Genomic DNA, 120,636 nt, shown 5'->3' with positions numbered 1-120,636 from the left:
AATAAAATAAGGGAGTTAGTTTTGATTTTTTAATTAAAATAACAATTAAAATTTAAATTTGTTAGGCTTTTAATTATCAGATAGCTACGGTTATCAACTTTCTATAAGTGAATAAAATCACCTTTAATCTTATAGTTATCAACTTTTTCAAATTTGCAGGAAATAAAATAGAAAAGTTAATAATTAAAAGCCTAAAAATCATCTTTGCAAAATTGACATGGCCCAAGAAAATAGCAATTAAAATTGAAACAAGAAAATAGCAATTAGCCTCATAAGGGCCAGCTTCTTTGTTCGCTGTTAATAACAGCGAACAAAAACCTTGACTTTTTTTATGAAGCCTCTTTGTTTGCTGTTATTAACAGCGAACAAAAATCTTGACTTTTTTGACCAAGCTTTTTTGTTCGCTATTAATAATAGGGAACAGCCCCGAACCTGTGCTTTGGGCAAAAGTGCTTATTTTGGAAATTAAGTTTAAAAGTTGTTTATTTTTTGAATTTTTTATATTAATTTGCTTATTCTTTTTAAATTTTCAATTAAAATCGGTTGTTGTTTGTGGGGCGTTTGATAATTGGCTTTTTGGTTGTTGAATAATAAGAAGTTGGAGATATTGATTTTTTTTGTTGGTTATTAAGTTACTTGAAAATGTCAACTGTGTGGAGATGTTTAGTTGTTTATCAAGAAAAAGTGGGTCAACTAGTCAAAAATAAAAAAAATAAAAATAATTGAAATAGTTTTTTTATTTCTGCTTAAAAATTATTTTTCTGACTGTTTAGCCAACCAACAAACAAAAAGTCAAATGTCAACAAAAAGCCTATGTAAAAGTTAACACCTAAACACCACTATGTCTTGATTTTCATATAGGGTTGTTTGCCAATTAGTTTTATTAAGATTAGATTTCAATTTTTTTTTTCAAACAAAAAATGTTTGATAAGCGATTTTTAAGTCAAGTGAAAAACTATCTTTTAAAGTTAAACTCAAAAAGCTACTCTTGTAGTTTTTGTTATTGACTTTCTGCATATTTTTTTCCCTAATAAACAGTCAATAACCAGTATATAATTTTTTCATACATTTCATTAACAGTTGTCAATTAAACAGTATTTTTAAGTAGTCAAATCAATCAATAACTCTCGTTAAGAGCTATTTGTGGAATCATTATCTTTTAAAATACCCTCTAGAATGCAAGTTAGAGATTAATAGTGAAGGGCATTAAGAAAGTGACAAAATTGGCTAAAACATTTGACTAATTTTGCCCAAAATTTTAAACTCGCATAGTATTTTGTCTCATTTATTTTGGTGACCCCAACAAATATGAAATCTATGCGCAATTCTGGCGAGATAGAAGGAATATTTTGTAAAGCAAAATTCTACGGGGATACGATGAGACAAGTCCATTTATAGAGAGTAAATAATCAATATTATTGATTTTTTGATTTTTTCTTATTTTAGTTAATATTTGATGTAATTATAAAAATTATTGAATTTTTGATTAATATTTTATTAAATTAATCGAATTTTTATTTCAAAAATTTTGAAAATATATTTTGTTTTAAAAAAGGGCAAAGTCGTATAAAATGCGCGACTGTACCTAGGTATAAAATCAATGACATGTTTTGTGCTACTTGATATTATTCTAAAAATTATGAATTTCTTTGAAAATTATTCCATAAAAATTCATGAGTTGCGTTAAACGTTGAACAAGCGTTGAGTTTGATGTACGCAATAATTCAAACTATTGTCCATTTGCTGAAAGTAATTTTAAATAGTACTTATTACAAATTCTCAAATGAGATAATTTCACGCTGAGACTAATTCTATTTGCCGACCCAAAATACGTTTATTATCGTAAAATCACCACTTATAATCTTATTTTGATTACTTATAGTTTTAAAATGAATATTTTTTTGTCTTAGAGTGATTATTTATAACCTTAAAGTGACCACTTATAAATTTAAAGTGATCAATTAAAAAACAAGCTAATTATATGGATTTGTCTCATGGTGATTCAATATGATGCATGACTTGATGATTAGTTATTTATATGAAGTTTATTTTCTCAAAATAATATCAACTATAGGCTTCCTGCTCATAAAAAAATATCCAAACTGGGTGCACTCATTATAAGACAAATATAATAGTTCGAATTATTTTGAACATGTCATGATTATTATGGACTAATGAATAGTTGATATTATATTGAAAGAATGGATAATAGTTGAGACTATCAATGTCTATTATTCCAAATTTTTTAATGGGGAAGAAACAAATATAAAAATTTTATGTAAAAAAATATAAGCACAATAAAAATGATTATGACAAATGACAAGCGAGAAAGATTAACCATTGATTTAACATGTGTAGCCCAACGTGTTGTGCAATTGGATTCGTTTTTCGATTTTAAAATATACTTTTCTTCTTTTATTTAATTAATATTTTCCTAAAATTAATTATCATTAATAATTACAGTTTGATAATAATAATAATTTTTTTATTTTGTAATGAAAAAAATAATTTAACCACATTTAAATAATTTCATTAAAAAATGGCGATATATTGAGTGAATTGAGGTTTTTTTAAACCCATTTTAGAATCAGCAACTCGGAACAAGTTAGCAGAGTATATAAAGTTGGAAGAAAAAAAAAGAAAATAAAAGAAAAGAAAAGAAAAATAAATCCCTTTTCAGGAGAGAAGGGAAAAGACCAGAATTACGGTGGTGTTGTGGGTGTCATCATCGACGAGACGACGACCCCCAACGGCAACCGCCATTGCCAGACCTCTAACCCTAAAGATATCTTCTTTTATCTTTTTCTCTCATCCCATTACGACCGCCCCAATCTTATGGCTTTCTGATCCGATTACACATCTCTGGTTTGTATACTTAATTTCGATCTTATTTTCTTATTTTTTTTAATTCTTTGTATAACTTTAATTTTAGGGTTTATTCCAATTTTCTTTCACTTATATTTGTATTATCTTGATTGATTTCAGTTTAAATTTTATTTGGAATGATTAAAAATGAAGTCGGGGAGTGCGGCAAAGTTGATTGTAGATGCGCTGCTTCAGCGTTTTCTTCCGCTTGCTAGGCGTCGAATTGAAACTGCTCAAGCGCAGGTTTTTTTAATCTCGCTTTATTGATGTGCACTCTACTAATTTATCTTTTTGTTTTTGCTCTAGTTTATTGTTTATACAATGAATTTGTTGATTTTGAAACTTCATTACTGCTAATTTATTTATATTATTGATTTTCTTGGTTAGTTCGTTTGGCGAAATTTCTTATTCTCCTCTTCATGGAACGTTTTTACTTGATTTTTAGCTGACATTAGGTTAGGAGTTATTGGCATTACATGATTTGGGATGGTTTCCGTTTAATCATGTTTCACTATGTAATAGCGGGGTTCAAAAATTTGGAGCTCTTCTTCCTGGGAGTTCTTTAAACAACACTGTGTGTGCCATTCTATTATTCTATTGCCATTAAGTGGCTTTCACTTACGCTCACACATAACAAGGGTTTGGGGGTTGGATCACGCATGTACGCAACTGTATTCTTGTTTTATATACTAAGAGAAATAAGAAGTGGACATGATTTGATCAACCATTTTAATATGATTTATTATACTAAAAATTGGCTCATGAAATTGTCTTTTCTTTCATCACTCATCACTGTTGGCTAAAGAACTAATAAATAGCAACAAATTAAGGAGTATGGGAAGTTAAAGATGCTTATAGTTACATATCTTCATATTCCTGGGTATGTACATTGTATTTAATTTTGACTTTAAATATCTATAATTTTCTTTTATGAATGTCCTTGGGATGCTTTAAGTTATTTCCACTCCCTTTTTGGAAAAGTTTGGTCATCATCATAGGTAATTTTGGTAGTTTTTGAAAAGACGATTTATAACTTTATTTGGAAAGGTCTGATGTAATCATAGCATTTTTATGATAAGCACCAAACTATTCTCTATGACCTTTAACTTATTGCGCAATTTGAATATGGCCTACTATCGATAGACGGAGCCTATGCCAATAATAAGCTATCTTTTTGGGGTGACTTGCAGGATGGGCAATACCTTAGTCCATCTGACCCAGCTTATGACCAAGTACTGGATTCCCTTGCAATGGTGGCGCGACATACTCCTGTACCTCTCTTAGAAGCCCTTCTTAGATGGAGAGAGAGGTTAGTTGTGATTATTTGTTACTGACTACTATTCTTTCGTTGTAGAGTTACATAGAGTCAGATTATTTGTCTTCTGTTCATGTGCAATTTATCCTGTTTTGAAGACTTTAATCTCATATTTACCAAATGATTCCGTAGACTACCAAATGAATTCAAAAATATCTAGTAACATTGCTACAGAAATTCAAACCAAAATTGCACCAAAATTTTGCTGAAGATGCAAAGCTCTTTGCGTGGCTTTTCTTGTGTGTGTATATACCCGATCGTTTTGCAAGAAAACTCCAAGGAATCCTTATTCTTGGTTTAATATTAAGATGAACCGTTCTCTAGTAGTACACGACTAGAATTAGGGCTTATAGGGGATATTTTCTAAAGGAACACTCAACTTTAACAATGGTGCTAGAGAACTGAATGCACATTCAGCCTTCTTATATGTTTAGTTTGTTTGGGGACTAAAATCTCCCCCGCATACTTGTTATAAGATGCTTAACTCACCTTAATTTCTTGATTATTGTACATTTTGTACTCAAATATTTGCTTCACTTTCAAACTAATAAGTGAAACTGCTCTGTTTTCTTAATTCTTTGATTAAACCTTTACAAGCATGTTAAATGTTTATACTCTGCTAGTTCATCACTTCTAATTTAAAACCCAATTATGAAAAGACAAAATTCCGCACTAAAATTTCGTCCCTAATAAACCTAGAATTCTAGGAACAGATTAAAACATGCTTAATTTTACAATAATTAAAACTAAAGCAAAAATAACATAAAGCCACTATTTAATATTTATGGACTTATTATGCAAAACAAAATAACTACATTAATAATATGGTTTGAACTTACCTTCTTGAACCCGGTCCAAATCATTGTTTCACTAAAGTTGGTTTTGGTTTCAAAATTATCCATACATTTATATTATATAGGTTACATAGTGAACAAATAAATCTTCATCCCTTTGTCTTGTACCCATGTATATCGGTGTATTATCTTTGTTACTGATGTCGGTGATGGGCTGATGGCATAACACATTGTGTCTTTGAATGTGGTAACTTGATTTGATGTTTTATGTTAGGTTACTGTTATGCATAAGCTTAATGGTCCAATATGTATTGATTGTACATTGTAAACTCTTTTTGCTAAACTATGGAAATATTCAAAGTGCTTGTTAACAAGATTTTTTAACAAAATTTTCAATTATCTTAAAAAATATGTTGTTATTTTTATAGAATATCCTCAGTTAGTTTAATATTGCCAATTCAAGAATATTGTTTTGAAACAATTTTTCTAGTTATTATTGCAATGTGTTTACAACTCATTTTGCAGTGAATCCCCAAAAGGTGCCAATGACGCTTCTACATTCCAAAGAAAGGTTTGCATCTTCCACAAAAAATATTGTTTAAGGAATTTTGATATTCTCATTCACTAACTTGATAGATTTATAGAGTTAATCTCGTTAGCTGCTTGGATTCTTCAATAATCAGAGCATTTAATTGTAGAAAGTCTTTGGTATGCATGATTCTAAATAATTGTTTGTTAAATAGTAAAACAAAAAGGACTTAGTGACTTAGTGTTTATAATGTAAAGTATAAATGCATTTTCATTCTTAATGAATAAAAGGGGATAATAAATTGTGTTAATCTATAACTCGCTTTGACTTTTTATGTGAACTAGTGATTAAGGAGTATGGCGTAGAGAATTATGTCGAAAAAAGAGATTGTTATGATAAATTCGTTTTTATCCCTATATGGTGTTCTTTTTTGAGAGGAATTTTGAAAAAAAGAAATCTTAATTTAGATGTGTAAGAACTAATGAGCATATACATGCATAACCATTTTTTTTGATAAAGAAAACTTTTATTAATGATGTAAAGAAAAAGTACAAAATATTGGAAAAAGCATTTTTAAAAACGAGAAAATTATGATAAATTCTCCATATACTCCTACAAAGATCTCCTAATGTGAAAGATGAAAACAAATTACTTGTTTTTACCCAAAGAGTTGATATGAACTTGACTCTCCTAAACTTCATCCAACAGAAGAATTCTATCTAAATATTTTTCTTTGTCTTTCTATTAAAACGGTAGAAAAGAAGCAACATCTCCAAAGATGATTGAGGCGACCCTTAGCTCCAAATCAAAAAATTATCATTTTGAGGCAGTTAAGGGCTTCGTCCAAGGTCTCAAATGATGCAAAATAACCTTTTTAAAATACTTCTAAGGCTACTTCACACCAATGCACAATTATTATGGAGTTCTTAGCAAACGAGCTTCCTTGAAAATGGATGCACCTTGTTGATATGGTAGTACTATTAATTTTTTATAAGTTGCTTTTTCCTTTCTGATTTAACTCAATTATGATTGCACTCTCGCTCTTTCTTTTTGTTTATCTACCTTTTCTTTTTCATTATTTCTTTTTGATTGTTCACTTTGAAAGCTTACCTTTTTAGTAATGTACTTTTTCCAGTCTACCATTACTTTTTCTTATTTGGATTACCCGTGGGATCTAGTAAATAAGGATTTTTGGGCATTAGTAGAGTAGTTGTCTAATATGCTTGTGGATGAAATAAATCAGCGTTCTCTTTGGGATGTCGGATTTGATTTGTAAAGTCTTGCTTGAGTAACATTCCCATCTATATCCTTTTATCTTAAGGCTTTCATTTCTATCATAATTAGATTGTTGAGGGAGATGATGAGGAGCTTTCTTTGGGAAGAAGACGGTTAGGAGAAAAAGGACTATATAGTTAATTGGAATTGAGTTTGAGTACCAATAGAACAATTGGGCTTGAGGTTGGGAGATTTGAAGACAAATAATTAAGCACTGCTTGGAAAGTCGCATTGAACATTCCCTTATGAACCAAGTCCTCTTTGGCATTGAGTCATTAGAAGTTAGTTCTAGCCTTCTAGGTGGAATTCCTTACTTTTTTTTTTTATATCTATCTCACATGTTTGACTTGAACTCTTTCCTTTTGTTAGTAGGTTTGGTATGATATGATTTTGGGAAGATAGATTGATGGGTTTAGAACCTTTCAAAATCCTTGTTCCCAAATTTTATCTATTATCATTCTATCATTGAGCTTCTAGCGGTGATTTTTACTTGTAAATGTAAGAAATAATCAAGTGTCTTGGAACCTTTCTTTAGAAACCTAGAAAGGAACTTAATTCGGTTTACTGAACTTCTTTCCTTCTTCAAAACTTTCACCCTTGTTCAAACTTCGACTTTTGGATTTGGACTCGTGATCCATCAAATGTTTTTTCATGTGCTTTATTTTGTTCTTGACTTGTTTCTTCTTCTTCAACATCTTTTTACCGGCCAAATTGATTTCGAGAGCATAAGTCCTGTGTAAAGTTAAGTCTTTGTATGGTGCTGGTTTTAGTTAAGTTAATACGATGGGAGCTTACAGAATAGGAGACCTAATAATTATTGAATTTGCGTAAATGCATTATGTGTTTGAAATCTTTTAATGCATTGGAGCTGGGTCTTTGGACTAGGGTTTTTTATGTTGGGGAATGGTGGGTTGGTCCGAGAAAAATTGTGGATTTCTTGATTACTAATTTTCGTGGATTTGGTGGCAATGGAGACCTCAAGAAGTTTTGGGTTTGTTATGTAGTTCTCTGGTCCATGTGGTTGGAAAGAAATAGGTGAATTTTAAGTGATCAATTCTTTCTTATTATTAGTAATTTTGTTTGAGATAAGGAAAAACTTCTAGCTTTATTATGGGCTGAGGCCATTGCCTCTTTCAACATTATTCTTTAATGTGTAAACAATATTGGAATATATCAATGTAGTTAACTTCTCAATCCTTGTATTCAACCGAGGTTTCTTCATTAATAAAATTTTTCTTTATGAAAAAATAAAATGATATTCATGCAATGAGGATTAAGAAGAAATATATAAAATTTAGCTGAAAAATCAAGATTTATGGTTCAATTTCACAAGTCTCGAGGACCTATTCCATGATTGTGCAATTTTTTACTTCTTTGGGTGTGGAGGAATTTTTTTAGGGATTCAGGGATATGGCAATGAAACGGGAGACACTAGAGAGATAAAATTTTGGTTGTTATTATTGATTCGCTTCTAGTTCTACTTACCTTGCATACGACTTATCAACTGAAACAATTAAAATTTATGATATACCTTGACCGTCTATAGCTATATGCTTTTGTTAAATATTTGTAATGATAACTAGGTAAGGAATTCTTTTTTTGCATGGGACCAAAAAATTTTTATAATTGTAAAGACACATTGATTGACAAGAGAAAGCGAACAAGATTTCAAAAAATGGGGGAGGACCATAATGTAAATGATGTACTTGCTTTGGTAAAGTAGAATTTTGCCAAAAAAAGGAAGAACAAAAGAACAAAAAAAACTCCATAGTAGAAAGGTATTTGGCTTAGTGTCACCATTTTCACTAGTCTATAATCGTTTCAGCTTGCAGTGGAGTGCATTTTTTGTTCAGCCTGTATCCGTTTTGTGGAGTGTTGTCTTCCAGAAGGACTTACAGGTTTGCTTTGTACACCCCTTATATCTGAATTTGGTAATTTTAACACTACTTTGAAATGTGATAGAGCTTGGATGCTATGCAGAGAAGCTCTGGTCTGGGCTTGAGAACTTTGTGTTTGACTGGCTTATCAATGCAGACAGGTTAGCTCTTTGTGCATTCTGCTTCATTCTTTAGGATATCATATCGTCCTTTATTCTCCAGTTTCTAATTTACAGTTCCAATCTAACATCTCCTTACTAAATTTAATTGAGAAAGAATTGGAATATACGAGGATAGAATTAAAATGTGGCCCCTATTTGACTGAATTTTGGATGAAAATCATTAGAATGTTGGTGATACCGGAATATAATACGCACACTTGTGAAAAATTTGATAGTTGTATTGAAATTTTTTTGGAAAATACATAATCATACATTCTGTATTTGAAAAAGGTGTGTTGATGCTGAGAAACCAAAAAATGTGATGATATACATGTGTGTACTTGGTGCCATTTTGAGTTGCATGATTTTTATTCATGGTGTTGAAAACTATGGGGATGCGTTGATCATTCGTTGAGTGGCTAACTTGTGCAATCTAGTAATCAACTATTTAAAATATATGAATGTAAGCTAAAATCAATTTTCCTGTTATTGACGACATCAATATAGTTTATGGTAGAGGGGGTCATATAATGTATATATTTATTGCTTGTGATAGTGTGTAACAAAAATTGTCAAAAATACTATTTTTTTGCAGGGTTGTTAGCCAGGTAGAATATCCATCCCTTGTTGATTTGAGGGGGCTGCTCTTGGATCATGTTGCTCAACTTTTAGGCGCTTTATCTCGTATAAGGTAAACTGAGTTTTGAACTTATCGCTTCTGGTTTCTGTTGAATAACTAGAGTGCCTTAGCTGTATTTTGTTATGATCTGTTTTCCATTCAAAGGTATGCATATTTTTATTTGATTATGTTTTTATGTATTTTTAATTTTTTTATCCAATAATCTTAATGTATATTGAAGTTGTTCCTCCTCTTACTATTGACTACTTTAAAAGTTTGATGCTCTGTTAAGATTTGGGAAACATGCCTATTACTTTGAGTCTTAGAAAGCTGTCAAAAGTCTTAGAGATGGATATCAATGATAAAGATAACTAAAATGTCAGAATGCAACAAAAATTAATTAAATTTGAAAGTATTTTGGTGTTATTGTTGTGACAAATGTTTTTAAAGAGATATATTCAGTATTCTGTAACCTATAATTCTTGCTTTATGGCTTTTAGGTTTTTGAATAGGCATCTTCAAGCATATATTGAATGATTATTCTGGGCATGCTTATGGTGAGTGATTATGGTTGGCATGCTTATAGGTTTTTGCATAGCTCTTCATTTATCAATAAACTTATCCTTATTTAAAAAAACGTAGGAACAAGAAATATATTGTAGGTTTTAATGGGATGGATAAAATTAGAATGGGGCAAGATCAGAGGGATGATTGTATTTGTCAAATTCTACTTTTTAGTTATCCATAATAAAACACCTATGCTTCTAAACAAAAGTTGCTCTTGATTCTTGAATAATGGGTTCATCTAGCTATCCATTTTTAATTACACGAGGTTTAAAATGGAAGTCTGAATGCACTCAGGGCCGATTCTTTACAAGAGCAGCATGAGCAGGCCCGTTATTTTGAGGGTTCTAAATTTTTTTCTTATATATATATATATATATATGTATATATATTAAAAAAGAGCTATAATATTTTAACATAGATGAAAAAGTGATAATACAATAAATGACAATGATTTTCCATAATTGATGGTCATGACTACTTATTTGTTTTTGGGTTATTGGTTGGTGGATATAATTTGGTATTTTTTCATGATAATCATTATGTTTAATTAACTAAATAATGATATCTTCAATTATTTGTTTTTCTAGGTTAATAAGTGAACTGAATATATTAGTGTTTTGTCTAATTGATAAAATTAGTTGTAAATGCGCGACAGTCACGGTACATAATTAACATTAATAACAATGTTTATAATAAATAATGCAGAAGTCTATAATGCCGAGCTGCTAAACTCCATTAAAATTAATAACCGGTTAAAATATAAGTTTAAAATATTACAACTGAGAGAATAAGACATAAAGTTTATCTCAAAACATAATAGAAGCCTAAATACATCATACCCATCAAAGTCATCAAGCAAAATAAAATGCAGCAAAGTCCTCAATGAAGTAAATAAATGTTTTTGTTTCCTTAATGAATCCCCTTTCTCAATTTTCACATTTCACAGTTTGAGTTCAGGGGGCTTGAGGTAACGATTATTCATAGCTCACTACCCCCTTAGAAGCTTCATCTTATAAAGGTGTGAATGAATGCTTGTGTATGATATCTAACTATAAAAATTAAGAATAGAGAACTGAGTGATTATCTGTTTTCTTTTTTTTCTTTGTTCTTGAAGGTCTTTTAAACTTTTAAAATGGCAAGTTGATACAGAAGTTGTACTTTCTGATTATCTGGTCGGTGCCAGTCTATGATGGTGTACTGAACTTACATGTGGACATATATTCCTTGCTCATATAGGTTTAGCTCTGTAACTGAGCGTTTCTTCATGGAATTGAATACTCGGAGAATTGACACTAGTGTTGCCCGAAGTGAGACATTGAATATCATCAGTGGCATGCGCTACTTGAAACTTGGGGTAGGTGTGTTGATTTGTTGTTCACACATATGAGAGATCAGCACTGTAACAAGTGGCATTTGTCAGGTTAAGACAGAAGGTGGATTGAATGCATCAGCCTCTTTTGTAGTAAAAGCAAATCCGCTGAACCGTGTTCCACCACATAAACGGAAAAGTGAACTCCATCATGCACTTTGCAATATGCTCACAAATATTTTGGCCCCACTAGCTGATGGTGGAAGAAATCAGTGGCCCCCCTCTGGTGTGGAACCTGCTCTAAATCTTTGGTATGAGGCGGTAGGACGAATTAGATTGCAGATGCTCCATTGGATGGACAAGCAGAGCAAACATATAGCTGTATGTAATGACTCTAAAGTTCTTTAGTTTGTAAATCATGCTGTAATATTGAGCTTTTTTTGAGCATTAAGGCTACAATCTGCTTTTAGCATTAGTCAAGAATGCTTTCCTACGTGGAGTTAGTTTGCTATGAAGATTCTTGTAATTCTTTGTAATCTTATATCAATCATTGAGGGGGTCTGGATACACATGTTTCTTTCTTTTTTTTTTTTTTGTTTACTTCAGTGCATGCAAGTCTTCCTACATATTTGATTTTGGAAAGAAAAAGATGTAAATTTTTAGAAGACTAGTATTATCAAATTTTGATTTTAAATGCAATGTTCAGTGTGATACTGTGATCCATTTATCCTGCTGATCATCCATTGAAATAGTTGCTTTGCTTCATCTCATGTAAGGCCAATTGTTTTATATAAGGAAATGGCAAATTTTTTTCATAATTAGTTTTTCAAAATTGAAACTCATCCATGCTTTTCAACTAAATACTAATGTAGCTTTTCAATTAAGTCCCTACATGCTTTTTGATCTTCATGTATATTGTTTCTGTTAGCATATGGATATGGTGACGAACTTCATTCTATTTGGTTAGGATCTGTCTCTTTGATATATTCTGTGAACATTTCTCTGTCATTTGAATTTGTGACATACTTTGATATTCCGCGGAACTTTCTTGGTTGCTGCTGCTGATTTAATTCATTTTGGTACAGGTGGGATACCCTCTCGTGACTCTTTTTCTTTGTCTTGGAGAGCCTCAAACTTTCGAAGCTAATTTTGGTCCACACATGGAGCAGCTTTACAAGCTGCTGCGAGTAAGTGCATAAAACTTGTGTATGGAAAAAATGCTTGCTTGTGTTTTTTTTGTACCTAACAATGTTTCCTTGTTCGATATGATTGTTCTATTATAACTATGGAGCTGATGAATTTCCTCCATTATTTTCCACTTGTTTATCCTACTATGTGTCCATGCTTGTGCAGGATAAGAATCATCGTTTTATGGCTTTGGATTGCCTCCATCGCGTTGTGAGATTTTATCTGGGTGCGTATGCGCCTAGTCACCCACCAAATCGTGTTTGGGACTACCTGGATAGTGTCACCTCACAATTGCTAACTATACTAAGGAAAGGAATGCTTAGTCAGGATGTCCAACATGACAAACTTGTTGAATTTTGTGTGACTATAGCAGAAAGCAACCTAGATTTTGCAATGAACCATATGATTTTGGAATTGCTAAGGCAAGATAGTTCAAGTGAAGCAAAAGTTATTGGTCTCCGTGCTTTGCACAGAATTGTTGTGTCTCCATCTAGTGAATATCTTGGATTGGAAATTTTCCAAGGTGATTATTGGTATTGATAACACATTGAGCGTACGTTCATTTCCTTTTGTCATGTGAATATTCAGATTTCTGAATATCTAAGATTTTTTTTAATGACAGAGCATAATATTGGCCACTACATTCCAAAGGTGAAGGCTGCTATTGAGTTTATCATAAGGTCTTGCCATCGAACATACAGTCAGGCTCTTCTCACTTCTTCAAGGACAGCTATTGGTAGGTGTACCTTACTGAGCTGTTAGTTCACTATATATTTATCAACGCTATCAGCTAGTTAAGTAGTGACTCTACTACTCAGTCTGGTGCTTTTGAAGATGGTTTGCCCAAAGTATGCATTTGTTGGATAGAACTCAGGGTGTTCCACTATATCAGTATAATCGATGTATGATAGCCTAACTTGAAGGTGCTTGTGTCCTTGTAGTTTGCTGATTTGAATTGGAAAAGAAATGAATTTTATGACATTTACTCTTGATGTACGGATTTGGTATATACTCCCTTTGTGTTGAAAGTCTTCCAAGTTTATTGGGTAATGTGGCTTCAAAAATCTTGTAAAGGAGGTGATACATGAATGAGAGTTAAAAATTCATCCTATCTTACTTCTTTAAATAGAATGGGTCAATCAAAAACAATCTTTTCGTTATTACAAGGGTGAGGTTGTGTACATACTTGACCTCAAAACACTGCTTAGTTGGGATCCTAGGTGTGACCTACTTAATGTCAGTAGGGTAACGAAGGATATTGGGGGAGGCAAAATGAGGGGATGAAGTTTTTACACATTTATTTGCTGTGGTAATCACTTGCATGCTGTTTGCATCTACAGATTCTGTCACAAAGGAAAAATCTCAAGGCTATCTTTTCCGCTCGGTTTTGAAATGCATACCGGACTTGATAGAAGAGGTTGGACGAAATGATAAGATCACTGAAATTATTCCTCAACATGGCATAAGTATTGATCCTGGTGTACGTGAAGAAGCTGTGCAAGTGCTGAATCGAATTGTGAAATCTTTGCCCCAACGTCGATTTGCCGTCATGAGAGGGATGGCAAATTTTATCTTACGTCTTCCTGATGAGTTTCCACTTCTTATTCAAACATCATTGGGACGTTTGTTGGAATTGATGCGTTTCTGGAGATTACGATTACATGAAGAAAGGCTAGAGTTTGATGCACAAGATGCAAAGATTATGGCCCAGGATATAGGTTCCTTCAGGAGGCCTTCTGTTCATCGTTCTGGAGAAGCTGTTGATTTTCGTGCTTCTGAGATTGATGCTGTTGGTCTGATCTTTCTTTGTTCTGTTGATAGTCAGATCAGGCATACTGCGCTGGAGTTGTTACGCTGTGTGCGAGCCTTATGGAATGACATAAGTGATCTTGCTGTTTATGAAAAACAAGATCAGACTTTGAGGAACGAAGCTGAACCTATATTCATAATTGACGTCCTTGAGGAAAATGGGGTATGAGTTTTTTTTTTTTTTTAAATTATACCGTTTTATCTCAATTTATCTCCTCCACATTACGGCGCTCAAATTTATGCATTTCATGAAGTCAATATATTTCTTAACAGGATGACATTGTTCAGAGCTGTTACTGGGATTCTGGTCGCCCATTTGACATGAGACGTGAATGTGATGCTGTTCCACCTGATGTTACCATTCAATCCATTCTGTTTGAAAGTCCTGATAAGAATAGGTGGGCTAGGTGTCTCAGCGAGCTTGTGAAATATGCTGCTGAGCTTTGCCCAAGATCTGTTCAGGAAGCAAAGTAAGCAGCATTGCATTTTGATGTGAATTTGTTTTAATTAAATGTTCAGAAATTCTCAAATGAGACGGTCTTATGGTGAGACCATCTCTATTGGATGGCCTAACATAATGTATACTTATGGTCTTGAAGTGATCATTTATAACCTTGAAGTAATCACTTAGAATCTTAAAGTTACCAATTATAAGTGATCACTTTTTATAGTCTTAAGTGATCGTTTATAACCTTAAAGTAATCACTTACAATCTTAAAGTGATGACTTACAATCTTAAAATGACAATTATAACCTTAAAAGTGATTATGTACAGTTTTAAAGTGATTATTTTTTATAGTTGTAAAGTGATCACTTATAGTTATTGATCACTTACAATCTTAATGTGAACAATTAGGTAAATGGGGACGGTGTCATACAAGAGTTGTTAAATGTTTGAGTGATGTACCTTGTTAGTACGAGTACAGGGAGTTATTTGTGCTTGTATGATTGTTCTTGACATGCTATTTTTGATTAAATTTGTTGTACTTGATTCTAAATTTTATATTTATTTAGTGATGAATTTTCTTGTCAATTGAAATGCAGAGGTTTACTCTATATGAATGTATATCTTAATGCTTGAATCTGAATGATCATAAAACTATCTTTGATATGTTATGACAGGTCTGAAGTGATTCGCCGTCTTGCATATATTACACCTATTGAGTTAGGTGGCAGGGCTAATCAGTCACAAGATGCTGATAACAAGTTGGATCAGTGGCTCATGTATACAATGTTTGCTTGTTCATGTCCTCCAGATGCTAGGGAGGCCGCCAGCTTTGGATCAACAAAAGAGCTTTTTAGACTTATTTTTCCATCACTAAAATCTGGATCTGAAGCTCAAGTGGTAAGTGTATAAATTGTAGGATCTCATGAATAGTTTATTCTTATTTATCTGATAAATTCTTTTATATTGTCATTTCGTCAATGATTTGTCTGTGAGACTTATAGTGATGTTGTAGAATAGAAATGACAAAAAGAGCTTTGATATTACTTTGTCACTTGATGCCCTTTGCTAACTTTGTCGTAAATAAATTCATGGAAACTTGTATTTACTTGCTAAGTTACATTTTTTAGCTTGTCTAGTTAAAATATTCCGTCTGCCTTTAAAAGTTTGCCCACATTACAATAATAGGCAGGTTCAATTTGCTTGTCCATATTAGAATATTTGTCATTTTAAGAAAGTATATTTTACCTAAATGTCCTTGGTTTGTTTACAAAACCACAAATTTATGCTTAATTGATTCTTACTTGGTTGTGTTTATTAAATGCTCTCATCCTCTTTAAGAAAAGTTTTGAAACTTTCCTTTCCTATCCCCCTTTTTAACTTCCCTACCTTGTTATCATTTTGCTATTTCTCTTACAGCATCATAATCAAACGTTTCTAATTTTTTATTTTTTTTTTAATTTTTGAAGTTCATACTTTTATCTTCATTTTGAGACCCAGTTTGTGGCTTAAGCCATTATTGTTGGAAAATGACAAATGAGAAAAAAATTAAGAATTCATTGTTACATACATTTATACTTTTCTATGATTAAAAATTCTCATTATAACCCAAAATTCACTCTTCCAATTTCTGTCTCCTTTTTGCCTCATGGACTAATCAGAGACGTAAAGAGTGCTAATTACACGTGTTTTTATTATGATTTTCAAAGTACATATTCCCCTTGAAGCATTGATTTGACTTGCTTGTTACAGAATGCTGCTACGATGGCTCTTGGTCATTCTCATCTGGAAGTTTGTGAAACTATGTTTGGAGAACTAACATCTTTTATTGATGAGGTATCTCTTGAGACAGAAGGAAAGCCCAAATGGAAGGTATGATAATTGATGAGTTAATTGAAGCTACTGTTTTAACTGGACTGTTTATTGTTGAAAATATGAGTTGATTCTTTCACATCCAAATGGTGAACCTCTGCGTCTTTAATGATTTTAAGCATGGATGACTGGCCAAGGTGTTTTCTTCCTTTCACTGTCCCTCTCTCCTCACCCCTCTTCTTTGGCGAGGGACAGATTGACGAAATGGACCTCCAAGATGAAATAAAATGTGATACTTGCATGCATATTCCTTTAGTATCTGTGAGACATGCATGTATAGTTTGCTGGTTTAAAATTATTTTATGGCTGAAAAAGTTTATCTTGTGTGGAGGTTCTTTCTACTGTAGTTTCTGTGTTTCATTTTTGTAAAAGGGAATGAGGGGTTGATGTCGCTTAGTTCTGAGAATGGTGCTAGTTAATTATAATACAAAAAGCCTGATAGTTCCTAGTGTCTAGTTCGGTGTTTTTGTTTACAACTTTTTAAAGCATTACAGGAATGCTGAAATAAAAAGAAGACGAAAGTGAGTGACTAGTTTTCGCCTTTGTGATGCTCAGATTCGAATTTGTGTATGGGTCTCCTATAAATACACAAATCCAATGTGTAAGTTGCACTTCTATGTTACTGTGAGTTTTTGCCTTTATGATGCTTAGATTCGAATTTATGTATTGGTCTTAAATACACAATTCCATTATGTGTAAATTGCATCTTATTTTACTGTGACCTTATTCTGGTGGGGGCGGTCGAAAAGAGCTAGTGCTTTTATGCAGCTTTTTCAGTTGTTACTGCATATAGGCTTCACAACAACAGATGTTGAAGTAAAAATTACAATAGATGATTGAATTTAATAATGAACAGCAATTAGAATGAATACTTGATTATTTTACAGGCTTCTCGTTTTCCTTTTTTCTGGCTTGAAGCTTCAAGACTTCATTTTTTGATTTTGATGTCAAGTTGATACATGATGGTAATGTCTTCAAAATGAATGTGAATGTTGAATCTGATTTTGTGCTTTATTGTTATTCTAGGGAGAAGTTTCTTTTAGACTAACAACTTGTTGAAACGTATTTATTCTCCATACTATGTTACATGCCCTTATGGAGATGACAAATCTGTCTTTGACATGTAGAGTCAAAAGTCTCGCCGGGAAGAGCTACGTATTCACTTAGCAAATATCTATCGAACTGTGGCAGAGAAAATTTGGCCTGGCATGCTCAGCCGGAAACCTGTTTTCCGCCTTCACTACTTAAAGTTCATTGAAGAGACACATCGACATATCCTGACTGCATCATTAGAAAGTTTTCAAGATATGCAACCCCTCCGTTATGCTCTGGCCACTGTCTTAAGATATCTTGCTCCCGAATTTGTTGAATCAAAATCTGAAAAGTTTGATCTTAGAACAAGAAAGCGGTTGTTTGAACTTCTTCTTTCTTGGAGTGATGATATGGGTTGTGCTTGGAATCAAGATGGGATTAGTGATTACCGACGTGAGCTGGAAAGATATAAAGCTTCTCAGCATGTGCGCTCAAAGGATTCTGTGGACAAACTTTCGTTTGATAAGGAACTTAATGAACAAGTAGAAGCTATACAATGGGCATCCATGAATGCTGTGGCTTCACTCTTGTACGGACCTTGTTTTGATGACAATGCCAGGAAAATGAGTGGCAGAGTGATATCCTGGATTAATAGTCTGTTTATTGAGCCTGCTCCAAAGGCTCCATTTGGCTATTCACCTGCGGATCCAAGGACTCCATCTTATTCTAAATATGCTGGTGATGGTGGGCGAGCTGCAGGGCGTGATCGACACAAAGGTGGCCATCTTCGTGTTTCCTTGGCAAAATTGGCGTTGAAGAATCTGCTTCTGACAAATTTAGACCTCTTTCCTGCTTGTATAGATCAGGTCTCTCCCCTTTAAATCTCATAATTAATTATTGGTTCCTAATGTGTCCATAATTTGTTCATTTTTGATTGAGCTAAAGCTTTATAGTGCTCTGGTTTCTAATTATAGTGGACTATAGTAAAATGGTTATGAAATCACGTGCTTTGTTCATTTATGGGAAGTTGCAAATGATGTTAGCTATCAAGAGTCAATCAGAAGCAATCTATTTATTATTAATGATTGAGCTACTTAATGACATTGTTGTAGTGTGCACTGAATGTGATGTTGAACTAATTTATGCTATACCGATCTTTTGTTGGGAAACTTTTTATTGTTGTCACCGTTAAGTATTCTGTGCGTGTATTCCACCTTGATTTTTCTAATTTTGGATCAAGAAAAAACTTTTTATGTTCTAACCTGGTATCAGAACCATTTTTTTGAGAGCTCTGAAGTTTAGTTTCTCTTTGTCATCTGCATTCTTATGTTGTAATTGTATTGAGTTGAGTGTCTAAATGTATCAACTTTAGTCGTATAGATTAGTGAATATAGAGTTCTCAAGGACTAATAATTATCTGATTTTTTTTTCACCAGTGCTATTACTCTGATGCTGCCATAGCCGATGGGTACTTCAGTGTTCTGGCTGAAGTCTACATGCGCCAAGAGATACCTAAATGTGAAATTCAGAGATTGCTGAGCTTAATTTTGTACAAGGTTGTTGATCCATCAAGGCAAATTCGAGATGATGCCTTGCAGATGCTTGAGACTCTTTCTGTTCGTACATGGGCAGAAGATGGAATGGAAGGCTCAGGTAGCTATAGAGCTGCTGTTGTTGGAAATCTCCCTGATTCTTACCAACAGTTCCAGTATAAACTTTCCTGCAAACTTGCAAAGGATCATCCTGAGTTGAGTCAGCTTCTCTGCGAGGAAATTATGCAGAGGCAGCTTGATGCTGTTGACATAATCGCCCAGCATCAGGTCTTAACGTGTATGGCACCCTGGATAGAAAATCTTAATTTTTGGAAACTAAAGGATGGTTGGACTGAACGCTTGTTAAAAAGTTTGTACTACGTTACTTGGCGGCATGGTGATCAGTTTCCTGATGAAATTGAGAAGCTTTGGAGTACAATTGCTAGCAAGTCTAGGAACATTAGTCCAGTTCTTGACTTTTTAATAACCAAAGGTATTGAAGATTGTGACTCCAATGCTTCTGCTGAAATTAGTGGTGCTTTTGCTACTTATTTTTCAGTTGCAAAAAGGGTGAGCCTGTACCTTGCAAGGATCTGTCCGCAGCGGACAATAGATCATCTTGTGTATCAATTAGCACAACGGATGCTTGAGGATAGTGTAGAACCTCTAAGGCCTAGCACCAGCAAGATTGATATCAACAGTAATGCCATATTGGAATTTTCTCAAGGACCTGTAGCTCCACAAGTCACATCTATTGTTGACAGCCAGCCACATATGTCACCTTTGCTCGTTCGAGGCTCTCTCGATGTTCCTCTGAGGAACACTAGTGGGAGCTTGAGTTGGCGCACTGCTGGTGTAGGTGGGCGCAATGCCTCAGGCCCACTGAGTCCTATGCCTCCTGAGATGAATGTTGTTCCTATCACTCCTGCCGGACGTTCAGGTCAGCTTCTTCCATCTTTGGTCAACATGTCTGGGCCTTTGATGGGGGTTCGTAGTTCTACTGGGAGTATACGCAGCCGTCATGTGTCCAGGGACAGTGGTGATTACTTCATTGACACTCCAAACTCTGGTGACGATGGCTTGCATTCTGGTGTTGGAATGCATGGTGTTAATGCAAAAGAGCTTCATTCAGCTCTGCAGGGTCACCAACAGCATTCACTCACTCAAGCAGATATTGCTTTGATTCTGCTTGCTGAAATTGCCTATGAGAATGATGAAGATTTTAGGGAGCACTTACCTTTGCTTTTTCACGTGACTTTTGTTTCGATGGACAGTTCAGAAGATATTGTTCTTGAGCATTGCCAACACCTTCTTGTTAACTTGTTATATTCGCTAGCTGGGAGGCACTTGGAGCTGTATGAGGTAGAAAATAGTGATGGAGAGAACAAGCAACAGGTAGTCAGCTTAATCAAGTATGTGCAATCTAAGCGTGGAAGCATGATGTGGGAAAATGAGGACCCCACTGTTGTTAGGCCTGATGTCCCAAGTTCGGCACTTTTGTCTGCACTAGTGCAAAGCATGGTTGATGCAATTTTTTTCCAGGGGGATCTTCGAGAGACCTGGGGAACAGAAGCGTTGAAATGGGCCATGGAGTGTACTTCAAGGCATCTAGCATGCCGGTCCCATCAAATATACCGAGCATTGAGGCCAAAGGTAACCAGTGATGCCTGTGTTTCACTTCTCCGTTGCCTGCACAGGTGTTTAACTAATCCTCAACCTGATGTTTTGGGATTCATTATGGAGATCCTGTTGACACTCCAAGTGATGGTAGAGAACATGGAACCTGAAAAAGTTATACTTTATCCCCAGCTTTTTTGGGGCTGTGTTGGGATGATGCACACAGATTTTGTGCATGTTTACTGTCAGGTCCTTGAGCTTTTCTTGCGTGTGATAGATCGCTTGTCCTTCAGGGAAAGGACAACAGAAAATGTGCTCCTATCTAGCATGCCCCGTGATGAGCTTGATGCTAATGTATCTGAAGTGGGGGAATTCCAGCACTCGGATTCAAGGACAGGTGTTGATCTTGGTGGTAAAGTTCCTGCATTTGAAGGTGTGCAACCTCTTGTTCTGAAAGGGCTTATGTCAACTGTTAGCCATGGTGTTTCTATTGAAGTCCTGTCACGCATCACATTCCCATCATGTGACTCTATTTTTGGGGATCCAGGAACGAGGCTTCTCATGCATATTACTGGCTTGCTACCATGGCTCTGTTTACAACTTAGCAAGGATCCCATAGGGCTTGCCTTGCCTCTACATCAGCAGTATCAGAAAGCTTGCTCTGTTGCTTCCAACATCGCACTCTGGTGTCGAGCGAAATCTCTCGAGGGGTTGGCCACTGTATTCTTAGCCTACTCGCAAGGTGAGTTCAAGACTATAAACAATCTACTTGCTTGCATAGCTCCATTATTGTGCACCGAATGGTTCCCAAAGCACTCAGCATTAGCGTTTGGGCATCTTCTGAGACTATTAGAGAGAGGGCCTGTTGAGTATCAGCGAGTGATTCTTCTTTTGTTGAAAGAACTACTTCAGCATACTCCAGTTGATGCTGCCCAAAATCCACATATGTATGCAATCGTCTCCCAGCTGGTCGAGAGCTCTTTGGGGTGTGACGCACTCAGCGTTCTGGAAGCCCTATTGCAAAGTTGCAGCTCCTTGAGTGGGTCTCACCTGCACGAGCCTATCAGTTATGAGAACGGCCATGCTGGGGCAGAAGAAAAGCTACCTGCACCTCAGACTTCATTCAAGGCTCGTAGTGGGCCCTTACCTTATGTCCTGGGATCAGGTTTTGGAACGGCATCAATGTCTCATGGGCAAGTTGAATCCGGCATGCAATCCAAGGAAATTGCCTTACAAAATACACGGTTTCTTTTGGGACGGGTTTTGGATAACTGTGCTCTCGGAAGGAAGAAAGACTATAAAAGGCTGGTGCCTTTTGTCTCAAATATTGGAAATCCTTGAGCTATTTTATTCACTGTATATAACTTCAATTTTTGCTGCTGCTTGTGTATGTAGTATTTACGATGCTCGTACGACATATAAAATTTATTCTGTTAGCATTGCTCTTGAAGATGCAAGAATAGTTAGCACATAATTTCTGTATATAGCTGGTAGAAAGTTATCAGTATGTAATGTATCTGGATTATGGTATGTAAAGATGTTTTTAAAATTTACATTATGCATTTTAGAAGGTCAACTCACCCCCTTAAGACAATGGTGCCCCTATATAGGAGCATATATCTTTTTAAAATATCCAAATTAGTTGTTTAAAATTCTTACACAAAATATGTAATTATATATTATGTTAACAATTTTACCAAATATATGACCTTTTAAAAAAAAAAAAAATCCTCGTGTTTTTTAAAAATTTATTTACTGAATACATGACTTTTGTATTTAATTAAACACATCAAAGTCTAAGGTAGATACATGAAATTGCTATAATAAATTATAAAAATGCTTTACATAATTTGACTCAAATTTTAAACAAAAAGTAAATTAGATTTTAAATTAAGTAAACAGAATTGCTTCATATTAATTATCATTCACTAAAAAAATCAATTTGTAAAGGTTGTTAAAAAATAAGATTTGTTATTTTCCAATATTTTTATTATTATATATGATGTGATCAAATAATTTCATTTGTAGAGGTTGTTAAAAAATAAAATTTATTCATTTTCAGCATTTTTATTATTATATATGATACATCCCGCTAATCCTAAAAAATAAAAATAATAGTTAAACTTAAAGAAAAAAAATTCAATGCCACCTTAACAAAATATTGATTATTATATTTTGTCCTACTCAAATTACTTACTTTCAATTTTAGTTCGTCGAAATAAATTTATCACATTTCTATTTTTGAATATTACACCCCAATTTTACTATCTACATTCTTTTTTATTTTTAAGTATCTATATTTTAACATACTATACTCAATTTTTTAGTTTTCTTGTTAAAATAAAGACATATTTAACAAATAACTATTATCTAAAACTATTTACTAATTTAACGAACTGAAATTTTTTCTTGCAAAAAGTTCAAAAGCCAAATGACAATAAAAAAACCATATACATAATTTTTAGTTTGGACTTAAAAACTAATTTTAGATAATAGTCGAATATTTTCCTAGAATATTGCAAATTAAAAAATTAATTCCCACATTGCTTGAAATGGGATTCTATTTCCCACATTACCGTCCACGTAGGATAGGTGTGAGAAATTTTTTATTTTTTTATTTTTTTAATATAACCACTACATGAAGTGGCGGTTTTGTTTAGGGATCTGAAGTAAACCGCTAGATGAAATGGCGGTTTGTGAATTTTTAATTTTTTTTAAAAAAAAATAATAATATTGAGTAAACCGCCACTTCAAGTGGCGGTTTTGTAGCAATACAAAACAGCAGCTTCGAGCATTTGTTCACTTCATTCCATTTTCCTCTTTGCTTCTTGCTGCCGGTATTAGGTTAAAAAAAAAATTTCTTCACTCTCATTTATTTCAAATTTACAATTCCTCTCATTCAACTAAACTAATCAACTACATTTCCATCTTCTCCTTGTGTACTAGTTCATTTTCATCCTCATTTAAGGTATGAATAAAACCCTAATTTTTTTTCAATATGCAAATTGTTTTTTTGTTCATTATTGTTTTCAATTGAAGTTATAAATACGTTGATTGTTTGTTACATTCTCTTGTTATCATGATTTAAGCTTACATTTTACACATTTGTAGTTGAATTTTATGATTTGGTTTGTATGCATATAAAGTGTTTGATGAAATGCTTCAATGAAAGTTTATTACTTTGTAGGGTTAGTTTAATGGTTTAGTATATATTCATGGTATTTTTAGCTTTTATATTTGAAATGAACCTTCTAATAAGTGTTCTAATACCTTAATATCACAAATTCTTGTATTCAAATTTACACCTCCCTTACTCACAATCAACAATTAAGTGTATGTGAAATCACATGAAAAACATGTTTGTATTTGCAGAATATGGATCATTATCCCGTTATAGTGTATTGGGGTGGGGAAGTAAGTTATACTAGATCCGATGTTGGGTATAATGGAGGATTAAATACAATGATGTTTATCCATCGTCAAAATACGACTTTTGAGGTGTTTGTTAGCAAAGTCTATGATGTAATTGGTTGTGATCGCAACTCTTTTATGTTAAAAATGGAGGATTAAATATTTATGTGATTTTTAAAACACTAATGTATGTAACAGCGATAATGGAGATACCGGGCTCAGTTGATCTATCAGTGCTTACGCTTCAGGCGACACACAGGAGCGTAGCTGTGTGGGAGGGCTCCACTGCCCAATTGGTTACTCGTCAGCACTACCAGGCGAGTACGTTACACTGGGAGGTAGATGATAGGGCATTAGAGGTAGTCAAGTTAGCTGGTTTCAGATACATTCACAGGTTGTTGGGCGGGGGCTTAGAGCTCGATCGAGCTCTTATCACTGCATTGGTGGAGAGGTGGAGGCTGGAGACTCATACCTTCCACCTCATAGTTGGCGAGTCAACGATCACGTTGCAAGATGTGGCAGTTATAATGGGACTGCCCATTGAAGGACAAGTAGTGATAGGTCATGGAGAGGGAAATTGGCCAGCATTAGTTCATGAGCTACTAGAGATTTGGCCTGAAAACCCTCAAGACCCCACACAACCGAAGATCATCGTTGGACGTCATTGAAGCTGACTTGGCTCCGAGAGCATTTTAGCGCGTTAGAGGATGACGCGGATGATGTAACGGTTGATAGACATGCATCTTGTACGTGTTTGGATGCATCTTGTTTCCAGACAAGAGCGGCGACTCGGTACAGTTGATTTATCTCCCTCTACTGGGAGACTTGGAGCGCGTAGATGAGTACAACTGGGGAAGTGCTACCCTAGCGTATCTGTATCGTAACTTATGTCGAGCATCTCGTAAGGGTGCCAAGGACATTGGTGGCTGCTTGATGTTGTTACAGATATGGTCATGGGAGCACATTCATATACGGAGGCCCATAATTCAGACGATTCGACCCGATGGGCAACATATTCAGGAAGATGACGCGGATGATTTTGAACCGATGTTAGGGTTACATCATCGTCGCGGAATGGATCCTTTAGTAGTAAGGTAGCAACACTCAATTCACTATTCAAATTCATAATTTCACTATTTTATGATACATGAAAATGTTAAACAATGTTCATTTGTTTGCAGCTGGCTTCGCGTATATCTTTCGAGATCCCACTCCCCACATACTCTCGTCTACTACAGAGACGCACTTGATTGACAACGGGACGAGCATGTTATTAACATTTACTATTTGTATTAGTTATGAATAAATTGTATATATTACTGAGCATATTGATTTCTATTACAGATGACATGGCAGCCTTACACAGCGGCTAAGATGGACGCTCTACCACATATATGTACATCGGGCCACGAGATTTGGAGATCGCGTTGTCCACTTATTTGCTTTGACATTATCGAGCTACAGCTCCCGGATCGTGTCATGCGTCAATTCGGTTTGGAGCAGGTTATTCCGCATGCCTGTGACACCCAACCTCAACTACATGCGATTGATCGAAGGACTGGGTACAAGAACTACGTCGTATGACATAGATTGCACGTAGATGCGCGGAGTGACCGAGCATCTCGTTTGGTTCGAGGAGATAACTTCACAGGTCATAGCTCTGGTATGTACATGAGTTGGTACATGCATATCTCCATATTACGCCTAACGAACACCACATTTGCGCAGCCAGGATCAAATTACCATCCGACATCCACGTTACTGGTACGTCTTCTTTCAACACTCATAACATACAGTAATACTTTAATGTCAGTCTTTTAACAATATAATGATAACATACAGGCTGAGCGCATCCGATCGGTGCTCATACAGTGCAATGACACGATTCAAGGGGCCACTACATCGCCAGTTGATGTGGGGTATCGGCTATGTTCTCAGACCCTAGGCTCCATTAACGCGTCATTGACTGATACATTAAGTCAGGCGGGGTATGAGTACCTCATACCGACTTCACCTATCATTGGCGAGGTAGATGACACATTCCACACTCCGTCTCCACGGAGTTCAGCCCACTGAGGTAGCTCTTCCGGAGGATCCAGTTCTCGGTCTACAAGAGGTTGCCAACGTTCATCTACTCGAGGTCGGTCTTCCAGATTGTCATCGACATCTGGTACTATGTCGCCATTCGTTCCTCCAGCTTCTATCACCACTCGTCCTCCACATCCATCGCCTCCGCAAAGGATCATCACATATCAGCGTGCTAGTCAACGACGAGCTCCTGCTCTTAATGTCATTGCGGAGGTTGACGAGTTCACACCATCATCATCAACCGGTGCGCAAACCAAAAGGGGCGGGGGATTGTAGGTTAACAAACTTTGTATATTCTTATATGATTTGAACTTCTTGTATGACTTTTCATGATTATAATATATCTTCGCATTATTTTCATAATTAATTTTTTCAAATCAAGTTGGTTCGTAATTGATTAATATGGAATAGATGGTATTGGATTAGTTTAATGCAGGTTGCGCTAACTGTTTAGGGGAAATCAAAGAAAAAAAATTGCAGGCCACAAACCAAACCGCCACATGAAGTGGCTGTTTTGCATGGACCAAACCGCCACCTGAGATGGCGGTTTGCCTTGGACCAAACCGCCACTTCATGTGGCGGTTTAGTGCTTAAGGCAAACCGCCATCTCAAGTGGTGGTTTTATCTAAAAATTTTTAAAAAAATAATTTTCCACGTGGATGGTATTGTGGGATATATTTTCTTATTTAATGCAAAGTGGGAATTAGTTTTATTTTGATCAATATAATGGAAAAGATTCATAATAGTCAATTACTAAATTTTTTTTACTGTTTGACGGATCAGAAAGCCAAAAGTATCAGCGCAGGACTGAATTTCAAATTTGAATTGTGCTACATTTATCGGAAACTGAGAAGTCCAGTGTATTCTTCTCGCGCTTGGAGGAAGAGGAAGAGGAAGAGGAAGAGAGTGACTGAGTGACTGAGTGATAGAGAACGGGAATTCCTTTTCAAAGTTAGGGCTCTATGTCCATCGCCGTACCAATTGAGCCAGATATGGTAAGTTCATCAGATTACTCTTTTTCTCCACTCAATTCTTATCTCAATTACTTACTTTTCAAACTTTGCAATTCAATTGAATGTGAATGTTGTCAAGTAACCAATTCAACTAAAAGCTTAAGCTGATGGTTGAGCCCCAAGATATGTTATATACTCTAACACGCCCCCCACACGAGACCCCATTGGGCTAGAAGTGTGGATGCGCATAGGCGCTGAATATTCCACTTTAAATGAGGGGTGGTTGAGATTCGAACCCGTGACCTCTCACGTTGGCTTCTGATACTATGTCAAGGAACCAATTCAACCAAAAGCTTAAGCCGATGGTTGAGGCCCCAAGATATGTTATATACTCTAACAAATGTGAATCTATTTGTTGTTTGATGAACTAAAGGGCGATTCATCGGATGAACTTGAACCGTTGTTTGACTACCGTCGAGTGCAGCCCGTTAATTTTGTCGACCTTGAAGATTCTGATTCTGATTCTGATTCTAAGCGAAGAAGAATTTCTAAATCTGCGGTATTTTTTGATTGTTTTTTCCTTTCTGATTCTTACGGTTTTTGTGTTAGTTTGCGTTTGTAATGATATTGTGATTATAATTAACTTGTTACCGTAGAATAACAAGCAAGATGCCATTAATGGAGAAGGAAAATCAGTGGAAGTGATTGATTGTGATGATATTGATGAGAAAGAGAATTGGTTGCCTCCTCCTCCCCCTCCTCCTCCTAACAATGTAGCTCCTTCATCAAAGCTACACGATGAAGCCACTATTAAGGAATTGAGGTATTAATCCCTTCTTTTCATCCTTTATGATTCATGCTTTAATTAACCATTAATAAAACAAACTTAGAAGGGTGTTTGCCTAGAATAATACAAACTTTTGTTTAATTATAAATTTCACCTTTGTTTTTTGTCAAATATCTACTATAAACAAAAACGGGTATTATTCTAGGAAAACACTTCTAAGTTAGTATTATTAATGGTTAATCAAAAGTTAGTATTGTTGTAGGAAAATCAATAAATGTTTGTATTATTCACTGTAATTTTTCTTTTTTAATATGCTTGAGGACCTTCTTTTTAAGTCTTTCATGTGAGAATATAACAACTTTATATCAAAAACTTTGTCCCGTTGCTTATTTAGGAAGAGTCAAGCTTAGTTGGATTTCCTCCCATCTGAATCCTTACTATCAATGTATTATGCTTTGTTTGATTGAGCAAAAAAGAGGGAAAGTAAGGGTGAGGAAATGGGGGAGTGATTTTTCATTTGGATCAAACAAGGAGAGGATGAAACTGGAAGGACATTCTTTATTTTTTGTGAGAAACTAGTCTTTCATGAAGAGGAGAGACTTGGAAGGAAAACCCACTCTTTTTTTCCTCCCCTTCCCCTTATCGTTTCTTCCGTTTCTTTTACTTTCTTCCTCTTTCTTTATCCAAACGTGTGCTTAATGAATGGCTTTGTATGTGACTTACCCTGTTTGAAACATATGCTGTCTTTACTAGTTATTTAATCCATGTTTTGAATCCATTTATTTTATTAATTTTCTTTTCTAAATGACACAATCATATTATTGAACAAATTTTCAACATGTCTTGTTTTTTATAGATTTGAATGTATTAAACACATTTTGAATAAGGATATTTAACAAAAAAAAATCTCTGTATTTGGGGGGGAGGGGGAGGTAGTGAATTCTTTCCCCTACCTCTAATATTGTGGTGCCTGCCTTAGCTATAACATATCCTTTGCTTGACGACTATGATGTAGAGTTTTTTTGACTATGCATGTACATTTGTCCAATTTTACTTTTTCTTGCTTAGCCTATGTAAGCAATCGCACACGTATGAGGAGTCTCTAGCATCACTCTTCCAAAAAGGTAGAAGTAAGCAATGGTGGGCTAGTTGATCACTTATTGTGCTATGGAATCTTGTATTATAGGGCTTTGTCAAATTTACTTGTGTAAATCTCTTAATTAGTTATGGTTTTTAATATTCAATTGAATGAGCAGTTAGTGAGAGTCTTGTTTTTTCTCCATATCAATTTCTACTTCTTAAAACTTTAGATTAACCATTATGAATCACACCATTCTATATCACCCTTGTTTTGTAAAAGTTTGTGCCCTTGAACCTGTAAGCAAGAAATGGATATGTGGAACAAGCTAATGCTTGATAACGTTCAATAAGATAGTTTTGGACCATAATTGGCGCCACACTAATAAAATCGACAAAAACTTTATTGATGTGTGCCACCGTACTAGAGTGGTCTTATCAATGATGCAGGTTTAAATATATCTATCTATCTAGGTGCATTTTCGCATACTTGCAAATGGAATAATGGATTATCACTACAAGGTTTATTATTCAATGTTATGAATCGATGGATGTCATAAGTGCTGATAGTAACATGATTGATTACAAATAATTGCTAGCATCAAACTGCTGTGTAGGGTGATTGATAGTGGCTGGTTCATGTCAGTGGTAAAGCCATGTTAAGCAGTTGTCTCTCTATATATTGAACTTAGATGAAATCTTTTATGTAGTGCTTTTTATGAATAGTAGTAACGTAAATGTATCCTAATACTTGTCAATGTAGACATGAGACAGTCATGCCTCTGCTAGCACACATGTAAATCATAAAATCTGTTTACAACACAAAAAAAAAAAATTGTAGATTTAATGTTTTTATATTATGAATTATGTCGGATGTTCTGATTAGAATATTGATCAAGGTTCTCAACTTACTTGGTTATAATAATAAGTGTAATCCAAGTGCAATTTTTTTTATGTACATATGTTTGATTAAGTAGTTGGAGTTGATTTGGTTGATATAGCAGTAATTAGAGGCAAACTCTAAGGAAAATTATTTTTTTTTATTAGCTTATAAACAAGTGACGTTGATGTAATGCAAATGCAAAAGTTGATGTAGGGTAGGGACTGGAACAAAGAGTGAAAGAGTTCAATTAATGAGCAGAGATAAAGTGGTTGGACTAAAGGTAGATAAGTAGGTACATTTTAGAGATATGTGTGCTAAAAAATGGAGAAAGTAAGAAGTGGAAGCTAAGAATGCTCTTGATCATTAATTTTGTGATGAGTAAAAATTTCATTAAACATATATGATTGTAGTTTAAGAGTGTGTCTATTGTAATTTCTGAATGTCGACTATGTTCTATAGATTTAGACCACTTCTTTACAGTTTTTCACTTTATATTTTATTTCATTGGTTTTATTATTTTCTTAAAGTGCATGTTTTTGGTTCAAAGAGAGTCTCTGGAAGCAATATATTTCGAGTTCAGATCATTAAATTCTACTCACACTGATGTTCTCTAAAACAGTTAAAAGTTTCAAATTAAAAACAAATGAAATGGTGCCTAGTTCCTCTTGGAAAAATAAAAAAGGGAAATAAAATGCTCTCATAGTTCATTTAGAAACTAGTTAAACTTTTCTGCCGTGTCAAAGGATTTTCTTTTGTATTATTCAATTTGTTGGAGGGTCAAGGAGCTATTTCATCTAGTGTTCTCTGTTTCCTTGGACGTTATTTGATCTTTCTTTGGGAATCTGTTATCTCTGCAGGCGTAAAAAGCTGGAATTGGCAACATTGGTCCAGTCATTACAAGCTGCAGAAGAAGCTGCAAATGTACCATTCTCACCCTCTTTTACGGAGGGCACTAAGGAAACATCAGAACCTGCATCTGATCGGACAAAGATAGTCATATCTATCCAAGACAAGAATGTAACTAAACAGTATCGCATATTTGCAGTATGTCCTTTTCTCTGTCATTCTTTTTTTTTTTACAGCTCGTTGGTTATCATAGTATGTTGCATCATCTAGAGCTAGAGGTTTGTCAATAAAAGTATGATGCAACTTCTGGAAACAGATCTTTTTCTGGGTCTTTTCTCTTTTGCAAGCTTGAAGCACCAGCATACCATACTGTTAACTAGACTTCTAAACCCAAAGGGTATTTGAAACTAGGGTTTTGCTGCCTCACTGCAGACAAATATAAGGAGACTCATTTTGGGCTGTGCAAAAGGTGTATTGTGTGACCTTGATTTCAAAGTTAAACCAACAGGCTAAATAATTTGCAGATTTAACTACTTGCTGACGCTAGTGCTTAGCTGGCCTTTGTTGACATTATGTTTGATTAGTCCATTTAAATTATTAATGTCAATTAGAGTGTTTTAGCTTTTTGAAGACGGATATAATTATAAAATTTTACTTAAAAATTTGCTCCTTTTAATAATCACAAGTTTGGTTTTTTACTTTTTATAAAGAAAATGCAATATTTGAATTGTTTTGATTGGACTTCCGCTGTAAATTGTACTGTCAAGCTCAACAGGCAAATGTGAATAATCAGTTGCTTGATATGTTGCCTGATATTCTGCAAGTTGTAAAATGTATGGTTTTCTGGCACGAGCGTAGCTGTGAACCTGTAATCACTATTCTGCTAGTTGTATAACTAAACAGTTTTGTAGATCATGCACATATGCAGCAAAGGTTTTAGTACTTTTGTAGATTATGCACATATTCTGTTAGTTGTGAAAAATTAACCACTATATGTTGCACAACTGCTGTTAACGTGGTGGCTTGCATGATTACATCACACAAAAACCAAGGGGGCACTATGAATTGATAGTCGAATTAATTCAGATTTTAAATTGGCATACGTGATGATCATGGAACCGTTCACTTGTAGTTTTAGATTAATTATTTCACTAATAAATAATCTACATATGTTTGGTCTTTAATTTGACATTATTTTGACGATATTTTCCTCATTTATAATATGAGTTTAGCCGAGAATCGAGTTTTGTCTTAGTTGGAGCAAATACTACTTTTTTCAGGTAATGTTAGCCCTTCTCTTCCCTCAGCCTATCTTGTAATATAAAAAGAATATCTGTTTAGCTTAATTTTTTACATTTAAGTGTTTATTTCCCGAAGGGACTTCTGCATAGAAGTTTTGTTATTCGTGTCAAGTCCCAAAGTACGTGAATTGCATTTGGGCTGTGTTTACCCCTTAGATGCTGGAGTTGTCGATGTGCTTCTTTGGGAGCTTAGTTTCTTAAAGATAAATTTTCTCAAACAATAGGAAACGAAGAATTAAATCAGAGAAGCTGAGGCATTAATTGAACTAGAGCTTAACTTAGAAATTGAATTAGAGGTCAGCGGGTTAGGAGTGCGTAAACTTTTACAATTGTTCCAGGACATAGCTTTGTCGTGCGTGTTTATGATTTCCCAATACTTTTTAGTTGTGTTGTAAGCTTTTCCTGTTGCGTACAGGATGAAAGATTTGAGCAGCTGTTCAAGAAGTATGCACGTAAGGCGAATATTGATGTACATAAGCTAGTATTTTCTTTTGACGGTGAAAAAGTTGATCCAGCATCAACGCCAAAAGACCTTGACATGGAAGACGACGATCTTATTGAAGTACATGTGAAGGCGACCTAACGAGGCCGGGATGATCTTTGGCTTTACTTCTCATGTGAAGGCAAACTACTATGTTCAATGTAAATGGACATCAATAGCTCTTCCTTTACCTTTTTTTGTAATAAATTTTGTTCTTTTGACAGTATATCTATGGCATGAAGCGAATAGTTTTGCGTTTATGTGTAGAATTTTGCTCAATTCAACAAAATGGTTGAGTTTACGTGCTGCGACACTTTCATTTACGTGAATTATAAATGATGTTTACTATTAAAGGTTAATAAAAAGGCTAAGGTTATGTTCAATTGTTCTACTAGATCCAGCCAAGGTGAAAGAAGAGCATTATTACTCCTATTATCTCCTTCAGTTTGTTACATTTGGTTTTAGTTTTAATTGGTTGTTAATGGTGCTAGTATGGAATGACCAATGAAAAAGTTTAAGAAGGAAGAAGTAGTGAGTAATCAGTAGAAGGTACTAAGTGCCAGTTAAAATGCAGTAAGAGGCGCTTTCAGCAAAAAAAATCTATAAATGTTGGAAAATAATCAATAGTATGAACTTTTACAGTAGATGAACAGTAGGTGGGATTATTTAGTATGATTTTTTATTAATTAAATAAAAAACAATTCATAACGATCTTTTACATAAATTTAATTCAGTCAACAACATGATCTTCAACGATCAAACACATATTAAAACCAAATATAAAGTATAATCTAAAAAAAGACTAGCCACAAAAGTATATTATCAATCAAATCCAATTCACAATGACATTCAATCCAAATAAAACAAAAAATTACATAAGTAAATTAAAATTTATTTTCTTAATTTCAACCCAATCAAACTCAAATTCTAAGCTATTCTAAATTTATAACTAACAAAAAATTCAACTTATACATAAAATTTTATCAATATAAACCTCAACTTAATAAAAATACAATAAATAAAATCAGTTTAGTGGTTGAGAATTAATTTTATTACTTACGAAAAAAAATTAATTATTGATTTTCTATGTAAGATTCTCTAGTTGGAAAAAAAAAATACAATTATTCAAATTTGAATAAATAACTCGATGGCCCGTGCACCGTATATCTCATTTTGGTTGACTTTTGAGCATATTTGGACTCTCTCATTTATATATTCTTCCCGCCAAATTCCTCCTCCGTCGTCACAACTCAGTAAACGCCATTCTCGCTTCTCAGTTTCTCTCTCTAAACTCTGCATTTATCATTACGAAAATCTTTATTCATCTCTCAAATTCCGAGTAGATTATCCAGTTAAACTTCTTCCTGTAAGTGTTCTATTCTTAGTTTTGGTTACTGTTTCTGTTGAATCATTTTATCAATTTCTTATGCACTAGGTTTCGGATTTGATTTACGTTTCATAAATTTATTTATTTTGGAATTTTTAAATGTTAAATCACATCGATTATGCTGTTCTGAAAGTTTTTCTCTATTATTGTAACTCGCTGCATTTCAGAATGATTTTTCATTGTTTTCTTTCATTCTATCATCTACATTTGATTGTAAGTTTTTTGATGCCAAATTTTCTGCAACTTTCAGATGTCGAATCATCGATTATTCAATTCTGTAGTTTTTTTTATTAATGTAATTCACTGCAAATCAGAGAGTATTTAGTTGTTTTCCTTGATTCTATCATCTGCATTTTAGTTAATCCTAAGATTTCAACTGAACAATCTTTTTCTGTGTTTTTTTAAGAAGGAAAAATGCAACAAGACACAATGACGATGAAGCAAAATTCATCACCACCTCAATTATCCGATATTCTCAATCCACCTCCATACTCGTCCATTTTCTTCCACTCTTCATCATCTCCGATGACCCTCACACCTACTCCAACAACCTCGGACAATAAATCAGTTACAGCTACAGCAAGTATCGCAGAATATCTCTCTACATTGATGTCAGAGCATAAGGAACTTCTCAAACGCCATGCTCTCTGCCTCACACAGCTCAGTAAGACGTTCAAAGAAGCTGAAACTCTTCGTCAAGAGAACACAAACCTCCGTATGGCAAACCTTGAACTCGGCAATCAGGTTCACCTCCTCATTCAAGCCGCTCACAAGAATCGGTACAACACAAAATCACTTTCTAATTCTACAGCGCAGTACACCTCGTCTTTTATGTCCTCAATTTCTGACCAATTTAGCGGAGTTTCTGAGAAGGAGAGAGAATATGGAGGTTTAAAGGAAGAGTTCACATCTCAGGGTCAGAAATCCAACAGTAAGATGACGGAGGAGGATGTAGCCGGGAGCGAAGAGGATGAAGAGGCTCGAGTAACACTGCCGAAGAGTATTTCAGTGAGGTCAAATGGATTCCTGAAGATGAACCAATCTTCTGGTACTCGAAACAATTCTTCTCCTCTCCGTTCTGCAACTCGGATTCGTGCTCCAGGTTCTGTCTCTGGACCGGTAAGTTTCTTAACTAAATTCAAGTATTCAACTTTACAACCATATCTTTTTTCAGCTTTTCTGTTGAATGAAATCAAATTATTTGGTTGTGAAAGTTCTCATACTTGATAGAGTATAAAAAATTATGGTAACGTGTACTAATTAATTTTAGAATTCTAGTGGTTTGGTTTAAAAGTTAGTTACACACTACAATAATTGGCGGTAATTTATTCTCTTTGAAAAGGTAATTGAAGTAGCTTGTTTGAAGGTACTTACGTTACTCTTACCGATGCTGTGGGGACGCTGATATAACCAATTTATAGTGTAGAATTTTGTGATATTTGTTTTTTTAAAAATAAGTGTAAAAGACAATAAGATACAATACTTAGTAAACGAGTTATTGGGTGTACTACTATTTAATTTTAGAATTTTAGATGTTAGGTTTAATTGTTAGTTACGTAATGCAATAATTATCAGTAATTTATTCTCTTTCAAAAGGTAATTGAAGGAGCTTGTTTGCTGGTATTACATTACTCTTATCGATGCTAAGAGGGCGTTGATACAACCAATTTATAGTGTAGAAATTTGTGATTTTTTTTAAAAAATTAAGTGCAAAAGACAAAAGGATATAGTATCGTGTAAACAAAATTATTGTGTGTTTTTAGGTCACCCCTTTATCCCTCTCCATTAGTACCTGATATTCGAATACTCTTAATCAGTTTGGTTGTTTAATAAAAGCTACTCCATTAGTCTTAGAAATGCTACACAATGTTTAGTGTTTTTTTGTTGTTGGTATATTATAGTGAAATTAAGATAAAAATAGGTGAATGAAAGGAATGTGGTTGAAATCAAGAGAGAAAATAAGTTTGTGAATGTAAATAAAAGAGAGAGAAAGTTAATGGATGAAATGTACTCCTATTGCCAATTTTAAAAGTGTAGTAATTAATAAAAATGTAACAATTTCATGGAGATAAAGGAAGTAATTGAATAGTTAGATTGTGCAACATGTAAGCTATTTATATTATTGATGGGAATTGGGATCAGTGGCAGATTGATTATAGAAATTTTTTTTTTTTGCCTTGACTATTGCCATAAAGCTTTCAATGTTGATTCTGAAGTGGTGATTTTAAGATTACACACACAGCTTTGTCTGAAAACCAGTCAAATCCTAAAGCCGCAAGTCGACGAATGAGTTTTTTTTTTTTTTTTTTTTTTTACTTCTTTAGGATTCATGGAACCAAGCTATTTCCTACGACAAAAATTCTGCTCTTGAAGCCAGAATACATAAATTACTGAATAAAGATTTTTACTTTACCCTTAGTAGTAATGCTCATTTAGTTATTGTTTACAGTGATGTTTAGAGTGCATTCTCTGTTGAGCTAAATCAGTTTTAGATTAAGGTAATGCTTGGGATTTCAAATTTGAGCATAAATTGGTCCACTTCAGTAGCTGCAGTGAGATGTTGAAGTAGAATTCAATACGCCAGGAGATGAGAAACACCAGAGTAGCATTTATGGTGATCAATTAGCATGTTGGGTCTCTCTGTGTCAGATTTAGGCTCACATCGAAGCAGCATAGTTCTTATTTTAACACTGAGTCGTATTTTATGTACCTTCTAACGTAATAAATTATACAGCATTGAGGCAATACTCCTATAATATGCTTGATTAATGATGTTTGGATACATCCTAATCAACAGAAAAAGGTGTATGTGCGAGGAGGAAGCAAGAAGGATGGAACCATGGAACTGGAAGTTTACAATCAAGGAATGCTCAAGACTGAACTTTGCAACAAATGGCAAGAGACTGGGAGCTGCCCCTATGGAGATCATTGCCAATTTGCTCATGGCATCAATGAACTTCGTCCTGTCATTCGTCACCCTCGCTACAAGACTGAGGTCTGTCGAATGGTCCTTGCTGGAGATCCTTGTCCTTATGGTCATCGCTGCCACTTTCGACATGCCCTCACTAATGAAGAGAAGCTTATGGTTCCACTCGAGCTCGACTAACCATATCATCGTCCATTCATTCCACTTCTACCAAACTATCTCTTGTCAAATCTGATTGAGGTACCATAATTCCATACAGAAACATATCATTCTCATACCTATTATAATCAAATAACTAGGAAGTAATACTATCGTGATGATATATTGTATATTTGTCTATAATATTCTAAAGGCACGAAATAACCAAGTCGACTGCAACGTAGGAGAAAGCTTGACTGGCCGTTTCTTGTGAAAGTGTCCAAAAAGCAGTAGAAAGTCCGGACTAATTTCTGTAATAATTCTTTTAGTCCATGCTTCGTTCCACGAGCACTTTGTCTAACAGCTTGTTTGTAGTGTGATATGGAACCTGAAACTACAGACCTTATATTCACTGTATTGATTTTCTACCTAGTAAGTAGAGTGTGCATAATTTCTTTGCTTAATATTCAATATTAGCATCAAATTTGAGTACAGCCAGATGTTTATGTCAGCATTCTGAGTATGATTATCATCTAATGGTAAACAAAGGCCATGGCTGGATCATGGATGCATTTTCAATGCCCCTGAAGCCACTGAGTTATGCACTGCTGTGTTCCTATACTTCTCTAAAGATAACTTTAAAGTTGAGTTAATGAGAAAAGAAGCCTAAATATTGAATAATGAAGACATTACTAATTTACTATATCTCGTCATTTTTTATATTTTGTTGCCAACTCTTTTTATTTTTTTGTCCTTGGTGATGATCCGAATCTCTAACTTTTCTTTAAACGACATCTCAACTATTTCACCTAAATATCAAAGTAATATGGAAAATGAATTCAACTTCAAAAATATTGAGGTAACTAATTATTTTCAATATTTGCCTAAATTTCTTAAATTATTTAATTTGTTTTAAAAGAATTGCCAAAGCCAATCGCACAATTTGTATGACTGAACAGATTAATTTATAGGAATTTGATCAGAAATTGCCAAGCAAATAATTTAGATTTGTGTCTAGAATAATTACAAAAATTCGTATGCATTGCGATTAACAAACATGAGTTTGATGAATTTTGAAAAATCACAACTTTTTTAAGAGGGGTAAAATGGGCAATTTAAAAGAAAAAAATGACGACTAAATAAAAAAGTAATGACAAATAAAAAACAATAAAAAAGTCGATCACCAAAATACAAACTTTTATTTATTCGAGATAAGGCTACAAACCCCTACATGCAAAAGGGAAGAGGAATTAATCCTTCGTATAAGATGTGTGAATCTAAGTTGTAGGTCCGCCTTCGACCATTACCAACCCATAATTCTAAAAAAAATAATACTCATAAAGTTACTATTAAAACCCCTAGTAAACTAATAAAATAAGGCTCTAAATAACAAAAAAATAAATAAATAAATAAAAGTATTTACAATTTTTGAACCAAGTTATCCACATAATCATAATTTATTTACATTGATAACTGGAAATGAAGAAGTAATTACCAAGAGATAAATTACATATTAATCCCAAATCAACAAAGTTTAACATTTCGATTTTTTTTGATTAACTGAACCTTCAACAATGATTAAAATAAAACAATGATCACTCATTAAGATGAAGTTTTAAACACTTTCAGGTCCTTTTATTCACAAATTTACAGCGTCTGAGACCGATACACAAGATTTGTGTGACCTAAAAACTGTTCAATCTCATCGACATTTTCTGGAACAGTTTGCAGAAGCTGAAAAGCATCACCTGACGCTGACATACTCTTGCTTCGGATCACAATGATAAGAGCCACCGGCAAGATCAACTGCTCGTAGAGAGGAAAGCCATCGCTCCATGTACTTTTTGCTATCTGTAACCAGCAAATGAAGAAAGGCGGAAAAGGATTAGCACATAGTGCACAAAAACGTCTTACTCGAGAACACAGAATCAAAAGCCTATAGCACAGAATTCATCTCTACATGTGAACCCAATGATAAAATACAAGTGCTTTCAGCAAGGGCGGTTCTAAGTTCATCGGTTGATGACGTGTCTTCCTGTGATATTGTTGCTTCCTGTGATATTGTTGGTTTTAGAATCTACCAATGTTAAATTTTTGCCAATATTTTGATTCCCATTTTACCATTAATGGTTGATGAAGGACCTCTATATTCCAAGCATCAAAAAGTAAATAGGGCCCTTAAAGTCTTTACTCCGCCCTGGGCGTCTAGAAGAAGAGACGAGATACTTTTGAGTAAAGTATGTTTGTACCAAATGCACAACAATAGATAGTGTAGAATTTCCACAATTGTGAACCCATATAGGATTTGACTTGAATATCTCCAACTAACTATTCCTAGCTTGCACATTCATCTAATACGAGTTCTTAGAAAGCATTTTGTTTCTGTTCTAAGTTCTAAGAATCTATTCCCAGTCCTCAACAACCAAAACTAATCAAAAATATAAATCTGAAAGCGTAACTGTTCCATTCAACAAGTCAATGATACATCTTAATTAATTGTGGGAGTTCCAAGTTCCAAATTCCAATTCCAGGCCGATTAATTTTCATGTAACAGAAAGACGACTACTAATACCCACCAAAAGTAATCGATTTCGTGAGCACATCCAACAATTCAGGATATATGAGGCATAGAATTGTAGTACCAATTAAACATTCATCACATATAACTCAAGCTCGAGGAGTACATAGACGAGAAATTACAATGACTTCCGCTAGAGAATCCATGTCTAAGAAATCCATGAAAATATTTTTGGCATGTCCACTAGGGTTAGGCTAGGGCTAAGGATAGCATGTGTATGGTCATACAACATCTCTCCCATGAATTTGCAATACTTTCTATTTTCGTTTGTTGTTTAACTCTGCAACATTTCCTTTCATACAAATGTCCCCATCACTTTTTTTAAACCTCAACCACACTTTTTCTCTATATATATCATCCACACAATCTAAATGTCCCTACCATTTCTTAATATTTGTGTCGTTTCATGCTGTTGAAATTCATAGGGACGAAAGGACTAACAACTAACAGCTCTTAGAACCAAACGATTTACAGTTTTTAAGATTCATGAATGAGATCATGTTGGTCATTTAATGAAAAGGCTGGTTCCCTTAAGTTTCCTCAAGTTCTTGCATATACAAATTCTAATAACAGGAAACAAAGCCTAAAATTGCCAAACATCAATGTTTACCACAACATCATCATCATCATCATATCAGCGTATCCCGCTCATAAAAACTATAGTCAGGGTCTGAGAAGGAATAAAAGGCATAAAACTATACCCACAACATATTGCCACTATATAAATAATCAGACCATAAATTTCAATATCTACGTAGCAGCATCATGCAACATGCCATCATCAGGTCAGCCTAACTATATTGGTTAATTTTCTCCAAACTACACTATATTGGCCAGCACGAGCATTATCACCATTCACCATACCAAAATCAACGTCCAGATTTTCCATTATGTTACTTCACCACACAGCCTCAGGCTGAAAATCATAAAAACATTACATATGCTTACGTCTAAAACATAGATAGTATCACTTTCAAAAAAGAAAAACTTACATAGTATCACCCGCTCAAGATGAGCAATACTCTTTATAATTACAGAATAGCCTAAAGCATACTCACCGTCTAAAAATTTTAATAAGATGAACTTCAAAGATAACTTCAGAATAGATCCTATGAGTTCTAAACAGGTTGGATGTCGGTGCATCAGAGAAGAAAGATGATTTTAGGGTGAAACAAAAGCATGATAAAACCTTATATTTATTAATAAACCCTCAAACATCCATATATAAAACTCACTTCATAGTGTTGTGTGATTGACAACAATATTTATATCCTACAACATAATATGTACAAATAACAAGTATGATGCGCCACAGACTAAAAAAGTCGTAGAGCTTAAGCAAAAGAACATTCCACAAGCTACTACACGTTTCAATCAAACAAAATCCAACAAGAAGCAACAACCGGCTTACGATACTACAAGAAGAACTTACCAGCAGAGTAAAGTGCTGGCACATTGGCAGTCCTGTCTGGTAAGTCTTTTCCATGGTCTTGTTTACTTCCGGAGAAATTCCCATAGCATCGCACTAGAACACCAAACCCACCATCAATCTCATCCTCACTCAAAAACCCCGGGGCATGGGGCTCCGACCAGCCAATCGACCAATCCGAGGAATCCGATTCAGAATCAGACGAGCACCCTCCATCAGAAGACACAAGAACAACATTAAGCTCTTTGTCAATCTTTCCCTCCTCATAACAATGCCGTTTCCTTCTAACTTTTCCTGTCCCAATAACAGCAGGGAACTTAACCATATCTACTTCCATCATATTCAATTTAGGAGAAGATTTAATAGAAGATCTCTTGTGTAATTTTGCATCTTTCTTTTTGCCACTCCACAACCACCATGAGAGGTTGGGAAATTTTACAGACATATATCAATCAACTATCTTTGCCTCCTCCTTTTCTCTCCCCCCAAATTATTATGTATAAATCAACTGCCTAAAAAAATAAATCCCACAATTTGAAACTAATCAGCATAAATAGCAGAAAACAATTCCTACATCAAAACCCAAAAATAAATGGCAATCAAATTGGTCTATAACATCATACATTCATAAATATGGTATCCTGCTCGTAGAAACTATAATCAAGGTCTCGGGGGTGAGATGACGGCACACCATACCTATCCAGGTCTCAGGGGTTAGATGACGGCAGACCATACTCTTAGAGATAAGGAGGTTGCAGTAAGTGGGACCCTCGGTTGAAGGGAGACCTGCAAAATTGGTTATAACATATCCTCTCTACATCTATCTAATCTGAATAAAAACCATCCTAACAAAAGCAGGCAACTGCAAAAGTACAAACTAAAGCCCATAATTGGCATAAAATCAACTGAATAAATGATTCCAAAATCAAAGTTAAGAGATGAACATCTTCCTAATCTATGATTGATCAAGAAAAACCAAACAAAAACCCAGAAAAATCATCATCAAAGAAATTGAAAAAACAAAAGAAAATTCAATGAAAAGATGAAAAGAGAAAGAGGAGGTTAGTGGGTTACCTTTGGTTTCTTGTTGTTGGAGATGGCTGAAATTTTCAGAAGTCTAGTCTCTTGTGTAAGAAGCCAAACTTTAGCTTTTTATCTTTTTTTTTTTTTTATTTCCAAATTTCTAATTGCAAAATCCAAATTAAAAAGTTTAAAGCTTGAATTTAAAGGAAGAAAGAAGTTGCGTCAAAGTATGGAACTTTGTCTTGTTTAATTGGGTTTCTTGGTTCATTGAATCTTTTTTCCAAGTTTTGATCATTGAATCTCTACGAGACCTAGTCTAGGTTCATATTCGTTAGTTATGCACAAAATGTGGTTTATATCATTGTATGCATATATATGACTCGATCCATCCGAACTAAATTATTGAGTTAGCATGTCGATTAGAATACTATTGAAAAAGTTGCTAATTTTGATGCTTTTGAAATTACAATTGTAAATTTTTTTTTCTGAACTAAAATCATGAGAATTCAAAATAAGTTAACGTTGTTGCTAACTTGTCGAATTTTGATGAAGCCGGAAAATGATATTTCCTTTGTAATTTTAAAAAAATTTTGATAAGAAATGTTCATAGGAATTAAGAAAAAAAATCTTTTAGATAGTTAATATGTTATTTTATTGAATATTAAATTTAATGGTGGAAAAGTGATGATCATAAGAAAATATTAAATTAAGTTAGTAAAAAAAATATGAGGATCACAGCCAATAAAAAAATATTTTTATAAAGTTAATGGAAAGCATATGAGAGCCATAATTTATGGAGGAAGATTAATGACCATAAAAATGAAAAAAAATATTAAATAAAGTTAGTAAAAAAACAAGACCACAACCAATAAAATAATATTTTTATAAAGTTAGTAAAAGATATGTGGCGACTATAAATATTACTCCCTCCGTTTTCTAATGTTCTTCTCGTTTAAAATATTCTATTTTGGAGAGAGAAATTTAATTAAATTTTTATTGACATGTATAGATGATAAAATATATCCATGTGAAATCTCGTTAGATTCGTCTTAAAGTATACTTTTTATCATATATTTTTTATAATTTTTATGATACGTATTTAGAGATATTAAGACTCAAAATTTACTTTGAAAATTGTGCAAAAAGTAAATGAAAGAACATTTAAGAACAGAGGGAGTATTAGAATAATAAAATGAGGATAAATGAGGTTAATTATGTTAAAAATTTATGTTGTAAATAGAAAGATTCTCTATGTAACAAAAAATAAAATATCAAAAATGAAAAATAGAAACTAAAGTATTTATTGATGTTTAAAATTGATCTTTAAATAGACAATATTACTTTTGACTTTAACCTAACATAATGAATCTAAGGAGGTGTTCTCTTCAACTTATTTTTTTGACTTATTACTTATTCTTATTGGAATCAGATCAGATCAGACCAGATCAGATCAGATCAGATCAGATCAGAACTATTCAGATCAGATCAGAAAGTTTCAGATCAGACCAGACCAGATCAGAACAGACCAGACAAGACCAGATCAGAACAGACCAGACCAGACCAGATCAGATCAAATCAGACCAGACCAAACCAGATCAGATCAGATCAAACCATACCATTATTATTATTATTATTATTATTATTATTATTATTATTATTATTATTATTATAGAATTCAACTAAATATAGTCAACGATATTTGGGCATCAATTCAAAGAGAAGCAGAAACATCGTAGTTTTTCATGTTTAATTTTTATAATGTAATATATATTATTAGATGGAGAAACTATGTAGTATGTAATGATAATGATAATGATAATGATAATGATAATGATAATAATAATAATAATAATAATAATAATAATAATAATAATAATAATAATAATAATAATAATAATAATAACAATAGTAATAATAATAATAATAATAATAATAATAATAATAATAATAATAATAATAATAACAATAATAATAAGAAATAATAATAATAATAATAATAATAATAATAATAATAATAATAATAATAAGAAAAAATTTAAAAAAAATTAAAAAAATAAATAATAATAATAATAATAATAATAATAATAATAATAATAATAATAATAATAATAATAATAACAATAATAATAAAAAAAAATAAAAAATAATAATAATAATAATACCTTAACTACTATTATTAATAACAAACTCAATGAAACCAAATCAAATCAAATCAGATCAGACCAGATCAGATCAGATCAGACCAGATCAGATCAGACCAGACCAGATCAGAAAGATTCAGATCAGATCAGACTGAATCAGACCAGATCAGATCAAATCAGATCAGACCTAGTAAATTCAGATCAGATCCAATAAGATCAGACGAAGAGAACATGTCCTAACCCACCTTCTAAACTAACCGCCCTTTCCCTTAATTAAACAATTTCCAACCTCTATTTTTATGCACTCCGGTCTCCAGCTCTTTATCTTTAACATCATTTATAACTTTGAGTCTTGAAAGACTTCTCTGTAAAATCTTTGTATTAGTGTCTCACGGTAAACATGTCCATACAAAAAATCTAAATTAAAAGCTTAAATATTTTAATACTAAAAGTGTCAATTTTAATAAAAATAACATGTTTAACTTCAACCAAATATAAAAGTGGGTGTTTTAAACAAAAAATAAATGTTTTAATTAATTTAATTTAACTATTTTGCACAATTTTAAATTATCTCACATTATAACAGTTTTAAATTGAGAATATTTAAAATTACAAGGAGTAGATTGAGAGGGCCGAAAGGCGTTGGAGTAAGACTCATGTTGAAGATTGCAATGTAACCAATATCCGATATGATAAAATAATAAAGGATGAATGAAAGAACAATTATTATTGAGATCAAAGATCAAAGATTACAAAGAGAAAATAATATTCATACATAGGAAAGACTAAGTAAAGGAAATTACATCATTCACTAATTACAAGGCTAAGAGCATGTATTTATAGTATTGGTGTGGAGTCTAGGATGGGTATTTCTGATAATGTTAACACCCCCCCTCAAACTAGGGATGGATGACATACCTAGTTTGCTCAACAATTGATTATGCTGATGAGAAGGTAAGATTTTAGTTAGAACATCAGCTAATTGATTCTGAGTTGGAAGATAAGTAAGCTGGAGAAGACCTTCTAAAACCTTGTCTCTTGTGAAGTGACAATCTATGTCGATGTGTTTAGTTCGTTCATGGAACACTGGATTCTTGGCTATATGTATGGCGCTGATGTTGTCACAGTGTAGAAGAACAGGCTTCAAGGAATGTAATTGAAGTTCTTCCAATAGCCTGACCAACCAAGTAACTTCGCTTGCTGCAGATGCCATTGCTCTGTACTCAGCTTCACTAGATGACCTTGACACTGTGCTTTGCTTCTTGGATTTCCAACTGATTGGTGAAGAGCCTAATAATAGTATGTATCCTGTGATGGACCTTCTACTATTTGGACATGAAGCCCAGTCTGAGTCAGAATAGGCTTGAAGTTTCAATTGAGTAGAACCTTTGATGATGATGCCTTGGTTTGCTGTAGAATGAACATAATTCAATGTGTGTTGTAAAGCAGAGGCATGAGGAAGACGAGGATTCTGCATGAACTGACTTAGATATTGAACTGCAAAGGCTAGATCAGGTCTGGTGTTGGTTAAAAAATTTAATTTACCAACCATTGTCCTGTAGTAACTGGGATCTTCATATACTTGTCCCTGATCAATAGCTAGATGCAGATTTTGTGGTAGAGGAGTAACAACATGTTTGAATGTTTGTTGTTTTGATGCTTTAAGTAGATCTTTGGTGAACTTTGTTTGGGAAAGAAAAATGCCTGCATCAATGTAAGTAGCTTCCAATCCCAAAAAATAGTGTAAAATGCCCAATTCTTTAATGCTAAATTTATCATGAAGGTAGTTCTTGATTTGGGAAATGCAGTTAACATCATTCCCAGTTAAAACAATATCATCCACATAGACAGCAACTATGGTAATGTGATTGCCATCCTTCTTTATGAAGAGGCTATAATCATTCTTAGATTGAACAAATTTTTGAGTTTGTAAAGAAATTTGTAATTTATGAAACCATTGTCTTGATGATTGCTTGAGACCATATATAGACTTTTTAAGTAAACATACCTTATTTTGTGGATTTGGGAAGCCATCTGGAACTTTCATGTATATTTCCTCATGTAGATCACCATGAAGAAAAGCATTATTTACATCAAGTTGAAAAACGTGCCATTTATGGTGAACAGCAATAGTTAGAATGCTTCTAATTGTAGCCATTTTAATGACAGGGGAGAAGGTTTCATTATAATCAATACCATACTTTTGATTGTAACCTTTGGCTACTAACCTGGCTTTATATCTTTCAATAGAGCCATCAGCATGGAGCTTGATTTTGTATACCCATTTATTCCCAATAGGTTTCTTATTTGGTGGAAGGTCAACTAATATCCAGGTATTATTTGCAGATAAGGCCTGTAATTCTTGTTGCATAGCATGAACCCATTTGGGGTCTTGAGATGCTATCTTGTATGTATTAGGCTCAGTAACAAGAGGAAGGTGAGCCATAAGGCATTGGTGAGAGGTGGTGAAAACATTACATGACATTATAGAACACCTATTGTTAGCAGTGCAAGAAACATTATTACATATGTAATCTGAAAGATAAGTGGGTGGTTTAGTTTGTCTGTTAGAATGTCTTATAGGAACAGGAGGTGTGCTGTCATCATGTTTAATAATACTAGTAGAAATATCAGTAATACTGGAAGGTGATATATCAGAATTTACATGTGAAATATTGTTATCAGTAGAAGAGTTTTGGTCTGAAAATATAGGAGTTTCAAAAATATCATCCACTGTAAGATCAGTAGGTGTAGATATTGGTAGGAAAAAGGGGTAATATGGGTTGGTATGTGTTTTAACAGAGTGTTGGTGATAAGGGTAATGTTTCTCATAGAAATATACATCCCTTGATTTGATAATTGTGTGTGTAGTGAGGTCATATAATTTGTAGGCCTTTTGATTGTTAGGATAACCAAGAAATATACAAGGATTTGCTCTTGTTTCAAATTTTGTTTTGTGAGGAGAAGTGTTGGAAGCATAGCAGAGACAACCAAAGCATTTTAAGTGATCTAAGTTAGGAGGAATGCCAAACAATTTTTGATAAGGAGAAAGGTTATTTAAACTTTGAAGAGGCATTCTGTTTATAAGGTATGCAGCTGTTAAAACACATTCTCCCCAAAATTGAATGGGAATATTGGATTGAAAGTATAGGGCCCTAGCAGTTTCTAATAGATGTTTGTGTTTTCTTTCCACAACACCATTTTGTTGAGGAGTATTAGGACAAGATTTGTAGTTAGTGATGCCTTTATTGTGATAAAAAACTTTGATTTTGCCTTCACAGAGTTCAGGAGCATTGTCAGTTCTAACACTTTGTATGGTGCTTTGAAATTGATTAACAACATAAGAATAAAAATATTCAAAAATGATAGAAACTTGAGACCTGGTTTTCAATAGGAAAATCCAAGTAGTCCTGGTAAAATCATCAACAATAGTAAGGAAGGAAGTACATTTATTGTATGTGGGGTGCTTATAAGGTCCCCAAACATCCATGTGAAGTAAATGAAATGCCTTATTAGTTTTAATTGAACTATTAGGGAAAGGGCATCTATTTTGTCTTGTTGAAGGACAAATTTTACATAGGCAATTATTGGTGCAATTAGAAACATTTAATGAAGGAAAAATATGTTTGATAACAGGAAAAGGAGCATGACCAAGTCTGAGATGCCATAGCTTGGTTTGTTCAATGTCTGAAGCAGCACAACATATAGTAGTAGAGGAGGCTGTGGAAGATTGTTGAGGTGATTCAGGAAAGTTGTCAACAAGATGATAAAGACCTTGAACAAGTTTACCAAGCAAGATTGGCCTGCTCAGAGAAGGGCCCTGAACAGAACAACAATTTTTGAAAAACGTAAGGGAGTAAGGTATATCATTACAAAGCTTGGTGACTGAAATTAAATTGAAATGAAAGGTGGGAACATGAAGAACATTATAAAGAATGAGATTAGGACTTAAAACAATAGTGCCTTTGTGTGCAATTTTAACAAGATTTCCATTTGGGATTGTGATGTTATTGTTGGTGCTGGGAAGAACAGTAGTATAAGATTTAAACAAGGAAAGATCACAACACATGTGGTTCGTAGCACCACTATCAATTATCCAAGTAGATTTAGACATAGAAAAGAAACATGATTTACCAGCTAAAAGGCAGTTGTTGTCTTCATTGGTTGCTTCAATTGTAGAAATATTGCGAGTGTCATGTTGATCAAGAAGAGAAAGGAGTTGATTATATTGGTCAACTGTAAAATTTAGAGAGGAAATGCTACTGGGGTTAGAATTGGTATTTTGGACCGTTGCAGCAATCTTCTTTTGATTCCAATTGTCTCTTGTAGAAGTATTTGGAAAGCCATGCAATTTGTAACAAGTTTCTTTTGTATGGCCTTGTTTCTTACAGTAATTGCAGAAGAGATTTGATTTTCTGGTATTGATGTTTGGATTTCCATGAATAGGAGGTTTAGGAAAAGGATGATGAGATGGCGATGCATTTTGGTTATGATTATGATAAAACTTTTGTTTATGAACAGCAGCAAGACCAATATCTTCATCAATGGTCGGATTTTTGTTGGAGGCTAAATCAGAATGTTTCTCTTCTTGCATGATTAAACGATATGCATAAGAAATACTGGGTAGAGGTTGTTGCATGAGTATACTTCCTCGAATGGTTTTATATGCAGGGTTAAGCTTCATTAGAAACAAGATTAATCGTTGTTCTTCTCTCATTTGTATGAGTTTACTGTTGATTCCACAAGTACAATTGGTACAAGAACAGATAGGTAGAGGATATGAAGCATCAAATTCATCCCATAACATCTTAATTTTGGTGAAATAGGTAGAAATACAATCGGAACCTTGGTCAATAGCAAAAATTTGTTGAGTGAGAGAATAGATCTGGGTTCCAGAAGTAATTCCAAATCGTTCTTCAAGATTTTGCCAAATAGCTTGTGCAGTGGGAAAATACAAAACGCTTCTAGCAATCTGAGGATCAAGAACTTTCATAAACCAAGAAATTATTGTACTATTAATTCTTTCCCAGGATTTGAAATTGGGGTCAGTAGGATTAGGTTGTGGGATCTGGCCATTGATGAATGCGAGTTTGTTCTTGGAAGAAAGGGTAATAGTTACAGATCGTTTCCAATCATTGAATCCAGTACCATTGAAGGGAATGGGAACCAATAAAAGCTGAGAATCACTCGGATGAAGGTAATATGGTGAAACAGGGTCTTGAATAGGGTCAAGGGTTTTGTTAATAGGAAGATTTGGAGTAGCAGACATGATGAAGAAAGAAGAGAAAAAGAAAATCGCAAAGAAGAATCAAGAAGAAGACAGAGAAAGCAGAAAGAAAAGGGGAATTCAAAAATTGAAACAGAAAGAGAATAATAAAAAAAATCAGATAAAAAAAAATCAGTAAAAGAAATTGTTTACCAACGAGACGGAATATAATGTCGAGGCGTCTGATACCATGTTGAAGATTGCAATGTAACCAATATCCGATATGATAAAATAATAAAGGATGAATGAAAGAACAATTATTATTGAGATCAAAGATCAAAGATTACAAAGAGAAAATAATATTCATACATAGGAAAGACTAAGTAAAGGAAATTACATCATTCACTAATTACAAGGCTAAGAGCATGTATTTATAGTATTGGTGTGGAGTCTAGGATGGGTATTTCTGATAATGTTAACAACTCATGATAATTAAAACTTGGAAGTTAATTTAGTTTTTCATTTTTATATATATAAAAAAATGAAGCTAAACAAAAATTTGACTTTATAAGGAAAGACTAAAAAAATCACTTTCTGAATTCTAAAATTTGTTCGTCTATCATATACAAATATTAATATCTCAAGATAATAATAGAAATAAAAAAAAGATAATTATAGAAATTTCAAAATACATATAACATTAAAACTTAGAAGGGAGCAATAGCAAGAGCATGAATGAGATGGACAGGTTAATTAGATATTAATTGGTAATGAGGCACTAATCATGTTCTGTACAAATGAATCATCACCAGCACCTTTACCTGAATCTTCATTAGCTGCACTTTACTCCTCTATCTTTTAAAATCGCTACATTATACCCAAAAAGCTCGCTTTTGGATTCACATAATAGGGCAAAATTCAACGAGACAAAGGGAATACACTGCAGACATAGCTTTCCACTTAACTTTCACACATATTCTACCAAAGATGGGGCATTTTCAGCTGTGAAAATGAAGCACATCTATTTTTCAGGCCATTCCGGCACCTCATCCACATCCCGAAATCATTGCCTTCCACACCATTTCTTTCAAACCAAAATATACAGTCAAAAATAGCAGGCATTGCCATCAAGTGCCTGTAAGTAACAGATCGAACTTCAGCTATCATGTTTTGTACAGCTTGTTCTCAAAATTGCTGGACAATATAAACATGGAGCCCCCAATTTTTCCGATTGAATATGCCGGAACTTCCCATGTTTTTTTTTCCATCAACATGCGCGGTAAGCACCAATAACAAATTGATCTGACCATACAACTGCAAAATCTCAGGTCTCGGCATGCTATGTTGGCAAAGATCGGGCTTGAGCGCATAAGTACCTCCCAATGCAGCATATAAATATCAGCATCAGTTGTGAGACTTCTTGCTCTTTTTCAGCAATATTGACATGTGATTAACATGTTCATTACCCATCTGGGTCCCATTCATAAGCCAATCTAGAGCTTCGGCAGCTGCATCTTTCTCCGCATTCTTCTTGTTGTTGCAAGGTCGTCCCATGATCTGCATTCCATTAAATTCAACGGTAGCTCTAAACTGACTATTCGACAGTTGCTTCACTACATAAGTAGGAGCAGTATACCCCGCCCTAGTAACTAACGTTTGAAGCTGACTCTTTGAGTTATCGCCACCAGGTCCACTTCGCGTTCTAGAGGACAATGCTGGAACTGTAGGTGAGACCAGAGTTTTAGTAACAGTTGGCTTAAGATTCTGGCGGCAAAACACAAACCGACCATCACATTTATCCTCCGAAACTAGTAGCCTCACAGCAGACCGAAGGTCTTGATAAGCACATGCATCCATTCTAGGATTTAGGAGCTGCGTGAAAAACATGGACCATTCAAGAAAAAGGAAGCATCATAATATAAGCATGAGCACAGTACTAATATCTTATTACATTGGTCAAATGAAGTCTCTAGTCAATCACTACATAACAAAGTACGAAAATATGGTTTCAGTAACGGTCAAGAACAAATTTTAGGACAATGCGGATGATTTGACGGTCAATATGGCCTCAGTCACGGTAAACTCAAACCTTTACATTACGGTCATGATGCGGTGATACGGTCTTGTTTTTGCACTATGCTACTTAAACATTGCACCACCCCTAAGAGGCTCCCACCTATGCGAGGCTAAGGGTTCACATAAAATATAAAACCACCAAGAAGTTTTTGAATCATTAAGGAGCTTGTAATGAGTTTGGCTTACTTTCAACTGTATGAAATTCTCCAATTCTCTCTTGAGGTTCAAGTATGTTTCTGCCAACACGGGTTTCATGAAAAATTCCAAGTATCCTCCCAGCATTTTTAGATGCCCATCCTACCAACACAATCAAAATGTAGAGGCAGTATTAAAAAGAAAGCAGTGTCCAGGAACAAAGAATGAGCTTTAAGTACAGGATAACTTCCTGATATGCGATCTTGTTCAGGAAGATAAGTTGCATACCGATTCCCCTTTGACAATGTTTCCTCCAAACAATAAAACCACAGTGTCTGACACTGCAGTCGAATCACGGAGGAAAATTGAGTTAACTTTCATTTTCTCATTGAAAACAAGCCATGGATATGGTATTCTTTCCTCACGAGCATTGACGGAATTCTGTTACATGACAGACAGATTCAATTCACAAGGATGAGCTTATATTTCAGATATATTGTAAATCTTTTATAACTAGTAACACAATAATAGGACTCACATCTAACCGAGGTCTATAAGGAAAATCAACAAGAAATCACAAAAGAGGAGAAATACAAATCATCATACCGAATACAAGTGCACCTGCCCATCCTCCATTGTCTTTAATGATAATGACTTCTCGTTTTGCTGTGGGAAAATTCCAGCAAAGACAGTTAGTACAAACACTGCAAGTACAACAAAGCAACTATTGTATAAGATGATAAATTAAGCCAGCAGCAATACAATCCTTCACAGGTTACTCGCCTAATTGATTGAACGTTTAGGACTATGTTACCTAGACACGTGTTCGAGTGTCGGACAAGGTGATGATTGGAATCATTGGACATGGAGACAGCGTACAAATAAGTATTTATTGTTTATTCAAATGAGAGCAATTTATTTCAAGTGAAAATTGTTAGAACAAGTAGCTATTAGTTCAAAGCCCATCGTCTGTTATTAAATCCTGGCCACAAGAGAGCTGAACTCTGCTAGTCTGCTACAGAAAACCAAAAAAAAAAAAAGTAAATCAAAAGAAAAAGAGTAATAAGTTGGTACAATAGCACATGGGAGGAGATGGCAGATAGAAAAAGAAGGTGCCTTTCTGTCTCCTTTCAATGTTCTCCCTCTTTACCCATTGCTTTCTATTCCTCCTTCCCTCTGCTGTAACTCAAATGTATTAACCAAAAATTACACACCAATAAAGACTGTCTCCTTTTGTCCCTCTTTCCTCTTTGCTTTCCATTTCTCCATCCTTTTAATGTAATTAAACTCAAACCAAAAAATAAACATCAACAAAGAGAAATTCAGTTTCATTCGCAGATGAGTGCTTCGCCATATCCGAGTGCACGCCCACAAGTCGGATCAAGAATTTATGTCCATGTTGGTGTCGTGTCGACATGGGTGTGGCAAAACTTTTGCCGAGTTTGGGTAACATATGTTTAGGATGTGCAATTCACTTCCAGCTAACACACTATGGGTACAAATTAAACCTCAGGAAATTCAAACACACCAAGGACCAACTTTCACTCTTCTCAATTCATGATACTACTAATTCTGGTCTCCAAATACTTATCCCTCCTTTTCTCTGTCGTTGTAAATCTCTACATATGCCATTAGACTCTTAATTCTATCAATAGGAATAATTATACAGCATTGGTATAGCATCAGTTTTACTTAAGGGAGAAATTAAACCGTCCCACAGTTACTATTACAAATTTGTTTAGATAAGATATGGCGTATATTTTGAGATTGTAAAATTTGATCAAAGCCAAACCAAGATCATATTAAAATATGCGATTTCAGAAACTACAACCCATAATGTTACCCAAAGTTTTGTATAGAAACCTAGTTTGACCAAACCCCCATCTCAAAACTCTTCTGAAATTTTAAATATATTGAAAAAAGACATTTACAAAGAGAATGTGTAAAATGACAAATATAACTATCCCTATTCCCTACACATCCTACAAAAGGTAAAACGCATATTAGCATCAATTCCTAAACCTGTTTACCGCATTATTCATGGCATTTTGGCAATTTCATGAGGTATTTGGTAAGCTGAAGAGGTATATGAAACGCCGTAAATTTTTTATAGAAATCAATCACAAGAGTGTATAATATGCTGGTTTCCACAGAATGAAGATCAATAATTGGGAGTTAAATCACTCACCACAACGGAACAGATTCCAGGATATAACCCATAACATATAACTGCACGGACAAGTTTGTCGTCATGTCTCCATACGTTGAAGGAAGATTGGTTATCATCAACTAGTCCACTACCCTTTAACAAAGCATAGAATTCTCTTCGAAGAGAGTCAATAGCTTTCATGGACTGTACTGAGAGAAAATTTTTCCAGCAGTAGTCATAGCCACCATACTCTTTCTCGGCACTCTTCCACGCATCATAAGCACGAACAAGCGCCAAATGGTCACTATTATCATGGGAGAATTGAGCTTTAGCAGCTTCTGCAAGCTAAAGAGCATAAACAAAAAAAAAAACTTAAACACAGAACAGCCAAGTTAAAAAATATGTTAATTATGAACACATGTCATTACCCAAATTCTAAGAAGCTCCTGCCTAGGTGGGGTTTGAGAGGACATTGGCAACACAGTAGCTAAAAACGAAGGGCAAAGCATGCATACTAGGATGGGTTTAGTTAAACCCAGGGCCTCAACTGTTTTTCTGCTACCATCTTCTTGTGGATTCTTCATCTTTATTTTTTTTTTTCTGTTCTTTCAGATTCTTCATTTGTTTTGTTCTCTAAATGTATATCACACTGGCATATCTAGTATGGATTTAGTTAAACTCAATATCTAAATTTGCATATCTATCTTCCTACATCCTTTTGGACCCAGGGACACATGCAAGTGTATCCTGAGAACTTTTAAGTCAACTAGCAATTCCAAGCATCACAGGCCTGAGGCCTCCACAAAATATCTAGATATACATATTTGTCTTCTTTCGATTAAAACAGATTATCAACATTTTTTGAGCTAGAGGCATCATTACAGGAAGGTGGATAGCCAAAATGCAGATACTTAAGTGGACGAATGGTCATATTTTAAAGGACAGAATTGGAAATGATGACATAAGAAAAGGTTTAGACATCGCATATAAAGGATATGATGCGATAGAATCGTTAAGATCGTTTGGGCATGTGCAACAACGAAGTGTCGCCGAACCAATTAGGAAGATAGAAAGATAGAACTTAAGAGATTATAAATAGGAAGAAGAAGAAGAAGAAGACCAAAGATGACACGGATGGCAAGAGTGGAAAAGGTTGTGAAGAACCTAAATTTATGGGTTGAGATGGTTGATAATCAAAATGAATAAAGGAGAATTTTGTGGACAACCAGAACTGATTTATAGTTTAAGAAGCCGACCCAGATTACTGCTTTGGCATCGTTGTTGTTTAAGTGCTAGAGGCGAACAATGTGCAAGTGTATTCTAAGAACTATCAAGAGATGGACAATCCCCTACTCCAAGTATGCAAAGGAAAAAATGTGAGTTGATCCACAAAGAGTATTGAGGACTTCTAATTCAAAAAGAAATAGACTTACATCTTTTTTATCCATGGGTGTTAAAAAGGGATCTCTTACACTAAGGCCAGCAACAACAGTCAACACAGGATCCAGACAATTGAAAATAGCACCTAACACAAGCATCTTCCCAAGTTTTGGCTCCATTGGTAGCAATGTGAGATACCGACCTGCCAAAAGAAACAAATTTACATACAATATAACAAATTTAATGTAAAAAGTTGCAAATTTTCTGAAAAGGTCCCAGCAGGCAGAGAAGACTGCAGAAAAGTTATCACACCTAAAACGGTGAGATTTTCATTTGCATCCAAAGCCCCAATGACCTTCAAATATTCTATAGCATTTCGAACCTATAAGAAAAGGCCCAAAAATGGAATAAACTTCAAAATAAAAATAATTATGCAGAAAATAGAGAACATACTTATAGGTAACATGTAATAATAGAAACAATACGACAATGCCAAAGCCTTAATCCCCAACAAACGGAGTAGGCTACATGAACAATGTACCATGTAACACCATTTATTAAAAATGCAAAACAAAAGAAATTTAAAGTTACCGCCAATGGTTCCGGTGACTGTAGAGCTCTTGACAGAAATTCAGATATACTGCCAAGTTTTAAACTCTTTATCTGCAAACAGAGTGACTGCAGAGGTGTCCTCAGGATTTCAGGAAGCTGATACTCAGTAAAGGCATCATATACACATCTTGGATATAGATGGTAACATTCTCCGGGTTGAACACGACCAGCCCTTCCTCTTCTCTACATATAAAGAAAAAACTTCAATACATTTTTAATAAAAAACAGAAATGAAGATATTTTTAAGAAATCTCCATATTAGCTCTTTGTGCTACATGCAATCAACACACTCAGTTTCCATTAATTCAGATCATTTAGACACTATTTTTAATTTCAATTAAATTCTTAAAAAAATAATGAGTATTTCAAATGCTACTAAGGCGTCTTAAAAAAACCACGACAATATTATTTCTTGTAGGAAAAATTACCAGGAATAATACAAACTTTTGCTTATTTCCCTACAATAATACCAAATTTTGATTAACCATTAATAATACCAACCTAGGGGGTGTTTTCCTAGAATATTCCTAACATGCTAAAAATTAAACTATTGGAGATTATATGACAAAAAAAATTAGTAAATTAGTAAATAAATTAAGTTGGTATTATTCTAGGAAAAAACCCCTCTAAGGTGGTATTATTCATGGTTAATCAAAAGTTGGTATTATTGTCGGGAAATTAATGAAAGGTTGTATTGTTCACGGTAATTTTTCCTTTCTTTTATTGTTCAAAACACCTCTTTTCATCGTTCTCAATTCTCAAACTACTTGCCACATTTAAGCACTTACACTAACCACTTTTCGTTTCAGATTTAAGATGGAGAACAATCATGTACGACAAATACAAGGCAGAATCATCAATTTAAAACGATCCAAATAAATAAGTAAATAAACAGTAACCTTTCCTATAACTTCATTTTGAATTTTATCCTTTAGAATATGTTCATTCAGCTATCTACAGTGTCTTCTAAAGGCCAACATTTAGACACATAACAGTGTCTTCTAAAGGAAAAGATTGAAAAGTTAAAACTTATAGCTGAAATGTTATAGTAAAAAGGGTTTATATGATCTTAAGACTGAAATGTTAATTAAAACGTTAAACCACAAAAAGTGGTTTTGGTTTTTCTGTTGTAGTTTTGTTAAAAGGGAAGAAAATTATTTTATAAACTTTTTACCGAACAGGTTTTGAATTTTTCAAAAATAAAAACGGAAACCCCCTCTTAGTTTTAAGGTTAAGAATTATAATGAACTAAAGCAAAATTACTCATCAAATCATGTGCACTTCTTATTTAAGTGAAACTAGCTTTGTTTTAGAAGGGTAAGGTAATTTCCGACCTCCCAAGGTGGGAGCAACTTAATAGCATTCTAGATCTTTACTAAGTAATTCCTGCCATCTAATTTCACAATGTGAAGATCATCAAATATTGTTTTTTAATTCAACTCAGCATCAGGTATTAAATTTTTAATTTTTGTCTCAATATTTCTTCCGAATAAGTGATCATTAAAGCTTGCTCAAAAATCATCTAATTAACATTAACCTCTGCAAATAACATAGGTCAGAGCATCTAATCATGTATGGAGTATGGACTAATAAATCACTTTCAAATCACTGCATTAACAAAGACATGACATTGATGACATGCAATTGCTTTAATATTTGTTTTCACTTCAGAGACCATATCACAAAGTACAAACACTCCTGTCGGTTGTCCCCAATACACAAACGAAATTCTTATTAAGTGAAACACAGAAACTGTAGAACAGAGAAAGCAAAGACAAATTTGTATCCAAGATAAATATACATCTTTGCCAAATATACTAAAATCAGTACTTACATTTCCAGGGTTCCAAATAATACAATTCATAAGAAATTAATTACTCATGAGTCCATCTAGGCATTTGAACAGTAACAAAAATTAAGATCCCCAGCCAATAGTTGGGCGATAGCCTATACTAAAGCAGAAGAACAAGGAGAAACACACTGAAGGTTAATTCCAATGTGAGAATGATGCCACTTTTATAATAACCCCTTCAATCCAAACATGTTGGGCAAAAATAGTGACACAATAAATATACCCACAAGAACACAATGCATTCAATAAAAACAGTTGGAAACTAATGTTTCTAATCAATGAACATAATCAGCAAACAAGTTGAGAAATTACCTGTTGAGCAGAAACCTTCGAAATCCAAGAAGGAAGCAAGCAAGGAGTATTATTTAAGGCGTCATAAGATGTCTCCTTTGCCTTACCACAGTCAACAACAAAAACCACATCATCAATAGTGATACTGGTCTCTGCAATATTAGTCGCCAGCAAAATTTTGCGCACACCAGTGTCTGGTTTCTCAAATATCAATCTCTGTCCATAGACAAAACACAAAATGTAAAATTGATGACAGAAGATTCAAAGGAAGTGATTTGACAGAGAAAAAATGCTAGCTCAGAACACAGGTTAGAAGGAACCGCAGAGAAATGCACAAAATGCTTCATGTATATTATGACTACCTGTTCTGAACTTGCCATAGAACTATGACAAGCAAGCAACAAGACTCTACTTGGATCTCCCAAGATGGGATGAGCTTGGAGTTTATCCTTAAGTGAACTAATGTCATCCCAACCAGTCATGAAAACTAAAACAGCACCAGCCACTTCATTTTCACAAATATTGCATAATAGATTTTCGATGAGATTAAAGCCCATTGAATCTGGATTCCAACAAGATAAAGACTCCCTAGTCTGTGAGCTATACTCTCTGAAGTCAGCAGCAGCAAGTGCATCCTGGTAGATGAGAGGTAACATAAAACATAAGAGGAAGTAGCATAAAATAGAAAAATTCTAGCTAGGCCACAGTCCACACACCTCAACAACAGTTGCAATTTGGCTCTTTCTTTTCCTGAAGCCTTGTTTGTTCATCTTCCACAATCTATCTGAACCATAATCATCTATCTGATTGTAAGGAGTCAATTTATATCCAGACTTTTCCAGTATGTCTTCTAGGAAATGAGTTTGAACAGGGTAGGTGAATCCCTGGAGCATGAACAAGAAGGAATCATAATAAATAACCATAATGAACATCAAGAGCTTTAGCTATTTTAGGACATTACACAACAAAGACAAAAATAAAAGAATTACAACAGAAATGTATGCTGCATCAACCGCACTCAAACATTTTCGTTAACAACAAAAATATCTGGTTATTTAGTTCAGTTATATGACAACATCACCAGTATTGGTAAATAGCAAAGATACATTATTCTAATAATTAAAGACCAATCATGCATCTTTACTTCCCTCTTCCCAACCTAACAAAACCCACAGGCAGTTCCCTTTACCCCAACATAACGAAAACAAACACTCCTCTACAGAAGCATAAAAATCTTGTTTGTGGCAACTATTATATGCTGTATTTTATCTTCGTTTCCTGTATTGGTGAAGAATCGGGCGATCAGAAAATAATCTGACCACCACAAGGTGAAGATATTGACGTATATGGTTAAAATGTAAAACAAGGTTAGGTAATTTATCTTACTTTGATAAGGTACATCTATGAATTTTTTTCGAAATGTAGCAGTCCGCCGCTGGACTAAACATTGAACAAATTTGAGTTCAATGAGAGGCAGAAACCGATGGAGTTTGAGGGTGGTAGCAAGGTATTGTCGTATTGGTTTCTATCCAGACTAAATATGATCAAAAAATTTATTAGTTGTCTAGCTGATACGTCATTTAAAAGCAACAATTTGTGTGCTAATTGATGAGAAACTTACCAGGATGTTGACCAAGGGAGCACCACTAAAATAAGACGAGAAAAGCTCAGCATCTAAAGTTGCACTCATCAAAATCAACTTTAACTCTGGTCTACGAGGAAGTAGCTCTTTAAGAACAATAAGAAGAAAATCTACAATGAACAAACACATTAGCAAGAATCTGCAATGATAAAATGGAATTGAATGTTCTATGGATGTATATTCACCTTCATTCATGCCACGTTCATGAATTTCATCCATGATAACATGAGTTACTCCCTTCAAAGTCCTGTCAACAAGCAATCTCCTCAACAAGATGCCAGTGGTACAAAACAGAAGCCGCGTATCTCTTCCTTTTATACCTTCTAGTCGAACTTTATAACCAACCTAGAAAGCAGAAAGTATGCTCTTAAAAGCCAGCTACTCTTTCTGAACTAATAAATATCAACAATAATCAATTCTCTATCAGGAATTTATACTTTCTCTTTTTGTAGCTAGTTCTAATACTTCCCATTCTAGGATATGTCACTAGGTTGCAAGATCACCACCTTTGGTATGTGTCCACATGTACTTCTATCTCCCCCCACTTGCTCTCACATTTTCTTTTGTTTTCCAACTTGCCCCACTTTATTCTCCTCTCTCCCCCTTTGCTTAAATGTGTGCAATTTATTTAGTTACAACTAATATTAAACAAAGAAAGTAATAAAGAAATGCAAACTCACAGATTCTCCCAATTTCTCCCCTCGCTCTGCAGCAACCCTTTCAGCCACTGACAATGCTGATATTCGTCTTGGCTGAGTACATATAATACTACACAAAGCTCCACGGCTAGATTCTATTTCGGACTCCAAAATGAATTGTGGTATTTGTGTGGTTTTACCACACCCTGTTTCCCCAGAGACAATGATGACCTAAAATACAAGAGTAAAGAAAATAGGTAAGACAATATCAATCAAGGTAAGATAATGGACAAACAGTTGAGGATGAAGCGATCCTAGATAATGAACAATGAATTAAGAGTCAAATTTAATTTAATTCTTAACATAATAATATCCTGAAACAATCATCAATGAAAGAAATTGATCAACAACATAATTTAACAAACAAGTAAGCTCAAAATTACGGTCAATAATACATGGGTCTGGATATAAGAATATGGATCTCAAACAAAGAGTACGACCCATGTGTTTAGCCTGGAATAATCCTTAAACAGCTCCGAAGAACTCAAATTTAGGATATTAAACCATAGTGCATAGATATGGTTTCGAGCACGACCTCGGTAACATTTATGAAACAGCTTTAGCTCTCATCTTGGCCTTTATTTCGGTCACAAACTAGTGATGTAGGCGATATTTTGCAGTATACACTAAACAGAGAAGACCTATTTGGGACGTTTAACAAAGACGAACCTATTAAATAAGCTTGATGGCGTTACTCAAATAATGAAGTAAAGTGTAGATGATGATTAAGATGTTGTTTATAACCGTGTGATTGATACTTTTGATGGTATAATGTTGCAGCTTGATTAATTATGATGGCATGAGCAGTTCAATTCAGGTGGTGTTGCTAGGATGGAAACAAGATGCATTATTATAAATTAATCTTAACTTTCTAAAATTAATTTAGTAGATAGAGCATATACACTTCACTCCTCCAATCGGTGTGAATTTAGATATTCACAGGCAGGAGGTGGAGGAAAACTAAAGTAGTTTAGGAACAAGTCAACAACAAATATTAAACATAATAAATTTTCAGTGAGCGTTAACCCATAGTTGTAATATTTGAAGTTTCAAAACAAAAATAAAATAAAACAATGGGTAAATTAAGATCATCTCCTTCGAACGGAAACTTTTAAAAATTACTTGACTCTAAATTTTCAAATTTGAATTTCAATTTGAAGAAAAATAACAAAACAAAACAAAACAAAGTTATGTTTTTTCAAGTGAGTCAAAATTTTATCTTGTTTCCAAAATCAAACCCATATCAGTTAAGCCCAATGGCTTTACTACACCCTAATAGATTGATCTATTATTAATACCAGCCTACATTTTCTACTTCTATCCATTCAACTCTCCATCTTCATTTTCAATGTGCAAGCTTAAAAATGTCAGATACACATATGTTTTAATATCAACTAAAATTTTCTTTGCGTTTAATAACAATCTTAATGTTTATAAAAATAATGAAACCCTATCGGTTTTCAATTGTTGGAAGCCAAATTGAATTGTCGTCGATTAGTAGCATCCAACTCTTCTCTTTTCTTTCTTTCCCCTCTTTTTAGCTTTCTCTTCCTTTACGCGTTAAATGGTAATTCTCAATTTCCAACACTTATACCGATAAGATTTTACGTGTATTTTGTGAAGTATGTGATTTGAGATGAAAACTTATATTTGAAGAAAAATGATTTTGTATTATTGTTATTAATGTTATTATCATTATTATTAATGTTGTGTTCATCAAAAAGATCAAGGCTTTTGTGTGGCTAGTAGCCAAAGGGAAGATGAAAACGATGGAGAACCTTCAGTTAAGGAGACCTTATAAGGCATTAAATCACCCATTAGTGTATTTTATGTGGTGAAAATGAAGAAGATAATTATCATTTATTTCTCTATTGCAAGATAGCGAGAGATCAGGGGTGATGAATGGGTTGATACGATAAGGATTGGCGATTTTCTTTTGATTAACCACTGTGGTGTAGTTTGGGGACGAGATAATGATCTTAAAAAGATGTGGTTGATTTGTTCTTTTACCATTCTATGCGCTAAATGGTTAAAGGAATAGGAGAATTTTCAATGACAAAATTCTATGGGTAGAGCTATGAGAGAATGTGGTCTTTTTGGCATCACTTTGGGCTAAGGCACATAGATTATTTAACCATTACTCTCTTGATGATTATGTAGAAATTGAAATGTGATATTTTAGCTACCTGTATTTACTTCTTGGGATTCGTCATCCCATCAATGTATGACTTATTTCCTCATCAATATAAGTTTTTCCTTATCAAAAGAAATTAATGGTATATTATATCAAGGGTACTTCTTATTTATATGAAGTTGCACATGACGTTTGCTACTAAAGTCAATCAAAAACCACCTTTCTTAGTTTTATCATTAACAATAGTAAGGTTGCGTACATCTAACCCTTCCAAACCCCACTCTAGATGGGAGCAACTTAATGGCATTGGGATAATGGAATTATATTTTTGTTACATAATTTAGGATGAGAATATGTTAATTAAGTATATTAAGGAGTATACTATCATGAGCATGGTTATAGTTTAACGATTATCAAATGAGAATATGTTAATTTATTCGTTGCTATGCTCTATTATGAGAGTTCAATAGATTTAAAAGGTAAATAAAGAGCTTTGCAACAGCAAAAAAAAAAAAAAAAAAAAAAAAAAAAAAAAAAAAGAAAGAAGAAAAGAAAAAAAAAAAAAAAAACAGCAAAAAGAATCAACCATAAAGCAAGAAACGGCCAGAGCAAAGTTTTATCACATTCAACGCTCACACAACCCATGGTAAGAGCAAAAGGATAAAACAAAAACTCAAGGAACCTGCTATGCACCTTAGTGACTTTGATAGTGCAGTAATCTCAGCCAATGGGCCAAATCTGGTCAAACCAAAAAGCAGATTACCTGATTACATTCAATGGCTGTCAACAGTGCATCTCTCTCCTTATACGCAGGAAGGCTTCTGCGAAACTCCAACATTTTCCTCCCTTCAGGGCAGTTCTATCAAAAATTAATGCAATACCAATCAAAAAAAAAATTAAAAATTAAATAGGAGTACCAATTACCTAATCCATCAAGAGAATTAGATAAGCATTATGAAAAATGACAAGGAGGAATTAGGAATCAACCTGCCAAGCAAGCTGCTGATCATGAAGCTGCAAGTGCCTTCGCCTAATAATTCTTTCCATAACAGAACTGCTAAGATTCAAAGGTTCTGGTTGCTCAAAGAAACCATCATCATTAGTAATGCTACCACTACTGCTTGATCTTGAGAACCCATTATCTTGTAAAACATTTGCACTTTTAGATTTTTTAGAAAGGTACTCAGCAAGATGGGCATCCACTCTTTTCTGCAAATTTGAATCTATCGAAACCTGTAAATTGATCATAGCACGAACTTAGAACCCTAATATTAGAAGAAAAATAGAAGATTTTGGAAAGAGAAGAGTTAAAAGTTATGCATGCCCTTTCACTATCCCTTGCACTTTCATCGCGTCAATTTCAAAATATTAAGTCATTGAAGGTTTTTGGAGAACCCCACATCACCAGAGCAATGACTTGCCTTTAAATAAAGGTAGAAACAATCATCAAGTACACGAATCAGGACCAGAAAATAACTGAAAGATAGTGCAAACAGGTCAACATGAGCACCTATTTTGCTTCCACTCCTCATGTAGGCTTAAATACCAGAGTGAACTCCAGTACTCCACACGCCGTCATGGCAAGGACACTGACACCTCATTATAGACCAAAAATGTGGAAATTGTTTAAAATTATGCCAAATCAAGACACTTGGACACCTACTCATGTTGGATGTGAGTCATCACACAAGTAACATAGATTAGCACAAAGAATTCCGGAAGCTCGGAAAAATAAAGCACAAGCATGACAACATTGCGGAACTATGAGATAAGTTTATGTAATAGTAGTAAAACTAAGCACCAGTACCTCTCTTAGGGGACGTTTCTCATCAAGATCAAATCTGTAATTAGGCAGCGGACTTTTACTAAACACAACTACTTTGACATATGAATGACTGCAAAAAGAAACATTTCATGATAACGATAGGGTATAGACAATAAAAGCATACTGAAGGAGCAAATCATTTCCAAACTCAACATGCCTATACAAACCCATCTTATTTGCAACAGTAGCTATTTGATCAAAGTCACGACGATCCTTTTTCTCCCTCGATAGCAATTCTTGCTTATCTTTGTCTCGTAGAAGCATGGTCAACTTTTGTTTCCAGTGCTCCACATTATCAGCAACTGAAGCACACTGAAACCAAATTGTACATATAGATTATAGATATAGTCAAAAAAATATTTCCCAGCCTCAATCTTTGAAAAAGCCAATTATGTCATAATCAAACCTTCAACATCAAAATGATCAAGCCTAAGTTCTAGACTCTTTTTTCTCTCTGTTTGTTCTCACAACTTTATATTCTTGTTTGAGCTAGCATCAAATATAGGTATGTTGTAAAATTTTTATAAATATATAATTGAGTTCCCTTCTTCAGTTACAGTTTCTCTCAAAACATGAGAGCATTAAGAAATAAAACATTTTGATCCTTTTAATTGCTTTTTACTTCTTTTTCCTAGCAATTCATCTAATGAGATGAATGATGGAGTACTATAGGGCAAGAAAACAAGGCTCGTACATGGTTTTTATTGACTTGGAAATGCATACGATAAGGTACCAAGAGAAATATTTTGGTGGACAATGACAAATAAGAGTATTCCCAAATATACATTAATACAGTGCAAGATATGTATTGAGAAGTAAAGATGAAAGTTAAAACATGTGAGGGGGCAATAGAGGATTTTCCAATCACAAGTGGTCTTCATCAATGTTCTACTCTAGGCCTCTTTCTTTTTGCAGCGGCCCTAGATGAGATAACCCGATCGATACAAGAGAAGTGTCTTGGTGCATGTTTTTTGCTGATGATATTGTCTTGGTAGATGAGGCTAAGGAGGGAGTGATACTAAGTTAGAACGACAAATACAAAAGTTGGAGTCATGAGATTTCATATTAAGTTGGAACAAGACAAAGTATATTAAGTGTAATTTTCGCACAAATGAGATAACGAGAGACACTATAAAGCTAAAAGAAAATCGCTCCAAGTGGATGCTTCAAATACCTTATGTCCACATTTCAAAGTAGTAGGGATATCCAACAAGATGTGTCCCATAGAATTAAATGTGAATGACAACATTGGAGAGAGCTACTGAAATATTATGTGATCAAGTTGTGCCCTTTAAATTAAAGGGCAAATTTTATCAAACGGCCAATAGACTAGCTCTACTATACTATATGAATCAGAATGTGGGCCTTTTTGAAAGGGTCATGGAATAAGAAGGGAGTAGCAGAAATGCGAATGTCTCAAAGGATTAGTGGACATACCTTGATGGATTAATTCAAAACGAAGAGATAAGAAAGTGTTTAGAGCCGCAATAATTGAGGAAAAGATGAAAGAGAATCGTTTAAGTTGATATGGGCAAGTGTCAGCATGCAGTATAAGCAAAATTGTAAGGAAGATCGAAGATGGCTTAACGGACAATAGTGGAAAAGAATATGAAGGATCTAGACTTGTGAATTGAGATCGTAGAAAATCGAAATGAATGGAGAAGAAGAATTTGCGTGGACGACTATGAGAACTGATATATTGGTTCATGTAGCAGACTTCAATTTTCTATAATTAAGGCTTTGGCATCGCTTTTTTTTTTCTTTTTTTCCTAGCAGCCAACGTATCATCGCATTTCAAAAAAACTAAAATATCGAGCAATTTACTTCCAAAATATTATAAAAACAACCAATTCAACAAGGGAAGACTATGGATAACGATAAGCGGACGACAACATAACCCAAAATTATCAACAGTCACAAAATATATATTTTGTAGCCTTACACCATGAATCATAGCCATTGCAGAATGATTCGCGATTAAACAAGTTTACAGTTCATAGTAAAACACAAAATTTGTCGTTAGTACATCAAGAGCAGTTTGCAGATAAGCCAAAATCTAGAAACACGAATTTATATACATGTATCTATGTCCACGTTCAATTGTGTCCAAATGCTCATGTACATCCATGTTCCAAACATCGAATGGGTAAACATCAAATATGGGTAAACAAGAAGCAAATAACACCAAACAAACTGTTGCGTTTCTCAAAACACCATGCAAAACTAGACTTATTCCACTTCAAATAAAAACCTCAATTCTAAAACCTAAACCATAACATATTGATCAAAACCCATACTAACAATGCAGCAAAATTGAGATTACAGGTTACTCACCCCAAAAGCATATGAAGAGGGCTCAAACTCAACAAAATCTCGGTGAGATCCTACTTCAGATACCGTATTGACAGCAGAACTACGCTGAGAATCACTATGTTGACGATCAACATGTAAGGCGTAGTTCGTTGGTGGGGTGTAAAACTTGTAATGGAAGCTTTCAAAAGTCAAATTCTCATCCCCATTCCCATTGGAATCCCATGCAGTGCCATAAACATTAGTCTCTTGCTTTGAATTAAACTGAAAATCCCCACCAGTTGCAGTATCTTGATTATGATTCTTTTGAACAGAGAAATTAACAGGACTATTTCTTCCATCATTAGGACTAGAACTAGGGATTGGAGTGAAACCCTGATGATAATATTTAGAGCCATTGAGAGGAGGAACGGTGATGAGAGACCTTAGTCTCTGGTGCGGCGGCACGTACACAGATGATTGCGGTCGATCCTTCATAATCCAGGAAAATTAATCAACTCCAAAATTGAATTAGTGAAGAAGATGAAATTAGGGTTTATTAAGTGAAAGAAAAGAGAAGAAATTGGGGGTGAAGATGAATTGATGATTCTGGGTTTGGAATTGGATGTTGGGTGTCACTCAAGAGTGATGAAATGAAGAACAAATTTCAATCTCAATTTCACTTTTCTTTGTCAAGCTCGGTGCACTCTTCAAGATTACACGCCACCCAAATGTGCATCTGTTACCGAATTGGGTTTATATTAGTTGAAAATAAAATAATCTACAAATTACGCAATTTAAGTTTAGTACTTTTATAAATTACATTTTTTATTTTTATTTTGTACGAATTATAACAAACTAACAAAGTATTAAAATCTATCGAGTTCATATTAAATTATAGAATTCCGATCACTTAACCTAAAATTCCAACCACTAAAATGGTCTAAATTATGTAATTTGACATGAACGTCGTAAACTTTGATATTTTAGTTGTTATAATTCGCAACAAAAAAAATTAAGGTTATATTCCTAAAAGTCCTTGTGATTTTCAATTTTCTCATGTAATATCTTAGGTTCGATTTTCACATCATTTACTTTTCTTAGTTTAACTTATAATTTAAAAATTTATGCACTTTCTCGTGTGTTCAATTTCAAACTTTAAGAAATGAGAATAACTACCAAAATTTTCCCAAAATGATCTAAACAATACCAATAATAGTTAAAATAAAAAGGAATCAAACATCTTACTTGACTATATTTTGACATCTAAATTAAAAATAAAAAGGAAATTAAAGTGATTGATAAATAATGTCAAAAAATTAAATAGGACAATTGCTCTGAGTTGAAGGGAGTATTAAATGGATTATTTAACATATATGAGGTATGTCTTATGATGAGACCGTCTCATACCACAATTTGTGTAACCATTAAGCAAACTTAAAGGTGCAATGCATCAAGTCATCATAAAGAAACAAAACGGTATCAATTTCATTCAAAATTTTATCGATCAACACATTATGCACTCAAGATGTCAATAATGCCAATGCCTTAATATAAACACACGAGTTAACTTCGGCTACATAAACCTAAACAAACAAACAAAAAAATCGGCTACATGAACCAACACATAATACACCGAGTTTCAAAATTAAACATCTAATCCTTAAGCATCGATAGAGCATGTAGGACTTAGGAGTAATACTCAAATCTTCAATAGTTTCTTTTGCATCCCTCGTTCCTCAATAGTTAGAACATTTTGTGGTTTTGCAAACCATCAAGTCAATAGCCTTTGCTCATCCACAAACCATTTATTTTGGATATTCTTTGCCTTGCTTTTTCGCCTGTCTTGCAAAAATCAACGGATATTAGATCTATAATCCCATCTAACTCTATATGTTATAATTGGAAGACAACCGACATCGCCGATGTTTGACAATTAGCTTTTTAGTTGGATTTGGCATTTTAGTTGGTCAAATAGCAAAAAATAATATTTGTTAAATAAATTTTAAATCAACTAAAAAAGTTGTTTTTAAGCCTAAATAAAAAATTCTTGGTTTTGTCATTTGGCTTTATGTCTTAATTTTCTCTAATAAACAACAACAGTAACTAATTGTTTCCAAACATCTTTAAGACAGTTGATTTAAACAGTTCGTTTAGTAGAATAAACAACTAGCAAATGCGCGTAGTACTTTCATCTGGTCAAATCAGGCAGAACCAACGAAAAATGTAAGACACGTCACATACCGCATGTTCCTAGTTTGTACAACATGTTATGATAGCTAAAAGCGACATTTGCACAATTGCACCAGAGAGAATCCCGACCCAAAGACCCATTGAAACAGCCCAGACTAACGTAAACAGTATAATAATACTGTCCACAACACACCGGAAGATTACAGTGGTTTGGACTGAATCCGATCTGTGATTCGATGATCACAGCAAACTAATATCAGAGTTATTTAAAACTTTTTACCTAACTAAGTAAATACTATTTACAAAATATTATGAAATTATTACAATTTAATTTACGAATAACTAATTTACAAAATGTATTTCCAAAAGAAGTCCTCGCCTCGCCCGTAACATATAATACATATAGGCATCCTTTCCACCACAGAGCTAACCTAAAAATGGATCTATCCCCCATAATGGATAGGCCCCATCAAAGACTGTCAACAATTGAATTGTTGAGTAATCCAACAAACTACTATATTAAATTCTTTATTTGCTCAATAGGTAACTCTTTATAAAAGATTAATTTATTAAAACCCAAACTCTTTTAAAAGACTGTTTGGTATCGACATAAATACGACTAAGAACCTTTGGTTCATAGTGAATCAAAATACGACTATAACTTTACAAGTTAAAAGAGAAAATCAAAATGCGGCTATTACTTTACAAGTCAATAGCGAAACAATACGACAAATGAAACATATGGTTTCATTTCAAAACAAACAAAACTTTATATACCAAACGTGTAACATTTGGGAAATTAATATTATAAGACGAGTAAGTTTAAGAGAATTATCAGTGTGAGAATGATCTTAAATACACATGACATAAATATTCTCAATTTAATTTCTCTTCTTTTCCTTTTCTTTTAAAAGAAATAAAAAATAATAATAAAAAAAGTAATAATAATAATAAAAAGAATAATAGAAACCAGTTTCACGCATTCCACTATTCATCATCATCTTCATTCCACTATTCACCATCATCTTCAACACAAAAAAAAAAAAAATCAAACCCTTCTTTGCCTTGTCAAAACCTTCGAAACCCATGCCTCTCATCCCTTAATAATTATGCTCTTATTCATATACTTTCCCTTGTATAATCTTTCATTCATGTGTTAAACCCTAAATGTTGTTGAATCTTGGAATGTATATGAGTTAGTTAGATGAGTTATTAAATTGGAAATTCATGAAAAATGTGTTATTAGTGAGTTATGTGATGATGAGAATTTAAGTGTGGGCTATGATTTTAGTAGTAGATTATTCGAATGATTTAGTTGTGGTTAGTTCCGTGTTCTTGGATGTAATATTAACCTTTTCAAATTATGGTAATGGTTAAATGTTGATTGATTGGTTGTTATTGAAGGTATCTAGGGTTCGTGTGGAAATTATTAGTTGAATGGATAAACTAGCTGAATCTTTCTTTTTCAGCTAGTTTGTTAATCTTGTTTAGTTTCTTGGTTTTGAGTTTAGATGAACATGGAAGTGTTTGAATTGGAATACAAAGGGAATTGTGGAGACATATAACCTTTACAAGAATATAAGCTAGACTAAAACAAGGTTATTTATTTTGATGATATTGAGGGTTGGAGTTAGGACTTGCACAATCACTGAAATAAGAAATATTAGAATAGAAGATGGAACTAAGATGCATTCTTAGGATGAGATGCAATGAGCTATATGAACCTAGTTGTAGTATCGTATGCTTTGTTGTGATGCTATATTTGTTATGCTTCAGGAGACGACATTATTGAGGAGCCCTTCCAGTGATCGCGGAGTACCGGACTTAGCTTCTTGAAGCATTCTTTTTGGTGAGTAATAGCAGTCCCTTAAAGGGTCTGGCCAGACTACATTCTTGAAAATAAACTTTTTACTAAAGCTCTTTTGAATTGGAAATTGTTGAGACAAATGTTGTGAATGCTTATGCTGATATTATGATATGGTCAATGGATCGGGCTTGCGAGCTGGTCATTGACGAAGTTGAGGAACATTGTTCCTTGCTCCCTGTATTTTGAAGCGAATTGTCATTCTTTATTGACTAGCTTCACCCGAGAGCGACATAGCCTTAGAGCTATGGGGGCACCTCTCAAACTAGACTCCCTGTGCGCACATAGAACTAGGAAACTGATGTTGCTTTTAAACCTATGTTTGAATTACTGTGTTTTGTTGTTTTGGATTGTTACTTCTCTTTTAATTTAATCTGACTTTCTGATGTTTCCAACTTTTAGTTTGACTACTGATCGGAACCAGTCGGGAATAATGGATTAGCGAAGGTGATTAGAGGTTCCAAGGATGTATATTGAGCTGAGCACGTAGGAATTTGTAGTTTTGCAGTAGGATTTTGGATAAATGTAATTTGAATTGGTTGTGTTGGTTATATCGGACTTGTAGAGAATTGTATGATCATCCTGTATTTTAGTTAGATGTTTGTTTTGAGATGTAGCTGAGTTAATTATGTTGAAAAGCTGGTGTCCCCTTTGCTCAAGTTTTGAAAGTGTGATTTCAGTTTCTTGGGAAACGAACCCAGTGAAGACCATGTTTACTCAGTTAACGATAAATGTAAGTCGGCCATTACTTTACAAGTCAATAGCGAAACAATACGACAAATGAAACATATGATTTCAGTTGTGAAACAAACAAAACTTTATATACCAAACGTATTTATTCAAATCTCATATTAAAACAATGATATAACAACACTTAAAAATGTGGAAATATATGGACCGTCAGGAAGTAGGCTTGATCTAAATCCTGAGAACACGGGTGATCGTCATCACCGAGAATACGGTTCTTGCAAGAACGAAACGGAATCGGGGGTTCGAGACCGATTCGAATAACCATTAACTATTATCAAGCTATAGGATTTCACAATAATCCGAATATAAATATCCGTTGCCAATTCCCAAAAATGGACATTTTTCAATGTCGAACATTTCAATATAAAATGAATCAATAAATTACTTGATTTTCTTTGAAATCAATAACCATAACTCATTTTCATAGTACAATATATTTAAAAGCTCATATTTATAAAGCTATGAACATACAAAACATAATTTTTGATCAAGGACTAGAAGCAAAGTCAAACGAAGTCAAAATCCAAAATTTCGAACATCAAAAATCAAATTAGAAAACCAAAAAATTTAATTGATGCATTTGAACAAACACCTTGTGTACATCAACTTATAACACCAAAAGATAACAATCCAAGCTCCCTTTTTCATCACCATTAATAATACTCAACAAACTCATACTATCCATAATTACCCAATAAAGAAACATAAAATAATCTTAAATACTTGATTAAAGAAATACCCAATTGAAATCCCAATTTGAACAATTAATCTCATAATTGGTTATTCTCAATTTTCATGACATTTTGTTAGTATTTTGGTCATAACTCTCTCATACAAACTCATTTGGGGGCGATTCAAGTGGCTATGCGACTCTGACTCAGAGCTCTACAATTCTTATGAAGACAATTGAAAGCTTATTGTTGATTTTTATGACAACCTGTTAGTATTTTGGACATAACTCCCTCATACGAACTCATTTTGGAGCGATTCAAGTGGATACACGACCACGACTCGAAGATCTACAAATCTTATGAAGACACTAGAACCCAAAAACAATCACAACTGACCCAAAAATGACCAAAATAGAACACTCCATTTCTGTCAATATCCAAAATACTAAATTTATACTAGAACCTAAATACCCCAAGCAACCAATACTAATCAACACCAAAGACAAATCAATTACTAATTGAATTCATATACTCATCTTAAATTTAAGTTGCTTAAATTTGAATCAAAGACCCAAATTGAATCCACAAATAATAAACTACTTTAAAACATTCAAATATCAATTTAAGGCCTTATTAGCCATTAAATTAATATACAAGTATGAATTCAAGATCACATAAAGAAAACTTACTCCTACATAAAAGAGATGGAGATGGTGATAATTAGATGTGTCCTCCTTCTTCTACAATAGCTACAATCATCAAAATACTTTAATTAGATTCTAGTTTGATAAAATTTGAGTGAAAATTTTCTAAAATTGAGATTGAAGGTTGGTAAAATTTTAGACTTTTGTTCCACTTTATGAAGAAATAAAGGTGGAGTTTGATCTCAGTTTTGTGTTTCTTTGAGAAGCTACGAAGAAGGTGATAATGGTATGAAGGAAAAAGTAGAGAAAGTACTCTTACAGGTTATATAACTTACGAAAAGGGGTTTTATTTTGGTGAGTAAGATTGAGAGGTGTGAGTCATAGGCCATAGTGACAAAACGTGGGTGATTTACTTCCTACTCGTACTTATCACAGTATGAGGTGGATAATATACCCATATTTTTCATCGTATAATTTATTTTGTCCCCAAAAATAATAAATCTGATATCTAAAAATCGTAGTAAAATTTTTCTTTTAAAATGATAAACTCATTTTACTTATTAAAATAGTAACTTTTAGCAAAGTTATAACAGTTTCGCCCGTTCCCCTAATGTGCACCCGAAAGCCTAGCATTGCAGCGACAGGAATTTCGAACAGGTAGAAAGCAGCAAGATTCACAAAAGCACCTATATGCTGCCACCCACATCCTCTAGCAATACCTTGTGTAGCCACAAAAAGAGCATTATCATACAACAAATAGCAACAGCAACCTTTAAAAATTGATTATTAAGGATAGCAAATTGGGCTGGCAATGCGGCATGATCTCTTCTATAATGATATACCCACCACTTATCCACAGTCCCACATTCATGGCAATTAAAAATTTTATACCCACGTGGTATGCATTCAAACTCATCTTCACCCATTATGGCCAGCAGGATATACTCACCTTATACCTCCTCACATTCACTCCACATTCGCGCTATATATTTCAAAAATTCTAACAAATTTAATTTTACATCTATAGTGTTTATGTCATACAATGTAATAAAATAAAATTAATTTCCTTAATTTTTTGTCAATAGTTTCAGCAAAAATTTACAAAATTGATATAAATAAGTACATTGTAGATATACGGTAGACAATTGTGGGGCAGGGCGAGTGGGTGAAGGACCGGGCAGGTGGGTATGAGCGGGTAGGAGCTCATACCCACCACCTACCCACTACCGATAACACGGATAGGACTTTTTATACCCATACCCAAAATCATACCCATATCAGCTCCAACTGGAGTAGATACAGTGTGAAATTCGTATAATTTTATCCGCCTGGCAATCCTATTGATTATAGCAAAGCAAAGTCATTATGAATCATACCCGAAAGAACACCTTGAAGGCTGTCGGTTATGATACTAACACAAATCAAAGGTGCCATTACGGTTACATAATCTACGACTTCCTTTTCATTGCTAAAGGTGTAGCCAAATATTTTCCGAGTAGCAAAAAGGATTTAGCTGATGAGTAGACCGTTTGCTACTACAATTAGCATAACTCCACGAGCAGCTGTATGAGCTCCTCGTGGGTTTCCAGCCCCAAGTTCATTAGACACTCTGGTGTTGCACTTGGACCAAAAAAGAAACATCGGGTCACTACAAGAAAATTGATTTTGGACGACATAACCAAAAAGATGGCCCAAAGGATCAAAACGAATATAACTACAAGATCATAATATGAATCATATTTGGTCAAGAGCAGGAACATACCTTGCAGCAGCTCCTACTCCATAAGGTATTCCATATAGTGTTGAAGTAGTTGACAAACTATTCAAAACACAAAACAATGTGTTTATTTACCTGGATTTTGTTTCGAGATGGTAATATCATCGATTAAAGAACGCACCATACAGAAATAACAGAAGTCTCGAGTTCAGGATGTGGTAAAAGCCCTGATAGTAAAATCAACAGTTCGAGCGACCACCATTCTAAACTACAAAAACAACAATCAACACTACAACTTTATCTTCAAACTTTTTGTCTAGGGGTGTGTTTAGTAAACGACTTTTTTGTTGGTTTTTGTCTTTTCGGTTGGTTAAACGGCCAAAAACGACATCTTTTATTATCAACCAAACCCAAAAGCGATAATTTATTGCCTTTCATTGAATTTCCAACGACCAACAACTAAGTTTTACTAAACATCTCCGTAACAACTAAATTATCAGCCAACGAATCAAGTAATACTTTCGGTTAGTCAAACCAGCCAATAACTACAGCCAAACAGACCGCGTAACAAACAAGACTTGCAAGAAAGCTTGCCAAATCATAAGAGACGAAGGGATAGCGAATCGAAAGAACTCTCTAATCCCCCGAAAAATTTCCATTGAAAGAGGAGAAAGAGTTCGTGCACACGAAGGCGAGAACATCATGTACAAAGCAAGAAAAATGACATTAAACCACATTGATACGCCCATTGACAAGGCAGCACCAAGGCTATGTATCCTAGTTTTGAACACCAAACCCAACAAAGGGGAATATGTAGGCAAAGAGCAGCACAAGAGCTTACAACCATAGGCATTGCCGAACTTTGGGCTTGAAAAAAGCGATCTAGAGTTTGAAGAACTGCGTACGAAAAGAGCATTGGTATAAGGTACATTGATAATTTACATGCTTCATGGGATATTTCGGGGGATTGGCCAGTGAAAACGAGGATTTTTCCGATGTAAGTCCATAGGATTGAGATAGGGATGCATACTAAGATAAGGGAAAAAATGGCTGTGTATGTTTGTGTTCCTTAGTTTGTTGTATTGTTTTGGGTGGTATCTCCTTTGCTTATGACCCTGTAATTTTTCGATTATATGATGATATTTACAATAAATGCAGCCCAATTCAACATGGTATCAGAGTTGACGGTTCCGATTAACAAGAAACTCTAATTAATTAGACTCACATGCGAACTTTACAGGGTTTGCATACAAGGGTGTTGAGACGATTTATCCCACATCGATAAATCAAGATAGGGTAAACACTTTATTGGACCCCTTCTTATCCATAAGATTTTGGGACGGTATCTCCTTAGCTTATAAAGTGTTTCCTTCCCATAAGGTAATTCATTATTGATCAGTGTTGTTAGGCCTTGACAATTCATCCCATAATAACCCCTTGGACCCCACTTGTGTATATACACCCACAAGGCACCCGTGGACTCGGGTCCACAAACCCACAAGGTAATGAGTGTTAAACTTGCATACACACTTGAGAAGATTCACTCTTTCCCAAAACCATATAATATTAGGAGGATTACTCACGACAGGAAATCTTCCTCACATACCAAGAGACTAAAACCAGTGACACCAGAAAGAGAAACAGCAATGGCAGAACTAGATAGGTAAATCTCACCAAGATGACCCACCATCATAATAGAAATAACCTGCAACAAATACTGAAACATAATCACAACTACCATTGGACATGCTAACCAGCTCACTCTTTTCACTTCTTCTCCTATTTCTCCCATCATGATATTACTGATTCTGATTGTTCTTCTACTTTCTTTTGCTTCTCATCATTCAATAGCAAGCCTTCCTCCATTCTTGTTCTCAATTTAATCTTTTCACCTATCCTATCCTCTATTTATAGATTTATAGATTCTCTAATTATAGATCACTATTTTTACTTTTTAAGTATTTTATTGTAGGGTAGGTCAGAAAAGTCTGGTTGAGAATCGACCTGGAGACTTTATTTTACATGGAGACATTGGTGGATCCAGCTGGCTCCTATGGAAATTCCTTAAACATAAGTTTATTCAATAATCAATACTTCCTTCAATTTTACTTATTAGTCTCATTTATTTTTTGTCACTATTCACTTATCACTCTTAATTTGCATATTATTCTTAATTTATATGTTAAAACATAATCATATGAGATCTTGTCTGATTCATCTCAATACAAGGATTATTATTATTAACTTTTATAATTTCTAATTAGAAATATTAAGGATTAAAATATTATCTGAACAAGTGTGAAAAATTAAATGGGATTAATGTGTTGAATAGGAGTTAGTATTCTTTATTAAATGTAGAATACATATATGGTTTACTTTTATAATAAATAATTTTTAAATCAAATTTAAACGATATTGTATATCTTTTTTATTTGCATTGTTTAACTTTTTGATTTCTTTTTGATCTGATAAACGACCAATACTAAATAATTAATTTTTATTAAAATAAACTAAAAAGTCAATGTTATTTACTTGTTAAACTAATCAATTGAATCAACCAATAGTTAATAGTTAATAATCAATTACCAAACATATTAAAATCAAAACAATTTGTTAAATTGCTTTATATTTTTATTCGATTTAACATTTAAATCAACATTAGCGAATTATATATTCTTAGATGATTAATTTAATTTGAGGCGTTGTTTGTTTGCACAAATGCATTATTAATTAAGATGATCCTGCTTGATCCTCGTTTGACATAACAAAGATATTTTACCAATAAATTCTCACACTTTTCATTTTAATTTTTTTAACTTTTTAATATTTTTATTTTAGATTTTTATTCGCACATCTTATATTTTGCTCACATTCAATTTTACCTATACAATTTAGTAATTTCTATCAATTTTTAATATTTATGTCAATTATTAATGTTGCAATCTTTTAGACACAGTGTAAATAATAATTAATACACAAAACTTCATGAAACATGTTGATGTTGATCATTAAAAAAGGCATTTGTAAGATGTGAATACGTGACTATTGATGCTTTGACATTCAATGCTTTTGATAATTTACCATTCAAGTACAATTTATAATTGTTTATACATAATTTGGTCAAAAAAATATAAATGGGATATTTACACCAAAAATAGTTTTATTTTTAAATATGTAAAAAATTGGAAGGATCTTTTTAATGTATACCTACCATTTATTGACATAAAGTAAATATCAGAAAATAAAGTGTTAATTAAACAAGATTATGTTATTACTTAAAATATTGATGAAAAATGAAGTATAGTAAATAATTTAATTACAAAATACCAAAACCAAATGAAATTATTGTTGCTCTTTGAATACCACTCGTCACTCGTGTTTACTTATATTTACAGAAAATGATGGTGACAAAAGAAAAGATTTGTTGGTCAAATTTTCATACTTGATAGAGGCGTTGCTACAATGTTTCTTTGGCTTTAATTAAGATGTGAAACAACTATTAATTTAAATATTAAAGTATAGGAATCATATGGATCATAAAATTATATATGTGAAGTATGTTTAGTAAATATAAATGAGAAGCATTTTTTAACATTATAAAAATATTTGATAAATGAGTTTTTGTTTGGACTTATAATTAAAAATTTTGACTTTTTAGTTGGTAAAAAAACTAATACATATATTAGTAAATGATTTTTCAGTTTGCTGAAAGACTAACTTTTAAGCAAAAAAAACAACTTAGATGACTTTTTCCATTGGTTTTGACTTGTTTGCCAATTCCTTTCTAATCAGCCGCTAACAACTAACATAATTTTACCAAATATCTCCTTAATCAGCAAGCTTATTCAACTACCTTAAAAGCCGATAAAAAAGCAAACAGTCAAACAAACCAACTAAAAAGTCATAACCAATAACCATTTGTTGCCCTGATAATAGAAGTCACCAGGACAAAAGATCACGAGACCGAATCCATTTCAAATTGGGAACATTTAGGCTATGTATAAGGAGTAGCATGTATTGCATGCAAAAGCAAGCCAAATGGAAATGCAATTGAAACATTCAAAATTTCAACTATGGAAACAAAACAAATATACAAGTGTTCATTATCATGTCCCCTGCTCTCAAATTATTCAATGACTGGGAGGAATAGTACTAACAGGCTAGCAGCATCTGCACTACAGAGTTCTGCTTCGATAGAGCATCATCATCACCAAACTCTTACATCAAAGATAAACAACACAAAATGCAAAAACCCTTGTTCATTTGTTTGGCTTCCCCAAAAAAATCCTTCTAAACTCTGGAGCTGGTAAAGCCATTGTCAACCTAAAATTATTATGGCAATTATCATGGCAAAGGGCCAAAGAAGAGTCAAAAAATAAAACATACTATCTCAGATTTCTTAAGCTGCAGATTCCTTGGCAATCTTCTCAGCCTTGGCAATAACCTCTTCAATTCCTCCAACCATGTAAAAAGATTGCTCAGAAAGGTCATCGTATTTACCGTCCAAGACACCCTGCAGGTCCAACAACCGGGCCAACATTAGAAAAAGAGAAACCCCAAAAATTTCCTGTATTTACGTAGACAGTTTGCTAGCCGCACAAATCATATTGCAAGATTACATCTCCATACAAAGTATATAAACCAATAGGAGTACATTACAGCACGAGTAGATAAATTACCTGGAAACTGGTAATGCTTTCCTTCAACTCCACATACTTGCCAGGAGCACCCGTGAAAACCTCAGCAACATGGAAGGGCTGACTTAAGAATCTCTGAATCTTACGAGCACGAGCCACAGTTAATTTGTCATCTTCACTCAACTCATCCATACCCAAAATGGCAATGATATCCTGGAGATTCTTGTAGTTCTGAAGAACTTTCTGCACTCCACGGGCAGTGTTGTAATGCTCCTCACCCAAAATGTGAGGAGAAAGCATACGAGATGTAGAATCAAGAGGGTCGACAGCAGGGTAGATACCAAGCTCAGAAATCTAATCAAAAATCAAAATGTCAGAAGAAATAATACACACAAGTATGATTGTAAATTTGCAGGTAGACTTGTAAAATGTCCCAAAAGTCCTTCCAAGAATCCCGGGAATTTCATCAGAGGACAACAACGACCAATCTGACAACTGACTTCATGGTAACGAAGACTAAAGGGAAGGTAAAGCTGGCCTAATGTGTTTTGAACTTGTCTTCACTTCTCAGGTCGGAAATAAATTCAAGGGTGATCATGAAACTGAATTCTAATCCTACAGTTAACAACACTAACCTGTTCAAAATCCAACTTCTTACCCCAAAAAAGATATTGTATGACGATAGTATATTTCCTACCCCAAAAAATTGAAAGAAACAGAAGTAGTTTAGTTTCTCCCTTTCACATACCTGTCGGGACAGCACAGTTGTGGCATCCAAGTGAGCAAATGTTGTGGCAGGAGCAGGATCTGTCAAGTCATCAGCAGGCACATAAATAGCCTGTACAGACGTAATGGAACCCTTCTTGGTGGTCGTAATACGCTCTTGAAGACCTCCAAGATCAGTAGCTAAGGTTGGTTGATAACCGACAGCAGAGGGAATACGTCCAAGTAAAGCAGACACCTCTGAGTTGGCCTGAATCAACCAAAAAAGAATTTGCAATAATCGTGAGAATCATCCCATGGCAAATGCACAATGAGTAAAGAAAAATTCTTAGCAAAAAAAAACATACTTGGGTAAAACGGAAAATGTTATCAATAAAGAGCAGCACATCTTGTCCCTCAGCATCACGGAAGTGCTCAGCAACTGTCAATCCAGTTAGTCCAACACGGGCACGAGCACCTGGAGGCTCATTCATTTGACCGTAGACAAGAGCACATTTGCTTTCAGCCTATGACACAGTGGATAACAATGAAGAGTGAGCTAATGTTCATTAAACATAAAGGACAGGCCCAGCCAAATGATGCAAGAATATGGCAGACCTGCTGGTCACCTAGCTTGATGACACCACTCTCAACCATTTCTCTGTACAAGTCATTACCCTCACGGGTACGCTCACCAACTCCAGCGAACACAGAGAAACCACCTGATCACAGACGTAACAACAATTACTAATCTAGTGAAGCTCCAATGTTATATCCTATGAGGAAAAAGTGGCCCAGCAGTCAGCATTCATATTTCATACCATGAGCTTTGGCAACATTGTTGATCAGCTCCATAATAAGCACAGTTTTACCGACACCAGCACCTCCAAACAGCCCAATCTTTCCTCCCCTTTGGTATGGAGCTAGGAGATCGACGACCTTTACAAGGCAAAAATCCATTAGCAAAACTCTCAAAACGGAAACACACAAATGTCACAAAAGAACAACTAGATAGTAACTATATGACAAAATGCACCTTAATCCCAGTAACAAGGATCTGCTGCTCAGTTGCTTGTTCAACAAAAGCTGGTGCCTCTCTGTGAATGGGCAAATAGTGGTCGGTCTCTGCAATTCATTTATCACAGCAATTTCAACAGTCAACAATGCAACTTTAGTCATAATAACTTACAAAATGACACAAGTACTCAGATACTTACTGAATTCTCCCCTTTCATCAATTGGCTCTCCAATGACATTCATGATACGACCAAGGGTAGCTCTTCCAACAGGAATCTATAAGCGAAATATGCATTGTTAAGAAATAAAAACATTCCACACTTCATTAAGATAAAACCATATAACTTTGCCTTGAAAAATTGAGGAAAAGAAAAACAGCACAATGCACTTCAATGAAACGCAAAAAAAAACAAAAAAGACAAAGAGGTCGTTTCTTGACACGGGAAGTAAGCACAATGCACTTTGTCTAGAAATTATTTCGTTTGTTAAATTCCTAAAAATTTAATATGGTTGTTTGTTTGACATTGAAGAACATTTAATACTATAGCAATTCTAAATAACTAAGGGAGGATAATGGATATGGTAAGCGTATTCCAATAAGCTTTGAATAAAGTTCTAAACTTCTGTGGTTTTTATTATCTTGTTAAGCAAACAAAAATATAAATAACTTTCCGGAAATACAAAATTGCTATAAAACTTATGTGCAAACAAAGGACCCCTAAGGTTTCCTTTCATAGGACTACAAGACGGGTTCAAGTATATAAAAAACATTGTTTTATAACAATGTAGCTCCAATCAACATTTATTGATCGCCAATGATCAGGTATTTGCATAAGTTGTCAAATTCATAACCACTTTGACCATGAAAACATACAAATGCCCAGCATACAGCAATATAGCAACCCGTTGACAATCAATAGACACACAAAGAGGATCCAACGATCCAAAATCAAATCTGAAATCGGAAATGTAAGTCAATGAAACCCAAGAGCACACAGATCACAAACTAATTCAAACAAAAGAACCCATCATTTTCAATCGTAATCAAAATCCAATTAAAAGCCTAAAAAAGAGATCTTACAGTAATAGGAGATCCAGTATTCAAAACAGGTTGACCACGAACAAGACCTTCAGTACCATCCATAGCAATAGTTCTAACCATACTCTCACCCAAATGCTGGGCAACCTCAAGAACCAATCGATTCTGATTATCAAGAACCTCAAGGGCAGTCAGGATCGGGGGCAAACCCTCATCAAATCGAACATCCACGACGGCACCAATCACCTGACAAACCTTTCCGATAGCCCCTTTTCCGGTAAAATCATCGGTGATTTTCCCGGAACCAGAAGTTCCAGATTTCACAGGAGAAGAAGAAGGCGGAGCAGCAGCTGCGGAAGATGAGGCATAATCAGCGACTCTGTTGAGAAGATAACCGCGAGATGAAGGCCGTTTGTAAGAGGATGGTTTGGGAGAAGATAGAGATGGTCTTGAAGATCGGCGAAGAGAGCGAGCGAAAGAGTGTACCAGTCTTCGCGACGCCATTGATGATGGAGGAGAGAGAAATGAGGATGGAGAAATGAAATTAGGGTTCGAAAGGGAGATGGAGTGTGTGGTCTATATGGGTGGAATTGGTCCGTTGTGGTTTTTGATAAAACGGTAGCGTTTTGATGGTGCGGTCGTTTTTGTTCTTGTATTATATGTAGGACATTTTATGATCTTTGATTTTTGCGAAATTTTAGTTAGGGTGTTATATTTTCTGTTTTTTTAATTTCGCATTTTTTTAAAATACAATGTTTAAACTCAATTCATTATTTGAGAGTCATTTTTTGTTATTTATTTTATAGGTTAGACGATTTTTATGTGTAACAAGATGAAAATTCATCATGCATATAGGTGGTAATTAGAATCAACTAATATGCTAACTTTCACTTTTCTTTTGATGTCGTTTTTATTCTTGTATTATTGTATATGTAGGACGTTTTATGATCTGGTTGATAGTTAATGACAATTTATTACATAATCACCTCATACCACAATGCCCGTGAGTTCCCACAGGTAATGAGTATTGACTCGCATACACACACAATGAGGTTTACTCTTTTTCATAACCATATGGTAGTAAGAGGATTACCCATCAAACATTATATATAAGTTCAAAACCCACTATTTTAGTAAAGTGGAAACTTTCTAACATGTGAAGTATGTTTAACACCCACCCTCACATTTGAGTCAAATTATATCTAAGAACCACTTTTGACTTTGATACAATATTAGGTGTTATTTAGTCACGTAATCACCCCGTAGGTTCACTTGCGTTGGCACACCTACAAGATATCTGTGGGATGGAGTTCACAAACTCATTGATAATGAGAATTGACTTACATACACAGTCGATGAAGTTTTCTATTTTCCAAAACCATATAGTAGGAGAACTACCCACCAAACAATATACGCAATAATAAAATTTTCATGTAAAACTACCTACATACAATTTGCAATACTAACTTTTGTAAGGTTTGTGTAACTAAAAATAAATAAATAAATAAAAAATCTATTTCACATATTTTGATCACCTACTTCACATTTATAAAGTTTGTATTTTCACCAATTGTGATAAGTATCTATAATATTTTATTATTTATAATAGATATTTATTGTTTCTAAAATAAGTGTTAAAGTATGCATTTAAGATATATAAAATAGTTGTTTATAATATATCCAATAAATATTAGATATTTTCATACCTTTCTAGTTTCCTTTAATAAAATAAAACCATCCTAAAAAGATGGCCTCTCTCTCAACAATTTGTGTAAAGGCGCGTTTGTTTCTTATCTCTGTCGCCACAATTCGTAAACAATTTGTGTAAAGAAAACAGTTCCGTTTGTTTCTGATCTCTGTTACCACAATTCTTAAAAATGTTGCTATAGACCTATAGTATCCAATACCATCAAGAAATTTGAAATCGCAACTTAAAAGTCAATTGTGACAATGAACTCAGCATAAAACAATTTGAAGCAAAGGGAAATTACTTCCCCAAGCGCGGAATAGCTCCAAACTAAAACGAAAACGATGTTTTGTAAGCAAGATAACACAAATCATAATGTTAAAACAATTCGACAGGAATCCTATTCCCGTCGATAGTAAAATGTAGTCAATAATCGTCAAGCATTCACTAGTAAGGATCATTCTTTACTGAGTCACTTGATTTTCATGCCCTTTAGCCTCTTTGCCTGCTTCTTGCTTGGAGTAGTTGACATGGCCATTATTACTTCGGTTTTTCATGCTGCAAACTATCACCATTTGCTTCGAGTGGCGGATTACCCGAAACTGTTGTTATTTTGGCAATCCCATTGTTTTCATGAATGTCATTGTGATGATGGTAGTAATCATCCTTCTTGTGTCTACCTTGATCATCGGATGGTTTTCCTAGTGAGTTGCTTCTTCTGTCATTCCTGTGAGTTTTCCTCCTTTCCAAATAGCCATCATCACTAGAAGATCTCAAGTCATTCGACCTGGATCTACGATGACGCTTGTGGTGCTTGGATCTCCTTCGAGCGTCCTCCTCAGAGAAATCAGAAGATTCACTGTCTGACCTTTTGTGGCGTTTGTGGTGCCTTTTGTGAGATCTCCTCACAGCAGCGTCTTCATCGGAAGAAGAATCGGCAGAACCAGAATCACGTCGACCATACTTTCTCTGAGATCGCTTCCTTCTTCTCCTGTCATCTTCAGAGACACTGTCATAATAATCACTGCTGTCACTAGAGTCTGATGAGTGTCTCCTAGATTTGCGCTTGGATTTCTTCTCCCTCTTCTCATCTACTGAATCAAAATGTGTGTGCCTTTTATGCTTCTTATGGGATCGCTTTCTGGACTTTCGGCCTCCATGACCACTTTCAGATTCAGTATCACTATCAGAATCAGATACCCACTTCTTTTTGTTTTTCTTTGCCAACTTTATCTTCCTTTCTTTAGCCTCAGCATCAGCTTTTGCTTTTGCAGCCGCTTCTAATCTCTGCTCCCATTTCAGTGGCGCTTCTTTCCTCTCCATGACTCGCTTCTTCTTCTCCTCGACCAACCGGATGAACATCTTGTTGTCCATTTAGATACAAAAACCAGCACAAAACCTGCATTTTGGTATGAAGATGCAAGAAAGTACATCTCACAAAGAGAAAAAATCATGTTAGTTCTTCTATCAACATTTGCATGCTACCAAAGATTTAAAACTTGGAATGCTTCACCAAAGTTTATACGAAAACAAAAAGCATCAATATCATACAGCTTATCCCACACTAGACCAAGATAAAAAGAAATTATTATAGAAAAAACCTACCATACTATCAAGCTCTCAAGAAACAATTAACATTTTACTAAATCATCACCAAATTATACCAAAGCCTCACAAAATTCTGAAGATGGAAACAATGTGCCAAGAACTAAGCGGTTGTTAGGTTCCCTCCGAATTCTCTGAAACTTCTATTCATAGGAATTGCTTAATTGCATAGTAGTTTGGTTATTACAGGAAATAGAAATTCCCTTGAGGTAGAAAGTCCTACAAAGTGAGGTAATTAAATTACCAACGGGTGTTGGTAACTCTAAATTTCTGTGTAAATTGCAGATTTCAGTGTTACAGCAAACAAGAAAAAACACTTCCTCGAAATTTGACAAATGAGGTAGTTTCCAAGTAATAAAAGAAACAGACTCAATTGTAAACATCCTAATACTACTTAAGCACGATGACGGTTTTAGACTTTTAGTATGAGTGGTGGTTTTAGTATGGGTTGAATCTGACTATGTGGTAAACCACATATCAGTCAATACTAGACCTCTCTCACACTTCTAGTATTGCAATTTTGACCCTTCATCCAACTGTTGATATGAATTATTGATTAACAAGTTATAGGCTATTGGCTAAAGTTTTTTTTCCTACAACAAGAAATAATTGACTTCAAAATCAAAGAAGACTACCTACATATCACATACTAAATGTATAGCAAAAATAGAATGAGTACACACCAAAATCAAAATTCCAACGAAACAATGAAAGTTAATTCTCAAGAAAAAAATAACGTAATTGAAATCGCATGGACATCAAAACCCTAATTATCACGAAGTGTTACCAAACAAATCTAAATTGCTGCAAAGACCCATAGATCCACAACAAAGAAGCTTTGAAATAATATGAAACAAGCAAAAAAAAGACGCGCAGATACAAATTGATGCTTTGAAAACGCTACTCTTGAGAATTGATTAACAAGTTATAGGCTACTGCCTATATTTTTTTTGTCTTGCAATATGTAATAATTGACTTCAAATTCAAGGAAGACTACTTACTGTATCACATACTAAAATGTTACAGCCGGAATAGAACGAGTACACACCAAAATCAAAATTCTAACGATACAATGAAAGTTAATTCTCAACAAAAAAAACGTAACTGAAATCGTATGGACATCAAAACCCTAATTATCACGGTGTATTACCAAACAAAATCAAAATTGCTACAAAAAAGCTTTAAAATAATATGAAACAAGCAAAAAAACACGCAGGCAGATATGAATTGAAGCTTCAAAAACGCTAATCTTACCTTGTTCAACTGACCGCTGAGTTCTGAAAGGATATGGAACCCTAATTGCAAAAGCTATGAAAGTAGTTAAAGATTGTAAACCCTCAATTACAGGAAACAGCAATAAGAATTATAAGAATAAAGAAGAATTTTAGGGAAGAATCTGCAAAAGAAGAAAAGGAGACGAAGGATTCTTAACCTAAAAACGCAGATCTAATTTGGGAAGAAGAAAAAAGGAATCTGAATAACTAGGTACGGTGATATAAGATAATACGAGTAAATGTTTCTAGAATCATATATTATTAGGTCAAATAAAGACGCAAGTAGAGATCAACTTGCAATTTTTATACTGCACTACTATCACAAATTTTCGTGAGAGGAGCGTTTCTAATTGAACTGACCTAATATATATTTTTTGAAATATTGTAAGTAAGCATTAAAGATAATGTAAATATGTATTTAAGATATTATTAGTAGTTATTAAGGATACGATAAGTAGACATTAAAAATAATATGTATAGGCATTAAGTTTTAATGGGCTGAGCCTGAGAGATGTCTCTTATAGAGACGGTCTAGCTGCATTACCATATGTGGCTACCTTTTTAATTGTGTTGAAATTTGATATATGTTCACTTTTGAAGGATTGATACGATTTTTATTTTTGTTCACGCAAATTATGAAAACTAAAAGATATATCTAAATAATTGTATTACTACTAGTCAATCTGTTATGAATAATTCACTATTGATTAATTTTAAATAAACAATTTTTGTATATTTTTTCTGACAACACCCTTGTCACATTTTAACCAACTACTGTAGTTGAGATTATTTAGAAATAATTAATAATAGAAATTATTCGCAAAAGATGGATAATAGGTGAAATTATTCAGAATAATTTTTCCAATCTTTTATATAGGATAGAATTAAGAGATATTATTATCTAAATTGTTTGGTGAGCTTGAGCATACATGAACTGTGACAAAATTGTGGCACAGTCCCGCGAGGCAGGTGACATCGTCATGGTTCACGGCGGCATGATGCCCAATATATGGATATTGATGAAGTTCGGTTTGCAATATGAATTTTTCATGAAATTAAATTTAATTTGATTTTATATTTTAAATTTGAATTCAAACCATACTTATTCCAATTTAAACTGAATATAATTCATTTCGCTTTTTCAATTTAATCTAAAACTTATTTTAGTTAATCTAATCTACCTTATATTTAAATTGTAAATCTAGATTAAAAAAATCAAAATCTTAAGTAAAGAAAATTGAAAACACAATAGAAAAAAGTGAAATCAAAAAATTAGAACTGGAATTCTTGAAATTGATTAATGTTGGATTTTGTCGTTAGGCACTAAAGTCTTCATATTTGTGGATAGATTGCACAAGGTTAATCTAAAAGTATTCATGTGTGGTTTTGGGCGAGTAGCGATTTAAATGCCTTTAAAAATTTACCTATGGACTTAAACTTTTAATTTTTAAAAGTCTACCTATGGACTTAAACTTTTAATTTTTGTTTAATTTAGCCTGATTCAATTTGCGTTTTATATCGAAATGTGATCCCAGCAGTTACCCTCTATATTCTCTTTCTTATTTCTAAATACTCCATCATTTTAACTCATTATACACAACTCAAATTACCATACTAAAAGTAAATGAGGCAAAATGACTAGAACAGAGAAATACAATTTATTCAATTTTTTTTTCTTTCGGATCAAATAGTGTTAGACTAGGTCCTAAACACAATAGAATATCATTTTTTATGCAACATGTGCAAATAAAACACTGAATTATACATCTCAAATCAAGAAAACTGCACAGGGTAGAATCAAAGGTGCCACACAATTTCTGTAGGGATTAAATTTCTCAGATTAGGAAAAATGTTTAGGGTAGAATCAAAAGGAACATATACTTTACTGTTAGGATCGAGTTTTACATACGAGGAGTTCATAATTTTACAGCTACATCGTAGAAGTGAAGATCACTGCGTATATTCATCATCAAATGTACAAAGGAGACGTTGAGCCAAGTAATTGATGTTTACCTTGTTTCGGCTTTTGGCTCGATACTTCTGTTGCTATTTCAAAATGCATGAAGCTTCGTTCATACAATTGCATTCTTCTAAACCAGAAGATTTTTTTCCTAGAAAATCCGAGTGACAAGGAAATATTACGCTGCATGCTTCATTGGGAGCAACTGAAGTTTCTCAGAGCTTTATACGAGGAATGTATGAGCAAAGACGAAACATGTTGACACATTAGGGCTCAAAATCGCACTCTCATCCTTTGCTGAAACAATTTGTCATTTCTGATTAGTCATTAACAGAAGTTGGTCTTTGGCAGGCCAAATTAAGTAACATAAACAGATGTGCAACGTTCCATTACTTCTCCCATCCAAGAGCTTTGAGATCATTTTCTTTCAGTTCAATGTATTTCCCAAGCCTACCAACACAATGACAACAGACTATGAGCATCAACAGAATTGGATATCACCGAGGTTTACTTACTATACTTGGGAAGCAAGTTAACAGATATGGTCGCTACTAGCTAGTAGCTACAATGTGCAAATATATCATAGTTACCAATCCAAAACACATCTTTGTAGTCCTAATATAGATGCCAACGTTTCAAATGTTTCATGCACAAAGTATAGAGTTGAATATGCACAAATTATAGGGAGGTAATTTACTGACGGCTGCATAAATTCCTAGAACTTTTGTCTTGGCAGTTGAAACTATTTGTGAAATACTCCCTTTGTCCCTCTAAATTGCACCACTTTCCGTCCCACTGATCTTGCACACCTTTTCTTTTTTGACAATGGTCCCACTCTACTTTTAATCTCATCTACAAACTTATACTCTTTCTCCATGTTAACCACTCATTTCTATCACCAACTTATTTTTTTGTCTCATTCTCCAACCCAATTTCCCTTTCCACTAAATTTCTTCCATTTTACACTAGGTGCAAAATGAGAGAGATAGTGGGACTATATCTTAAATTTCCAAGGTTCAAATACCTGATTTATCAGATTTTGATAATAATTTATCATTTACTCTAGAATTTAATTGGGTTCTACAAGTCTGCTAAATTTAATATTAACAGAAGCAATTCTGCGCAAGCTTTCTAGTGTTTGGAGATATTCCCCCATATTGCATCCATTTAACCTTGAATGCTTAGCAAGAAGAGTTTCATTTCCGAATGCCGACAACGATATAGTACATCAAAAAGAAGCTACCAGAAGATGGTTCCTTAAGCTTACAGGTAAATTTACTCTTCTAGGTACAATTACGTACAGAAGTTTTCAGTAACTGCACCTTTCAGACACTTGCTTGGATGCTGATATAGTCTAGTCATGAGCATGTTGACAATTATGGTGGTTGGCCCTCGTTCATGCATAATGGCCTAATCTCCATCAAACGTGATTATACAGTTATGCAACGAAATTTATCTAAAATTGAATGAAAGAAACTTATATGCCAGAATGCGCCACTCCAAAAGGCATATGCATTACAGGGCTTTTCCATAATAATAGGCTGCTTACAGGCCTACAGCTAATGCTGTGCTAAACATGATCCTCTTCCCACTAGCTCCAGTGATGATTTTTGTGGAAAGGGATCCTGATAAGATAGCACACTAATCTTTCCACTCTATACAAGACTAAAAATCAGGCGCAAGCATCATTTCACATCAGTCTCAAACATGTCAGTGCCAAATACTATGTATTGAAGAGAGTAGAGACAAGATACATTCATATGAAATATGCACTTAATCACCTATTGAAAAAGATTGAAATATATTTACTAAAATGAAAACACGATTTTGCAGGGGACACACAAAACATAATGTTATTGGAGATCTTAGTTATAATATCTAAATAGGAGAAAAGGCAAATACTATAGAATATCAAATTACCCAAGGTCCGAAGACAGCCTGAAACCACCAATACGAATACGTTTAAGGGAATGAATCTGTGAAAGAAAAGGAAAAATAGAGCGAATAAATGCATTGGTATGTGCTCACAATGCGAACAAGTATTATATATACATTTGCAACAATGAGAAGACAACCTTCTGAAAATTTATTACACAAGAGATTTCCAATTATTTTAAAATAGGGATCTAAACATCTTTACTCAAGAAAAAATCATACATGTTCTAAAGTTTTCCATCAACATTTCAAGCTTCTAAGTTAAAGAACGACAAGAAATAACAGAAAAAAGGTCGGCAAGATAAAAAGACGAAGTTGGTGAGACCAAAAGGTGTAGTAGACGTATAATAGCAAAAAGGAATCAAACAAAAACACATACAAGGACAAATAAAAAGGAAGGAGTACTTGGCTTATGGCTATGAGCCTATGACATTTATCTTATCAGAAATTCGTAGTACGCAAACACGAGAATGAGGAATATTTGAATGAAGACAAAAGAATCAAATATTATTTGAATAATAGAAATCATACTGCCGCATACATTTCAAAAGCAACATTCTTGACTTTTGCAGTATTCACATACACTACATTGACTAACAGTCTAAGAAGATAACTAGTTGCACCCAGATAGAACAGAAACAACATGCCCAATCAATACTATGCCAAGAAGCGGGAACTAACCTCAAGTCCAGCATTTTTCACAAGCTCCCGAACCTCATGGTTTCTTCCTTCATTAACCTGTCAATATAACAATTGAAGTCAGCCCTCGGATGCTCAAATCCTCAAGAGACAAAAAGTGTAAAGACATTTCAAGTGCCATAACAGAAAGTAGCAAAACTTTTACTGAGCCAAGTCAGCCAACACTACTTCCCTCAGCTTCACACCACCGAGATTCTATATGCGCAAGTGCTTGATTTAAACATGTGTACAAGTGCTCGATTTAAACGTGCGAAGAACACTAAGTTCAGGGAAAGAAGTTTAGCCTCAAGCTCGATAGGATCAAGCGAAGCAACTAGACCGAGCCACTTGGACGTGTTGCTTTCAGTTTTTTGCTCTGCAAATTTTTGTGAAATTTGAGGCTTAAGACTCCATCGAGCAACATCGCTCGAGCTGATCGAGCGGAGCGTACTGACATATTTTTCTTTGATAAAATGTCTCTTGGTGGAAATATATGTGGATTATGCAAATGACGCATGTATTAGACATAGGACGTGTTCATACACATTGACGATCTTCTTTCTCTATAAATAGTAGATGATAGGCATATTTGCAAAGGATGAAACAACATAAACTCTCTTTCATACACAAACCAACAAAAGAACTTGCTACTGTTATTGTGACAGAATTCCCAGTGTTATCATATTCTTTTCACATTGTTCAACTACAAGAATACATATGCTTTGTAAATCTTGTGTCAACAGTTGTATCTCAAAAGTAATTTCCATTCTTAATTGATCCCAAAGCTGGGAAATATTACTTTAAGAAAGTATCATGTTTTGGCCCAAGCATCCATATAATCTTTGCATTATCAACATTTTTCTGCAATTGTTCATGGAAAAGACTGGTGATTAAGAAGAATACATTCAAGGAGTCATTTGGTGCTGGTGCTTTATACAATTAATTTACCATCATAATTTCTATAACACATCTCAATACTCAATACTTCGTTTTTTATCAAGTGTATCATTTCCTTTTCACACAAAATAAAGGGGAAACAGACTATGGTAGCCCACCGTTACGGGACGGAGAGAGAAAGAGTTTGGTGCGAAGATAGAAATAAAGATAATATAGGCGTTTCATGAAAAAATAGGATTATGATGCACGTTAAAAACAAAGACGAGGTGATTTGTTAAGTACAAAAGTATTGATATCATAGCATATTACCATCTACCAAAAAAGCTTGCATCTCCATCTCGACAATTTAAAGTTAAGCGAAGTCTACAAAAATCTTATGGATCAAGGTACATACTAGACATTGGATGGAGCTAATCAAAGTAATTAGGAAGCAATTGCACCTCCCTTCTATAACTTGTTGGCTATGTTTATAACTTGCAAGCTATCACAAGTGCAAATTAACTTTTGTAATTTCTTTGCACCCCCAATGTAGAAATATGGAAAACCAAAGGGTGAAAATATGAACATTATCTAAAAGCAACTCAAGACAGAAGCAATTAAGTTAAAGTTTTATGAAAGCATGAAAAAAAAGACAAGAAGTTACACAAACGTGAAGAAGTGAATTCGCTCACTCCTCAATAACTCACTTCGCTAGTGTTTAGATCAATCATGAAATACTATTAAGTATTAACGTTAAACACATTTCTTCCGTTGAGAAGCTTCAACCTTCCCTTAGAAGGAGCAACAAAAAGTTATACAAATGTAATAAGGAGTTTTCACTTCCAACAGAAGGAGCAACAAAAATTTACCACTGCCCGATGATACTTAAGACACTGATAAGAACATAAATTATCACCTTCAATAAACTAAAAAAAAACAGCTTTAACCCATCTTATCTTGAAGATTCATAGATCTTTATAAGGTCATTTAGGTCAAAAATTAAACCTTCCAAGGTTGCAAAATGTATGAACAGTAAAGAGCAATGCTTACCACAATACGAAGGCGAGCTCTGGAAATATCTGGCTGTCGAGGAAGTAGTTCCACGTATTCAGGAGTGCATTGCACACCATCTATTACTGTTCCTTGGCCAATGGCTACTAAGTGGCGCTTATGAACTTCACTGTTAACTGTCGCTATGTATCTGCTAGTCACAAAGAAACTTTTTATCATGGCATTCATGTGGATTCCAAGAACCCACAAAAAATATGCAGTGGAGATGTGGAAATATGGAAATAAAAAGGTTTGCATTTGAGAAAGAATCCAGCTATTGGTTCAAAAGAGAATCATGAAATGCAAATTAAAAGAATATGCACAAAGCAAAGAAACATTTTAGAATCATGCGTTCTTGAAATGAGTAAAAGGAATAAAGCATGACTTCAAAGATCAAGTGCGCAAGCTCGAGGTCCAGGGAGAACACTGAATGCAAGCTTGGTATTTGATTGAGATCCAATAAAGTTGTGGTTAGTTGACAAAAAGCTAAGACTAAGTGAGAAAAATATAAGTAAACAGGATCATAAATGTGTCTAGAGACTATATTAGGGATGCAATCACCGTTAACTGTCGCAAAACCAGTTTTGTGGTTGATGCAGCGTGTACTATAACTGTTAACGGTCGTGAAAACACTTAAGTAAATAGGATCATAAATTCATCTAGGGACTATATCAGGGATGCAGTCCCGTTAATGGTCGCAAACCACTTTTGTGGTTGATGCAGTGTTTGCTATAATTGTGGTGCGCGGCCTATATTGCAATCGCACTTGGAATTAGAAGAGCAATGTAATTAGAAGAGCAATGTTACACAACCAACTGGCTTTCTACAGGTCCTTTGAATTTCAGTGACACAAATAAAATGCAAGTCATCTTGCTATGAATTCCACTTTCATGCAAAGTCGAAGAACATTGATGTGAGGTATTTTTATTTAGCGTTTTTCTTCCGCAACAAAACAAAAGATCTATATATCTTGTTCGGAGCCTAGGCAGTTCCATTGTGCGTGCATTAGAATATCTCAACAATGTCAAAGACTCAATCCTAACAATTCTAGGTGACCTTTGCGACCAAAGGTCAGTTGAAAATAACCTGTGTTGTCAATAATGAGGGAAACGTTGCGTACATCCGACCCCTAAAGGCCCAAACTCCACGTACGCGGAGGCCATTTTACAGTGTTGAGGAAATGGAATGGAATGGAATGAATCAACCTGTATTCCCTCCTTTCATTCCTTTTTATTGTCATATACTCATGCAAATCCTAATTTTTCATGTCATATCATATTTTAATTGTTTAGGTAATTTTCGACCTACTTCTTAATTTTCTGTACTCCTTAAAGTTCTAACTCTTCACTTTTCTAACTACTACATTTTGCGATCTTCATGCACATTAGCGAATAAACTTAAGCAATTTTTCTTATTTTTCCTTTAATATATGTGACTCCAAGACTCGTTCTTACATCTTCATTTCAAATTACATTTTTTAGGGCATGTTCACTCTCATTCATCTTAACAAACAGTCCAACTAACCCATCTATTTACGATGGTCTCATTTAAAATCCAAACATTTCAACACATATAGTTCGAATTCTATTGCATTTTTCTTATGTTTTTGTAGATGGGTAAAATATTGCTTACCTTCGGTCAATATCTCATTTGTTCTATACATCTTGTAAAAAAGGTATTTAACCAATTCAATACTATCTTCCCTGAACATTTCTAAGCATCAATAGGAATTTTGTATTCTCTTTTATTTTCTTGCTCTCTTCCACTGCTTTCATCAAGATATGTCCAATTGTCCCCCTTGAGTCTTTACATTCAGTGAACAACTCTTTGAAGTGATCCTTCTATCTATCCTTGACATCATATCCCTAAATTCTAAAACTTGCATTAATGTTAATCTATCCTTGATCCCATATCCCTAATATCATAAATTACATATTTTCTCCTTTCTTTAAAATTTCATTTCATTTTCACTAACCGACACTGAAATCTGCATACAAAGAATGTTATTCTTATGTTTTTCTAAAACATCAACTAACTCTTAATACTTCTCAAAACAGTTCCAATTTTTAAGATGTCATTCTTTGCCTAGATTCAATTCTTTTCCTAGATCTCATATCCCCAAAACCCAACAGCTGCTCATTTGGCACCACATCCTGGAGATTTCACGCACTCTAAACGGCGACATAGAAACACTTGCATGCTATACATTACACCTGGCAATCGAAGATGAAGTATCAAGCCCTTGCTCATTTAACATTGCATTCGGGAACCCTAGCATGCTTATCACTATACTCGAGTTTGAAAAATGCAATGTGCGGGATCGAAAAGGAAATACTTAAACTAAAAAACGGTTGACTCAACTGTTATGCTTCCACATCCTAAATAAGATCATTGCATAATTTCATCCATCGTTAGTTGTAATTTAAATTTTTTTGTTTACCACTACTGCACATTATAGAGAGTATTAGAAAAAACTTACTCCTTAGTTAAATTAGATGATGGGTGTGACACTCTTTGAGCAAAATCACCTGCATATATGAAGCAATTATTGAAATCAGAAACTATTAGAATCTGGATCGAACTTAATGTTTTAGAAGTTGAAAGCTACAGAAGGAACAACTACCATCATTTGTCACAATAATTAGTCCAGTTGTTGCAACATCTAGGCGTCCAACAGTAAATAGCCGTGGCTTTGGCTGTCCAGGATTTTTTTGGTCCTAAATAAGTCTTTATATTAATGTCAACGAGATGGAACAATTTTGAAAAAAAAAGGACTTTAAGAAACAGATATCACACGACGCACATACCCAACTCTTCAGAAAATCATCGCACAATGTCAAAATAGATTTGAACTCTTTCTCCCCAGAAGAACAAATGTACCTGCAGTCAAGTACGGTGTTGACTTAATGATGCAGAATGATAACAGGTTCTAAGTTGAGAAAGATTCTCAATTTCTCAGAGCACAAATCTTCATACATTTTCAACAAGGGGAGAAAAAAAAGTAGAGATTAGTTAGTGTCTAACCCTTTAGGCTTGTTCAGAGCAAGATAGACCTTTGACGGCAATCTTTTAGGTAGGCGGTTTCCCTTGACATAGATAGTGTCTCTGGCAGGATCTACTTTTGTCTGTGCATTATATATTATTTAGTTAAGGGCTTATGATTCTTACTCATTAGATCCATCAAACAAAAGAATCTCTAACAAAATATGACCCAATGAACATGTTAGACGCTTAAATTAAACTTGAAACGCAAGATGTTTAGACCCTAATAAGAACGTTAAAACATTGTTATTAAGCATGACACAAAATTATGTGAGTCCAGAAAGTAACCTGAGGTTTATCGCAAACAGAACCATTAACAGTAACTTTTCCCTGAAATATAAGCTCTTCACTGCTTCTCCTTGATGCCACTAAAATGAGCAACACAAACTTAGAGCACACAGAAGTTGAAAGAACTTGCACTTGACAGTTGAGTAAAGTTCTTTTTACACAGCTACCCATGATATTCCAATGATACGCTTACACTATAAGTGGATGGAAAGGATGGAGAAGCAATGACAGGGGATAATATGCTGTATATTATCATTGAATATTACATCTGAATATACATTTATGACAAAGAATAATATATTTATCATGAATAATATCTTCCTTCATATTTAACGACAATGCTAGGGTCTTGACTACATAAACAATTACAATGATCCTCCAACGTGAATAATATATTGCTTAATATTAATGAAAATAAAAAATTGTTAATTCGTTGAATATTTATCTTCCTTCATATTTAACGACAATGCTAGGGTCTCGACTACATAAACAATATTAATGATCCTCCATAGTGGCCATGTTTGGCAAATAAGGTTTGACCAACACAATAACTACTTAACAACCATTTCTGGTCATTTAACCCCATCTGACCGCTTTCCGGCCAAAAAATATACTATCTTGGAGCACGGTGCACCCAAACCCAAGTGAATTGGTCTTGCATGGAGCATCAACCTTAAATTTAAGGAGAGTGAATTAAAGAGAATAGTTAATGAAGTGGAAAGTTGAGTCTAGACTTGTGAATTGTAGATTAAATGAGGATTCACGCTAAAAAAATATTGTAGACTAAGTCTATTTTAGACTTACACCACCCAATTAGTTAAACCTACAAAACAATCTACTTTACAGGCTTTCTCTTTTGATAACCAGTCCTAATTTACAAAAACTCAAACAAATTCTACAGATCTCACAGACAAAATTGAAACTAAATCAAAATTAAGAAGATAAATCAAATTACCTCCAGCAGCAGCAAGTACCTTCGCAAGCCGTTGAGGTTGTCCCCTAAAATTCTCATTATAGAACCTACGAGCAGCCTTGGAGTATCTAGGCTCTTCTGGTGTCTTCTTCTCCTTTACAGTAACCACCTTCTTCGTGTTCTTCTTCTGCGTTCCACCTTCCGCCAACGATTGTGATGTTCGCGTGGTCGGAAGCGCATGGACAATCCATGGGACTGTGAGATTGGAAGAGGTCAAGGATTCGAGTGAAATGGGAAGCCGAGGAGAGAGAGTTCGGAAGTAAGTACGGTGAATGGAGAGGAAACTCACTCGAGTAGGATGAGAGTTTATGATTGTAAGCGTTGCGGAAATGGCTCCAATTGTAATGGCGGCCATTAACGGTGGAGCTTGCTGTATCTCTAAGAATGTGGGTTCGGATAGGAATAAAATTGACTTGTGAGAATATGGAGGGAAAGAACAACGTCATATAGGGTTGTGTCTCCCCTTCGACTTTTTAATTAATGTTTTGACTTTTATTTTTAATTGGTTAAATAATAAAATGTATTTGTTAAATGATACTAATAGACGATATAAAATCTCTTTTCAAAGTAAAACCCTAAATAACTCATGACTACGCGTATCTCTGTTTACTCCTTCGTTGAGAGAATGGGTATGATTTATCCGTATCTTTCAAGAAAAATGAAAAACCCCACACCCAGACTCTGTCTTGTGCGGGATACTAGGAGTGCGTTTTTTCTTTAGTCGAAAATGGTCATCTGATAATCATTTTCATCCCCTCCTGATCCCTCGTTACCTATTAGACTATAATATCGACATTGACCATATGTGCTTTCTTCTGTCAATGAGGTTAATGCTCAATCAAGATCCATAGTCGTATTCACAGAAAAAGTCTTGTGATAGATAATTGGTATTTTGAATTTTATTGTTTTTATTCCTCATTAGCGCACAAGTGTAAATCTCATGTTGATATTGTTGATGCTGAAAATATAATTAGAAGTTGTGAAAAAGTTACATATTGACCATTTTTGGAATATGTAAAACACAATTTTTGCCTTGCAATATATGAATGACAACACTAGGGTAAACCTCAACATTATATACTTAAATATACTATAATTTTAAGCGACATTTGAAAAACTATTGCAAACCTCAATGTTTCTAATTCTTGACTACGACCAAAGTTTGCATCTTTTATATTTAACATTGTTGTCAACAATTATATTTGTTTCGTATTTTCTACAAAAACTTGACCATCTAGCTACGTTGATAATATGATGAAAAATCTAGTTTTAACAATATTATAGAAATTTGCTCTTATTGCGACGTTATTATGATAAGCTTATATTCACCTAATCAAGTAAAAAACTTTGTTGAGTTGGCTAAATCTATCATAAAATATTATTTTTAACAACTTTTTAAAAGTAATAATTAGCAATAAAATATCAGGTAATATTCTGTTGGCAACAATTACTTCTTTCAGCTCAGCACAAGTGCCTAATTTTTTAGATCAAATCATTACTAATATCACATAATTACATTCTATCATTTTAAATGCTATTCATAGTTATTTGTTGTTGATTATAATTTCTATATCCTTGAGAATACTCCTATTTGATAGAACATTTTCTTTTCGAGGTATAAAATAGGTCGAGAAAAAAGGAAAAATATAAACGCAAAAGCAAGGTCGCTAGGAGTGAGAATCGAAATCACGACATTCATTACAAGCGTACAAGTTAGCAAGTAGCAACATACAACCCATGGGTGTATTGTCTAAAGTTCTAAACCAAGACTAGGCTCAAACTGTCTTCGAACCCATAAAACTCTGAACTCCTGAGAGCTCAGCATCATTCATCAATCGCAAAGATGAACAGTCGCGAAATCAAAATCCCAATTGATGATATTGAAGATCCCCTGAATAAAGCATCATTAGCCATTGATAATCTTTACCTAATCCGAAACTCATTTTACCCAGAAAACCCAGATGACAAAATTTCTAAATTGCAGCAAGAATCTCATTACTGTCTCAACTTACTTGATTCCATACCACCTGGTAAGTTTTCTGTTGTATTTAATTTTTTGGGTTTTTTAGAATATCATTTTTTTTTATTTTTACTATTTCTACTTGTTATTGGGATTATTATGCATATTTTGTGGATTCATTTTCACGTTTTGATGTTTGATTTGGGATCATCAGTGTTATCAATCATAAATTTTTGCTGCATTCTATATTTCTAATTGTAACTTGGTTCAAATTTGTATTTAATTTGTTGGGTTTTCTGTTGTATTTGATTTGTTGGGTTTTTCAGAATATCAAATTTTTTTGTAACTTTTACTATTCCTACATGTTATTGGGATTATTGTGCATATTTTGTGGATTCATTTTTACATTTTGATGTTTGATTTGGGATCATCAGTGTTATCAATCATAAATTTTTGTTGCATTCTATATTTCTGATTGCAACTTGGTACAAATCTGATGCAGCTTGTGAGATTGAATTTATCTAGGTAATGATTTAAGGAGTATATTAGTTTTATGGAAATGGGTTAATTTGTCTGTGCTTGATTTATATATGTCTTTTGTGAGCAAACTGATCAGTGTCTTCAACCCAATAGCATTTTTACTATTTTATGTTCATTTGTCTGTCACAAACCACTAGTAAGCTCCGTTCCGGTCCATTACCCTAATGCTGTGCCTCACATAGGGTCAAATGTACGCAACCTGAATCCTTAGAGGTGATGATAAATACGATATTTTCAATTGACCCTTGGTAGCAAACATCATTCCAACTCTACATAGATAAGTACATAGCCATTTTAGTATAGTCCACTATAATCCGAAATCCAAGCACTATTAATTTTTGGCCCATTGAAATTAGGGACTACGAATCACTTGTACGTGTTGGGTTAAATTCCTTGTTTTAGTGAGTCAAGGCAATTAGCATTTTGAGGAACTTTAGGTTAATTTCAATGCAATTAAAATTTTAAAATCGCATTCTCAATCGGTAATAATCTTTGGTTTACAAGGTTAAGATTGCGTGTATTTGAATCACCCGAATCTGGCCTAGGTAAGAGTCTAAGTGTGATCCATTTAATGGTATTAGGGTAATGGGGTTTTTGTGTTGCCGTTAAAGAAATTCACTACTTATGTGAGAAAAATTGATATGCAAATCAATCTTTGAGATCATCCAGGCCTAATTGAAATATAAATGTAATTATATTTGGCTTTTAGTGAATGGAGCTTTGGCAATTCTAGTTGAATCCTTAAATTATTTAGTGAGTGAAGGTATTTAAAATTAAAGTTATACTCAAGAAGCATCAATTATGTGAGAGAAATTGGTTTTTTGAATTTTTTGCTATTAGATTTTCTTAATTTTCTTTATTACTTGTTAGTATTAGATAAATAAGCTTCTGTTTGCTACACTATTAGGCATAATCATTTAATCATTTCCCATTCCGTGAACCAGATAAAACTGTTTTTCATTTAACATTACAAAATAATTTGTGCAAACTAAAAGTCATCTGATCATGCATGATCAAGCTTAATAGATAAAAATTTAGTTAAACAAAGTCCATTTTTAGAACTTATTGATTATTGATCAGGGTTTCTTACAATCTCAATGATTAATTGTATATACAAACTTCATAGTTTTAAACTTTTAGTTTAGTATGTTGATAATAGATTTAGTTGTGTTAAAATTTTGAAGTGGTTAGTAATATACCCATTAGATATTTGTCAGAATTCATATTTGTTATTTTTTGCAGAGTTTAGGAAATCTACAATTCAGCGTGCAACTTATGAGCATTTGAAAGGAAAAGTATTGGATGTATTTCCGGACTACAGGAAAGAGGCTGAAGACCATCTTTCAAAAGCTGTAAATTACAGTTACTATATCTTATCTTGTTGGTTTTGTTTGCTTGATTCCTCGTGTCAAATTTTCATTTTCATTCCAGGTTAAGTTGAATCCATCTCTCACAGATGCGTGGCTATCTCTAGGGAACTGCTTTTGGAAGAAAGGAGATCTACTTTCAGCAAAGAACTGTTATAATCGTGCATTAAGTAAGGTAATTTCTGAGATCTTCATTAGTTATTGTTATAAAATGATGTGTTCTACATGTTTATCTTTATACGATTATTCAGGGTCTAGACAAGAACGTTTTATGTCAGCTGTCGATGCTGGAAAGAAAAATGGCTCAAGGTTTGTCTTTATTCTTCTTTTCTTTGGTATTTCCTTTATATTCCCCCAAATATGTTTTTTGAGTTTTGAGTGCTTGTTATGGCATTCGATTTGTAGTTCTAAAGTAGCATTATAGATAGATAACAATTGAATGGTTGCTTAAGATATTTACTACTCCATCATTGCCAGTGATTAACAAATCCCTCCACAATTCTAAACCCATCATAACTTTATCAGCAATCTTTCGTTTACATGACATGCGGAAAGTACTGACCAGAAAAATTTTTTAGCCCGCAGTCAGGAATTGTGGATTTTTGTCACAAACTCGTAACTGCAGCACCAAATTTTTTTTAGAGTGGTTTATTTTTGTCAGCGTCAAGTTCCGAGTACTTAATTATTCCTAGGAAAAATAGATTTTTCTGATGTTCCTATCTGATTTAGAATGTATTAACAAGTTGCAAGAATTAGAGAAATTGGTCATAGGCTCATAGCTTTTATTTTTTATATAAAAAAATTAGATTATACATTAAGGTATGTCATGTTTTGCCAAAATAAGATGAATTAGATAAGCAAGCAAATCAATGGTGCCCATGTATCTCAATAGTCCAGGCATTTTACATCTCTTTACTTTTCTCTTATCGTACAGCAAAAAGCGCCATTGTTATAAAATTAGCAGGATTGAGTGTAGAGAGAGATCATCAATTTATGTGTGAACTGGATTAGTGCATCATATTGAATCTTTTCAAGTCTATGTTTGCTGCTTATTGTTGGATGTGGGGGACCTCCATCAATAAAATATCAAATGTATGTTAACAATATTTATCGTGATTACAGATAGTGAGAATAAATCAGAACTTGTTGACGAGAGTATCCGGCATGCTAAGGAAGCTATAACTTTGGATGTGGCTGATGGAAATTCTTGGTGTATGGCTGAGGGCTCTCTGAACTCTTTGAATTATTGATTTACTTTATACTTTTTCTAGTTGCATGGGGTTTCTTAGAAGCAGTAAGCTTTTTTGCTTTTCATTTGCTTGATTTGTTTGCCAGGAAATTTCTATAAAAACATTGATGGGTCTTGTCACTAAATTATACATCTAGAACGTCTTGTTAATTTAAGCTGGTTCCTCTAACATGATGCCTTTTACATCTCCTGTTTTCCCTTTGCCAGATAACCTAGGAAATGCATGTTTCACAAGCTTTTTTGCGTCGGGCGCTTGGGATCATTCTAAACTTTTTCAGTCTTTAAAAGCATATCAAAACGCTGTAAGTATGTTGTTATGTAGTGTTGTAGCCTATTCTTAGTAGATCTTTTATGGGTTATGCTGTAGTCATGGAAGAAATACAAAGAAAGCACTTGATGCTTTCTCAGCAAGTATTAATTATTGAAAAATGTTACTACTTGTTAGTTGTTTTTTTGATAGTGGAAGGTATTGAAAATTGATGTATAATTTCTTTGGATGGAGTTTTATTGGTTCTTATTATGCTGGCTGTATGGTCATGTCTCAGGAGAAAGATGAAAAGATGAAGGGGAATCCAGATCTGTTTTTCAACTGTGCCACAGTAAGTTCAGTTTCTTATTAGTTCCCATTTTGTGTTGTTCATAGGAAGCTTATTGGTACAAATGGGAAGGGTTTTGAACTTGAGACGTAATGTACATGCGACCTTATCCTTTTACTACTTACTATTCTGTTTCGAGTTTTTACACTTCCCAATTTTTTGTTTGGATTCCCTTACTTAGTAAAATTGGAAGTAAATGACAGATAGACCCTGGTTTTAATTGTTTTGGCGAATGTGGGTGCTAGTGCAAAATTGCTACAAATGGATGCATTTCTTTCTTCGTACATAACTATTATTTATCTTTATATCTTTTTATTTTGTTTGTATGTAATTCAATTTTATTTATTTTTTCATATTAATGGTCATATTTGTTTAGTGATCGTCATGTTGGATGTTCTTGTGACCTTTGTGCTGGTTTTGGGAAAGATTTATCACAGTTAATATCTTGCAGCAGGATAGACAACTCTCATTTTGTGTTGCTGGGCTTCTCATTGTGGCCTTTAAGGATGTATAACGTAGCATTGAATGATTCCGGCTTTAACATTGCTATAAACTAGTTATTCATGTATCAATTTTTTTTCTTTCCCAGGTGAACAAATATCTTGAGAACTATGACAAGGCACTTAGTGGATTTGAAGCAGCTTGTAAAATTGATCCTGCCCTAGATGCTAATGGAGAGGTCCAGAAATTGGTTGCTCTTCTTGATAGATTGGAGACTTTACTTAAGGTTAGAATCTTTCATTGCAAAGATAGGTGAAATTGAATTTGAATGATTTGAGAAATAGAGTTCTTTGATTGTTGGTACATTATGTATAAAATGGATTATTAATAACTAAACATTTGTTTCGGCAGGGACATACCAAAGCGAAACGCCTTGCTTCCCTTGTGTCATCTTTAGTTTCTGTTGAACGTAAGCCACTTGCCTTATTCAGTGTATTTATAATTCTTTCCATATGTTTCAGGCTTAGACCTTTAAACGGGACTTAACAAGTTGCCGTTTTGATTCAGCAAATATTCCATATAAAAAGGCCACTGTAGATCTTTTGTTTGAGGGTCTGAACAAGTCAACAGCTGTTACTAGCAAAGTGCTTTTCTATGTTAAGCACGAGAATGTTACACCATTGTGAGTACTCTTCTCAAGAAAGGACCTTTTTTCGTATATTTAACTGGATGAATTAATGTGACCACTTTTTTGTTGGGATTGAATTGTGTGTCTTTCGTTGTGATGTTCATGGGTTTGCTAGTCGTGAATCGTGATGGACATTGATTAGCCGATTTAAGGAAAGCTGCACACTTTCTCTTTCTCAGTGTTGCGGTGATGGTTGGAAGGGGTGGCTTACCACTCTTTTTATGGGCCGTTGGTTAGAAAAAGGGTTTGAGGCTTGCTATTTTATATGCGAATTTTTAAAATGTGGTGAAGGGAGAATTTTTTGTACGCAAAAACCTCCATTGCCTTAGGGAATTTTTATATGTTTGATATATGTGTAACGGGAGAAGATGGTCTTTTTGGCGTCACTTTGGGCTAAGGCACTTAGATTGTTTGGTCATTGCTCTCTGAATGATTTACATAGAAGTAATTGAAATATGATATTGTAGCTATCTTTATTTGCCTTTTGGGATTCCTCATCCCATTGATGTATGGCGTATTTCTTCATTAATGATAAAAATATTCCTTATCAGAAAAAATATATGTGTAATCTAGAACATAAATTAATGAGTCTCATATCTACTTTCATTGCTTGATTGTGCAGATATTATGTAGCATGTGACTCCAATCAAATGTGTTTTGTCCTGTCAGTGTATGGGCTGCAGGACAATGTGGTAAGAACGACTATACTTAAGACTGCACAATATTTTCTCATTGCTTCCGTTTTCGAATATGAAAATTGAATTGTGGAGTTATATGGATTGTGAGTAGAATTGTCCATTCGGGTGTTCAGGCGAGTTTCGGGTATAATACCTCGGGTCGGGTTTTCAATTCTTGAATCTCGAGTATATATAAACAATCTGATCTTGATTTTTATGTACGGGCTATTTCGGGTTGGACGGGTCATAATCAGTTTTGTTAATTGGGTCATTTTTCGACAGCTCTATCAATGAGGGATGCAAGAGTGTGGATCTATTATATTTGTTTTGAAACTTTTGTTCTTTTTTCTTGTTATAACTGATGATTCTGGGTATATCAAAAGTATTTTCCCCGTGATTTATGTACTGTTCGTTTAAACAAATAAGGACATACCAATGGGGGGAAGGCGGAGTTGCCCAATTTAAGGCTTTGGCATTTTTGTGACTTTTATGCGTCTAACTTTTCACATGATGGCAGATTAAAGAAAGAGATCAAATAACGTTGCTAGAACCTTGGTACAAGAGCGTCGGTTTCTCTTGGAAAGGAAAAGTAAGCTTATTTTTTTATATAAAATTCTTTCGACGCTGTCATGCCGTGTATTTTCCTGCCTGCTAACTGAAAATTATATACAGGCTTACTCGTTTAAATCAATTCGTGTCGATTTCAAAGAACAAATAGTAGTGAACGGTAAAACGCTATCAGCGAAACAGGCTACTTCAACTTCTTTTTATGCACAGCATAAGTCCACTTAGCCAGACCAAGTAGTTTTAACATTTTGAGTATATAGACTGTATCATGTTCATGTATGAGGTATTTGTACAGTGTAAGTAGCCAACTATATATTGTACGTGTACTTGTATATGTACTTGTACAATGTAATTGTAGGTTCAGGCTCAATCGAGTGTTGTATTTCTTCACTTAAACATATACTTCATCTGTTTCATTATACTTGTCATTGATAGTGACATTTCTATACTGAACATGCCAATATGTCACTTTCAATTGCAAGTATTTAGAATGGAGGTAATATATGGCTTGAGAACTCTTTCTCTTTGACAAGATTGCTAGTTTGATTGGAATAGTGGATTGGTTTTTGAGCATGTCTAAATTGTTACTTTGAATGTAAATTATCAATGGCTGGTTCCGGCATGTGCAAGGTGCCTGAGTACAAACCCAAACCGAAGGGGTATAAATATTAGTTTACATTTTACGTTAATTTGTCGATGCTCCTTTTGGCCACAACTTTTTGTTTTGTTTAATAAGTGTATGATTTGTCGTCATTCAATCCTCTCAACACCTTTTGCAATCGTTGACATCCAAGTAAGGTGAATAAAAATCGAGATCTTTTAATCCCTAAAATTGATGTTTGAAAGTTAATACCACAGTTACAGTATTCATGATCATATTAATTTCAAAACTAGATGACATCTATTATCATACAAAAGAGCTATGTTTGAATCTTTTAGCACATTTCTTAACTCTCAAAATATGTATTCAAGTTGTTTTTAGTTGTTCAACAAAAATATACAAATCAAATATAGATGTTATGAGGACAAATTTGTAAGAAATATATGTTTGTCAACATTATAGATTGACTTTTTTTAGTATAGGCCGAGAAGAAGGAATGGAGCAGCGAAAATCAAACTCATGACTTTTATCTAAAGTGGTATATGTTTCAATTAAGACATGACCCGATTCTCGTATCATGGGGTATTATTGAGGCATTATTAGGCAACTTTATACACCTTTAGTTATTGTTGAGTTTAATGGTAATTCTATTTCTATTTTACTTTATAACATTTTTCATTTTGGATAATATCTTCATCACTTTTTTTAATGTTTATTTGCACAACTTTTTTAATTTTTTTTAAATATATTCGTACAATTTTAATGTCCCGCCACTTTTTAAATCTTGACCTTATTTACTTTTGTTCAATCTCATCGAGACCGATGGAGTATCATCTAAAGTCTAAACTATGAGTTTTCCCGCCTATTTGTAAGAGAAAGAGAGAGAATCAATAACGGATTCAAGAATCTTCTTCTGTAAACCCTGTAACTAACTCCTCACCTTCACTCATCCATCAATGGCGATCCACATTTCAATGGCTTCCATTTCCTTTCTTCTCCTTTTTCTTACATTCTCTCTACTTCTCCCTCTCTCGTCCTCCATTTCAGAAGAAACCATCAAAAATGCCGCTGAAATTCTCTCAAATTCCGGCTTCCATTCCATGTCTCTAACTCTTTCTCTCCTTTCCCAATCCCTCCTATCATCTCTCCCTTCTTCAACTCTCTTTACTCCTTCCGATTCTTCCTTTTCTCTATCCTCTTTCACCTCTGGTCAGCCTTCTCTTTCTCTCCTCCAATTTCACTTTTGCCCTCGTTTTTACTCATTCGCCGATCTTCAATCCCTCTCTTACGCTTCAAAAATCCCTACTCTACTCTTCAATAACGGTCTTATCATTACTTCTTCTACTTTTGATGATGATGTCTTCATTAATGGTGTTAAAATCAATGGTTCCCCTGTTTACGATGATGGGTTTTTCGTTATTTACGAAATCGACCAATTCTTTACCCCTAATTTCACTATTGAGTTTACTCTGAGTCCGACTCCGATTACACCTCAGTGCTCTAATTTTACTCGTGGTAATGGCTCGTATCTGGAAGCTTCTCAAGCTTTGAGGTCAAAAGGGTACTCGTTAATGGCGGCGTTTCTTGATCTGCAATTAACAGAATTTGGTGATAACAAACAAATCATAACTATATTTTCTCCAAATGATGCTGCGATGAAAGGACAATTAGGCAATTACAGTGAATGGGGATCAGTTTTTCTGAGGTATATTGTTGGGTGTGAATTGAATTGGGCTGATTTGATTGGATTCAATGATGGAATAGTTCTGAACACATTCTTGGAAGGGTTTCAGATTAATGTAAGTCGTAGTATTGATGAAATTAATTCTGGGTTTTCATTGATGATTAATCGTCAAGTTTGGGTGGAATTTCCGGAATTATATAGGAATGATAAGATTGTAGTTCATGGATTAAGTGGAGCATTGGTTATGGCTGAGAAATTTGACGAAGAAAGATTAGGAGTTGCTTATTCCCCTGTTGATCATGTTGAGTTTTGAAGATGATTTCATGGTAATTTTTAAAGATTCTATCTTCTTTTTGCTTGCATTTGTCTTTAATGGTTTGCAGAATCATGATTACATATGTTATTTGATTGATCTGTAGTGGACTTTGAATGAACATTCATGATTCAATGAATGGTGTTGTTACAAACAACTATTCCCAAGTACTGCTTTTTTGCTTCAAATGTACATTTTCTCAATCCATGTTTTACATTTGGTTTTTGCTCAAAATAAATTGCTTCATGTGTTTAAGAGAATGATGATGGGTTTTGTGCTGAAAATGAATCAAGGGATGAGTATGCTCAAAATGAACTACTCGTCCGTCGCTTCATCATTGTTTGATTTGGAAGAGAATAATTCCGGGTAGTACTAAAAGAAGAAATGTATAAATGAGAATCGACAAGAAAATATGAGGCATTTTTAATGCAAACAACTGTTACATAACACAAATCATAGACAAAACAACACTTGCTCGTTCGAGCAAGAAGACAGCTCGTTTGTGTGTCTTGCTTGTTCGAGTAATTTTTTCTCATTCAAGCACAAGGCCTCAAGGGCCCTTGCCTCTTTTGCTCATTCGAGCCACTACTTCTCCATAATTTCCTGAATGCTCTTGTATATATATGCTTATTGAAACACCCTCTTCGAGCCATCTTGTCTATCAACACAACACAACACAACTGCTCAAGTCACCAATACAAATATTAGTATGTATTATAACACTTTGTATATAGAATATGAATTTTTGAGCTATACTTATCGCAAGTTTCTTACATAAATCATAAGCATATGCTTTGACAGACTAGTGCAAAATCATATGCCGTAGATTAGTATCTGATCAAGGGTAGTATGCTTGGACAGACTGCTTTAGGAAGGATAATGTTTCCCAATTTATACTAGGTAGTAGTTAACTTTCATTGTAACACAAGGAAAACAACCCAATTAATACACCATGAAAAGGGACTAATACTACAATAATGCATGAAATAGAGGTGTTAATCTACCAGATAACACTGAATTGTATCCATTGCAAGCTTCTCTATAAGACAAAAGATATGTTTTGTCCTCGGTCTCATCTAGGAAGGATATTCTCCATCATCATCATAACCAACGTATCCGACGTATGCCGCTCATAGAAAAAACCATAAGCAGGGTTTGGAGAGGAAAGGAAAGCGGCAACTCATACTCATAAAGGAGAGTGCAGCCAAAGTCCCTCAACTTGAGAAAGATCAAGAGAATTTCCTACAACGAATAGGACTGAGACCTTAGTTAGGTTGTTGGACATTCTCCATTTATCAAAATTCTGATTGGGTTCAGAGGGGTGTTTGGTGAAATAGGTTGTTGGACAATTCTAGCAAATTTATGTGTAAATAGACAATTGGATGATTCAAACCATCTAATGGTAGTACTTGGGGTTTCAAATTCAGCTAGTCAAATCAGTTACTCCAATCAAGCTATCATCTACCATTTACCAAACAGCCATAGACCATATTCTTTAGGTATCAACCAGCAATTGGAGCAAGTTTCATTGCATCAATCTTCCTACGTAAAATCTGAGCAGTTTCTTTCTTGCCATTATCAATTAGAGCCTCTTTGAGACTGCTGAAAACCAAACCAGGAGGCCTAATCCCTAAATCGATCATTTCTTCGAAATACTTGCACGCGTCTTCCAACTTATTCACATGTTGAAAGCTGTTAATCATCGAAGCGAACATATGCATTCCTGGAATAATCCCCTTCGCCTTCATCTCATCCCAAACTCTAACGGCCATGTTTAGTTCACCTTTACTACAAAACATTCGTATTATAATCTCGAATGTGCTTACTGTCGGATCACAACCCTGATCATTACCCATCTTTTGGAACACAGAGTACGCTTCTTCGCCTCTTCCAGCCTTTATCAAATGATTAAGAATAATGTCATAAGTTCTCGAACTTGGACCAACTCGAAACCTCCTCATCTCATCAATGAATCGAAATGCATCATCAAATCTCAACGACCAACAATACGATCCTACAACAGCATTATAAGTGGGTGATTCAGTAACAAAACCACTCGCTTTCGACATTTCAAAGTACTTCAAAGCTTCACCAAGTCTTTTATAAGAGCCTAATCCATTGATCAAAATGCAAAAGATATGTGGACTTGGTTTTACACCCTTCTCATCCATCTCACTAAACATTTCCACAGCTCGATCGATCTTTCCTACTTTGCAAAAAGCATTCATGATGATCCCATAAGCCACAACATCAAGCTCAAATCCTTCATCTTTCATTTCACTATAAACTTCATTAACTTTAACCAAATTCTGCTGTTGACCATACCCTTCTAATAGTATAGTGTAGGATTTCTGATCAGGCTTAAATCCTCTATTTTTCATTTCATCGAACATCTTATGTGCATGCTTTACTTGTCTAGATTTACACATTGTATCAAGAAATTTATTCAAATCTGATGAATCAATCTTGATTCCGTATTGCTTCATCCCCTCAAATGTGTTGATTGCATCCTCAACTCTCTTTGCCCTTGCATATCTTCTAATAATCAGATTAAAAGTATATTTTGTCAATAATCCTTTACTTTTCATAGAATCAATCAATACCCAAATCATCTTAAACTGTTTGATTTTCCCCAATGAATCAATCAATGCATTATAACTCTCAGTCGTGTATTCAAACCCCTTTTGCTTCTCTGCCCAACTGAAAAAACCAAGAGCAAGAATACCTGAATTACTGAGCTGCTTCAAAACCTCTAAAACTAACATGGGTGTTATCTCTTTAACTCCACTGCTGTCTAGAACTGAATCAATACTAGAATATTTAGGTAATTTTGATAGCAATTTACAGATTATTTCTGCTTCATTGGTTGGTGAATAATCATTTTCTGCTGTGTTTATACAAGACCCATGAATTGAAGTGTAGCAGAATTGTGAGATTGGAGTACCCAAATGAAGTGGACGGAGATATAAGTTTATTAGAGAAATTGGAGATGATAATTTAGGGTTTTTGAAGGAATTCATGGGAATCAGAAACTGAGAGGGAGAAGATTTTAGCTTCGTTCTTGTAATTAGGTTGCGGGAAAAGATCCGAGAGGAAGCCATCGTTGCAAATTTGTACGAGAATCTGTTTTGAATGAGCCAGATTCTTGATAAATGGATTTTTTAAGCGATAGTGACATTCAATTTATCTATTTTTAATTTTTGTTCTCAATTAATTTATTATTTTTATTTTTGGATAGTCACTATATTCTCTTTTAAATCTAAGTATCATGTTATTTTAATTTAATATATGTTTTTTTATTAATAGCTATTCTTCACTTTTTATGTAAGAGCTTTTAAAATTAAGTATAGATATTAATAAAAAAATCATTAAAAAAAAAATGGAGGTAGTATATTTGTTAGTCTCCATGCCAAAACTATATGAGATCAAGTGGTCGGAAAACAATGAACCTCACCTAGTGTATGTGCAAGTCAACACTCTTGACCCGTGGGTTTGTGGGCTCGAGTCAACAGGTGTCTCGTGTCCACACAAGTGTGCCAAGGTGAGATTATGTGACGAATTTTTACGGCCTAATATAGTATCAGAGCCGAAGGTGGTCCCTGGTATGATGTGGCTCACATGTGGGGGAATGTTGGAAATACTTCATTTGTGAGACAAGATTCCACATTGATAAAATAGTTGGTTGTTGACATGCATATATATTGGGTGAGCTAATCTTTCTACTACCATATGGTTGTGGCAATCCATGAACTTTACAAACTGATACGGAATTAAGAAAATGAGGGGAACACCTAAAATTATAGACTTATTTGCAATATTAGATGTTTTTAATATTAAGAATTGGGGGGGACCACCTAAAATAGTAGACCCATGTGCAATATTGGGTATTTTTAATATTAAAAAAATGAGAGAATTACCTATAAATGTAGGTCTTAAAATAGAAATGGGACAATAGAGATGAATTGCCCAAATAAGAAAATGAGACAACTAAAAAGAATTTGAGGGAGTATATATTAAATGTTTCTGTTGGCCCTTTTATGTTTTGATGATGACTACACTTAATGCAAACGACTGTATTTTAGAGATTGTGTGTAGGTCGATATTAGGTTTTGATAAAAATCGTTGATAGTGCTCTGTATTTTAGGGAGTATATATCTGCTGATAGAGATAGTGCTCTGTTCCCAAGACTCAAGTTCGTTAGAATCAATTTCAGCAGAAAAATTTTGTAGAATATATTTTCTGATTTTTTAGTTGATGTATTGGTTAAAATTAATTTTTTACATCATTAATTTAATAAGTTACTTGGAAAAAAGATTTTTTTAACTACCTTAAAATTAACCGGCTCATTTTCTACAAGTGGAGAAAGCTTCTTATTTTTCTCCACATAAATAGGGTTGTATTATGGGTTTAATTGAGAAAAACTAACTTGCCTTTTTTAAGATAGATAATCGTGACTTTTTTACTTGCAAATCAAGATCCACCTACTCTTCCTTAATTTTAGGATTAAGGATATAGTGGGTAGTTATTTCCTTTACATTGCTACGTGAGCTCCTACATAAAAGGAGTCATTTTTCTTTAACTGGTTTTTTGAGAAAAATGGAGTGTTCATATGTGAGATCAAAAATAAATAAGAAATATTTTTGCTTCAAAAATTGCCAATTAACTTAAAATATTTTCTTGGTCATTAATTTCATTATTAGGAATTTGGCCTTTGTAAAGGGGGAGAAAAAAGAAGCTTAGTGTGAAGCAAGAGAAGGAGAAAGAGAAAGAGAAGTTGATCCAATTTTGTTTATTTGTTTTATGTAAATGTGGTTTTTTATTCTATTTAGGCTTAAAAGGTTTCTACTTAAAAATTGTGTTGTCTCTTTTTAATTTTCCGCATCAAGTTTAAGTTCTAATTCCGGAAAAACAGGGCAAAAACACTTAAACTTATTCCTCTTGTTGTATCTAATAATTTCTAACCGTTTCTAAAGTTTCAATATCAAATGATTTACAAATTTCATCCTTATGAAGTTTTTTAAATTCTCTTCCTTAAGTTTATTTCTACTTTTATGTAATCTTTCCATGTTACAAATAATGTGACTATTACTACAAATGTCAATTACAACAAAGTAAAGGTTGTCAAACTCATTTCTATGAAGTATATCTAAAACAGAAAAAATTTTCTTTTTATCATTCAGATACTTAAGAAAATTTCATTATTATTGTATAAAACGGACTTTTACCCTGCATTTGATTAATAGTAGAAATAGATTAGTAACATACATTTATAAATTTGTATATTTGTACATATCTTGAGGGGGGGCGGGGCGGAGATCGAGCGGGTATCACCTAAAATCCATCCCCATCCTCGCGGTGGGTATGAATTTTATACCCGTACCCGCCCCATGACCCATCAAAACCGGGATCCATCCCGCCCTAATGGGACGGGAATGGGGCGGGTCTCCTATTAGACCCGCCCCGCTTGCATCCCTAATTAGTAAACACTTTAACTAACTAAAACACTTTTTTACAATTCTTTGTTAAAAACTACTGTTTCGTTGCAAATTTTTGATTTGCTATTAGGTTATTATTCATTAATTACTCTTTATTTATATTTTATTCTTAATTTATGTATTAAAACGTAGACAAATGAAATCCTGTTTAATTTGTCTCAACATAAGATTTATTAATATTTAATTTTTATATTTTTTAATTATATTTAATTATCACTATTAAATATTGAATTAGTGCATTCACAAGCATGAAAAACAAATAAAACAGATAGAATATAAGCCACTTTATCTTTGATAGAATGATAGTTCTATTTAGTCAACTAAAACATCGATATGTACATTTCTTAAACTTACACCACTACATGAGATTCAAAGCAATAACACACTACGTTGGTATTACATTTAGTTACTAATGATATAAGACCGCATAAAAAAATAAAAAGTTTAAAATAATTACGACAATTTATAAATCAACATTAAAAAAACTAATAAAATTATTAAAAACATGAATTTATGTATGCCTTATCCTTTATATAATTTGCCAAATTTATAAATCACGATTATTTACTTAATAAATCTAAAAATAAAAGATAGGATAGTGATTAATTCAACCAATTGATATTTATAAGTCAACATAGATTCTTGTATGAGACGATCTTATCATAAAACGTGTGTTATGCGTACGTTAAATGGTCTCATTAATATAAATTATTACCATAGGAGAAATTATTTCAGCAAAAGACGATCTCTTATAAAAATAGCTTATAAGTTAATTATTATAAGTTTAAAAATAATCCCTTCGTCCCACTATTAGTTTCTATTTGTTTTTCACAAATTATTATTTTAGTTTCACAATGAGCAGATTTTAAGTTGGGCTAAATAATATAATTAATTTAATTTAAATATCCACTTTGATATAAAAATAATTATCTTTTAAATTTCCGGCTCCTTATATAAACTCGTCTCACAATGGACAGTCTCATTATATTTGCTTTTTGACATTATTTGTCACTCAATTTTGGTTTAAATTTATTCTTAATTAAAATATAATATGAAGTAATGTCTTATTTGTTTTGCATTAATGTAGATATTATCAAAAAAAAATAAATATTTTTAATTATCTCATTAAAAATATCAATAATTAAAATAGTGCATTGATACATATAAAAAAGTAAATAAGAAGATGATAATAGGATAGGAGATGATAATAGGATGAAGATAGTATATTTATTATCACAAATTTTTACTTGAGACCTTGAGACCGTCTTTACAAAAGATGTCTCAAGTTTAGGCCAGTCAAATTTTTAAATTTTTTTTTAAAAAAAACTAAACTTTCTAAACAATGCTTTTTAACTTCTATTTTGCAGTTTTCCTTTTTCTCTTTTCTGACAAAATTATTTTTCCTCTCTCAAACTCCATTTGCGGTTTTCAATCTCCATCTTCCTCTCTCAAATGTCATAGTTGTTTATTCTCTGTTTATATTCTTCAACATCTGCAAAACCATTAAAGTTATGTACTTATACTTCATTATTTTCGTTTTTAAAGCTTTCATTTTCATTTTTTTTGGGTTTATTGTGTTATATATTAGTTAAATTTACAATTTTCTGATTTTTTTTTAAATTAAGCTTCATTAATGGTGTAAATAGTGATGTTGAAGAAGACAACAATGTCTACTGTTTGGAAGAAATTAATAAAAGCAATTGTGGTTATAACATAATATATTGGGGGTTATACCATAATATATTTGTAATTATAACATAATATATTTAGGGTTATAACCATAATATATTTGGAGTTATAACATAATATAGTTGGGGTTATAACAAAATATATAATTGCGGTTATAACATAATAGATTTGGATTTATAGCAGTATATATTTGTGATATAATACTACAACATTGATATTATAATAATACAAGCAAATATATTATGTTATAAAACCTCAAATATCTTAAGTTTTAATTCCAGATATATTGAGTTATAACCCCAAATGTATTATGTTATAACCACAAATATATTTTGCATGTTGGGTTATTCCCTCCCACTAGGAGGAAGAGCCCAATTAGTATTTTAATTATGGGCTTTTATTATTAGTTGCTATATAATATTATTAATAATAATAAAATAAAACCAAAAAAAAGAAACTATAAATATCAAAATAAGGCAGCAGCATTGGTAATTGCGCATAATACCCTACATGCACAAAACAAAAACAAAGATACAGTGAGCGACGACAAAGAAGAAGAGAGGTACGACACGTGACTTTGTATCGATCCGATCGAAGGTCATTTGTACTTCGTTTTTGTGTCAAATTTTGACACGGTGTTCCTGTCTACCCAACCTACATATTCAACGGTTGGATTGTCGTTATGTGCATTGTAAGTGGGTAATTTGTATCTTGCCCTAATTGTTATTTTATTACTTTTGAGTGAAGTTTTAGGGTTGTTTGGTGTTTGTGTCGCCTCTAGTATTGATTAGAGAGGATTTTAGTTGTACCCATTAATTTTATTGGTGATTAGTGGAAGAGTTTGGACTACTTACGGTCCAGTGGTTTTTTCCCGCATTGGTTTTCCACGTAAAAATATCGTGTGTACTTTACTTTCCGCATTTTTACTTTATTGTGCTTTATTGTGGGACTATTAAGGAAGAAAGTGTGTGTTATATTGTCATTTTTCTCAAAATGTTATAACCCCAAATATACTATGTTATAACCCAAAATATATTATGTTACAACCCAAATATATTATTTTAACCCCAAATCATATAAATTAGCCATAATTATCTTCTTTAACATCACTGTTTTCCACTATTGATGAATCTTAATTTTTTTTAAAAAAATGAAAAAAATCTGATTTATTACTAAATGATGTTTTATTTTGCCTGGGAATAGACAGTTAATCAGAAAATTTTTCATTTTCCAAAAAAAAGCAATTTTCTACAGTTTTTGTTAAAAAGAATAATTTTCTTAAAATTAATATATTTAATAAAGAAAAAAAGTGAATTGGACTCTTAAAAGCCTTCTTTAAAAAAAAAAGGGTCTAGAGAGCCTGAATTATTATTTGTCTACATTAATTCAACTTGCATTGTTTGCGTAATAAGATAGGTATGAGTACTTTTTTAAATTTTACTTTTATATAAAGTGATTTATTGTATATATGATCTTAAATTGTATAATAAAGCAATGTGTAACTTGTACCAATATTCAAAAGTGTAGTCTACATTGTCAACATTAGGAGTAAGATTTTGGAATAAATCAACGCTCTCCATCCTTTTTGTTAGTCTAATCCCATAATATTATTTTTTTACAAAATAATTTTCATTTTACGTAACATAAATTTATATTTCCATTAATACCTTCCATGTTGAATAAATGTTTTTTTTTATTTTTTTTGACAGGAAGCCACCAACTCAGATGACGGTTTGTATGAACAAGTAAACCGCCATCTGAGATAGCGGTTTGATAGTAAATTAGTAAAAATTTTTAAAAAATCAAATTTTAAACAAAGAGCTCTCAACAAGTCTCGAATTCACATTTTGCACTCACAGGTACATCATGAAGAGCACTCCAACCACCTGCGCTCCAAACTCCTAATAAAATGTTCTCGTGCCTTTCGTATTTAAATAAATCGGAGTTGCAATTTGGCCCATTACCTCACATTCACAAGAAGTCTAGATTTTTATTTTCCGTTAAAAAATTTAAAATAATAAAAACCGCCATATGAGATGTCAATTTACTATTTCAATTTTTTTTTAAAATTATAGTTTGAATAAAATCGCCATCTCAGATGGCGGTTTGCTAAATAAAATAATACAAAACCGTCATTTAAGATAGCAATTTTATTAAAAAAATAAATAAATAAAATGTTATGTATCATCCTACGTGGACAGTACCACAGAAAATAAATTTTACATTAATATAGGGTAGGAAATAAATTCCCAAATAATATTATTAAGGGTAAAGATTCCCTTTTTGCTAAGAGTAATATACTCAATAAGTAAATAATAAAGAAAGCAAAACTTAAAGTAATAACACACAAACGTTGAAAAGTGGGAATATTCTAATACCAAATAAAACCCGCCTTATAAAAATTAAATGAATATTATTGATCGACAGTTTATTGATTACAATTGTATGATCTAAATTTAGTAATGGGAACTCGGTTATAATAAATCTAAGATGGAATATAGAAAAGAAAAAATTATCTAGAATAATCCAATATTTTTATATTGATTTTTCCATTATAATTTTATCTATTGATTAACTATGAATAATCCAACTTTAGAGGGTATTTTTCTAGAATAAACCCGGTAATTAACAAGTTGTATTTTTTTTAAAAAAAGATAAATTAAAATAAAATGTCGAAAACATATGAAAAAAATATTAATGTTTTTTTTGACTTTTTAAATTATTAAGGATTTATTATGTGAATTTTCAAAATTTTTCTCTAATTTTACATTTATTTTCAATTTTTTTTTGGTGAATTACCTATTATAGCAAGTCAACGGGCTACCCAAGCTTACTCTAGGTAAATACCTCTTAAGTTGAGAATATTCATGGTTAATCAATAGGAGAAATTATCGTAGAAAAATCATGAAAAAATTAGATTATTATATGTAATTTTTTCTATAGAAAACCTTAAAATTCTCTCACTATAAACCCTAAGTTTTGACTCTGACAATTACACTCTTAATTCACAATGGATTAGATTAAACGAATCTTCCTTTATGTTAAAAATGATGTACATAAGCCTTTTATAAGTTTTTTATAAGTTTTGGAAATAAGAGATTACACTATTCATCAATTACTCTTATTACGTGCTTTATTTTTAATCTATAAATTAAAACATAGTCAAGTGAAATCTTATTTGATTTATCTTATTATAAATCTTATTAATATCAATTTTTTATAATTTTTACTCAGACACAATTAGAAAATTTCAAACTAAAATCATGCATTGATAAATGTGCTAAAATTAGGATATTTAAATCAATGCACTAAAATTAGGATATTTAAAGTGAATAGCAGAGAGTATAATAATTTGTAAAATAATTATTGATGTGGATTGAGATGGAGGGAGAATTACTCATTATCTAATATTCAATACACACTCAAATTGGGATGTTTAGGAGTAATAATGATTGTGCTTTTCTTCACTCAATAAACATAGGAATAGATCTCTAATTGGACACACAAATAGAACTATACAAGTATCAAATTTGATTCCTATAATTAATTATTCCATTTGGGCAATTTATTTTCACTTTAAATTTTATTGATATAATTAATAATAATAAATAATTCTTTTTTTGAGAATGTATATTTACTTTAAATTTTATTGATATCATAATTTTTAAAATTGTAATACAGAAGAAAAAATGCTGGAAGGTTTTCATAAAAATAAAAAAGAAAAACACTTATTTTATATATTATTATTTTTTTAAACTTTGAATAGGATTAACAAGTTTTGACTAAATTAATTTATTTTTTTTTGTTGTTCATGATTGAAAAACACCATTAATAGAGTAATAGTACTACTAATTGTGAATTGATATACTCTACATTAAGTAATGATGATGACTAATGACAAAGAAAAGTAGGCCTTAGGCGGGCAATATGGAATGATTCACCATCATTCCCGCAAAAAAGACAATAAAAACAACAAAAGGCATGTCATCACAGTCATCACTCTGTTTTTAATATTGGATCCGGACCCATTAATTTTGGATAAACCCATATTCGAACTCAGATAATTAGTATTTGAAAAACTGAATTCGAACTCAAAGTCCACCGGTTATATGGGTTTAGGATCCTTAATGGATCTTAATTGGGTCTTAATTCAATTATTGATATTTAATTTTTTGTGTTTTAAAGGCTTTATTAGTATTAAATGGGTCTTTAAATTATATATAAGTACATTGAGTCAAAATCCAAATAAATATAAAAATAGGTTTATGATTTTGGGCTATATAATAAATTGGGTCTAGAGGGATTAGAAGAATTTAAAAGGAAAATTTGAAAAAAATAAGACAATTGAACAACTTTTTACCCAAAATAAGCTCCGTGAAAACTTAATTCCCAAAATAAGTGTCCGTACATCCAAACCTATGTTTGGTAAAAGTCGCTGTTACTAACAGCGAAAGACAAAAAAAAATAAAAAATAAATGAATAATAAAACCCATAAGTCGCAGTTACTAACAGCGACTTTAAGGTTAACTGGTCAGTCCCTTTATCTCGTAGGTTGGAATGAGGAAGTAATTGAGAACTGAAAAATTTTTTTTTAATTTTTTTTAAGTCGCTGTTAGTAACAGCGACTTACCCCAATGCTAAGTTTGGATGTACGGACGCTTATTTTGAGAATTAAATTTTCACGGAGTTTATTTTGGAAAAATAGTTGTTCAATTGTCTTACTTTATTCAAATTTTCAATTTAAAATGGGTCTAACAGGTTGGGCTATATAATAGACACATTTATTTTTTTGACCCAAAATCGAGTTAACTCGGTGGCTCTCATAAAATCAAACCCAAACCCTATAAAATAAGGGTAGGTCTAATAAGATCTTTGTCTCTTAGATATTGACCATCCTAAACATCTACCTCTTTCATAAAAACACTTCATTTCTCTTTATACTTATTCAAAGGAACTAGTAATGATATTAGTGATTCTTACTAAACACTAAGGGGGCGTTTGGTTCGCACAAGGGAATCGGAATGGAATGAGGAAAGGGAATGAAGGAGAAAGGAATGGATTCCCCTAATTTAGCCTAGTCGTTTGGTTGTGTTTAGGAAACGGAATGAACTGCTGAATGATTCCCTTTGTGACTGTTTGGTTCAAGCTAAGGGAATGACAAAAAGTAGTATAATTTCATAGGAGCATTTCATCGAGCACATCATGTGCATCCTATAACTCATATAATCAATAGCAGCAGAAATCCAAATTATAGTATAACCATAATAATATCATGAATAAATACTAAACAAATACAGGAATCCAGAACCATTAATCCAACTTCAACAACAATTAGTAGCAGAACACGAATCGACAATAGCAGCAGCAGCATAGAATCGACATGAGTTACAGAGCTTCAACAGAGCTTCAACATCCGAAAATGGCGGTACAACAGAGAATGAAGAAGAACAACGAGTGAAGAGAAAGGAGATTCAAATCAACAAGTAACTTACATTTGACAATCGATGCAGCAAAATCGAGCGTGAGAGAAATGGCAAAGCAGCAGGAGGAACGACGCGCGAGGAAGAGATGAGAACTTGAGGAAGACGAACGACGCACGACGAATGGAAGGAGATGGCAAGTA

General features: G+C 33.7%; 12 protein-coding genes and 1 pseudogene across 16 annotated transcripts; 5 read left to right on the top strand and 8 right to left on the bottom strand.

Moving 5' to 3' along the window:
• Window positions 1-2,613: 2,613 nt before the first annotated feature.
• LOC130821156 (uncharacterized) lies at window positions 2,614-22,507 on the top strand. The gene is made up of 18 exons (XM_057686816.1): window positions 2,614-2,865; window positions 2,986-3,108; window positions 4,056-4,174; window positions 5,500-5,545; window positions 8,604-8,676; window positions 8,759-8,816; window positions 9,412-9,507; window positions 11,239-11,356; window positions 11,423-11,692; window positions 12,397-12,498; window positions 12,665-13,022; window positions 13,122-13,235; window positions 13,840-14,471; window positions 14,582-14,778; window positions 15,431-15,653; window positions 16,506-16,625; window positions 17,753-18,523; window positions 19,094-22,507. The coding sequence occupies exons 2-18, from the start codon at window positions 3,013-3,015 to the stop codon at window positions 22,145-22,147; spliced, it is 6,447 nt and encodes a 2,148-aa protein (XP_057542799.1). The 5' UTR covers window positions 2,614-2,865; window positions 2,986-3,012; the 3' UTR covers window positions 22,148-22,507.
• Window positions 22,508-27,062: 4,555 nt separating this feature from the next.
• Window positions 27,063-33,016, top strand: LOC130821155 (uncharacterized). The gene is made up of 5 exons (XM_057686815.1): window positions 27,063-27,300; window positions 27,692-27,817; window positions 27,915-28,081; window positions 30,863-31,049; window positions 32,568-33,016. The coding sequence occupies exons 1-5, from the start codon at window positions 27,268-27,270 to the stop codon at window positions 32,733-32,735; spliced, it is 681 nt and encodes a 226-aa protein (XP_057542798.1). The 5' UTR covers window positions 27,063-27,267; the 3' UTR covers window positions 32,736-33,016.
• An 869-nt stretch (window positions 33,017-33,885) lies between these two features.
• On the top strand, window positions 33,886-37,381 carry LOC130821154 (zinc finger CCCH domain-containing protein 15-like). Its single transcript, XM_057686813.1, has 3 exons — window positions 33,886-33,999; window positions 34,427-35,139; window positions 36,818-37,381. Exons 2-3 carry the CDS (start codon window positions 34,435-34,437, stop codon window positions 37,124-37,126), a joined length of 1,014 nt encoding a protein of 337 aa, XP_057542796.1. The 5' UTR covers window positions 33,886-33,999; window positions 34,427-34,434; the 3' UTR covers window positions 37,127-37,381.
• Window positions 37,382-38,471: 1,090 nt separating this feature from the next.
• On the bottom strand, window positions 38,472-42,441 carry LOC130821153 (uncharacterized). Of its 2 annotated transcripts, XM_057686812.1 has the most exons (4): window positions 42,166-42,438; window positions 41,715-41,877; window positions 41,095-41,603; window positions 38,472-38,935 (listed from the first exon to the last, which is right to left on the bottom strand). In XM_057686812.1, the coding sequence occupies exons 3-4, from the start codon at window positions 41,534-41,536 to the stop codon at window positions 38,829-38,831; spliced, it is 549 nt and encodes a 182-aa protein (XP_057542795.1). In that variant the 5' UTR covers window positions 41,537-41,603; window positions 41,715-41,877; window positions 42,166-42,438; the 3' UTR covers window positions 38,472-38,828. The 2 variants fall into 2 exon arrangements, with proteins under 2 accessions (XP_057542795.1, XP_057542794.1); XM_057686811.1 differs by lacking the exon at window positions 41,715-41,877 and having other exon boundaries at window positions 42,166-42,441.
• Window positions 42,442-50,009: 7,568 nt separating this feature from the next.
• Window positions 50,010-67,292, bottom strand: LOC130821151 (DExH-box ATP-dependent RNA helicase DExH5, mitochondrial). Its single transcript, XM_057686810.1, has 19 exons — window positions 66,590-67,292; window positions 64,413-64,567; window positions 64,238-64,325; window positions 63,418-63,663; window positions 63,194-63,289; window positions 60,279-60,467; window positions 59,784-59,943; window positions 59,578-59,708; window positions 58,673-58,840; window positions 58,319-58,591; window positions 57,978-58,172; window positions 55,793-55,996; window positions 55,514-55,583; window positions 55,255-55,403; window positions 53,861-54,166; window positions 52,279-52,338; window positions 51,961-52,113; window positions 51,724-51,834; window positions 50,010-51,333 (listed from the first exon to the last, which is right to left on the bottom strand). The coding sequence occupies exons 1-19, from the start codon at window positions 67,040-67,042 to the stop codon at window positions 50,866-50,868; spliced, it is 3,675 nt and encodes a 1,224-aa protein (XP_057542793.1). The 5' UTR covers window positions 67,043-67,292; the 3' UTR covers window positions 50,010-50,865.
• A 4,666-nt stretch (window positions 67,293-71,958) lies between these two features.
• LOC130821150 (protein DETOXIFICATION 13) lies at window positions 71,959-74,169 on the bottom strand (the record flags this gene model as incomplete). Its single annotated transcript, XM_057686809.1, has 2 exons — window positions 71,959-73,385; window positions 74,043-74,169. Coding segments are annotated over 2 exons (312 nt in total), but the record flags the coding sequence as incomplete, so codon positions are not given.
• Window positions 74,027-76,249, bottom strand: LOC130821738 (protein DETOXIFICATION 14-like; annotated as a pseudogene).
• Window positions 76,250-78,433: 2,184 nt separating this feature from the next.
• Window positions 78,434-82,510, bottom strand: LOC130821148 (ATP synthase subunit beta, mitochondrial). The gene is made up of 9 exons (XM_057686806.1): window positions 81,821-82,510; window positions 80,940-81,015; window positions 80,759-80,847; window positions 80,544-80,661; window positions 80,341-80,444; window positions 80,091-80,249; window positions 79,769-79,993; window positions 79,063-79,374; window positions 78,434-78,896 (listed from the first exon to the last, which is right to left on the bottom strand). Exons 1-9 carry the CDS (start codon window positions 82,280-82,282, stop codon window positions 78,783-78,785), a joined length of 1,659 nt encoding a protein of 552 aa, XP_057542789.1. The 5' UTR covers window positions 82,283-82,510; the 3' UTR covers window positions 78,434-78,782.
• A 1,165-nt stretch (window positions 82,511-83,675) lies between these two features.
• Window positions 83,676-86,617, bottom strand: LOC130821149 (CAX-interacting protein 4). 2 transcript variants are annotated; one of them, XM_057686808.1, is made up of 2 exons: window positions 86,325-86,617; window positions 83,676-84,864 (listed from the first exon to the last, which is right to left on the bottom strand). In XM_057686808.1, exon 2 carries the CDS (start codon window positions 84,837-84,839, stop codon window positions 84,006-84,008), a length of 834 nt encoding a protein of 277 aa, XP_057542791.1. In that variant the 5' UTR covers window positions 84,840-84,864; window positions 86,325-86,617; the 3' UTR covers window positions 83,676-84,005. The 2 variants fall into 2 exon arrangements, with proteins under 2 accessions (XP_057542791.1, XP_057542790.1); XM_057686807.1 differs by having other exon boundaries at window positions 83,676-84,898; window positions 86,325-86,595.
• A 1,521-nt stretch (window positions 86,618-88,138) lies between these two features.
• Window positions 88,139-97,743, bottom strand: LOC130821147 (putative ribosomal large subunit pseudouridine synthase SVR1, chloroplastic). 3 transcript variants are annotated; one of them, XM_057686803.1, is made up of 10 exons: window positions 97,129-97,743; window positions 96,174-96,253; window positions 95,868-95,968; window positions 95,651-95,723; window positions 95,467-95,560; window positions 95,323-95,371; window positions 92,844-92,994; window positions 90,921-90,977; window positions 90,225-90,280; window positions 88,139-88,754 (listed from the first exon to the last, which is right to left on the bottom strand). In XM_057686803.1, the coding sequence occupies exons 1-10, from the start codon at window positions 97,499-97,501 to the stop codon at window positions 88,694-88,696; spliced, it is 1,095 nt and encodes a 364-aa protein (XP_057542786.1). In that variant the 5' UTR covers window positions 97,502-97,743; the 3' UTR covers window positions 88,139-88,693. The 3 variants fall into 3 exon arrangements, with proteins under 3 accessions (XP_057542786.1, XP_057542788.1, XP_057542787.1); XM_057686805.1 differs by lacking the exon at window positions 90,225-90,280 and having other exon boundaries at window positions 97,129-97,584; XM_057686804.1 differs by lacking the exon at window positions 88,139-88,754 and having other exon boundaries at window positions 90,221-90,280; window positions 97,129-97,584.
• Window positions 97,744-98,785: 1,042 nt separating this feature from the next.
• Window positions 98,786-106,121, top strand: LOC130821146 (uncharacterized). The gene is made up of 13 exons (XM_057686801.1): window positions 98,786-99,176; window positions 100,889-100,998; window positions 101,078-101,188; window positions 101,265-101,322; window positions 102,136-102,225; window positions 102,470-102,564; window positions 102,808-102,861; window positions 103,448-103,585; window positions 103,711-103,768; window positions 103,867-103,981; window positions 104,610-104,679; window positions 105,182-105,253; window positions 105,337-106,121. Exons 1-13 carry the CDS (start codon window positions 98,990-98,992, stop codon window positions 105,454-105,456), a joined length of 1,278 nt encoding a protein of 425 aa, XP_057542784.1. The 5' UTR covers window positions 98,786-98,989; the 3' UTR covers window positions 105,457-106,121.
• A 591-nt stretch (window positions 106,122-106,712) lies between these two features.
• On the top strand, window positions 106,713-107,875 carry LOC130821145 (putative fasciclin-like arabinogalactan protein 20). The gene has a single exon (XM_057686800.1). The coding sequence runs from the start codon at window positions 106,789-106,791 to the stop codon at window positions 107,827-107,829; it is 1,041 nt and encodes a 346-aa protein (XP_057542783.1). The 5' UTR covers window positions 106,713-106,788; the 3' UTR covers window positions 107,830-107,875.
• Window positions 107,876-108,541: 666 nt separating this feature from the next.
• Window positions 108,542-110,960, bottom strand: LOC130821144 (pentatricopeptide repeat-containing protein At1g71060, mitochondrial). Its single transcript, XM_057686799.1, has one exon. It carries the CDS (start codon window positions 110,928-110,930, stop codon window positions 109,332-109,334), a length of 1,599 nt encoding a protein of 532 aa, XP_057542782.1. The 5' UTR covers window positions 110,931-110,960; the 3' UTR covers window positions 108,542-109,331.
• Between the last annotated feature and the right edge of the window lie 9,676 nt (window positions 110,961-120,636).

This window comes from Amaranthus tricolor, chromosome 8 (genome assembly GCF_026212465.1).
Source record: "Amaranthus tricolor cultivar Red isolate AtriRed21 chromosome 8, ASM2621246v1, whole genome shotgun sequence".
Taxonomy (NCBI): domain Eukaryota; kingdom Viridiplantae; phylum Streptophyta; class Magnoliopsida; order Caryophyllales; family Amaranthaceae; genus Amaranthus; species Amaranthus tricolor.
The sequence above is the reverse complement of the archived record's forward strand: the minus strand, read 5'-3'. Positions and strand labels throughout refer to the sequence as shown.

Bases quoted from the DNA above. Each gene is read 5' to 3' on its own strand.
- LOC130821156 (XM_057686816.1), top strand. From the start codon at position 3,013: ATGAAGTCGGGGAGTGCGGCAAAGTTGATTGTAGATGCGCTGCTTCAG. The intron at 8,817-9,411 runs GTTAGCTCTTTG...ATTTTTTTGCAG, and splicing joins TGGCTTATCAATGCAGACAG to GGTTGTTAGCCAGGTAGAAT. The intron at 14,472-14,581 runs GTATGAGTTTTT...ATTTCTTAACAG, and splicing joins ACGTCCTTGAGGAAAATGGG to GATGACATTGTTCAGAGCTG.
- LOC130821155 (XM_057686815.1), top strand. From the start codon at position 27,268: ATGTCCATCGCCGTACCAATTGAGCCAGATATG. The intron at 27,818-27,914 runs GTATTTTTTGAT...TTGTTACCGTAG, and splicing joins GAAGAATTTCTAAATCTGCG to AATAACAAGCAAGATGCCAT. The intron at 28,082-30,862 runs GTATTAATCCCT...TTATCTCTGCAG, and splicing joins GCCACTATTAAGGAATTGAG to GCGTAAAAAGCTGGAATTGG.
- LOC130821154 (XM_057686813.1), top strand. From the start codon at position 34,435: ATGCAACAAGACACAATGACGATGAAGCAAAATTCATCACCACCTCAA. The intron at 35,140-36,817 runs GTAAGTTTCTTA...CCTAATCAACAG, and splicing joins CAGGTTCTGTCTCTGGACCG to AAAAAGGTGTATGTGCGAGG.
- LOC130821153 (XM_057686811.1), bottom strand. From the start codon at position 41,536: ATGTCTGTAAAATTTCCCAACCTCTCATGGTGGTTGTGGAGTGGCAAA. The intron at 38,936-41,094 runs GTAAGTTCTTCT...TGCTGGTTACAG, and splicing joins GCCAGCACTTTACTCTGCTG to ATAGCAAAAAGTACATGGAG.
- LOC130821151 (XM_057686810.1), bottom strand. From the start codon at position 67,042: ATGAAGGATCGACCGCAATCATCTGTGTACGTGCCGCCGCACCAGAGA. The intron at 59,944-60,278 runs GTGAGTTTGCAT...TCTGCTTTCTAG, and splicing joins GGGAGAAATTGGGAGAATCT to GTTGGTTATAAAGTTCGACT. The intron at 59,709-59,783 runs GTGAATATACAT...TGTTCATTGTAG, and splicing joins TGAACGTGGCATGAATGAAG to ATTTTCTTCTTATTGTTCTT.
- LOC130821148 (XM_057686806.1), bottom strand. From the start codon at position 82,282: ATGGCGTCGCGAAGACTGGTACACTCTTTCGCTCGCTCTCTTCGCCGA. The intron at 79,994-80,090 runs GTATGTTTTTTT...TGGTTGATTCAG, and splicing joins ACATTTTCCGTTTTACCCAA to GCCAACTCAGAGGTGTCTGC. The intron at 79,375-79,768 runs GTATGTGAAAGG...ATTTTTGATTAG, and splicing joins CAACTGTGCTGTCCCGACAG to ATTTCTGAGCTTGGTATCTA.
- LOC130821149 (XM_057686808.1), bottom strand. From the start codon at position 84,839: ATGGACAACAAGATGTTCATCCGGTTGGTCGAGGAGAAGAAGAAGCGA.
- LOC130821147 (XM_057686803.1), bottom strand. From the start codon at position 97,501: ATGGCCGCCATTACAATTGGAGCCATTTCCGCAACGCTTACAATCATA. The intron at 95,969-96,173 runs GTTACTTTCTGG...TATAATGCACAG, and splicing joins CTGTTTGCGATAAACCTCAG to ACAAAAGTAGATCCTGCCAG. The intron at 92,995-95,322 runs GTAAGTTTTTTC...TGTGACTAGCAG, and splicing joins TCATCTAATTTAACTAAGGA to ATACATAGCGACAGTTAACA.
- LOC130821146 (XM_057686801.1), top strand. From the start codon at position 98,990: ATGAACAGTCGCGAAATCAAAATCCCAATTGATGATATTGAAGATCCC. The intron at 102,862-103,447 runs GTAAGTTCAGTT...TTTCTTTCCCAG, and splicing joins TGTTTTTCAACTGTGCCACA to GTGAACAAATATCTTGAGAA. The intron at 103,586-103,710 runs GTTAGAATCTTT...TTGTTTCGGCAG, and splicing joins GATTGGAGACTTTACTTAAG to GGACATACCAAAGCGAAACG.
- LOC130821145 (XM_057686800.1), top strand. From the start codon at position 106,789: ATGGCGATCCACATTTCAATGGCTTCCATTTCCTTTCTTCTCCTTTTT.
- LOC130821144 (XM_057686799.1), bottom strand. From the start codon at position 110,930: ATGGCTTCCTCTCGGATCTTTTCCCGCAACCTAATTACAAGAACGAAG.